The 144179-nt window shown below is 39.0% G+C and overlaps 3 protein-coding genes across 8 annotated transcripts; 2 read left to right on the top strand and 1 right to left on the bottom strand.

The window, feature by feature from the left end:
* The first annotated feature begins 6032 nt into the window (after positions 1–6032).
* On the top strand, positions 6033–35576 carry LOC108706915 (tropomodulin-1). Of its 4 annotated transcripts, none has more exons than XM_041579961.1 (11): positions 6035–6221; positions 20167–20325; positions 22884–23040; positions 25797–25916; positions 27104–27193; positions 28255–28385; positions 28604–28711; positions 29314–29457; positions 32314–32458; positions 32773–32837; positions 34802–35576. In XM_041579961.1, exons 2-10 carry the CDS (start codon positions 20206–20208, stop codon positions 32835–32837), a joined length of 1080 nt encoding a protein of 359 aa, XP_041435895.1. In that variant the 5' UTR covers positions 6035–6221; positions 20167–20205; the 3' UTR covers positions 34802–35576. The 4 variants fall into 4 exon arrangements, with proteins under 4 accessions (XP_018099208.1, XP_041435895.1, XP_041435896.1 ...); XM_041579962.1 differs by having other exon boundaries at positions 32773–32831; XM_018243719.2 differs by lacking the exon at positions 32773–32837 and having other exon boundaries at positions 6033–6221.
* Positions 35577–44980: 9404 nt separating this feature from the next.
* On the bottom strand, positions 44981–60182 carry tstd2.S (thiosulfate sulfurtransferase (rhodanese)-like domain containing 2 S homeolog). The gene is given in 9 exon segments (NM_001114790.1): positions 44981–45305; positions 47230–47368; positions 47631–47789; positions 49127–49245; positions 49633–49738; positions 50668–50793; positions 53635–53743; positions 53848–54170; positions 59700–60182. Coding segments are annotated over 9 exon segments (1449 nt in total). The 5' UTR covers positions 59838–60182; the 3' UTR covers positions 44981–45075.
* A 489-nt stretch (positions 60183–60671) lies between these two features.
* Positions 60672–89039, top strand: ncbp1.S (nuclear cap binding protein subunit 1 S homeolog). 3 transcript variants are annotated; one of them, NM_001092003.1, is given in 23 exon segments: positions 60688–60812; positions 62011–62099; positions 66828–66928; positions 68056–68212; positions 68711–68818; positions 69056–69177; positions 69342–69411; positions 69834–70049; positions 70289–70386; positions 73068–73131; positions 76305–76415; positions 77120–77184; positions 77540–77602; positions 77996–78070; positions 78177–78280; positions 84020–84142; positions 84752–84854; positions 85916–86009; positions 86650–86753; positions 87131–87245; positions 87700–87831; positions 87932–88045; positions 88155–88851. In NM_001092003.1, coding segments are annotated over 23 exon segments (2376 nt in total). In that variant the 5' UTR covers positions 60688–60778; the 3' UTR covers positions 88269–88851.
* Positions 89040–144179: the final 55140 nt, after the last annotated feature.

Here is a 144179-nt window from a genome sequence, read left to right on the forward strand (position 1 = left end):
ATTTGCCCCGGGTACCACCTAGGCTATGAGGGAGGGGGGTCTACAAAGGGTAGGGGGGTAGGGTTTTTTATGTTATGGGTCTGTTTCTCCTTTAATCTCCAATTAAAACAAAAGAAGAAATGAACCCCATGGCTATTATTTTAGATCTCAGCTAAATAAGAAGTTAACTTTGGCCTTTATGAAGGTTCTTATCTTTAAACTAACGAGACCATCTGACAATTATCTTGTCCAGCTAGAGTTTTAAGCAAATACACAAGGGGGGTTGTGGGAGCACCCGCATTGCTAAGTAAAAATATATAGAAGTATAAGGGAAGTGCTACTGGCATATCCAAATGGGTCAGTGCACATTCCTATGGGGTGCCGTTTGTCCCAAATACATTCTGTATACAAAACTATCCCTAATACACAGAATGAATGTCTCTCATGTTATATAAGTATTTGTGACCATACACAGATAAAAAAATATACAAAAGACTTATTTCTATTAAAGAATGAAAACAAAATCTGGTTAGTGCACAAAAGGATGTCATTATATCACAAACTCCATTCTGTACAGTTTAACAAGCAATCTGTCTCACAAATGTATAACCTCCATGTAACAGACGCACTTATGTGCAAAGTTACTTACGGAATAAATTATGTAAAAACAAAGTTGGACATAATATATAATAGTGTAACTAACTAGTGCATGTCAAGCTAGATTTGAATGACAAAATAGATATCTGTGACAGAAAGCAAGATTTTATAGTACAGGATTCATTCTTTCCACAAAATGACAGTTTTGTTTCACAAAACAGATAAAATAACCATTCTGTGAAGCAACACTGTCAGTCACATTCCTGAACCAATAAGAACAAAGCTTATTGCCATATACAAACAAGATGAGAAGTGGCCAGCTCTGCTCCACATGACTAAGGAAAGTATCTGACCTGCTATAGAGGGCGCCCTCTAATGTCTAATAGTAATAAACATGAACAAACCTTTCCTAAAAGAGCTGCTGTTAAACACTACAGGTTCATAAATGGAAGTTTTTACAAATGGCTGAGAAATATAATGCTGCACTTCTAATGATTGTAGAAAAAGAAAAGTATGCAAAACATAAATATGATCATTTTAGGTGATATGGCTAGTCTTATTGTAGTAACCTGCTTGTGTGGCCATTTTGGTTAAGGGCATTCCTGCTGTTTTACCATTATCTTATGACTTACTCCTGTTCCTCTTCCTGTCTAAGCTGAGAGCAATAATGGGACAGGCCACACCCACCTGCCATTAAATGTACCAGAAGTTACTGTGCTTGTCTGGCTGCTTTGCCTGACTCTCAGAGTCAGTTATAAGTTTTGTATATGATAGTTAGACTCCAATGTCTCCTCCTAGCTGTAATCTTGCACCAATTAGCTTGTAGTAGTCTCTTAATAATGTGCTTAGCTGTAGTTCAACTACTACATAATAGATTTAGCCAGAGACTTGGGACTGATCATGTGCACACACATTGTGTATAGTATGATGTGTAGGTTATATGAGCAGCCACTCCTGAGTACTGTGTGTAAACAAAAGGCTTCAGGACTTACTTCACCTCCTTTCGTGAATTCGTGTCTTTTCACCGCTTCAGGACTTCAGCTTCGTCTTTTCGGCACTTCCGCATTCGGTAATATGTGAAATGGCCGCACGGCTCGGGCGCTCGTAAAGGGGACCCGGCTCTTTGAAAAATGCAGCACTTCTGGGCCCCCCTTCAGGCCCTCGAACACTTGTCCCCCCCCGTGCCAGCGGCCCTGGACATGCATGTGACATGGGCGCAGTTGTGCTCTCTGCTCTAGTGTTGTGCCCCCCTCGACCCACTCTGATGTGAAAGGGTTAAGCACTGGGCAGGTAAGGGGACGGCATCATTAGAGTCTTTTGTTATAAATAAATATAAAGCATTGTATAGCTTGTTGCTTCTATATAAATAGATTATGATCCCCTGCCTAAATGACCCCCTTTTGTTTACACACAGTACTCAGGAGTGGCTGCTCATATAACCTACACATCATACTATACAGAATGCGTGACTTTGCACATGATCAGTCCCAAGTCTCTGGCTAAAGCTATTATGTAGTAGTTGAACTATACCTACCATCATTTTGGAAATAAAAAGAGAGACAAAATTTTTTTTGCATGTAGTGCAGCAATTTTTTTTGACCACACCCATTTTGTGGCCGCACCCCCTAATTACCATGTTCATTTTACAAAGTTTGGCAGGTTATAAAAATTTGAAAATATTTCTCCTTATCTAAACTGTTAAAATTACTTATTTTCTTATCTCAAAATTGTTATAAAGCATCTTAGTTGCACCTGTTAGCTGTACTGGCCTCTCTGCCAAAAGCCAATTAAGTTAGAAACTTTGTTTCTTTTTCTGGCTGTTCATTGCAGCGAAAAGAGGGACTTTCCAGTACAAATGAGGGACCTCAAGTTGAGCTGTCAAAAGAGGGACTGTCCCTCTGAAAAAGGGACAGTTGGGAGGTATGTGTGCACATGATCAGTCCCAAGTCTCTGGCTAAAGCTATTATGTAGTAGTTGTACTATAGCTAAGCACATTATTAAGAGACTACTACAAGCTAATTGGTGCAAGATTACAGCTAGGAGGAGACATTGGAGTCTAACTATCATATACAAAACTTATAACTGACTCTGAGAGTCAGGCAAAGCAGCCAGACAAGCACAGTAACTTCTGGTACATTTAATGGCAGGTGGGTGTGGCCTGTCCCATTATTGCTCTCAGCTTAGACAGGAAGAGGAACAGGAGTAAGTCATAAGATAATGGCAAAACAGCAGGAATGACCTTAACCAAAATGGCCACACAAGCAGATTACTATAATAAGAATAGCCATATCACCTAAAATGATCATATTTATGTTTTGCATACTTTTCTTTTTCTACAATCATTAGAAGTGCAGCATTATATTTCTCAGCCATTTGTAAAAACTTCCATTTATGAACCTGTAGTGTTTAACAGCAGCTCTTTTAGGAAAGGTTTGTTCATGTTTATTACTATTAGACATTAGAGGGCGCCCTCTATAGCAGGTCAGATACTTTCCTTAGTCATGTGGAGCAGAGCTGGCCACTTCTCATCTTGTTTGTATATGGCAATAAGCTTTGTTCTTATTGGTTCAGGAATGTGACTGACAGTGTTGCTTCACAGAATGGTTATTTTATCTGTTTTGTGAAACAAAACTGTTTTTTTGTGGAAAGAATGAATCCTATACTATAAAATCTTGCTTTGTGGCACAGATATCTATTTTGTCAGTCAAATCTAGCTTGACAAGCACTAGTTAGTTACACTATTATATATTATGTCCAACTTTGTTTTTACATAATTCATTCTGTAAGTAACTTTGCACATAAGTGCGTCCGTTTCATGGAGGTTATACATTTGTGAGACAGATTGCTTGTTAAACTGTACAGAATGGAGTTTGTGATATAATGACATCCTTTTGTGCACTAACCAGATTTTGTTTTCATTCTTTAATAGAAATAAGTCTTTTGTATATTTTTTATCTGTGTATGGTCACAAATACTTATATAACATGAGAGACATTCATTCTGTGTATTAGGGATTTTTTTGTATACAGAATGTATTTGGGACAAACGGCACCCCATAGAACTGCAGCGAGCCACTAGGATTTCTAAACTGTCTGCAACTGTCTGTAACAATGTTATTCTGTGTAAAGCAGGCTTTAAATAAAGGTTCCCCTTGACCATGAGCATGCTATGTATTGAACTTGATGCATCATCACATACACCAAAGAGCTACTACTTTTTGTAAATAATTGCATGTGGTATTGTAATGGCACCCTCTATTTGTGCAGTATGTGCTCACTTGCAGTTTGTATGTATTTTAAGTTAGTTTTTAATTCAGTAAACCTGGAGAACTACAGGCTGGACACAGCATTCAAAGCTTTCTTATTTTCATGCAGCTAGGCCACTGAATATTTATTTGACTGTTAAGGTATATTTTAGACCTACTTCCACTTTTCTATAAAACAACAAAGAACTTTCAGAAAATATGAAAAGGAAAATGTATGCCTAACGTTCAGAAAATATGAAAAAAGAAAATATAAGCCTAACAAAATATCTCAGTAGACCAGTGAAAATATTGGCCACTAGATGGCCCTGCTTATTTGCTTTTATTCAGTTTTATTCTTACCTATTAAAGGTAGTACCAATAACATATACAACAATGCTTTATAAAGATTGTAGATTTCATAGGATCCTACAAATCCTGTGCTGTTCCGTGGTGTTATGCACAGTTGCATGCCAAGATCAGATAAAATCTGAACCACAAAATCTGATGATCTGTGTAATTTTACCATTACAGGTCAATCACCTGCTGTAAATAATTTGCACTCAAAACCTACTTTACCTGCTCCACTTAAATGTGTAGAATTGTCACCTGAAGTCTTCTGTCTGAAGCAGTGGAGCATTGCAAGGGGGCAGTGCCGGGGCAGGCTTGTACCCGGATCTGGGTTGATATTTCTGCTAGCATGTGTTTTCTGCTGCTGGGTGACTTGCAGAGCTTCCTAATCATGGGCTGAGCATTTTATATTTCTGCCCATCAGCTTTACCCATACATCACCAAAGAAATTTGGTATGTGATTGCACAAGTTATAAAATTGAAGTAGTGTCCACTTATACCTGTCCAGGCCAATATAGTGATAACAGTAGTGTGATCTTCCAGATGATGACATCCTAACAGAAAATATGGCTGTGTTGCAGTGCATGGCCTGTCTTACAAACAGACTTTCATATAAATGATCATATTTTCAAGATGGCAGTCTTTTTGTTAATAGTACATGCAGGGCCGCCATCAGGGGGGCACAGGGGTACATTTGTACCAGGCCTAAAGGGGGCCCAGCTGTGCTGTACTTTTCGAATTAGCCGGGCCCCCCTTGACAGCGCCGAACCACTGGAGTTGCGTCGAGCCGAAGACCTGAAGACCCAAAGCGCAGAAGACCCGATGAACCGAAGACCCGAAGCCGCGAACAGAGCCGAAGCCGAAAAAGAACTGAAGTCGCAAAAACACCCAAAGCCAAGAAAGAAGCCTAAGGTAAGTCCCACCGAACACCTATGTGTTTTTTTTTATTTTATAAAACCCCTGGCCAGGGGCGGTCCACCAATGAGGCGAGTTGAGCTACTCGCCTCAGATGGCAGCGCCCCCCTGGTTGCCAGGGGCGGCAAAAATGCTGCTCCTGGTAACTAAGAGCCGAATTTCCGGTTTTCAACCTAGCAATTGCGCTCTCTGCACTAAGCAACATGGACCGCACCTGCCCTCTCCGGCGCTGTAAAGGTGAGTGGCGGGGGCGGCAAAAGAAGGCATAACGGCTAGAATCGCCCCTGCCACGGCCACCAATTTATTATTTGAATACTATATAGGCCACCAATGTTTTTTTAAAAACTTATATTGGGGGCCCTTGCACCAATGTTTTTTTTTTTTTAATTTATAGGGGGCCCTAGTCACCAATGTTTTTTTTTTTTTAATTTATAGGGGGCCCTAGTCACCAATGATTTTTTAAAAACTTTTATGTGGGACCCTGGCTGCTAATGTTTTTTTTTTTCCTTATAATTGGCTACTGACCACCTATGGCTTTTATATAATGTGTGTGTTTTTAGTGATGTCTGTGGTTCCTTTTTACTGTGGGGGGGGGGCAGTGGCCCAGAAAATCTTGTTGTATGGGCCCCATCATTTCTGATGGCAGCCCTGGGTATATGGTATGGTATGAGATGAGAGGGCTGTGCGCGCCTCACAAACACAGTAGCAGCTGCTTCCAATATCCACTTATTGAAACATAAAACATTGCTTAACATGGTGGAAGCAATGTAAACATGAATATAGTAGGTTTGTATTTTAGACCAGCTGTAACTGTTATTTCTGTGGTGACCAATGAAATAAGTGAGGCCTGGTTGAAGCCTTAGACAAAATATCACGTCTCTATAGACAGATACAGAGCTTTAACTGGAACAATGTGGGAAGTGCAGCTCTATTGTAATTGCAGGAGCCAAGAATGTGACGTCAGCTGAGTGGCAGCATTTGTGTGCCGAGAAGTTCAGGCGATTGTTCCACTGCTGAGAGCTCTCCATTGAACTGCACAGGGAGCCGTCTTTCTGCACAGACAAGTTCATCCTGGCCACACAACTTGCTTAGCTCTCTGCCTATTGTGTACTCTGCAGAGCTGTACTGCATTCAATCCGTAAGTACAAATTCCATTATTTATTATGCCACAGACCTTGCATTGCTAAAACTGCTGCCAGTGCATCCTTGCTGAGCCAGGACCATATCTGGTCAAAATATTCAGTTGTCACCAAGGGGGACTGAGCGCAGCTTCCCCTCTATAAATAGCATAAGATAGATTCAGAGAGGATCAGGAGCCTGAATCAATCTCTGTTGGTTTCAATGAATATGAAGCTTAGGGATTCAGATCCTGGATGCTGCTTTGAATCATTCGTTGTGTCACCAAGTCTTCTTTTAGCCTACTGCCATCAGACTCATTTTAGGAGTCCTAATGGCTGTTCTGTAAAAGTTCAAGATGCATAATGGGCTTTTTTATTCCTGCTGTTCAGCTGTTATTAAATCTCTCCATGACACAAAGTGGATTTGACCTTGGCCCATCCGTTGCTTGCGAGATGCAAACAGCTGCTGCTGGTAATATACAGGGGGGCTAAAATATCAGTGGAAATCTGCACTGCTGTTCACACAAGATCACTCACTAGAGAGAGAGTTCTCATGCTTTTATCTGCAGTCATTTCTAAGGGGCCAACTTAGCAAATTTATGCCACCGTCTTTTGGTTTATTTAACAAATAGGGAAATCTGCACAAAAAAAATGTATTCTATTTTTAAAAATGGTCAAATAAGGTGAGTAAATACATAAGAAGCAGACCCTGTGGGTGCAGGGGGGCCCAGGAGGCACAGCCACCCCCCGGCCCTAATTAATGAGCAATTTTGACATATATTGATATGGTATGGTATACTGGATATGTTGGGGGCCCTAAAATTAATTTTCCATTGGGCACAGTAACATCTTTTTATGCCAGTGGGTTAAATAGTGCATGCTTCACACCAGGATATATAGGTCCCACGTGTTTTATACTGGCATTATGGAAATTACCGCACCTCTCACTTAGATTAAAACAGAATACCATATAGAGATCTAAGAAAGGATGCCACTGCTTCCGTATATATCTGTGACTCTCAAATCAATTTACTGTTTTCCTTCTCCTGCTTTTGCTTTTTTGTCTGTGACGTTATCTTTAAGCAAAAGCTCGAGTATTCAGTGTAGAAGCAGCAGCAACCTTATAGAGAAGTGTTGTCACTTGGATTGACACATTGATGGTGGTTCCCTTTGCTTCTTTTTTTTTGTGACACTGGACAGAGCATGTGCATGTAATCTGCAAGGTAATCAAGTTTGTTAGATGACAAGCAGCTTCATTGGAATGAATTAATAGGGATGTAGCGAACGTCGGAAAAAAAGTTCGCGAACATATTCGCGAACTTGCGCAAAAACGCGAGCGGTTCGCGAACGGTTCGCGAACCCCATAGACTTCAATGGGAAGGCGAACTTTAACATCTAGAAAAGACATTTCTGGCCAGAAAAATGATTTTAAAGTTGTTTAAAGGGTGCAACGACCTGGACAGTGGCATGCCAGAGGGGGATCAAGGGCAAAAATGTATCTGAAAAATCTGCCTGTGTGTGCTTGGAAGAGATAGTGTAGGGGGAGAGCTGTTAGTGATTTCAGGGACAGATGATAGTAAGTTTGCTGGCTAGTAATCTGCTTGATACTGCTCTGTATTGGAGGGACAGAAGTCTGCAGGGATTTGAGGGACATTTTAGCTTAGGTAGCTTTGCTGGCTAGTAATCTACTGTTCTCTTTAAACAACTGCCATACGTTGACCTTGTAGGCATTGTTTGCCCAGTTTTTTTGGACGCAGCCACTGAAGCACAGTTGCCAGAAAAAATATGCCATATAAATGCTGAAAATAGTCATTTTTCGCCATACGTTGACCTTGTAGACATTGTTTGCCCAGTTTTTTTGGACGCAGCCACTGAAGCACAGTTGCCAGAAAAATTATGCCATATAAATGCTGAAAATATAAATTTTTTTGGTTGCAGCCACTGAAGCACAGAGGCCAGAAAAATTACGCCATATAAATGCAGAAAATATGCATTTTTTTGGTCGCAGCCACTGAAGCACAGTTGACAGAAAAATTATGCCATATAAATGCTGAAAATATAAACTTTTTTGGTTGCAGCCACTGAAGCACAGAGGCCAGAAAAATTATGCCATATAAATGCAGAAAACATGCATTTTTTTGGTCGCAGCCACTGAAGCACAGTTGACAGAAAAATTATGCCATATAAATGCTGAAAATATAAATTTTTTTGGTTGCAGCCACTGAAGCACAGAGGCCAGAAAAATTATGCCATATAAATGCAGAAAATATGCATTTTTTTGGTCGCAGCCACTGAAGCACAGTTGCCAGAAAAAATATGCCATATAAATGCTGAAAATAGTCATTTTTTGCCATATACGTTGAGTCAACGTATGGCAAAAAATGACTATTTTCAGCATTTATATGGCATATTTTTTCTGGCCTCTGTGCTTCAGTGGCTGCGGCCAAAAAAACTGGGCAAACAATGCCTACAAGGTCAACGTCGTTGACCTTGTAGGCATTGTTTGCCCAGTTTTTTTGGCCGCAGCCACTGAAGCACAGAGGCCAGAAAAAATATGCCATATAAATGCTGAAAATAGTCATTTTTTTGGTCGCAGCCACTGAAGCACAGTTGCCAGAAAAATTATGCCATATAAATGCTGAAAATATAAATTTTTTTGGTTGCAGCCACTGAAGCACAGAGGCCAGAAAAATTATGCCATATAAATGCAGAAAATATGCATTTTTTTGGTTGCAGCCACTGAAGCACAGAGGCCAGAAAAATTATGCCATATAAATGCAGAAAATATGCATTTTTTTGGATGCAGCCACTGAAGCACAGTTGCCAGAAAAAATATGCCATATAAATGCTGAAAATAGTCATTTTTTGCCATACGTTGACCTTGTAGACATTGTTTGCCCAGTTTTTTTGGTTGCAGCCACTGAAGCACAGAGGCCAGAAAAAATTAAACCAGTAGGGTTTGCACCCTAGTTTGTAACGGTGGCGGAGGGAGGAGGAGGACGCTAAAGGACAGCTGTGTGTGGAGTCATGAGGCTTGAAGAGAAGGACAGCTGCATAGAAGTCAGAACAAGTCTTCCGGCGTGCAGTAACCCTCCGAGATCCACCCCTCATTCATTTTAATAAAGGTCAGGTAATCGACACTTTTGTGACCTAGGCGAGTTCTCTTCTCAGTTACAATCCCTCCTGCTGCACTGAAGGTCCTTTCTGAGAGCACACTTGAGGCTGGGCAAGACAAGAGGTTCATGGCAAATTGTGACAGCTCTGGCCACAGATCAAGCCTGCGCACCCAGTAGTCCAGGGGTTCATCGCTCCTCAGAGTGTCGATATCTGCAGTTAATGCCAGGTAGTCCGCTACCTGCCGGTCGAGGCGTTCTTTGAGGGTGGATCCAGAAGGGTTGTGGCGCTGCCTTGGACAGAAAAACATTTGCATGTCTGACGTTACAGACTGGCCAAAGGGCTTTGTCCTTGCAGGTGTGCTCGTGGCAGGATTACTGGCACCTCTGCCCCTGGAATGTTGATGAGTTCCTGAAGTGACATCACCCTTAAAAGCATTGTACAACATGTTTTGCAGGCTGGTTTGTAAATGCCGCATCTTTTCGGACTTGTGGTATGTTGGTAACATTTCTGACACTTTATGCTTGTACCGAGGGTCTAGTAGCGTTGCGACCCAGTACAGGTCCTTCTCCTTAAGCCTCTTGATACGGGGGTCCTTCAACAGGCATGACAGCATGAAAGACCCCATTCTCACAAGGTTGGATGCAGAGCTATCCATCTCCGCTTCCTCATTATCAAGGACTGCATCATCCACGGTCTCCTCCCCCCAGCCACGTACAAGACCAGGGGTCCCCAAAAGGTCACCACTAGCCCCCTGGGAAGCCTGCTCCTGTTGGTCCTCCTCCTCCTCCTCCACAAAGCCACCTTCCTCCTCTGACTCCACTTCTGGCACCTCTCCCTGCGTTGCAGCAGGTGCCTGGGTTCGTTCTGGTGATTCCGACCAGAAATCGTGCGCTTCCAGCTCCTCGTCACGCTGGTCTACAGCCTCATCTGTCACTCGTCGCACGGCACGCTCCAGGAAGAAAGCGAAGGGTATTAGGTCGCTGATGGTGCCTTCGGTGCGACTGACCATATTTGTCACCTCTTCAAAAGGTCGCATGAGCCTGCAGGCATCGCGCATAAGCACCCAGTAACGGGGGAAAAAAATCCCCAGCTGTGCAGATCCAGTCCTACCACCCAGTTCAAAAAGGTACTCGTTGACGGCCCTTTGTTGTTGCAGCAGACGTTCCAACATAAGGAGCGTTGAATTCCAGCGAGTCTGGCTGTCAGAAATCAAACGCCTGACTGGCATGTTGTAGCGCTGCTGAATGTCAGCAAGGCGTGCCATGGCTGTGTAGGAACGTCTGAAATGGGCCGACACCTTTCTGGACTGGGTGAGAACGTCCTGGAATCCTGGGTACTTGGAGACAAAACGTTGGACTATTAAATTTAACACATGTGCCATGCAGGGCACATGTGTTAAATTGCCTAGTCTCAACGCTGCCAACAGATTGCTTCCATTGTCACACACCACTTTTCCGATCTGCAGTTGGTGTGGGGTCAGCCACCGATCGGCCTGTGACTGCAGAGATGACAGGAGTACAGATCCGGTATGGTTTTTGCTTTCCAGGCACGTCATCCCCAAGACAGCGTGACAACGGCGTACCTGGCACGTCGAATAGCCTAGGGGGAGCTGGGGGTGCACAGGTGTGGAGGAGGAGAAGGAGGACCCAGCAGCAGAGTAAGAAGAAGAAGAAGACGAGGTAGAGAGCGATGGAGGAGTAGAGGTGGTGGCAGAACCGCGTGCAATCCGTGGCGGTGACACCAACTCCACTGTTGTTGTTGAGCTACCCATTCCCTGCTTCCCAGCCATTACCAAGTTCACCCAGTGGGCAGTGTAGGTGACATACCTGCCCTGACCATGCTTGGAGGACCATGCGTCAGTAGTCATATGGACCTTTGGCCCAACACTAAGTGACAGAGATGCGGTAACTTGGCTCTGCACATGTTGGTACAGGTGTGGTATTCCCTTTTTAGAAAAAAAATTGCGGCTGGGTACCTTCCACTGCGGTGTCCCAATTGCTACAAATTTGCGGAAGGCCTCAGAGTCCACCAGCTGGTATGGTAAAAGCTGGCGGGCTAAGAGTGCAGACAAGCCAGCTGTCAGACGCCGGGCAAGGGGGTGACAGTCAGACATTGGCTTCTTACGCTCAAACATGGCCTTCACAGAAACTTGGCTGGTGGCAGATGACTGGGAATGGGAACTGGGAAGGCGGAGTGGAGGGTGGTTCAGACGGGTCAAGGAGAGCAGAGGTAGAGCAGTAAGATGCTGGACCAGAAGGAGTGTGGCTTTTAGTTTGCCTGTTGCCTTTGAGGTGTTGCTCCCAAAGTGCTTTGTGCTTGCCGCTCATGTGCCTTCGCATAGAAGTTGTACCTATGTGGCTGTTGGGCTTACCAAGGCTCAGTTTCTGACTGCACTCATTGCAAATTACAATGCTTTTGTCAGAGGCACACACATTAAAAAAATCCCACACTGCTGACTTTTTGGAAGTGTGCGATCTGGCGGTAACAGTAGAAGTTGGCGGAGTTGGCGGTATTGGCGGCAATGGCGGGTGCGTTGGCCGGCTGAACACAGGTGCCGATACATGTTGTTGCCCTACTGATCCCTGCGGGCTGTCCTCCCTGCTTCTTCTAAGTCTTATTCTCCTACTGCCTCTCTGACTCTCCGTCTCTCCATCTGAACTACCCTCCTCTTGCTCTCTTCTACTAGGCACCCACAAAACATCAATCTCCTCATCATCATTCTCCTCAGATGCATCAATTTCTTCTGACACATCACAGAAGGAAGCAGCAGCGGGGACCTCCTCCTCATCACTCATTATGTCCATCTCTATCGTGTTCTCTGCCAGAATTAAATCTGGTGTAAGGTCCTCATCTCCTTCATCTTCTTCTGGCAATAATGGTTGCGCATTACTCAGTTCAAGAAACTCATGGGAAAATAACTCCTCTGACCCCAGTGAAGAAGGGGCACCGGTGGTGGAGGAAGTGTTACGTGGGGTGGCCATAGCAGTGGAGGATGAGGAGGATGTTGTGGTAAAGTTAGAAACGGTAGAGGATGGGGTGTGCTGTGTAAGCCAGTCAACTACCTCTTCAGCATTTTGGGAGTTCAGGGTCATTGGCTTTTTAAAACTGGGCAATTTGCTAGGGCCACAGGATTGCATAGCAGCACGGCCCCTAGCACGGCCTCTGCGTGGCGGCCTGCCTTTGCCTGGCATTATTTTTAAAAAAACAACAACAACAACAAAAACTCAGTTGGTTTTTCTGGAAACGATAATACACACAGCTAGATGGCGGGTTGAAGAAAACACTGTGCAAATAATGCCTACAAAGTCAACGTATACACTACTACAGCGGTGGATACGGATTACGTAAAATATATGAATGCTGCTTGAAAAAAAGTAACTCAAGTGGTTTTTCTAGAGACGATAATATTATCAATATTTAGACAAAATGTGAACAAGGTCACACAGCTCGATGGCGGGTTGAAGAAAACAGTGTGCAAATAATGCCTACAAGGTCAACGTATACACTACTACAGCGGTGGATACGGATTACGTAAAATATATTATGGCTGCTTGAAAAAAGTGACTCCGGTGTTTTTTCTGGAGACGGTAATATTATGGATATTTAGACAGAATGTGAACAAGGTCACACAGCTCGATGGCGGGTTGAAGAAAACAGTGTGCAAATAATGCCTACAAGGCCAACGTATACACTACTACAGCGGTGGATACGGATTACGTAAAATATATGAATGCTGCTTGAAAAAAGTGACTCCGGTGTTTTTTCTGGAGACGGTAATATTATGGATATTTAGACAGAATGTGAACAAGGTCACACAGCTCGATGGCGGGTTGAAGAAAACAGTGTGCAAATAATGCCTACAAGGCCAACGTATACACTACTACAGCGGTGGATACGGATTACGTAAAATATATGAATGCTGCTTGAAAAAAGTGACTCCGGTGTTTTTTCTGGAGACGGTAATATTATGGATATTTAGACAGAATGTGAACAAGGTCACACAGCTCGATGGCGGGTTGAAGAAAACAGTGTGCAAATAATGCCTACAAGGCCAACGTATACACTACTACAGCGGTGGATACGGATTACGTAAAATATATGAATGCTGCTTGAAAAAAGTGACTCCGGTGTTTTTTCTGGAGACGGTAATATTATGGATATTTAGACAGAATGTGAACAAGGTCACACAGCTCGATGGCGGGTTGAAGAAAACAGTGTGCAAATAATGCCTACAAGGCCAACGTATTCACTACTACAGCGGTGGATACGGATTACGTAAAATATATGAATGCTGCTTGAAAAAAGTGACTCCGGTGTTTTTTCTGGAGACGGTAATATTATGGATATTTAGACAGAATGGGAACAAGGTCACACAGCTCGATGGCGGGTTGAAGAAAACAGTGTGCAAATAATGCCTACAAGGCCAACGTATTCACTACTACAGCGGTGGATACGGATTACGTAAAATATATGAATGCTGCTTGAAAAAAGTGACTCCGGTGTTTTTTCTGGAGACGGTAATATTATGGATATTTAGACAGAATGGGAACAAGGTCACACAGCTCGATGGCGGGTTGAAGAAAACAGTGTGCAAATAATGCCTACAAGGCCAACGTATACACTACTACAGCGGTGGATACTGATTACGTAAAATATATGAATGCTGCTTGAAAAAAGTGACTCCGGTGTTTTTTCTGGAGACGGTAATATTATGGATATTTAGACAGAATGTGAACAAGGTCACACAGCTCGATGGCGGGTTGAAGAAAACAGTGTGCAAATAATGCCTACAAGGCCAACGTATACACTACTACAGCGGTGGATACGGATTACGTAAAATATATGAATGCTGCTTGAAAAAAGTGACTCCGGTGTTTTTTCTGGAGACGGTAATATTATGGATATTTAGACAGAATGGGAACAAGGTCACACAGCTCGATGGCGGGTTGAAGAAAACAGTGTGCAAATAATGCCTACAAGGCCAACGTATTCACTACTACAGCGGTGGATACGGATTACGTAAAATATATGAATGCTGCTTGAAAAAAGTGACTCCGGTGTTTTTTCTGGAGACGGTAATATTATGGATATTTAGACAGAATGGGAACAAGGTCACACAGCTCGATGGCGGGTTGAAGAAAACAGTGTGCAAATAATGCCTACAAGGCCAACGTATACACTACTACAGCGGTGGATACGGATTACGTAAAATATATGAATGCTGCTTGAAAAAAGTGACTCCGGTGTTTTTTCTGGAGACGGTAATATTATGGATATTTAGACAGAATGTGAACAAGGTCACACAGCTCGATGGCGGGTTGAAGAAAACAGTGTGCAAATAATGCCTACAAGGCCAACGTATACACTACTACAGCGGTGGATACGGATTACGTAAAATATATGAATGCTGCTTGAAAAAAGTGACTCCGGTGTTTTTTCTGGAGACGGTAATATTATGGATATTTAGACAGAATGGGAACAAGGTCACACAGCTCGATGGCGGGTTGAAGAAAACAGTGTGCAAATAATGCCTACAAGGCCAACGTATACACTACTACAGCGGTGGATACGGATTACGTAAAATATATTATGGCTGCTTGAAAAAAGTGACTCCGGTGTTTTTTCTGGAGACGGTAATATTATGGATATTTAGACAGAATGTGAACAAGGTCACACAGCTCGATGGCGGGTTGAAGAAAACAGTGTGCAAATAATGCCTACAGGGCAAATAATGCCTAAAAGGTCAACTTATACACTACTACAGCGGTAGTAAAATAAAAAAAAGTAAAATAAAAAAAAAATCAATATTAAAAAAAAAAATTAAAGTTGGTGCTGCTGAACTACTAGGAGCAGCAGATTAGCACACCAGTCCCACTCCCCAACACTGCTAGACTAATAGCACTGGGCTCTTATAGTAGTAGTAGTAGTAGTAGTAGTAGTAGTAGTAGTAAAACAACAAAAAAATAAATAAAAGCAGTCCTTACAAGGACTACTGTTATTGCAGCAGTCAGCAGATGAGATCAGAAGCAGGACAGCTGCCCACTGCAGCTACATACAGAGCACTGCAGTAGAAGGTAGATTACTAGCCAGCAAAGCTACCTAAGCTTAAATGTCCCTCAAACCCCTGCAGACTTCTGTCCCTCCAATAACAGAGCAGTATCAAAACGATTACTAGCCAGCAAACTTTCAACTGTCCCTGAAATCACTAACAGGCAGCAGCTCTCTCCCTACACTATCTCTTCAGCACACACAGGCAGAGTGAAAAAACGCTGCAGGGCTTCGGTTTTTATAGGGAAGGGGAGTGGTCCAGGGGAGAGCTTCCTGATTGGCTGCCATGTACCTGCTGGTCTGGGGTGAGAGGGCAAAAAAAAGCGCCAACAATGGCGAACCCAAAATGGCGAACGTCGCGCGACGTTCGCGAACTTCCGGCGAGCGCGAACACCCGATGTTCGCGCGAACAAGTTCGCCGGCGAACAGTTCGCGACATCTCTATGAATTAACAGGGACATAGTTCAGCTGCTATACTGTGCTAGGTATATGGGAAGGTCATCTCCCATAGACTTAATTGTAATCAAATAATTCAAATTCTTTACTATTTTTATCTATAATGATAAAACAGTACCTTCTACCTAAGATAAAAAGATCTAAATTGCAAAAAGACCTTGTATCCATAAAACCCCAGGTCCCAAGCATTCTGGATAACAGGTCTCATACCTGTAGTCATTTTTACAGCATTTTTCACATGGTGCAGCAGGCTTTTTCAATTTCTTTATAATAATGTACAACCCCCATGAGTGTCTGTAAAATAAAGTGCAGTCCCTGACAACGAAATATTTGTTTGCATATGCATAGTAGGTTTTCTGCACACCAGAATCTATAAATACTGTACATGTTTGTTGGAATACAATCAATTCTTCTTGTTGTATATCAATACCACTAGTAATACTCACCAGAACTACAGAACAAAGTGGGTATGGGTACAGTCTGACATAGCAGCATGGAATTCAGAAATCTGGGACTGGTTATATACTGTAGGACTACTCTTTGCTCTTTTTTGCTATGTTTTGGGCCAGAAAAGGAGCTTATTATTATGAATGTATCTCACAAATCGAGTTGCTGAAGCACATCAGACATGGAGGGTAGATGTTTAAGGTGCACATTTTGGTATAACTTCATATTCCCTTTAGAACATATCTTTTTATGACCCATAATTTCTGTGTTTATGATTCCTACACATTTGCTATAAGCTATAATAGCTGAGCGGCTGCAAACATTCAAACACCATTTACACCATTTACAGACAATATGGATGCTTAAGCGTCATACAGGAATTAACCTTATAATTTATTATTTATGAGAAGAGACAGAGCATGTGACACAGCAGCTTATATGGTATCAGTGATTATTTAATACCCAGTTATTCACTTAACAAGGCTGCCTTTCATATAGGACTAAATATACTGTCTGTATTTAGCCAATTTGTATATACAGTATATGATATTAATGTCACAGTTTTCTACTGTGCTGACAAGCATACAAAATACCAAATAAATTATCTTGCCACTTTCCCGAGGAATTATTACTATAAGTCTGCAAAATGATATATGTTTATGAGGTATTTGCCGTGGCTAGGTAATATCAGCAATCCCACATTAAATGTGCTCATTTTATGAGGGTGACAGGCAGGGGCGATCCTGGCCCCTCTGCCGCCTGAGTTGGTGCTGCCCCCCCTCCCCCAAACATTTGCTCTTAAAGTACCAGGAGCAGCATTTTTGCTGCCCCTGGTACCTAGTGGGGCGCTGCCGCCTGAGGTGACAGCCTCAACTTGCCTCATTGGCGAAGCACCCCTGGTGACAGGTCACATAATTACCATGATATTACTTTAATTTTTATGATGACATGGCTTTCGTGTTTCAGGAAGAGCATCAGATAGTGGGTCAAGTTGGAAGTAATGCAGGTCATGTAGCAGATTTGGACAAGTAAACTTTTTAGGAAATGCTGTACTTAATGAACCCTGTCCATGTTTTTCCTTAATATTTTACCCCTTTATAAAAAGTGATTGAGAGCCATAATTGTTGTAGCAAACTTATCATTATCTTTTATGAGGATATGGAGATGAGAAGATCTGATGACATCTCTGCAAACTGTGTGTGAATATTTTTGGGAAACTTGGATATTGACCAGACCCATATTCTTAATCCTCTACTTGTGATGGAAAGGTTCCTGGAGTTAATATAAGCTTAGTTTACTGCTTGCATTTATAATTTATTAGTAGCCCCATGTACTTTAACTGCAACATAGGTAAACCTAGCAGCATAACTATCAGGGGGTTTACAGTTTGTGCACCCAGGTTAGCACAAAGGTGAAGAGGTCACAAAAATATTTTTATTGCTGAAACACCTAAGGACATTTATTTTTTTCTGCAAACACCACTTTGTTGGATTGGAAAATATAATATATTATTATACTATACTAGCATATTATTATACAATATTTGTGTCAGTTCCCAGGAGAGGTATCACTGAGTGACAGTAAAGCCTCAAAGAGGATTTAGAATTTTGGAGCATGGAAGGTGCTCTATAACTTGTCCAAGAATACTGATGGAGGCATGTGCACAGCCATCAATTACATATCTTTTTAAACTTCATAAATGGGAAATAATAGTATTTCATGGTGAACACATAGCATGCACATAGTTTTACTATAACCTGAGCATTCGCTGATGACAAAGAATAGAATTTGGCTAGAGCTTAACTACAGAAGCAGGGCAGAAATGTTGTACATTATGTTTTGGGCTTCTGTATCAACCCCAGGCAACCACAACCCTTTAGCAGTAAAGATCTGTGTCTCCAAATAAGCCCCTGTAACTCTCCATCTTCTTTTCTTCTGATTCACCGCACTGTGCTGCGGTCAATTACTGAGCTTGTAGGGGTCAATGCACAATAACTGGATGAAAAAAAAAAAAAAAATATATATATATATATATATATATATATTTATATATAAATAAAATGTTACTATATTAGGTTGATTAGTACATAATTCAAATTATTGGTAGATGGTAGCTCAAAATCCAGAAAAATTAGCATTAGAGTTTAATAATTAGACCCATAGCATCATCTTATATGACAGGCAAACCTTATTTTCTACTTGATCATTTGTGACGACCCCAAAGTTTAGCTACTCAACAGCTGCTCAAATTACACTGAGTGTGTGCCTTTCACAGACACTCCTAACAAAATCCAGGTTGTCACTCCTGCAACAACTTTGACAGCCTAGATCAAGGCTGTCCAACTGGCGGCCCGCGGGCCCCTGCATTGTTTAAACCTCAAATTCAGACTAATCCCCTGTATTGTTCACACCTGTGATCCCCCTGCATTGTTCACACTTGTGACACCTCTATTGTTCACACCCCTTAAACTCTGTACTGTTCACACCTGAGACCCAGACTGAAACTGCCCACATTGTTCACCTGCTCATACTTTATACAAAATGCTAATGGGGCACCAGCACTGTCTGTAGTACATCTTAGACTGATTCCTGTCTCCTGCTCTGTTCTGCCTTCCCTATGCTCCCTGTGTGTGTCATACTTTTGTATTTGTTCTGGGGGTTTGTTAGCATTTGAAAATGATTGTTAGTGGCCCCTAAGGTTTTTAATCATATGCTGGGGTACTGTATTAAACACGGGAGGAGGCATATGGATTACCTGTGCCAGCGCCCAGCCCAGCAGCAACAGCAAACATATGGCCTCCAAATCTGTACCTGGCTGTGCCAGCAGGAAGCTTCACACTTTACAGTAATAGAAATAATGTCTTCAATTCAGTGCAACTGTGCAAGGCTGAGAGCAGCGAGAGAGAGCCACACCAAGCAGGCCGCCAGCTCTCTGCCTCTCTCTGTCACCCAACATATCAGTGATGTCATTGACGCGTGTACGCATTTCGCGGTGCACCGCACAGAAGGAGCTATTACCTGCTGGCAAGAGGGGGAAGGAGATTGATTCCACCCAACTGCGTGACCATGATTACTGAAACAAATTATTAAATAAACGCTTGAAAAAAGTGTGCCCTTCAATGTTGACAGCCGTCTACCCCTAGTTCCGGCCCTGATCACTGCAGTGAGCACCAATCATTTGGTTTTTTTGTGTGCTATTAATGTGGACATCGTCTTGCGGTAACATGGGTGTGGTTTAAAGTCGGTGTGGTTTAAAACAGGGAGTGGCTAACACTGGCTTCCGCAACCGGCCCTCCACCATGTAGATTAGAAAAATTCCGGCCCTCTGTACCATAGAAGTTGGACAGCACTGGCCTAGATCATTACTACTGTAGAGATACTGAACCTTTAGGCCATGGGCACAAAGAGCTATAGGCTCTACTGCTCAGCTTTTTGCGGAGAAGCTGATCCTCTTCATGCCCCACCTCAATTGATTTAAATTAGATCCACCTGCACACAATGGAACTCAGACTAAATACACAAAAGGAGGCATCTTTGAGCCGACATCTGTTGTGTATGACTACACACAAGCAGAAGTTGCTCAGCTCTCCACTGCTCTCAGTCTGCAAAAATAGGGATGGGAACAGTGGAGCCTACAGCTCTATGTGCCCATGGGCTTAGGTTGGTTCAATTAGTTCAGTTTGTAAAATATGGCATTTTTAGCCACATTCATTTTTAGGGTTTAGTTCTCCTTTAAATAAGAACTTGTTTTCATTTTCTTCTTCATCCTTCTCATTATACAGTGTATCCATTATTTGCTGCAGTTACTGTATGCTGTATTGTAATGTACATTTGTGGTGGTCTTGCCATCAACTTTTAAATGGCCACTTTTCCATCATTGAACACACTTTTCTGCAGCAGGAATCAATCAAGGTTCAACAACTAAAAGCTTAGAAAATGTCACAAAGAAAAAACTTAGAAAAATACAGAGACTTGGATGAGGATGCAATCTTGAACAAACTTACTGAGGAAGAGCTAACAGCTTTGGAAGGGGAATTGGAAGAACTGGATCCTGATGTAAGTATCATCTTGGTACAATGCAAATATGCTCTATTTAAACTTGCATTTGAATGTAGTTTATTCCTTTTAATTTAGCTTAGGCTATTACACTGCAAATGGCAGATAATAGTTCCAATACCTTATTACATAAGGATGTTTCCTTATGGCATTGAAGCCATTTAAAATATGCTTTTTGTGTTTTGGCTTTTTGTGTTTTGTACTAATCAGTGTAAAGTACTGATACAGGAGTTATTTACTTATTAAGATATATTCATACAAGCTTATTTAAATTTGCTGGTTGAATACATGCTGGTTCAGTTTTCTAAACTTGTTAAATAATAATATATACATGCTTCTTGTGACCCTTAAGTAGGCATTTGTTTGCAGTACTTTTGAATTTTTCCGCATTTTTACCAGGGATAGGCTGAGAATTGCAATTTCCTGGTTATGAATTTTTATACTATACACTGGACTTGTGGATTTCACGTACACCTTGGAATGACACCAGGACACTTTGGATTTGTTTATTTGGACTTTTAGATTCATATTTATTAATATTTATTCAATATTTATTGTTCCAAACTGTGGAGCTTGTTGAATCTTGATTTGGTTGGGGGAGGTTCCTGGAGGGAAGGAGGGTATTTAACCTCATGTTTAATTGCACTTCCTAATACACTTGAAAAAGGGTTTCACCCGAAACATGTAGTGTGTTGCACTGCTAATAAAACACATGCAGTTTGAAAATACTGCTTTGAAGCTGTTTATTCCAATAATTTGACTTTATTTGGTTGTGAATAATACCTTGTAGATTGGCATATCTGAGCTTTTAAAATACATTTTGAATTTCAAATACATGGCATAATTGGTAATTTTGTATACATGTACATTGTTTCAGTGTTGTAAATAAAGAAACCCAGGTTTTTTACTGCTAGCACCCTACACAGCCCCCACTGCTCCCTCCTCCATTACAACAGCCCACTGCTGAAAAGTCAGCTGTATCTGCTACCAAAATGCAGACCTGCATGGGGGTACCTTGGGGATGGGCTGTCATGCACTTATATTCCAACATTTACATTTACATTACATTTGTGAACACCAAACAGGAACATGTGTACTGTGCCAGGAGTGTAAACATAGTCCATGTTTCTAGTTGCTTCTAGAAGGTGAAGCAGCAGGTGTTTAGGAATAATTGACTTTTAGGCAGTGGGGATGATGCAGGTGGGAAAAAGGCAAGACAAGTAGAAACCATGGGAATGTTTCCCTTTATTAACTGGATAGAGTATGGAACCTTTATAATTCTGAAGCAACATTCTACTAAACTAACGATAACAGCAATGAAACCATATTTTGAATGCAATGTGAACAATATATAATAGGATTTAGTTCTTATTCCAAACTTGAACTTGACATAGCCCCATGAGTTCATATTCATACCATATACAAGGTTCTCTGTAGCCTATGTCTTGACATGACTTGTTTATTTCCTTGCATAAGGTTGTATATGTTACTTTACAACTTGTTTCCTGGCAGTTCTTTCTGCCTTCTTTAAATATTGTAAATGTGGTAAAGATGCATCTGCTGGTGTCATATTAAACTGCATAAACCTAGCTGATTTTATATCTGAATAAATCAGTACACATTTCTCTTCTGATATTATACTATCCATATAAATTAGACATTATTTATTTTGTATGACACAGTTTTGGCCCAGACTAAAGCATGCCCTAGGCACTCATGGGTGCCTCTAGGAAGCAGGACTTCAACTTAACATAGAGCATGCCCATTTGATAATACTGCAGGAGAAATTTTCTCCACACTTACCTACACACAACTCAAAGCCCCTTAGTGGGTTTGTGCAGCTATATGACAACTTCATTTATATGCTCAATGGAGTTCAGAACTGTCCAACACAAGCCTGACAATCTGGCATTTACATAGAACTCACTAAAGTCCATACTTCTTCAGTTCCGCAAATTCCCTGCAGCCCCCTGCTGGTGAGAAGGAGAACCTTCCCTGACTTAGTTGAGTGCAAAATGCATAATTTAGCATTTTTGCTCCAATATTGGCTCCTTGAATGCTGTGGAAGGAGTGCATTGACTTCTCTCCTCCTGCCTTTTTCCCAAGGCTCAGTCCAGTGCTCTATTGGTCTCAGAATGGTTTTTATTCTATAGTTTTGTTGAGAGCCATCAGTAACATTTGACCAGCCACAGTCAGACCAGTGAAAGAAGTGCTTAATGAGCTCAAAGAGGTCCTTAGCACTCTGCATTCTTCCCCGATTGTAAACAACCCTTGTGTGCATGCTATGGATGCTTATGGTCTGCTTATCCATTTGTAAATTCATACTCGGCCTGTAAATTAAAATATTCTGCCAATACATGATGCATGATGTAGAAAAAATGAAAAGCAGAGACAACTCTCTGCAAACATCCTTGGAAAATTACTTTGCTGCAGAGGCTTCTGGCCTCAGTGAAAACAGCCATGCACCCAGGTCTGTACAGCCCCCCAATACAAGAAACCTCCCCTCCCAGAATGTACACTAATTAAAGAAATGTGATTATCTTGTTTTTCCTTTTTAGAATCTGCTTTTACCTGCAGGACTACGGCAAAGAGATCAGACCAAAAAAACGGCAACAGGGCCTTTTCAAAGAGATGCCCTCTTGGGTCATTTAGAGAAAGAAGCCAAGGAAATTAAGGACAGAGAAGACTTGGTACCATTCACAGGAGAAAAAAGAGGTGTTTTTTTATCTTTCTTAGAAAGCTGCCATGTAAGCTACTGGCAGTCACTGCAAGTGGTGTTAGTTAAATAGTTATTCATTCTTGTGTTCATGTTTTACTGTGATTTTTTTTCCCCCACAATTGTTTTTTAAAATAAGGATGTCAGCAGCTTTTAGGTGGCATGAGTATTTTAATATTATTGCAGGGGCCTTGTTTTGAAAATGGTACACAGTTGCTGGGGGTGGGGAGGAGTACTTAGGCTCATGGTATTCCCCTTCCCTGTAACATCAGTTTTAATACATTAGGAAGCCCCACTACTATAGAGAGAGCTATTCTATGTTACAGCATAGACAGACTATACCATTGCTGACCATAAGTCAATTAAAAAGCATTGTGCCATTACCCAGGTACAAGCAAGGGCTTGATAAAATTATGCAAGTGATCTGACACTTACTTGCCTGACTACATTATTAAAGGAAAGGCCAATGACAATCATATTTGGAGACTTTCTTAATGTGTTTGTAAACCATGAGTATGTCTTCTGCCTTCCTTATGCAAATTATTTAAGCACTTGTGGAACACTTGACATGATTATGATTTTGCAAATATTTAATTGCCACACGTGGCTTTGGACTCCTGTATATTGTCCTCCTAGCTTTTTTAGTTTTCTTCCATATTTATCACTTTGGCATCAAGCATCATTTCTACAAGCCAAGCCAACACACTACTGGCCTGTTGGCAAACCTATGTATAATTGCACTTAAATTAGAAGGGGGTGAAAATATAAGTATGTCAAAGGTTCCCAAGCATACAAGTTAAAGAGCTAAAAGAAAACTTTTGTAAGTCACGCAAACCAGCTTTTATGGGTATTGGGTGGTGAGCAGTGAAAGGTAAACAGCTGCTTTATTTATGGAAGGCTAATAAATCATATAAGACGGTGGAGGCTGAATTTTGTCTTGCTGAGTGCCTGCTAAATTCATTCTTCATGAGTGTTTGTTATATTTGGTTATTGGCTGCTATTTTAGAAGAACAGGGCTGCTCCTTTGTTCCCTTGTCTGGCTATCACTCAAGCTTTTCTGAATCTTCCTTAGGGACATGCCATAAATAGCTCCTGTGTCACATTCTTGCTTTATCCACTGTGTGTATGGACTGTATTCTATTTTAGTCTGGAAAACCCCACAGTCCTTGAATGATAAATCAGCTCATCTATTATTTAAATGTTGCTTGTAAAACATAGCTTTTACAGTGAGCAGAAACATCTTATCCTTCAGCATCTTGTAAAAACCAGAAATCTTTTTCAAGTGATACAAGGGTAATGTGCTTTCATGTTGTATGTGTTGTAGTGAGAGGGGAAATGAAGCGGCGTATTTGCTCATTACAACCAATGTGACCAATAGCAAAAGCAACTATGATTTGAAAAGGCCAAAAGAATAAGCAGCTATGATCTGAAAAGGCCACAAGAATACAGTTACGTCCATAAATATTTGGATAGAAACAACTTTTTTCTAATTTTGGTTCTGTATATTACCACAAATGAAACAACTCAGATGCTATTGAACTGCAGACTTTCAGATTTAATTCAGTGGATTGCACAAAAAGATTGCATGAGAGAAAATAAGCTGGCCATACATGAAGAGATCCACTCATCTGGCGACATCGGCTTTAGGGCCGAACGATTGGATTACAATGAGGAACAATGGGTTCCGACAGGTTGGTCAGCGGAAAAATTAAACCTTCCCGATCGATATTGTGGCTAGATATCGATTGGGAAGACCCGTCGGAGGCCCCCATACATGGGCAGATAAATTGCCGAATTGGTCTAAAGGGCTGATATCATCAGCTTTATCTGCCGGTGTATGGCCAATTTTCAGTTGGGATCACTGCAAAAGAAGTCTATGGGCAGTTCCTAAAATAATCATATTAGTGCATTACAATAAGGGCCTGATTTACAGTCATATGAAAAAGTTTGGGAACCCATTTTAATTTAGTTCAAGGCTTAACGAGCTAATCCAACCAATTTGGTGTTGCCAGTAATCAGTATTGAGCAGTTACATGCATTCACATTAGCAAAATAAGAGTACCCAAATTTTTGCACAGCCAGTTTTTCACATTTGATTTAATTTCATACAAATGATACAAATGAATACTGCTTCACTATTAGAAAACACCCAGTGCTCAGATGTTCCTGGGAAATGAAAGACATACCACTTATCTTTTTTGTTGTAAGTGGAGTAAATTATTTTGCAGGCTGAGAGGGGTTCCCAAACTTTTTCATATGACTGTATAGATGGTTTCTAAGAACCATTTATGAAATTTTTTTATACTAAAAATGTTTTCCTAATATGTATTAAAGAATATTTTACCATTACTTTTTTTGCCTAAAATGTTTGCCCGCTGACATACCATAAACCTTTCATAATGCATTGCCAAATTGCAACACCCCTTTTTTCCGCTATTCTATCCAAATCACAATTCAAAGAGTTGCTGAATATGTCTCTGAAGGAATTAAATTATAATAGGCATCTATAGAAACTCTTGCTCAAAATACTTCTACTTGTTTTCTAGCTGACAAAGTATTTGTAAATAATAGTAAATTGCACAAAACATTTGTTTTCTCACTTGGAAAATATGGAAAAAATGTCAAGAATGCCTCAAACTATTTATAAACCAGTCCCCTAAATGAAACATTAATTTATTAGACTATTGCAAGTTAGTCTGATAATTTTACCTCTAAAACCTTTTTCTGAATCTAAAAGCATTTATATTCCTAATAGGAAAGCCATGGATTCCCAAGAAGACTGTAGTTGATCCGATATTAGAAAATGTGACTTTGGAACCAGAACTTGAAGAAGCTTTGGCCAATGCCTCAGATGCTGAACTATGTGACATTGCAGGTCAGTGGCAAATTATGTTGAAAACACAAAATATGAGAAAAAGCACAGCAGATTCCAGAGATGTTTAGACATTTGTTTTAAAAGAGGCATATACATTCATCTATTACCCTACTTTTCAAGACCATTCTAAAAAGCTTTTAAGATAATTCACCAAGCTGGGAGGACTCACTTTTATTATAAAAGGTCTTTCGACATTACCAGCATGCAACATTTTAGGGTTGTGCCCCTTTGTCAAGGCCTAAGGAAAGGCCTCCAGAACAATGTATGATTCAATTTATCTAATGAAATATAGGAGTAATCCTTGTGTTTCAAATAGGCTTAGTGTGCCGGTACAGTTGGTTCCAGTGTGAATAATAATAGTCATTTTAGAATCATTTATCCCAGCATGCAATTTAAATCACTGGGTACTGGCAGCCACTGAAAATGAATGAGGACAATTGGTCAGAGCACTTGCAAACACATTCTGACACATCGACTCGGGTATCTGCATTGATAAATATAATTGGAGCCAAAATGCAATGTGAAAATACATATGTGTTCTTTGCTTTGCATGTTCATTGCCCTACCTTGTTAGAGAAGCCCCTTCCACTATGTTTCAAAATAAAGCTCCTATGTTGCCAGTGTCCTCCATATATGCCATTAGAATGGATCCTTAGATAGCTAGAGGGGTCAGACTTCTATTTGGTTTCCAGTGAAAAAAACTACATGGCAAAATTCTAGCAAGGATTCATGAAAAATGTAGCCACTGGCAATACCTTCTCCACAAAACTGTACTGGGCAAAAACTCTGCTCTTCTCTACTGATAAATAAAGATATTGTTAAACAGTAATATAGATCAAGCTATGGCCCGTTTTTATGCAATCCAACTTTTTAATAAACTTTTTAATAATTTTTAATAAATCTTCCATCAAGATTTTTTGCCTGATACAGTGACTAGAAGAAAAACCAGTCTACTGGCCTTAAGCAGGTAGGTCAAAATGAAAGAAAGCCTTTAACTGCTTGCCATGAGTTACTGTGGTGGGGCCAATTAGCCCAGTGCTAGTAAACGAGCCACATTTATTAGAACATAACTAAAAGTTTAGACTGGGAAATTCTGAACTACATAATTATTCAAATAATATCTGGAAATCAATGGTGGCGAAAACTATGTTTGTAATTATAATGATATCAAAATTCTGTTTTATCAGCTATTCTTGGAATGCACACACTCATGAGTAACCAGCAGTACTATGAAGCTCTTGCAAGCAGCAATATTGTCAATAAAGAAGGTTTAAACAGTAAGTCTAGTTTACTTATCTCAAAAAGTGCTTAAACTCAAATATATGTGCGTATATGGCCAGTTAATATGCCTCAGAGGGGCAAAAATTCCTTCAAGAGTCCTAAATATTCTTGAGCTTTTTATTTTTCAGATTAAACCACGGAAGCCAATGTTAAAAAATAAAAAGTTCACAATTTATTAAATATTCATTAAAATTCAAAGCTTCTGATGAAGTGGCAGAGAGTCACGAAATGCTCAGGCGGGCAGCCCATATGGGAGACATGCTGCTGTGAATTTTAATTAATATTTAATAAATTGTGAAGTTTTTATTGTGCTCCGTTTTTGCACAATGTTGGACATGGAATTGCTGCGTGGGATAACGGTGGACATTTAGCACGCTGAAGCCAGGTTGCAGACCGCTAAGTGCTCCTACAGTCCCTTATTTGTTGCATATATAGGTTCTTGAAATTAAGTAGAGGCACGGTTATGCCATATAATCCATATAAATCAGCAACTAGTGATAGGCGAATTTGCGCCGTTTCGCTTCGCTGAAAAATTTGTGAATTTCGCGCGAAATTCGCGAAACGGCGAAAAATTTGCGAAACGGAATTCCGTTTCGCGAATTTTCGCGGGCGTTTTGTGAATTTATTCGCTGGCGGCGAATCGCGCAAATTCGCCACGAATTCGCGCCTGGCGAATAAATTCGCCCATCACTATCAGCAACAAATGTCACTCTGTAGAACATAGTAAATTATCCAGTCATCCATTTATTGTGTAATGCACAACATGTTTCAGATCCACATCCCTTCATCAGATGATTATTAAATCTTAAACTCATCTGTTTATTGTGTAATGTACAACATGTTTCGGATCCACCAATCCCTCATCAGGTGATTATTTGACCTTGCACCTGATGAAGGATTGGTGGATCCGAATTATATTGTACATTACACAATAAACGGATGACTGGATATTTTACTTGGTTCTAGAAATGTATCGCTGTTTTGTAGCTTAATAACATTTGGGGACCTAAGGTTAAGTAACAATGCTTTTAACCCTTCTTTTTCCCCATTTTTATAGGTGTGATCAAACCAACACAGTACAAACCAGTTCCAGATGAAGAGCCTAATTCAACAGATGTGGACGATACCTTGGAACAAATAAAGAACAATGACCCAGATCTTGTAGATGTCAATCTCAACAATATCAGGGTACGACTCTGATAGATAGAATTTGATATATTGTGCTAGAAGTGTTGTTTTTAGTGACAATACGTTTGTAAGAAATAACGACACTGATATTTTAACATTAATAATACATTTACAATTTACCCAAGAAAACACAAATGTGTTTCAGCCTTGTCAAAGTTGATACAAGAAGTCTCTGTTCTTTGTTACTTATACCCTCTGTTTCTGTATTACATTCTCAGAATATCCCAATACTTACATTAAAGGATTACGCTGAAGCCATGAAAACCAACACCCATGTACAGAAAATGAGTATAGTTGGGACTAGAAGCAATGACCCAGTTGCTTATGTAAGTATCACAGTATAGCAAACATGTTGACTTAAAATATTGATGTACTTTATGCACACCTTGCTGAGCAGGTGATTAAATCACCTTGAGCCCTAGGGATACACATATATAAGGTGTAAATTGACAGTGTGCACCATGTGTAGCTCTCTCTCCTTCAAAACACACACTACATACCTGATGTATTGGAAGTGGTATATTATAGTGCATCATGCATGTAGCAGGTGCATCCAGTCCAGGGGTATATAGCCTTAAACATTATTTAAAAATGTGCATGAATATCAAACTGCAGTTAGTAGTCCATTGGATGGAGCAGGATAAACTGAAAAAATGGCATCATCCTCTATGTCATAGAAAAGTGGCCTCAACATAGGGAACATTTGGAAACACTGAAGTTATTGCCATACTTATCTATGAAAGGTAATTTTTTACAACATACTGAACTTTTGTCTCAGGGTATCTCTGAAGGTGATTAGTATTCTTGTTAATTTGCAAGAAATACCCTTAAATTGGTCTTTAATGAATTCTTTGTGGTGTGCTGTAGTAGTGTGCAGTAATTTAAGCTGGGAAATGCATTCTGATTCAAGGCATATACTTTGTTCCAGGCTTTGGCAGACATGCTGAAGGTCAACAGTACTCTGAAGAGCTTAAATGTGGAGTCCAATTTCATCAGTGGAACAGGAATATTGTCTATTATTGAATCGCTCCAGTACAATACATCACTGGTAGAGCTAAAAATAGACAATCAGGTACAGCAAGTTCACACATTAATGTGTCTGACTTTCTTTATATAGATATATATCCATAAAATGTATATTATAGTCATATGTCTAGATAGATAGATAAACCCATTGATAATGTTTTATAACATTGATACAGTATACATGTATGGGAATTCTTACCAGAATGCTTGGGACCTGGGGTTTTCCAGATAAGGGATCTTGATCTACAAGAAAATCATGTGAATATTAAATAAACCCAATAAGCCCGTTTAGTTTCCAATAAGGATTAATTATATCTTAGTTTGGATCAAGTACAAAGGTACTGTTTTTATTATTACAGATTATTATTAGATCTAATTATTATTATTAGATTGATTATAATGGATTCTATGGGAGATGTCCTTTCCATAGGTTGGAGCTTTCTGGATAATGGGTTTCCAGGTAATGGATCCCATACCTGTATACTAATAAAGAGTTCTTAAATGTCATTAGTGCTTAGTGTTTTTATTATAATGATAACAAAGTCATCTCATGCCTTTGCTACCTGTGTAAAACTCCCTTAAAGGAAAAGTAGAGCTTAACTAAAGAAGTAGGCTAGAAATGTTTTGGTCTTCCAAAGGCAACCACAGTCCTTTAGCAGGGAAGAAATGTGTATCTGAAGATGCCCCTCTAGCACCCCGTCTTCTTTTCTGCTGTTTCACTGCACATGCTCTGTACTGCTGTCACTTACTGAGCTTAAGGACCCACTCACAATATACAGTACACATAGAATAGAAATGTCACAATATAAGGCTGATTAGTAATTCATACAGATAATTACTACATGGCAGCACAGAAACCAGTGCAACTAGCATCAATCAGTCCTGTAACATCAGATTATATTACAGACCAACCTCATTTTCTGCTTGATAATTTTAAGACGACCCCTAAACTTAGCTTCTCAACAGCTGCTCAGAGCCCACTGAGCATGTGCCGCAAACACTTTCCAAGATGGTGACCGCCTGTTAAAAGTTTGAAATTATGAATCATTGCTTCTATTGAGAAGCTGAAACTTTAGGCTGGTGCAATAAGTTCAGTATAGAAAATATGGTATTTTAGCCATATTCGTTTTTTAGGGTTTAGTTCTCCTTTAAACGGAAACTTTGTTTTTCTATTTGGCCATGGGAACCCCTTGTAACTTAAAATATTGATTTCTTTTAAAGTCCAATGTATTTTATTTTCCTGAATACTACACCGTAGAGCAATATCCCTTTTTTATTCACTTATGAGAGAATGTTAAACTGATTATACGTAATACAATAAGAAGTTAGAATAATGATTGTGGTTGATTCGATTTACAGGTATGCTTAGTGGGCTCTAAATGATTTATAACCTTCTTAAATTTTGCACATTATAAAGGTACTATCTGCAGACACAAAAGCAGGTGCTGCACCCTGGGCCATTGCCCTATTTTAAATAATTAGCCACATCCTCATATTTTGCTCTCTCTCTGAGTACTTAAAGGCACAGTAGCACCAACAAATCATAGTGATTTATACTAATTATATCATTATGTACTGTTACCGTGCACCGGTAAAATTGATGTGTTTGCTATAGAAACTATATATAGTTTATATAAACAAGCTGCCATTTAGCCATGGGGGCAGCCATTCAAGGATCAGGTTACATAGCAGATAACACATGCATTCTGCAGAATCCCACTGTATTCTATTACAGAGCGTATCTGTTATCTGCTAAGTAACTTGTGCCTTTTCTCCTTTTTCATCTTAAATGGCTGCCCCATGGCTACACAGCAGCCTATTTATATAAAATATAGTTATCTTTCTAAATCAAACACATAACTTTAACCAATGTGGGGCAACAATATATTATATTTGAATTACTTTAAAAAGTTTCTGCTTTTTTGGTGTTACTCTATCTTTAAAATAAGGTATGTACAGTGAAATGAGATTTTAATTACCCTGATTTTAGGTTTCCCCGCATTTTACACTTTTTATTTGTGGTCCCACCAATTTATAATGCATTTCAATGGGTGTATTTCCCTGATTTTAAGTAACGTTTTTCTGGATTTTACATCTTCTGTGAATGCTATTATTTGTGAAAGAAAGAGGCTTATAATACAAATCAGATGTATATTTAGCCATGGTTCTGCCTGTAAATGGTTAATTCCAATTAGTCTGCCCCTCATACAGTTCTGCACCAATCACTTATTGCTTTAGGTTGTGCATGTGACTGACAGAGACAGGGCCGGATTTACATAGTGGCCGCCCCTAGGCCCACGTCTGTTCGTCGCCCTTGTCCCCTTCCCTTTTTTTGTGCAAATTTTCATCATGTGGACTGGAGCTATGGGGATTGGTACATGGGAAATTTAAAAAATGATTGTATCTCCAGCAGATCCCCAGTGTTGAACCAATGTGGGTGTGGTTGGGCAACATGCCGCCCCCCTAAAATCCTGTAGTCCTAGGCCCGGGCCTAGGTGGTCTTTCCACAAATCCGGGCCTGGACAGAGAGGCCTTGCACATTCCCCCATAGTGTAACATTAATGCTGCAATGCTTAACCCTTGTTATTAACACAGTAAATATTGTATCTCAAAGTAAAACGGACTCCTATGCTTATATCCTTTCTGTACTTGAAGAAAAAGTTACTTTAACACATTTCCCTGATTTTATGTAATTTTTTCATAGTGCCCTGAAAAATGTAAAATGGGGGTTCGTCTGTATCTTAAAACACAGTTTTACATTCCTAGCACTTGCACCTAGTTTACATGTGTACATGTCACCGTTTGTTGAATACCAGTTGCAATATTTATAGATTTTGTTCTCAGTCATTTTAAAAGTATGTAAAACTTAATTTAACTACATTTTGTTTCAATTTTTAAACAGAGCCAGCCTCTCGGCAACAAAGTAGAAATGGAAATAGCAAGCATGTTGGAAAAAAACTCGACCCTTTTGAAATTCGGCTATCATTTTACTCAGCAAGGACCCAGACTTCGAGCATCGAATGCCATGATGAACAATAATGACCTTGGTATGTAGCAGTAACACATGGTGCTGAAGATCTGTGCTACTGGAGTGCAGAGGTGTCCATACAGGTGTAGAGTCTAGTTGAGCTTATTACAGCAGCTGTCTAGCACTGCCCAAGAGTTATAAAAACGCAAGAATGGAGGTTGTGGATTACATTACAGAGATATTTTTTATTTTTTTAACATTTATTAAAAAATAACTAGCTTCCCTGTCCAACTAAAGGGTGGACACTCATTTGTTTGCAAATATAAAATATATAGGTATAGCTTGCTTTGACAAGACAACTTATATACTTTCTGACCCCCCTCTTGTTTACAGCTCGTATGCATAGAACTGATGGGCCGTGGCACAACTTTTCTGCTCTGGATCTGGAGGATGTATAAGTATAGATAAAATCTCTATACATTTCTATTGGCTTCACCTCACCTCTATGCCACTGGCAGTGCTCCAGACTGCTGCCCTCTGGCTCTTTACAAACCTTTGCTGTAATTCTTGCTTTCACCTTCAGTATATTTTCCCTTATTTATTATGTGTACATCTCTGCAGCTTTTAAATCACATTTTGACATAAGTAGTTGTAAAAGCTTTTCTCCATCAAGCAATTAAAGCTGAAGGAGGCTTTTACCTTTAAAGCTAATGTGGAAGCACAGTACTAATGGTCTGTCCAATCAATTGTGAGTACAATTTTCCCCACTACTCTTGATTCCCAGCAGTCAGATTTTGAAATATATACAGTTAGGCCCATAAATCGTTGGACAGAGACAACTTTTTTCTAATTTTGGTTCTGTACATTACCACAATGAATTTTAAATGAAATAACTCAGATGCAGTTGAACTGCAGACTTTCAGCTTTAATTCAGTGGGTGGAACAAAAAGATTGCATAAAAATTTGACTAAAGCCCCTTTTTAACACAATCCCTTCATTTCAGGGCCTCAAAAGTAATTGGACCATTGATTCAAATGCTATTTCATGGGCAGGTGTGGGCAATTCCTTCGTTATGTCATTATCAATTAACATTCTCCACCAAATATATATATATTACTCCATGTAGACTGGAAATAAAATGGGATATAACCCAGGTAGACTGTGTATTAAATGTGTGGGTGGAGGTGCTGCATTCTACTACATGATTTGAAACTGTCCCCAATTGGTTGTCTTTTGGATTAGTGGTAGTTTTCATGACTAATGAAATTACCTTCCAAGACCCCTGCTTCCCAGACTAATGGATGATATACTACCCCTAGTCATGACTAGATCACTAGTATAGGCCCTGCTGATCTACTCCAAAAACCTATGCCTGCTTGGAAATCACTAGTCCACCAATGTCACCAAGTTCTTCCCTTAGAACTTATAAAGCTCAAAGATGCCCATGGAAATATGACAAAATGTGGGCCCCTTGGCTAGATGCCAATCTGGAGGACATTGTTGATCAATATCTATGAATAATGTAAACGTGCTGTACTACCCTTTTCTGCAGAGCTATACACGATATAACTTCATTTACGACTTTTATATGTGTATGTTTGTCATTTTCTATGAATAGACATAATCTGTACATACCGTAATGCCCTAGTACTCTGCAACTGTTATCATGACTTCTCTGCTTTCCTGTCTTCCCTTTCCTACTTTGTATTGTGTTATAATTAAAATTCATAAATAAAATCTATTAAAAAAAAAACAGAACCTATAGAGGAGTTTAGAGTAGGAGTTTGCATGTGGCTCTCCATGTATGTTATGAACCCAAAAGCTTCACAGACCCTTGAAGAATTCACTCCTGTACATACTCCTATATATTTATTTATTTAATACTACTTATTTGGTCAGTCAGATGAAAGAGGTTGGTTAACTGTAAGTCAATGCCAAGCATATACAAAAGTGCATAATGACCTATTTGTTTGTCTGGAAATGCTCTTGGCGTCCCAGGTAGCCATGGTTCTGGGTTCCTAAGACATTCACCCTTGATGTTATTTGCATCCATCTTAATTTAGGAGCCTCCGGGCACCTTTCTCTGTTGGAAACATCAGGGGAATTCTAGGGCCAAGCTTAGGGGTTACTGCCCTTTTCTGACGAAACTGAAACACCTATCCATAAAAGGAAAACCAAACTACTCTTCTTACAAGGACATCCAAAGGGACCTTGCTTAGGTCTAATAAGCAGTTAGCTACAGAAGTGGCAGCATTTAGTGTTTGGAGTGGGCAAGGGGATAGGCCCCCACAATAAGACTGTTGACTTCACTGAAAGGCTGCTAGGCCATGTATCATGTTTTTCATTGTTGTTACAATATTTATAGACTCTGTTTTAGTCTCACGACCTAAACTTCTCTTATTATATTTCCTTTTTTTGCCAGTGAGGAAGAGGAGGCTGGCTGACTTGGATGGACCAATCTATCCCAAATGCCGAACTGCGGTGTAGAGTCAAGGAGGCGTCTGCACCATATCGCAGGGCCACTTCCAATGATTCTTTGTGCCAGAGTGGAATTTGTTGAGAAAAGTTAGAGCACAAACAATGAGTTGTACCTACTGTTACACTCAAGATGTTACATATGCATAAATGGATCACCGCAGTGCCAACTAACATTTACAACTCAAGCAACCAGATTTAAAATGCCAGTGTTGTGAAATTCAGTGATTTTTGTTTGTGACCTACACATTTTTTGCAGGCTGAGACATCTTGCAGAGGATCAATCCAAAGGTTCTTCATTTGATCACAAGTATTAAGTACATAAGCCATTATGTTTCAATATTTTTTTCCCAAGAACTTTAATCATATATGTTTGCTTCTCAGTGGCATAACTTGTTCTTAAAGGTCTGCTGCAAGCTACTAATGAAACATTTTCTTGAAAACATAGTAGACACCAATAGGAATCTGGCCAGAGACAAAATACATTCTCACTGGTCCTTGATTCTGCTTAAATATGTATATCTAATATGCAATGGGCAGTGTGATACATGACAAGGGCTAGCAAGAAGGGAAAATTGTTTATGCACTTAAAAAGAGCCCTTTATGTTGGTCCTTGGCTTAAACCTCATGCCATTATTACTAATAACATACTGTATGAAAGTCACATTCTACAAGGTTATGACTTATGAGGATAAACAAAATATAGTTTTTTGATAAATGCAGCCCTTTGTTCTGGTCTTTGGTTGTCAACTTGTCCCTTTAACACTGGTCGCATGTAAAATACACATAAATAGACTTATCAGACTGCCGATTCTATAAACAGAATATTTAAATATTACCCTAATGATGTCAGGCCATACTTGTACCTGGTAACACAGTTAGTTAGCTTGGAAAGAGACACACGTCCATTAAGTTTAACCTTTTAACTATATTTTAAGCTGCCTAACTGCTAGTTGATCCAGAGGAAGGCAAAAAACTCTATTTGAAGCCTCTCCAATTTGCCAAAAGTTCCTTCCTGACTCCAAGATGGCAATCGGACCAGTCCCTGATCAACTTGTACTATGAGCTATTTCCCATAACCCTGTATTCCCTCACTTGCTAAAAAGCCATCCAACCCCTTCTTAAAGCTATCTAATGTATCAGCCTGTACCATTGATTCAGGGAGAGAATTCCACATCTTCACAGCTCTAACTGTAAAAATCCCCTTCCAAATATTTAGGCGGAATCTCTTTTCTTCTAATCTGAATGGGTGACCTTGTGTCAGCTGGAAAGACCTACTGGTAAATTATTATATGATTCCCTTATATATTTATACATAGTTATATCATCCTTAAAGTGCCTCTTCTCAAGTGTGAGCAACCATTACTTGGCCAGCCTGTCCTCATCGCTGAGATTTTCCACCTGTTTAAGATCACCAGGTGAGGCCTATAGGAGGTTGTAAGAAGCCTGGTTGCTATGTACTGTTACACAGAAGAATATTTCGCCTACATAGAAAATATGACCAAGGTGAAGTTATCACTTTCCTCCTTAGGATGTTGGAAGATACATTAAACTGCTTAAAAGTAACTTGAAATAAGGATGATACTCAGAGAATTGACCAGATACAATGTTTTACATGGCCTGAGAGATACCTGACCGAATTTATGACCTTTTTGATATATGTGTACCCCCTACATAGCTCATCATACAAGCATGCTAAGATCGTCAGCCATAAAAAAGGAAATATGTTAAAGGAACAGTTCAGTGTAATAATAAAAACTAAGTGAATAGGCTGTACAAAAATAAAACATGTTTCTAATATAGTTAGTTCGCCAAAAATTTTTCTACAAAGGCTGGAGTAAGCAGAAACTGTGTAACAATTTCTTCCCCCAAGCCATAAGGCTCCTGAATACTCAGGGACTGGACAGATCTCTCACACACACTCCTTCTGACCTTACTATATACCACAACATTACACAGCCACTGTACGCCATTGTACAATTGTTCTCTATGAGCACATCTGCACTTTATCATGTTCTTACTACTATCATATCACAATGATAGACCCATCATGTCTGATGTTTAGCATTATTTACTTAACATATTACCTCTGCTGAGTGTGCACGGTCTTGTCCTGTCCCTGCACTATGCTGTCCTGTCTTGAAGGAGTTGCATATTTTTGCACTTTTTGTATGTTGTGTGTAGCACTATGGTCCTAGAGGAACATTGTTTTGTTTCACTGTGTACTGTACAAACGTATATGGATGAAATGACAATAAACTCACTCTTGACTCTTGAGATGTCTAGCAAGAATAGAACACAACTTCCTGATTTTCAGCACTTTAATTCTGAGTTAGTGGAGAGCTGCAAAGCAGGAAGTTGTGTTCTGGCTGTTATGTTAGACATCCACTCACTTCAGCCTTTATACATTCAATTTTTTTGGCTAACTAACTATACTGAAATTTTTTTTATTTTGTACAGCCTATCTATCTTTTAATACTGAACAATTCATTTAAAGGAAAACTATACCCCCAGAACAATGTAGGTCTCTATAAAAAGATATTGCATAAAACAGCTCATATGTAAAACTGCTTCATGTAAACAAACCATTTCCATAATAATATATTTTTTGTAGTAAGTGCCATAGGGTAATCCTAAATAGAAAATTGCCATTTTAAAATCCTAGGATTTACGGTGCACACAAACAAACCAAATAAACCATACATGTAAGGTCACATGAGCCAATTACAAGACAGAGTTCTGTCGTTTGCTTCCACACTTCTTCCTGTTACAGTTAGAGTTGTAGTATTTCTGGTCAGGTGATCTCTGAGGCAGCACAAAATGGTGGTTCAAGGCAAGAGATGTAAAAGGGCAATATTTACTTAAATATATATTCCTATATATTCCAGTTTGGTAAGATTCTTTAATATGCCACTTAATGGAAAGATTCTTTAATATGCCACTTAATTTGATATAAACTGTTATTTAAGTATTCATTTTGGGGGTATAGTTTTCCTTTAAGTTAGAGGCAGATGTATGATTTTGCTTTGCTGCCAAACAATTGCACAAAGTGCAAACAAGTTCCTTATTCACATTTTCTGCAGTTTATTGCTTTGGCTTGATCTTGAATAGGTTTTTGAGCTGAATGTGGCAAAAATAAAATAAGCATCACTTAGAACCTGGTGAGTTTCTTATTTTTGGCAAAAACATGCTCATGAAAAAGGACACTCAGACTCGATGGTTCGTAAATCTACCCCCAATTCTGTGTATAAGGTCAACATCTTGTAAGAATATGTAGGCTTGGCCAAACTGAACTCCAGTGATCTAACCAGTAATTAGAGCAATTTGGCCATCTATGTGCACAACCAACTGTTACTATTATATTTGGCCAATTGTCCTATAGGACATTCAGGTAGATAACATTCCACCTGATTGTGGCAAAATGAATCCTCGCCTCCTAATAACATATTTACTATTTAAATGCCTGTGTGCATGATACCAATACACTTTACAAAGGGTGCTACATTTATGTGTGCAGCCCACTTGTTATGTACAATCAGTTGAGGCATATACTGTCCTTTGTACTTTAGCTACTAGCATCTATTTCTACCTGATGTGTTTGACTGATGAGATCCATTATTACTGCGTTTACATGAAATACTAAATTGAGAAAAATATCTAATAAAATGTCATTTTCAAATCTACTAGTAAGATTACTTTGTTGATTTCTCAGTAGAGTCCTACCAATTTAATAAAATAGAATGAATATATATACATATTGGGGACATGAGATGCAAACGTATCAAAGAGATATATTTGGCTATGTACATATAAATGCACCCAACTATCCATCCCCTTTATCCAACCAGTGAAAAATGTACCAAATGTCTAGATACATTTTTATGCATTGTTTGTCCTTAATCACTGTGTTATTGACACAAGGGGATGCATTTTTAATTAGCCTGTGATGTACAAGCTGAAAACATTAGTGGGTGTCATGGAACAGGGGAGCCAGCTGCCTGAAAAGTATATTTACGGGGATAGTGTGGCAGAACATAATGCCCAATTAACCCCCCCCCCCATAAGTTTTCAAAAATATTTGGAACAGTACCACCAAAAAATGAAAGTGTTTTAATGGAATGACAAAAGAATGTACTGTTGCCCTGCACTTGTGAAACTAGTGAGTTTGCTTCAGAAACACTACTATAGTTTATATAAACAAGCTGCTTTGTAGCCGTGGAGAGCAGCCATTCAAGCACAGGATTGATAGATAAGTTCTAAAGAATCCCATTGTATACTACAGAGTTTATCTGTTACCTGCTGTGTATCCTGTGCCTTATCTCTTTTTTCATCTTCAAATGGCTGCCCCTATGGCTACACAGCAGCTTGTTTATATAAACTATAGTAGGGTTTCTGAAGCAAACACACAATTTTTACTAGTGCAGAGCAACAGTAAATGATACTGTATTTGTAAATGATTCAGCTTTTGGGTGGAGGACCCTTTAATACGGCCTTTACATGACAATTAAAAGTAAATCAGGGAAAAAACTGCTGGGGGATTACTTCTCATTATGGTTTTATTTCATTCAAAATAAACAAACATTAATAACCACTTTCCGCATTGCAGTAATGCCCAATTGGGGCCTCTATGCTCTGCTGCAGGCCTTGGTGACAAATGATTTTTATGTTTATGCATGCACAGAATAAAAAAGTATTCACATTGCCATCTTAAAACTCATTACAATGAAACTGTCACGGCCGGCACCCAATACCAGAACAGGTGCCAAGTACCCTGGTCTCGGCTTCACCAGTAGTGTGACCACCGTTGGGCTTTGGGAGGAGCCCTCAGCTTACTTGGGTGCCACCTGGACTTAACGAGGGGTACAAGGCGAGATGTTCTGGCTAGCAGAGGGGCACGGCAGGTAGAAAGTCTTTTGGGCCGAAGGTCACAGTACAAATGGAGCAGGCAAGAGAATCGTCAGACAGGCAGGGTCGAGGCAGGCAGATATCAAGAATCGTCAGGCAGGCAAGGGTCAAACCGGGTAATCAAACAGATGGGGTCAGGCAGAAAAGTAGTCGAGATGCAGGCAAAGGTCAGGATTCGGATATCAGAATAGTCAGGAACAGGCAGGGATCAAAACCGGAATAACAGATACAAGTTTTACAGGAACAGACAGCACAAGGCTTCAGGAACCACCAGAATCAAGATTCTATCACGGGCACTGGCTGGGAGTAAGAATGGGCCTTAAATACCTCCAAATTTCGCGCCAAAACGTGCGCCAATGCGCGCTGGTGTAATCGCGCCAGCGCACCTGTACCTTTAAGAGGCGCGCAGGCGCGCCCTAGAGAACCAAGATGGCGCCGGCGCTGGAGGCCGGAACAGGAGCGCGGCGGCATGGCGGCCGTCCACGCCGCCGCACCACTAGACCATCAGGTAATTTTATTACAGAAACACCAGTCAATGGCTAGATAATCCTTACATCCATTGCGCATTTTTTCAAAAAAGTTGCATAAAAGATAAAACCTGTACCTTTATTAACACCACCATGTTGCGCAGATTTGATTCTGTGTAAAATATAGGACCATAGAGAAATATCAAGACATTATTGCCCCTTTACAGGGGATGCAGAATGCATCAGTACTCTGCATCATGAACCCATATTATAATTAAAATGTAATATTCTTCATAGGGATGCACCAAAACCACTATCTTGGATTCGGCTGAACCCCCAAATCCTTCGCAAAAGATTCGGCCGAATACCGAACCGAATAGTAAGGGGTGGGAAGGGAAAAACATTTTTACTTCCTTTTGTGACAAAAAGTCACGCAATCTCCCTGCCACTAGGTCAGGCAGAGGGAATCGTTCGAATCCTGAATCGAATGTAAATTATATATATATATATATATATATATATATATATATATATATATATATATATATATAATAGCCCTTGGAGGCATGATGTTGATTTTTTTTATTCTTTATGTATGTGAAGAGGGGAAGGGATCCAGTATTTTAAAGACACAGCAAAAGGCAGAGACGTTTATTTTTTTAGAAATATCTACACACAAGACCTTTATCCTTGATAAAGGTCTTAGTAACAAATTGAAACGTTGACCTCCTTTTAACATGTATTTAATAAAATTTACTTTTTAAAAGCTACAAAGGATCCCAGTGTGCACCTTAACTTTTTGGATTTTATATGCAGCCGTAATTGGTAGCACCTGGGTCAATTGCTCCAGTGGTGTGTGGAACTGTTTGGAGAGAGAGAGAGTGTGAGTGTGAGTGTATGTATGTATGTATGTATGTATGTATGTATGTATGTATGTATGTATGTATGTATGTATGTATGTATGTATGTATGTATGTATGTATGTATGTGTATATATATATATATATATATATATATATATATATATATATATATATATATATATATATATATATATATATATATATAAAAAAAAAGCTGCATACAGTTACATTCTTTCTTTATTGTCAGCTAGGAATTTTATATGGGATGTAAGCCCTAATGATAAATAGGTAACCCTTAGATACCCTAGAAATGTCAGTTAAGATAATTAACAGATAACGTGGGGAAACGGCAAAGCCTAAAATCCAAAGGCCATTAGCAGAGAAATATCAAGAGAATATGGTATATTATATCCCACCCAGCACTGCAATCTGTTAGAGGTTTAATTAAGAGGTTTTCAGCTTTTCTGATGATACTGGATCAGGTATTATTAGCAATGCTACAGTACAAACAGCGGATAATAAAGAGGCACTTTAATAAGGATGGGAACAAGGACAGCCAGTGACAGGCTGATTTGCCCACACAGTTTCGACATTTCTGTGCATAGCTGTGCTAGTTCCAAAGTACTTTTACAGCTTACATATGGCTCAGTTACAAACCTTCATTGCACATAGCAGCAATCAAAATACCCTAAAGTAACAAAGCAGGCACATACATAGGACGAATATTACATTTCAGCTAGTCCATAGTCTGAAAATCTAAACAAGCAGGATAAGCGATACACTGTTGTTCATGGCTCTCCCACTGCCATAATTTTTCCATGAAATTCTACAAAATATTGTCAGTGGTGACATTCCTCTCAGTCGAGCACAACTTGCATTATCCATCAGATTATTCTGAGGTGCAGGGCTTGCGTTAGAGAAGGCAAAAGAGGTACATGCTTAGAATCGTAGAGCCCCTCACCATTGCGCTCTAAGAATGTGCCATTTCTGCCTACCCCTAGTTCTGGCCCTGGTCCTCAGTTTTGTTGTCCAATATTCTCATTTTTGAAAAGTAGACTGGGCTAGAAGGTAACTCCCTAGCTCATTCCTAATTGCACATTGTAATTACATCTGTGTTCAGAATAAGAGCAGTTCAACGTCACTAACCTGATCACTCACTGTTTTTGGTAGAAATTATATTTCTACATGGCAAATAATTTACTAGTAGATATAGCAGAGTAATAGAAAACCAACACACATGACATGCATGCTGCTGATTCTGTGTAATTGAATCATTAATTGAGGTTGGTTCCAAATAATAATAGCTTGTCCAAAATAACAGCAGTTTAGAGTTAAATTAGTGAGGTGATTCATCCTGTGAAAAAACAGGTGTCAATTTAAAGAAAGAAGGCAGCAAATGTTGTGCATGTTGGTTATAGTGCATTTCTCTCTAAAAAGAGTCAAATGGGTCATTCCAGACATTGTTCCGAAGAACAGTGTACTTTGATTGAATTGTTGATTGGAGAGGGGAAAACATATAAAGAGGTGCAGAAAATGATAGGCTGCTCAGCTAAAATGATCTCAATTGCTTTAAAATAGCAACCAAAACCTGAAAGACATGGAAGAAAACAGAAAACAACCATTGGAATGGGTAGAATAGCCAAAATGGCAAAAGCCAATGATCAGCTCGGGGAAGATCTAGTTACCTGTGAGTAATGTTACAATTAGAAGACGGCTATGTGAAGCCAAGCTAGCAAGAAGCTCCAGCAAAATACCATTTTTTAAAAAAGACGTGCTGAAGAGGTTACAATTTCCCAAAAACATTGACTGGCCTAAAGAGAAATGGCACAACATTTTGTGGACTGATAAAAGCAAGATTGTTCGCCACAGACAGTTTGTCAGATGACACCCAAACACTGAATTTAAGCCACAGTACAGTGTGAAGACAATGAAACATGGTGGCACAAGCATGATGATATGGGGATGTTTCTCATACTATGGTATTGGACCTATTTATCATATAGCATCGTCATGGATCAGTTTCAATACATCAAAATACTTGAAGAGGTCATGTTGCCTTATGCTGAAGAGGAAATGCCCTTGAAACGACCCCAAACACACATGTAAACGAGCAACATCTTGGTTCCAGACCAACAAAATTGACATTATGGAGTGGCTAGCCAAATCCCTGGACCTTTATTCAATAGTAAACGTGTGGGATTGACATCAAAAATGCAGTTTATACGACTAAATATTGTTTCAGTGATTCAAAGGAAAGCAACATTTTGAAACATTTTTCAGTTTATACAGTGAATGTTTGAATGAATACAGACATTTTTTGGAACTGCCTAATATTCCCTTTTCTTCACTTTCTGTAAAGGAATAACACAAATTTGATGAATATGTCTTCATGTTTTGATTTGGAATAGAATATGCAGTGTTCCCAATGCATTTGTGTGTATGGAAATAAAAGCTATAATAAAGATTTTGAGCTTTATTCACTTTTTTTAAACACACTGCTATTATTCTGAACACAACTGTATGTATTGTTAAGGGAGAATTCAACCCTAACATTAAAAAAACCCTACCCCCCCCCCCACCCTACATAGATTCAGGCATCAGAGTTCACAGGCGCCATCTTCTTCTCTTTGGAATGAGACCGGTGTGGTGGTGCATGCGCAGTTGGAGCAATTTTCTGTATCGTGACAACTGTGCATTTGCCGAAACTCACGAAAATTACCGAATCGTCTGTCTCATTCTGAAGGTTACCCAAGCGGCTGAAAATGGCGCAGGCGAACTCCTATGCCTGAATCTGCACCGAGGGGTAAGTAAAATGTTAGGGGCAATTGCCTGGGGTAACACTTAAGGTGGCCATAGACACACAGATCCTATCGTACGAATCAAGGATTTGTACGATTTTCGGATCGTGTGTCGCGTGTGCCGACATCTTTCGTCCGGCGGAGATCGGTCATTTGGTCAATCTATCAGGTTTCGTTTTGACCCGACCGATCCCGTCGGAGCCCATAGCACATCGTAGTCTAATCGTTCGGCCGTACGGCTGAACAATCAGATTACCCCCGATATAGCCATGCCTGTTAATGGCATATTGGGGAAAGATCCGCTCGTTTGGCGATGTTGCCAAACCAGCGGATCTTTGCGTCTATGGCCACCTTTAGGCTGGGGGAGGAGGGAGGTCTATGTAGAGTAGGGGAGTCAGGGTTTTTTTTTAACGTTAGGGTTGAATTCTCCTTTGAGCTAGCCAAACTGATGGCCTGCCAGACAATCAAAAATCCCATTGGGTGAGGACTACAAAGCTCACTGGTGCAGTCCTCTCCCACTGCATAAGAACTTATTATGATCTGATAATTTGCCAATTTAGGGCCAAATCAGTCTGATAAGACACAACTCAAGGGAGGCCGAATCAAGCAAAGATCTGCTCTTTCTGGACCTTACCAAGCAAATTGATCTTGCAGGGTATGGCTAGCTTAATGCACCAGAAGTATTTAAACTGCAGCTTTGAAAAGCACCCGTAGTTACCTGCAGCTATTTCCTACTCATCCGAAGGAAATGCTTACGAAAGTAAGCACTGCTACATATTTTTTACAAAAATAGTATCCAGCAAATTGTTAATGGAAAGTGGCTGCAGGAGGACAAAGGGATTCTTCATGAGAGGTTCTTAGTGGTTAAACCACAGTGTGTGTAGCATGAACCTAAGGAAGCACAAGATGACAGCCTTTTCATATATATATATATATATATATATATATATATATATATATATATATATATATATATATATATATATATATATATATATATATATATATATATATATATATATATATATATATATATATATATATATATATTTTTTTTTTTTTTTTTTTTTTTTTTTCCTGAATATAAAATGCCTGAGTTTAAAATTAGTAAAAAAAAACCCCCACATATCTTAAGCATTAAAAAACATTTTATGTTTGGCTTAAACCTATTTTTAGAAGTTGGAAGATTTAGTTGTCTTCAGTTGGTATCTTCGGTCTCTTGTCTGTGCATTCACATTCTTCTTTGAAATGTTGCTGACTTGATTCATGACACATGTTAACCCCTTTCTGCTGACATGTGGGGCAACAAGCTGTGAGGCCTTTACCCTGACATTCGGGGCATGTCAGTACAAGCTGGCAGCAGCGTGGAGTGGAGCAGAGCATATATTCATCCCAGGCTGTACCACAGTAACTGCAACCTGGACATAGAAATTACAGCAGAAATACCACATTAGCTGACAACAAGTTACAAAATTGTCAGTATATGAATTAATGCAACACATGCTTAAATATGCTCACACAATTCACCTTTACAGGGAAACAACTCCTCAGTGCTAAATGCATGGGTTCGCTATTAAACCCAGTATTCAGGAAAGCACCAGAAATACAATATCAACTTACATACAGTATTGTTAGCTGGCAGCTTAGAATACACAGAAAGTAATCCCTACATTTAAAGTGCATTTCAGGTCTTTAAAAACCACAGGTAAAAAAAAAATGATACTCAAGGCCCCATTGGATTCCTGTTGTGCATGCATGATACTACATCACACGCATGCATGTAATGAGCAAGATTGGGCACTCGCTCATTATGGGCATGCCTTGATCTGCTGTCTGGAGCTCCCTACCAGTGCAGGAGAATAGTGTTCCTTAAGGGGGTTTTGTTAAAAAAACAATAAACACTACTGTTTCTCCTCTGAGGAAACAATTTTGATGAGATAAGCACCCTTTGGTGTGTGAAAAAAAGTTTTTAGACTGAGCTGCGAATTTGTGATATTTTGTTTCTGAAGCATGTGTACTGGATATTTTCACCTCACCAAACAAGTGGATCTGCCACCGATATGAGGGCAATATTGAGCTGATCAGATTGTTTGGTCAGGGGAAAACAATTACCGCTATGCTTGCAGTAAGATCACACATGTGAACTTCAGTCTGCCCGATTGTCATCTGGCAAATTTTTGGCCAGATATTGTTTGGGTAGACCCATCAGTGGACCCCATACATGGACAGATAAGCTGCCAAATTGGCATCTGTAAATCTGTCCATGTATAGCCAACTGTAAGAAAGCACTGTTCTGTTAGTCATAGAAGCTATATATGCTTTGCATAATTGAAAAGTACATGGAGTCCTCGAATTACATATACCCGACTTACATACAACTCATACTTACATATAGAGGCTAACACATTAACACACTATGACAATTGCTTGACTTTTATTAGCATTTAGCTTTAATAAACCACCAGCCCCAATCCCCTCTGGCATGTGTTTACTGCAGAGCACAGAACGGTAAAAATAATATGCTACTAAGAAAACCATTCAACTTACACAAATTTCACAGTCAGCACCCTCACCTCCAAATTGCTTTAATCCGATGCACGTCCAACGGTTTCCAACTTCAATCCGTTCAATCAAATCACATATAGTAATTGACGGCACCAGTCAGTGATTTATTATCTTAAAATGCCCTTATTGGGACATAGGCTCTGACCCCAAACACCCGGCAATGTTTCAGACCACTCTCGGCTTGAGAAAAGACCGAGAGTGGTCTGAAACGTTGCTGGGTGTTTGGGGTCAGAGCCTATGTCCCAATAAAGGCATTTTAAGATAATAAATCGCTGACTGATGCCGTCAATTACTAAACATTCAACTTACATACAAGTTCAACTTAAGAACAAACCTACAGACCCTATCTCGTACATAAATCGGGGACGGTCTGTACAATGATTTTTATTGCCAATAGAACACAGTCGCTTAGAGTAGGGGGTATGTAATAAAAAGCAGAAGTTAGTATTTATTGGTCACCTGATTAAAAGCAAAGATTCTATTGGTTGATATGGGTTACTGCTCCTGGGCAAACTTAGTGGGGATCATTTATAAACACTGGGCAAATCTGCACCTGGGCAGGATGATTGCATTCAGTGTTCAATCTGCAGCTGGCTGATAAAAGCTAAACACTGTTTGGTTGCCATGGGTTACTGCCCAAGTGCAAATTTGCCCAGTGTTTATAAATGACCCCAGTGCCTTTTATTACATATGGGGGTAAGGGTCTTAACAGACAATTGCTGGCCCTCTCTGATCAAAGCATTAATTGCCTTCATATCACTAGAGCACTCTACTTACTAGATATGATGTCACTGTTAGAAGAAATTGTATAACGTCCATCAAATACAAAGAGCTTCCCTCGGAAATATCCATCTGGAAACTGCTCGAGGTATTTATGTATGCCACCCTTAAGCTGGTAAACTTCTTTGCAGACAGACTGACAACAGAAGAAAATGCCTTCATCAGAAAAATAGACATACAAAAATAGTGCTGCCATCAGGGGAGTACTGCAGGTACTGCACGTAATTGCCCAAAAACTAGAAGCCATTTTTGAGCAATTACCCAGATTTACCACATGTAATGTGTTTTATGTGCAATGATTCCAACAATGTGAAGAGGCAGGATTTGTTGTCAGGGCCTTTAAGCACTGTATAAATGTGTAGGTGCTATATAAATAACAGATAATAAAAAATACTCACCTTTGACCTGAGATAAGCAGAGCCCCTTTCACAACGTATTCCTCCAGTGCAATACATTAACACTGTCTTATCCTTAAAGAGCTCGAGGTTTTGATCAACGTAGCTTGGGAAGTAGCTAAATTTCCTGATATCTGGAGCCAAACAATTTTGGAATTTCCCCTTGAAAATAAATGAAAAGCAGAACACATTGTAGATGCAGCAGAAGCAGAAGTTACACTGGTTTTGTAAGCAATTTTAGCCACAAATAAGACAAGTAGCGGTTACAAAACATTTATCATTTTCTTCAATCAGTCCAGATAAACAGAGCCACAATTTTTTCAGGCAACAATGGTGCAGGAGTGCCAAACTTGGGACAATCAAAACTGGTCTAAAGCTGGCCATAGATGCAAAGATTTGATCGTTCGAATCCTCGAGCGATCGGACTTCCCCATCTCCCAACCTGCCACTAACCATTCAGATCAAATAAAGTAGTAAAAGAACAGATCAGACTATGTTCTGCCCCTGACAGCAATCGTACGAAAGTTATGTCCGACAAAGCTGGTGACAGTCTCCCTCTGAAAATCGTACGATCGGCAATACATGTAGAGATATTACCCGCAGCCGACAGAAATCTTTTAACCTGGCTGATCGATGATCGGAACTCTCCACACACGGTCCAAAAATTGTACAAATCAAGGATTCGTATGATTGGATCTTTGCGTCTAAGGCCAGCTTAAAGCTGGTCTAAAGCTGGCCATAGATTTAAAGATACAGGTGTACTAAACAAACATTTTGGATCGTGTGTGGAGTGTCCCGGCATTTTTGGTGCCATGGTGTTGGTCGTTTAGTTGATCAAACAGGTTAAAAGATTTATCCATCAGCTACAGATAAGATTTCTGCATGTATCTGACAACATCAGTGGGTGACTGGTACTTGTCAGATATAACTTTTTTTATGGTGGCTGTGTCAAAACATTGTCTGAATTATTTTTAAAACGTATTTAATCTGAGTGGTTAGTTGTAGATCGGTAGACTTAAACGAACATAAAGTATAAAATCTGCACGTGTATTACCAGCTTAATGGGACGTAACTGAAAACCATGCTGGCTGTTTTCTCGGCATTATAGTTGCATAAGGAAGCTATGGCTAAAAAAAATGTGACAAAGCCTTTGGCATGAATTTATTCTTGTATAGGTGTTGAAACCCTTTATCAACAATAAAGAAGTATATTTTGGGTGATTCAACATTGCTTGCTGACTTTTTAAAAGCTACCATTGTACCTTATGGGAATCAAAGAATTTAGAATGCATCTCTTAACAAAATGTTAACCTGTAATCAAAAATTACAATTCCAATGAATCAATAGGCAGCAGAATGCGCAAAATCTGCAGTAAGGCTTATAGTAAATAGCAGCTGTGCCAACTTTCATGGTGCAGTCAATTGCTTTTTTATAGACTAACTAAGGACACCAAGGTTCCTACCTGGAGCCTTTACACAGCAAATGCAATAGCAGACTTACTATTTTGCTTTCATAAAAATTGCGACAGTCCAGTAAAATTGTATCCAGGTCTGGTTTACTAACTTCAGATAAATATTTTGTAACTTTTTCATGAAATTCCACTGGGGATAGATGAATAGCTGTAAAGAAAATATAAAGATTACAACCCAATTTACAATTATATTAATTTAAAATTTTGTGATTCTCCATTTGTGCAGATACCCATAAATGTGTACATTTTCTGCTCAACCTATTTATTACTAAAGGAAAGCAGAAATAACAGTTGTGTTTTTGAAACCTATAGGAAAACTTTTTGAACGTGCCACCATTAGATGCCCTACTGATTTGCAAAGAATAAAATAAGAATCATGGCCAAACCACTTTTAAGACTGCCAGCTGCAAAATGTAAATCAGCCAGTACATAAGACTATTCTTTCCAAAAGCTAGAAACGTGAACATTTATTATTAGACTGTAATGCACTCTTATATATTTTCGTTTTACATGTTTGCTTGAAACATTCACATACCAGTTACTTTGTACGAGACTTCATGTGGCTCAATTCCCATTGGCACAATTTCTTGGAAGACACCAACTCGAAGGTCTGGAAAGCAATGCGCTCCACCATCACTTTTCTGTTAGCAGGACAAAAAATGTAATTCAGAAATACAAATAAAGATGCACATATGTTTAGAATAGTTATCTGAAAGCCAGTGGCTTAACTAGATGTTACTGGGCCCCACAGCAAATTAATTTTAGGGCCCCAAGCATATCCACAGGTTGTGCTGTTCTACCAATAGATAATGAAATTACTCATTATTTGGGCCTTGTGGGGCCCCCTATACCCCTGGGCCCCCTGCAGTTGCAGGGTCTGCTTCCTCTGTAGTTACGCCCCTGCTGAAAGCCTATTTGTGATAATGTTTTTTTATGTTTGAACAATGACACTGTATAAGAGTACTGTGGCATAAAATAAATTTCATGGAATGAAATAATCATGGTAGGAAATTGTTGGAAAGATATTTACAGGACTTTCAGACAATGATCTATTTTAGACTATTAAAAGAACAATTAGACTAAAAAATACACTAATGTAGAGAAAATCTAAACTGACTTTAATAAAGTTCATACTTTTACATAATCATAAGACAACTTATGGAATAAAGAACATTTCTCAGAGATATATGTTTAGTGCTTTAGAGCAACTTCATTAGCCATTATGATCACCAAATATAAAAGGGTAGGGGATCTATTATCTGCAAAACTTTGGACCTGAATTTTCTTGATAATGGATGTTTGTAACGTGACGCAGCATGCCTTAAGGTTAGTAAAAATGTTAAAAAAAAGGCAGTGCTCTCACATTATTACTGAAAATGAATTAAGAGGGAAACAAACTGTTCAGTGTTGATTGTCTGGGACTTTTAAGCTACTCAAATAATGATGTGCATGTTGATGTTGAAGATGTTGTTATGCTCTACTTTGGTACATTTGTAAATTTGGCAATGCCCCACCATACGATTGGTGTTTAGTAATTGAGAGGCTATATTTTACATATGCTACAGCTTACCTTAAAATCTTCTGAACACATAATACCCCTGAAAAGTGGATGTGATAGCATGGCACGAATATACAGCTTAGTAGATACTTTGCTTCCGCCAACTGTTCCATTGATTCCTTCTGTAGCAATTCGGATCTAATAAGCAGAAAGTAAGCATTTTCATTACTGAAGACTTCAGACTCTGGGACTGGTGCCCCAGGGGACTTAAAATGGAGGATACAGGCAGTCTGGCACTTTCCAAATTTCCAAACTTTGTAAATCTTGTAAATTTGGCACAAAAACAAAGAATTTCAAAAGTCATACAACTGGAGAACAATTTGAGATTCAGGACCTTATTAGATGCGACACTACAAATGTCATCTACTTTCTGGCGTGCCCATGTGGCCTTCAATATGTGGGCAAACAAATAGAAAACTAAAGGAAAGGATAGGGGAACATGTAAATAATATATGCAAAGGTTTTATGAAGCACACAGTATCGAAACATTTCTTAGAGCAACATAATAAAAGCCCAATGGGTCTAAAATGGTTAGGGATTGAAAGGGTTAAAAATGACTGGAGGGGGGGGGGTGATATGGTGAACAACACACTACGCAAAGAAAGTTGGTGGATCCATAAACTTAAAACATTATCCCCCCATGGCCTGAATATTGACTTTATCCTTAGGGCTTTTTTAACAGGATGATTTTTTTGTTATGAAATAACCGAAATAGGATGTAATTTGTGCCACAATGTTTATGGAATGTATCTGTTTATGGGGATCTTTGCAAAGGATAGCTGCTTTTCTGTGGACAATAATGTTTTTTGGACTTTGAATATGGTGGGTAAAAGAAGCGATTGTTTAGAAGTGAGACTATCGCTCATTTGTATGAAGCCATTCGGAGGAACGCGTCAGCGATAGGACGAGAGTGTGGAAGCGGCAGCCGGTGACCCGAGGAAACTACACTGGACGGTTCAGTTATGCAAAGGACTCGGAACAATAGACCGGAATGCCACATTGGTTTTAAAGCGATTTTATTGGAGGAATGCTTGTGAGTGCAATTTTGAATTATTTATTAAAATTTTTATAACGCTTCCACACGTTACTTCCTTTTTACCTAAGTTTTAAGAAGGGTGAAAGTGGACTGAGACGCTCAAATTACATATGCCTGTATCCACTTACTTCTTGTAAGTATAAACACCTGCCAGACACACTAGGATCGGAGTGTGGGCTTCTGTGCATCTATAACTCTAAACATCACGGGTGTCAAAACTTGGATCTATGAATAAGGACTATAGCCCAAACACCTCTAGCACCACTTAAGTTACGGACTTTTACACTGGTTAAATATTAACTCCTGATGGTGGTGCATGATTTTTAAGTATAAATTATTCACATGCGGGTATATTTGAACACAGCAAGTTTCCTAAAAATATCAATTCATTTTGAAAAACTGCACTGCATATATTTTATCTGTTTTATTCCCCCTCAAAACCTAGTGGTTTGCCAAATCCCAGAATCCTTTGAGAAAAATTCTGCTGAATTCTGAATCAAAACTGATTTGCATATGCAAATTAGGGGCAGGAAGGGGAAAAAGTGGAAAAAAATTGACTGCCTTATGACGAAAAATCACGTGATTTTCCTTCCTGCCCTAATTTGCATATGCAAATCAGATTTTGTTATTCAAGACACAAGGATTTGGCTGAATCCGAATCCTGCTGAAAAAGGCAGAATCCCGAACCTAATCCTGGATTTGGTGCATCCCCATCGCAAAGTGATGAATTCTGAGACATGAAGCCTCTCTGCATCGGGCCTACCTCTAGTCCTAGGGGTATATTTATCAAAGTGTGAAGTTAGAGATTGCCACAGTCCACTAGTGTAAAATTCTGCCACTCTCCATTCATTTCTATGGGATTTTGAAAAGCGTATTTATCAAAGGATGAAGTTTCACTTTCACCTATTGATAAATACGCCTTTAAAAATCCCATAGAAATGAACGGAGAATGGCAGAATTTCACACTAGTGGACTGTGGTGATCTCTAACTTCTCTCTTTGATAAATATACTCCCTAGGCCTGCTATCTGCTTACCATAGTGGGAGGTTCTCAGATTCTCTGAAAAGAAGAGGGACTTTTAAGTCACAGAATTCATCACTTTACAATTAAAGACATTGAGGGAGGGGCTGCATTACAGTGATTTCAATAAAATATTAAAATCAAAACTTCTTAAACTGAAAATATATTGCCATTAGTTAACTCGAGTGTTCAACTGACACAACATTAAACCTCTCAAATGCATTGATACAAATTGACTCCTGTTGCTTCTCTGAGCACTTTTGCAATTTACATGATTTTTCCATTTTTAGCAGTTCTGAGCTATTTGTAGTTTTGGATTTCTAATGCTTTTGGATCAACAGCTCAGTGACTCTACAAGTGTTAGTGACTCTACTGACAATACAGAAAGTCAATAAACAGCTAGGGTTCAGTTACAAAGTGCACAACATGCAGTTTTCAGATGCAGTTCTCCGTATTTTTTCCCCACAATGCAGTGCGATACTAGAATTCTTGCCACTGCAGTTGCACATAGAATTGTATCTACCAGAGTATGCTGTAGGGTGTAACATATTTGCACTTATATGTTCAGTAATATAGCCAGCTTTTATAATGTATACAAAATGACCCCTAAAAATACAAATGTCTAATTCTCAAGATGAGTGAATACAAAGGCAAAATCTGTAGTTAAAGGAACAGTTCAGTGTCAAAATAAAAACTGGGTAAATAAATGTGCAAAATAAAAAATGTTTATAATATAATTGGTTAGCCAAAAATGTAATCTATAAAGGCTGGAGTGACTGGATGTCTAACATAATATCCAAAACACTAACTTCCTGATTTTTACCCAGAAAAAAAAAAAGTAATTTTACAGATATACATTACACAGATTTGTCTCACAGCACTCTACAGAATGCAAAATGTGCAAAGAACTAATTGGCACTTACTTTTCCTGTTAGATGAAGCAGCTGACACATAGCCCTTTGCCAGTTACAGATCAAATGTGGATCCTTAACATCACAGTAGCAGTAGTATAAAAGTACTTCCCCAGGCTCACTGGTAAAGCAAAACAATATGTGAGGTTAATATTTCTATGATCTAAAAGAATTTTAAAAAACAATTACATTGATGGAAATTAATTTGATGGAAAACCAGTCTACCTTTTTAGATCATCATGGGCAACATTGCTTGTGTCTGGTAACCAATCAAAAACAGGACATCTGTTCCAAGATGAGTCCATTAAAGCACCAGAGTTTTCTGAGAGTTCAGTAAATGGCACAGTGGTTGCAGCGGCTAAAGCCAATTCTTCTAAAATGCTTCTGGTTAGTTGCAAAACGTCATTTGAATGGTGTGCAGCAACGTGCTTGTGAATAGTTGCCAGGTTTATGAATTCCAGCCCACAACATTTCCATTGAACATCAGAATGCATAGTTTGAGTCAAATGACCAGTCGTCTGAAGTTCTTTCACAAAAAGAGCAAAGGCCTGTAGATCAAAAGCATTGCAGAGTTAAATTCAGACTGTTCTGATTTCAACCGTTTGACTATATTTTAAAGGACAAGGAAAGCTATTTCCCCAATACTCCACCATGTTATGCAGCTCCCATAGCTGTACTTGGACGCTAAAGTTTTTTTCCAAAATTCTTCTGCTTTTTTCCCACTATGACCTTTGCTATGACATTCTGCTGACATTGCGGCCAACATTTCTGATGCAGATCAATGCTTGGCAGTGCCAATTCATTCACAGTACAAGGCAAGCTGACAAATCTTATTTATGTGCATACAATGGTAGCTAATTCTATATTATGTGCTTGCTCAAATGGTCTTGGAAAGGTGAATGATGCACTCACATCTACTAACTTGAAATTGTGCTGTATTCTTACACTAATATCACACATGCTGTCTTCTACACCGGAGTAAAAACTCTGGCAGAGAAAGAGAGATTTTTGTACTCACCGTTAAATCTTTTTCTCTTGTCCTATATTGGGGGACACAGGCACCGTGGGATGAAGATCCTGCAGCTGGAGAATGGACACTAACTTGTTAACTTTGACTCCTCCTCCTGCTCTGGGCTTCATCCCCTGCCTCCTCCTACAATCTCCAGTTTCAACAAAGTAGGAGCATAATGACCCAAAACAGAAGAGGAGTCTCAACCCCCTCCCAACTCCCAACATGGAGTAGGCTAAGAACAACATAGTTGTAAATCAGTGTCGATATAGGGAGGGAAGGCCTGTGTCCCCCAATATAGGACAAGAGTAAAAGATTTAACGGCGAGTACAAAAATCTCTCTCTCTTGCCTAATTGGGGGACACAGGCAGGGGATGTCCCAAAGCAACCCATGAGGGTGGGACACTGATCCCCCAGTAGGTGTTTAACTAATTACAGCCCGTAACACCTTCCTCCCAAAGCTGGCTGAGGCCTGTGTGTGTAGCATGTAGAAGTGTGTGAAAGTATGAAGGGACACCAAGGTGGCCGCTCTGCAAACACGTTCTGCCAATGCTTGATGCCGAACTGCCCATGATGTGCTAAGTGAGCGAGTAGAGTGAGCTCTCACTTTAAGCGGTGGCTGTTTTCCTTTAACTGCATAGGCTCTATTGATGGTAGCACGAATCCACTTGGCTAACGCAGTCTTGGCTGCTTTGGTGCCGCATTTAGGTCCATTAGGAATGATGAATAGAGCACCTGTTTTCTGGACATCCTTGGTAGCTTGTAAATAGGACTCGAATGCTCTAACTACATCCAAGTTGTTTAGTTTACACTCGCCAGGATTCTTGGGTTCCGGACATAATGAAGGCACGACTATAGCCTGGTTAAGGTGAAATTCCGAAACTACTTTAGATAAAAAGTCCGGAGTAGGACTGAGGACTACCTTGTACTTGTGGATGATGGTGAAAGGCGATTTGCATGAGAGTGCAGCCAATTCTGAGACTCTGCGAGCCGATGTGATGGCCAGAAGAAACACCACCTTTTTTTTTAGCGTGCGCTAGTCGGTCTAGGCTTCTTGCCATGAACCGTGGGACCTTGCGGTTGCTTCGGGATGCCATTAAGTCGATTTCTGGTAGTCCCCATCTTTCCACTAAGAGTTGGAAGACTTCTTGATGTAGACTCCACTCTCCCTGATCTAGTGTTTCCCTGCTTAGATAGTCTGCTATCCAGTTGTCTACACCTGGTATGTGCACCGCAGATATCGCTGGAACATTGTTCTCCGCCCATTGTAGAATGTCTTGTGCTTCCTTTAGGACTGTAGGGCTTCTGGTGCCGCCTTGGTGGTTTATGTACGCTACTGCTGTTACATTGTCGGACTGTATCCGTACTGCTTTTCCCTGGAGTAGGTGCGTCAAGCTTTCCAGGGAGTAACAAATCGCCCTCAGCTCCAGAAGATTGATGGGAAGTGGAGCTCTCCTCCTGATCCCAGAGGCCTTGGACTGTTTGGTTCAGTACACCTCCCCATCCCTGTAAGCTGGCATCCGTTGTGAGAACTGTCCAGTGGTGGGGTGGGAAGGGTCTGGTATGGAATTGTGCATAGGGAATTGCTGGAAAGGATACTGCCATCATACCCAGGGTTTGCATGGCCATTCAGAGAGACACCCTGAAGGTACTCTTGAACGTCCGGATCCTGCCCTATAGGGTACTGGTCTTGTCTCGAGGGAGAAATGCTCTGCCTTTCCTGGAGTCCAATATCAGACCTAAGTATTCTATTGTCTGAGTCAGGATGAGGTTGGATTTGTTGAAGTTGATCATCCACCCTAAGTCTGTCAAGGTTTGCAGGACCACGGATGTATGGTGAAGAGCTGTCGTTGCGGACTGGCCTGTTACGAGCAGATAGACTGGTATTCCCCGGAGCCTTAGTTCCTCTAATGCTGACGCCATCACCTTGGTGAACGTGTGGGGGGCTGATGACAGTCTGAATGGTATTCCTACAAACTGCCAGTGTTGACCGTTCACAAAGAATCTGAGAAACCGGTGGTGGGCTGGGTGAATGGGTATATGGAGGTAGGCGTCTTTGATATCGATGACGTCATAAACTCACCGTCTGGATTGATTCCATCTTGAAGTGACACCTTCTGACGAAAGGATTGAGATCCTTCAGGTCTAAAACAGGTCCCGCTGTGACAAGGTCTTGGATGACCATGAGGAATTTGTTTCTGTTGTGTGGTTGTCTGGGCAACCTGGATATGAAGAATCTGTGGGTTGGTGGTTGGGTAAAGTCTATCAGTAGTCCTTGAGAAACTACCCAAAGGACCCACTGGTCCCGTATTTTTCGCTCCCACACCTCCCGAAAGGATTTGAGGCGGAATCCTAGGGGGATCCCTTTGGGGGTGGGCACCCTTTCATGCTGTATTGGACTTGTCCTGAGAGGGCTTAGCTGGTGCCTTGGTGGACGACCAACTGGACCTCTGTTTTGCCTTGGTAGCGTGAGCGTAAATTGGTGTTGGATTTGTCGGTCTGTGTCTTTGTCCTTGCCGCAAGGGGCGAAAAAAGGGCAGTCTTTTGAAGGGTGGTCTCTTGGTTCTGGCCTGTGTGAGTAGGGTGCTTTTGCCTCCTATTGCCTGGGATATTATCTTGTCTAGTTCGGACCCAAAGAGGAGCTTCCCTTGGAATGGAAGGCTGACCAGGGAACGTTTGGATGTTAGATCGGCTGACCAAGTCTTTAGCCACAGGAAACGACGAGCCGCCACAGACTGCGCTGAGGCCTGTGCCACCATGTTTGCTGCGTCGATTGCAGCATCCCCAATGTAGTTGGTAGCGTCTGCTATTTGAGAAAGAAGATTGTCGGTAGTTGGGTCCTCGGACCCAATAAGTTGTGCTGCTTGTTCCACCCAGACCTCCATAAAAGCGGAACCGGACGCTGTGAAGGATGACTAGCAGAACCCCTCTAGACACTAACCCCTCTAGTCAATAAGGTCCTTGAATGCTACCGCATCTGCCACTGGGATAGTGGTATTCCTGGAAACTGGAGGGTCAACAGCTGGGGGTGACGCCCAGAGATCAGTGCACTCTTGAGGGAAGGAATATGTCTGTGAGAAGCGCCTGGAAATCTGTACCCTGTGATCCGGGTGTTTCCATTGGGCTTTGATTATGTTGTCGAGCTGTTCATATGCTGGGAATACGCGTGAGCTTTTCTTTTGTCTCTTGAAGATATTCTTTGCTGGCTCAACCGTGGAGACTGATTCTTCGATGTTGAGAGTACTGAGCACCGCTAATATCAGGCCTTCCACCTCCTTTTGGGTTCTAGGGGTGTTTAGGTCTGGATCCAGGTGTTCATGATCAAAGACTTCCTCTGATAGGACTTGGCCTTCCTCGTCGGAGGGAGTGAATAGTTCCCTTGGAAAATCAGGAGGCGAAGGTGCTAGGCGTTTGGAGCCTGTGGGGGGGTCGGCTTACCTAGTGGGTTGAGATAGGCGCTCCAGGACCTTGTCTAAGGTCTCAGAGATGCGAGCCATGTTTTGGATGCCTGCAAGTGAGAGAGATAGGGCCCTAATCAACTCAGATTCAGAAGTACTAGCCAGGGGTGGTGGCGAGGGATCTTATGGTCTGCAGGCCATACACACGGAGTCAGCTGATGCCAGAAATGTAATCTGTGCAGTTTGGCGCATGTGAGCTAAGGACTTAGAGGTCCTGGGCTCCTCTGATTTTTCTGCCATCATGCTCTTTCTCCCCTTGAGTGGAAGAACAAGGGTAATGATGTGAGAAAATTTTTGTTTTTGAATTTTTTATATTTTATTTTGTTAAAATTTTTATTATTTTGAGGCAGGGGAACCCGGCTGAGTATGCAGGGTAGGAGCCAAAGTTAATCTTGTAGGCAGAAGATGGGCCTGTCGAGACAGAGAATCGTAGATGGGGGGTTAAGTGGCCCAGGAGAACCCACTATCTACGTGGTAGTAAGCAGAGGAAAGGTACTTGCCTTTCCTGCGGATGAGGTAGGGGCCTCTCGCTGATCAGTTTCTGGTAGATGTATGTGGATCTAGGCCCAGGGAGGAGGTACCCGTAATGTGCCGCCAGGAGCTGTGAGAGAAGGGCAGGCAGCTGCGGTGTGCCGAGGAGTCGGGTTGCCAGAGTGGTCCTGGAGTGGAGCTGCCGGAGAGGAGATTAAGAATGGGGGCGGTTGAAGCCGTGGAGGGAGGGCGGGAAGGCACTCCCCAGTGTCGCGTCGGAGGTAACAGAGAAAGCGGAAGTGCGTTCCAGGGTGAGACGCAAGGGAAGGCGCCAGAGGGTTTGAGTCTGGAAAAAGTGCGGGAGAGCAGCAACGTGCCATGGGGGGGGGGAAAGGGATGGGGCCCTATGGGGAGCCAGGGGGTAGCGGAGACCCAGTGTAAGATAGGAGAGGAAGATAAGGGGGTAGAATGGTTATTCCTAATCACCGAAGTTGCCAGCTGTTCTGTGCCCTTTGATGAATTTTCCCTGTCACATACACAAACAAAGATATATGTGAAGAGTCCCACATATATAGATGTCTGTGTAGTGGGTATACACATGTTGTGTGTATGGCGCTGCTGCAGAACTCCAGGGAGCGGAAAGACAGTGCAGGGAAACAGGAGCGAGCCTGCAGACCTCCGTAGAGCAGGAAGGCTATAGGGTACAGTAGGTATCAACTGGAGAGGCTCTTGAATGAAGTCAGTGGCCCCTTAGTGTGGCGTGATCCTAACACTGAGTCCTGATCATAAGCTCCAGCCACTAAAGATGTGTCTTCTCCTTCTGAGGACACTAAACGAAACTGGAGATTGTAGGAGGCAGGGGATGAAGCCCAGAGCAGGAGGAGGAGTAAAAGTTAACAAGTTAGTGTCCATTCTCCAGCTACAGGATCTTCATCCCACGGTGCCTGTGTCCCCCAATTAGGCAAGAGAAAATTCAAACGTGCTTCACTTACTTCCCATGGTGGAACTAACTTCCAACAAGAATGCTCCGCTCCCTTGCAAGCTCTCACATATGATCTTATAGTGTAAATGAACAGTCACAAAGCTGCTACTGTAAGTAAACACAGGTATACACAGGGAACTACAATACAGACACATACCTTCTTTTTTGCAAATGCAAACTTCTTTCTTGTGTTGGCATCCAGTTCAGCTTTCAAGTTTCTCACTGGGGTAGTGGATTCAGAGCAATATATGTCTGCCTCTGGGAATTTCAGGTCAAGTTCAAAGTATGGCAGCATTTTTGTTTCATTGCAGCAGGAAGACACAGACATTTTACAAAGAATACAATCTTGAATCAATCAGAATAATAATTGATGGTAAAAGCTATTTCAGCATTTAATATAAGGCACATCTGGCATGAGCCAAATTAATATATATAAAAAAATATGCAGCAGATAAAAAATATATTTTAAAATCTCTGCTAGCTAATTTCAATGACAACAAGCATCCACTACTTTTCATAAATCATGCAGCAATTTAATTAGCCCCCCCTTAGCTGCAATTATTTAATTAAGAACTACTTATGAAAGAGTAACTTTGAAAGACAGAACATAAATAATCAAATGCTGTTTATCACTACAGTCTGAATAAAGTAGCTGTTTGCAGAGCATGTTTGAGCCCTCCTCCCCCTAGGAAGTCCAATAAGGGATCAGCTACAATTTACAGCTTAGTCTACAGCAGAAGAGCACAGTGGCAGCGTGATTATCACTACCAAACATGGGTAAGATGACCAGCTTCATGAAGCAAGCAATTCAGAGTTTTATACACATTCCCTTGACTGAAAGTTCTTTCCGGAAGTTAACGCCCACGGCATCCATAGACGCCAAGGGAAAAATCTGTCAAAAGCGTCCAAAAAAACAAAGTTTAGATCGTGTGGACACACGTTTAGTTCGTAAAGCGGAAGATAGTTTCATAGTCCCTCCCCTCAGCTTTACTCATTTTCCACGCCAGGTTTGATTGGAGTTCTGAAGACAGCCGGCAGTAGGAAGCGCGTAAACAACTCATCGACCAATTAGAGAGTGGCAAGAAGACACCGCGCTTTTCCCCGAGTTATCGCGAGAGCTTTGTGGAATCCTCTATCAATTTGGTTCACGCGACTATCTCACGCTTGGCTTTGTGAGTAGCTGCCGGTCCCTGCCGGTGACACTGTGTTGTTTGAGGCAAAGTATTGCTCAGCGCCATGTCCAGGAGGAGGCACAGTGACGAGAATGATGGTAAGTTCTTTTGTCCCGCTTGAAAGTAGAGTTACATTTTGTATGGTCCTTCACTTGTATTTTTACAAGTAGTTTGGTCCCTTTGTGTTCCTGTGCTTCACGTTATATTCAGAGGTTTGTTTGGGTAAAATACCTCAGCCTGGCAAGTTCTGCTTTTAGTGGTGCCCAAACTAGATCCAGCGCTTGCACTGTTGCTGTACATGCTGCAGGTTCATTTAGGGTCAACAGCAGAATGATGTGCGGGAGATTTGCCTATCCTAATGTGTTCTAGAAATCTGGACAATTAACAGGGCCCTCATCAGTAATCATGGGCCCCATACTGCTAATGCAGTACAGTCTCAATGCAAAACAAAAGGCCCTTGCATGAATGGTCACACCCATGTTGGTTGGTTTAATGTTTACTAGTCTAATGAAATGATATGGTTCAATTTACTTTTAACAAAGTTGTATCTGCCCACCATTCAATTAAGGCCATGGTTTGCAGGGGTCTAACTACAGACGAAGCAGACCCTGCGACTGCAGGGGGGCCCCAGAGGTATAGGGGGCCCCAGGAGGCCCTAAATAATAAGCAATTTCAACATATATTGGTAAAAAAGGACAACCTTTAGTTACGTTCGGGGGCCCTAAAATGAATTTGCTGTGGGGCCAAGTAACATCTAGTTACTGGTGATGGTATGCTCTAGTTTGTCTCAAGAGCTTACACAGTTCCAGTGCATGATCATTCATGCTGCTGTTTTTACAGCAATAGGACAGCACTATAATACTGGTTTCATTGCCACTATGCACAGATTAGAGGGGGAAGAAATTCTGATTAAAGACAGAGCTTGGTTTTCTAGTTCATACATTTTCAGAAAAATGTTTTGTTTTTTTTGATGAAATTTGCTGTCTTCTGCTAACTCATAAAAAAATGCCCCCCCAATGGGAAATTCAAAAGGGGTCATTGAATGGTTGCTTGGAATAATGGAGTGACTAACCATAAAGAGGACAAATATGTACAAATTTTCTTTTAGGTTTAGAAACACTTTTATTCAACAAGAAAAATCATACATTACTAGCGATATTTGCTCAGTGTAATGTTTACACTTTTAAAGTAAACTTTAAATGCCTAGTTATGTACAAAATATTTATTCAGGAATACTTTATTCTCTCATGTAGTACATTTCTGAAAGAACAATGATTTTTCTTTTTTCCTCATAAGGAGGACAACCTCACAAAAGGCGAAGAACCTCTGAACCCCTTGAGATCGAAGACCGATTGGAATCTTTGATATGCAGAGTTGGTGAAAAGGTAAATGTTTTGAGGAAATTATAGGAGACTAACGGCCGGTTATACTGTTTTGTTATTTGTGTTACAATGTTTTTTTCAAGAATCCAGGGGAAAAAACAAACAAACCTTTCTAATGCTAATAACAGTTTTGTTTTTTTAATTGTATTATAGCCATTCAGTTTTATGTGTTTTGCAACATGGCAATATTTGGTATTCTCCGGTTCTTTGCTTATTTTGTTCTAAGCCCTTTGTAATGATATCCGTGAATTCTGGAGTGCAGATAGCTTCATTCCTACTCATCATCATCATCATTTATTTATATAGCGCTGTCAAGATACGCAGTGCTTTACTGCAGTTATAGCAAACAGGGAATAAATGGTGGATACAGACAAGGATTACAGAGTACAATAGGGGTTACAAACTAAAAGGTTAGGGTACAATTGAGACATTAGGATTGTATAAACACTTTGTCATTTTTGATACAGCAATGATTAATTAAGGTACATCGAATAGGCCTCTTTAAACAGATGGGTCTTTAAGGAGCGCTTGAAAATTGGGAAGGAAGGAGAAAGTCTGACAGCTTGTGGCAGAGAGTTCCAGAGAAAAGCAGAAGCCCGAGAGAAGTCTTGTAGACGAGAATGGGCAAAAGTGACCAGAGGAGAAGTGAGGCGAAGATCAGAAGCAGAGCATAGGTTTCGTGAAGGAGTGTATTTGGAGATTAGAGATGAAATATAGGGAGGGGTTTCATTATTAAGGGCTTTGAATGTGAGTGTAAGTAATTTGAATTTGATTCTAGAAGAGATTGGGAGCCAGTGAAGGGACATACATATGGGAGCAGCTGATGTTGAGCAGCGAGCTAGATGAATGAGTCTAGCGGCCGCGTTTAGAACAGATTGGAGTTGTGAAAGGTGACTTGTTGGAATACCTGTGAGGAGTAAGTTGCAGTAATCAAGGCGGGAGATGATGAGAGACTGAATCAGTGTTTTAGTTGATTCTGAACTGAGATAGGGTCGTATTCGAGCAATGTTGCGCAGTTGAATACTGCAAGATTTTGCAAGTGTTTGACTGTGTGGTTAAAAATACAGATGAGAGTCTAAGATGACTCCTAGGCAGCGTGCCTTTGTGGTGGAATGAAAGGTGGTGTTGTTTACGGTGAGTGATATCTGAGGGCAGGGGAAGATCTAGGAGGAAATATAATGAGTTCTGTTTTAGAAAGGTTCAGTTTCAGGTGGCGCTGTGACATCCAGGAGGAGACAGCAGAGAGACAGTCTGTGATTTGGGAAAGGACAGAATTAGAAAGATCAGGAGTAGACAAGTAGAGTTGGGTGTCATCAGCATAAAGGTGATACTGAAGTCCAAATGACTGAATGAGTTTTCCTAGTGAAGTTGTGTAGAGCGAGAACAGCAGGGGGCCAAGAACAGAGCCTTGAGGAACTCCAACAGAGAGTGGGAAAGTAGTAGAAGTAGAGTTAGAGAAGGAAACTTTAAAGGAACGGTCAGACAGATAAGATGTAAACCATGAAAGAGCACTGTCCCCAATGCCAGATGAGTGTAGAATGTCAAGGAGGAGTGTGTGGTCAACTGTGTCAAAGGCTGCAGAGAGATCTAGAAGGATTAGAATGGAATAAGGACCTTTAGACTTTGCCAATAGAAGATCATTGGTTACTTTGGTGAGTGCAGTTTCAGTCGAGTGTGATGGGCGGAAGCCAGATTGCAAGGGGTCGAGGAGGGAGTTGTGAGTGAGATGCTGGATCAGGCGTTTGTAAACAAGCCTTTCTAGTAATTTGGATGCGAATGGAAGAAGGGAGACCGGTCGATAGTTAGTGGGAGAGCTGGGATCAAGGGAAGGTTTTTTGAGGATAGGAGTGATTAGTGCTTGTTTGTATAATGATGGAAAGGTACCAGTAGAGAGTGAAAGATTGAATAGGTGGGTAAGTGCAGGAGAGTGTATCAGAGATTGGGTGGAGAAGGCGAGAGGGTATGGGGTCAAGGGAGCAGGTGGTGGGTTTTGAGCTGGCTAGAAGTTTGCTAACTTCATCTAGAGTTGCAGGGGTGAAGGAGTGCAAAGTACATGTGAGTGGACTGCACCTTGGTCCGAGATTGTTGTCGGACGGTATGCTCAGCCTAATGAGATCGATTTTTTTCATTAAAGAAATGAGCAAGGTCTTGGGCGGTAACATTAATAGGTGGAGGGGGGCATAGGAGTGAGTTAAATGTGGCAAACAGCTGTTGTGGTTTGGAGGACATAGTAGATATTAGATAAGAGAAGTATTTTTCTTTGGCTAATGATAGAGCTCGGTTATAGCAGGAGAGCATGAATTTGAAGTGGATGAAGTCAGGATCAGTTCGTGACTTTCTCCACCGTCGCTCAGCTGATCTACTACATCTTCTGAGGTACCGATTTACACTAGTGTGCCAGGGTTGGGGTTTAGCTGGCCGGCTGTGACGGGTGGTAGAAGGTGCAAGGGAGTCAAGTGCTGTTGAAAGGGCATCGTTGTAGAGAGAAGCTGCCATATTGGGACAGGAGAGAGTATTTATATGAGATATGGATTGTGCTGATAATGTTGATAATTGTTGTGGTTTAAAGGCATTACGGTTTCTGTACGTGTGGGTAGAGAGAGATGGTTGTGAAGGTGCAGGTGAAAGCAGTATCTGAAAGGAGAGTAGATGATGGTCAGACAGAGGGTAGGGAGAGTTAATTAAGTTGGATGGCAGCATGAGTGGCAGAATATAAGGTCAAGAGCATGACCCTCGATGTGGGTAGGCGAGTCGGTCCACTGAGAGAGACCAAATGAAGCTGTTAGAGAGAGAAGTTTAGAGGTGGCAGCAGAAGCAGAGTTGTCAATGGGGATGTTGAAGTCCCCTAAAATGAGAGCTGGTGTCTCACTGGAGAGAAAGTATGGAAGCCAGGCAGCAAAGTGATCCAAGAAGGTGGAGTAGGGACCTGGGGGGCGATATATGACAGCAACACGCAGAGAGATTGGAGAAAACAAACGTATGCTGTGGACTTCAAAAGAAGTGAAGGAGAGAGAAGTCGGTGTAGTTAGATTTTGAAACTTACATTTGGGGGAGAGAAGAAATCCCACCCCACCGCCATGACGGCCATCCGGTCTAGGAGTGTGAGTAAGTGAGAAGCCTCCATAGCAGAGGGCAGCAGGTGAAGCAGTGTCTGAGGGGGAGAGCCATGTTTCAGTGATTGCAAGAAGGTGAAGGGACTTAGATATAAAGAGGTCATGGACTGCTGTTAGTTTATTGCAGATTGACCGTGCATTCCAGAGGGCACATGAGAAAGGCAGGGAGGGTGCTGGTTTTATGTGAATTAGGTTTGCAAGATTAGAAGTGCGTAAAGTCTGAGAGACTGGAAAAGACCTTGTTGAATGCCTGAGAGTAGGAATAAGTGAGGGTACAAATGAGTGAGTTGGACCAGGGTTTGGGGAGATATCCCCAGCTGAAAGTAACAGTAATAATGAGAGTGAGACTAGGTGTGACCTAGATTTGACAGTGCGAGCAGTGTATTGTTTGATGGGATGAGAGGGGATAATAGATTTAACAATACAAGATAGTGTGCTTAGATGGAGAGAGGGTGATGGGAGCAGTGAAGAGGAGATTTCATTTTCAGGATAGTTTGATGGATGTTGGAGTGCAGAGGATATATGCAGAAGTATAGAGGAGAGAGAGAAAAAGAAGGCAATCAGATTAAACATAGTTGGACAGTATAATCCGTCTTATCTTGTTGATAGATGAATTGTTGAGCAGTGATGTCCAGTGTTTGCTTGGAGATTCCAGTCCAACTCTGATCCAACTGCTGTCCAACTCTGTCTAACTCTATATGTTGTACTTAAACTTTCTGTACTTTAACTTGATGGACTTAAGTTGTTAAATCTGCCATGGCTCTCCTGCCATGCTTCCCCTAGAATGAATGTCCTGATATACAGCAAGAGGGTCACATGGGTGAGGGCCAGCAATTGATTAATTAAGACAAGTTAAAGACAGAAGAATCTCTGAGTCTGGTCTTCTAACAGACATCAATAGCAATAAAATGGACATACCAAACTATTCACTAAAGCAAGCAACAAATTGCTAGATAAATGTAAACTGATGCATTTTAACACCTACCCCACAATTGAATAATTGGCAATGGTAATACAAAGATTTGCAGCAGAGTTGGATGGTGAGATGCAGAAAGCTAGGAGCAGTAAGTTCAATTAGCAGGAATTAGTCCTACTGACTCACAGCACATACTCTGGGCTGCTGTCGGTTGTATACAATATAAAATCCACAGTACAAGATAACTATTCAATTCTGATCCACATTACACATCCACTTAAAAACCACTGCATTTAGCATCAGCAATGGACATTTTCTGAAGTGTTTTGACAGTGTAGCCTAAGCTTAGTTTCTAAACTAACTATTGGGTATGTACATTGTCACTGACGTTTCAAAGATGGCCTAATGGGATTCGAAGATGTAGAGCTGCTTTGAACAGCTATGACGAAGGAGCATTGCTGTTATAAGGCTGCTGAACTTTTTGACAAATAAAGTAAATTTAGTATGTAAAAACATTTCTAGCTATCTTTAAGCTTTGGCTCACCTTGGATGGAATATGTTAACTGCATTTGTAATGCAGACTTTGAAGCCATTAACTTAAAGTACACATATGTAAGAATGAGCACTTTGGTTTGTTTTATTGATACTTGGCTTTTCAGTGCATTTTAGTTATTTGAAATTTAATTCAATTGTCTTTTTCAGAGTACATCCTCACTAGAGAGCAACCTAGAAGGTCTGGCTGGAGTTTTAGAAGCTGATCTGCCTAACTATAAAAACAAGATCTTAAGAATCCTTTGTTTTGTGTAAGTATGACATATCTTAACATAATGCTATGTGTGTCTTTGGCTGCTAGAGTAATGTGTTTTAGTTTACTTATATTGGAAGGATGTAAAATACTAATTAAAGGAACAGTAATCAAAAATGAAAGTGTTTTTTAAAGTAATAAAAATATAATGCAGTCTTGCCATGCACTGGTGAAACTGCTGTTTGCTTCAGAAACACTACTATTTTATATAAATATACTGCATGTAACAATGGGGGCAGCCATTCATAGGAGAAAAGGCTCAGGCTACACAGCAGATAGCAGGTAAGCTCTGTAGAACATAATGGTATGTTATCCACTATTTAACCTGTGCAGTATAGCCTTTTTTCAATTTCCACCATTGCTACACAGCAGTTTGTTTATATGAACTATAGAAGTGTTTCTGAAGCAAACACATCAGTTTTACCAGTGCAGGGCTACACTACATGATATTTTCATTACTTTAAAACGCTTTCCGTTTTTGATGTTACTGTTCCTTTAAGATTATTTCACTGATTGGAAGTGAGTAATCCCTTTGTTTTTTGAGTTGTGAGCATTTCTAAAAATCATCTTGGCTATGAATTTACTGACCGTTCTATAGCTTCTACCTAATGCAAAGCATGAGGAAGAAAAAAAAAAGTATCCCTGTGCACAATGGAATTTAAATTAGCAAGATTTAAGGGGGATGTAAACAAAATAAAATATAAATGTTGTTTAAAGAAAATCTAACTTTAAATTGAAAGTAGTATTTGCTTGCCCTTTTATCTGCTGTTTGTCTTGAAACAATGTAGCAAAAGTCAGTTCTCTTCCACCCAAGACTCAAATTCCACAATCTCTCTATTAATGAACTTGCTTTTTTTATGATGCTTATAATAGTCATAGTCAACCTACACAGCAGTGAATAGCAATAAATAAAAAAAATCTCACGTCTCACCTAGAAATGCCCAGGCAAAAACTCAGTTGCTGGGCATTTTTACCTTGATCTGCATAGGCTGCAGTGAAATGGAATGAAAGGGCATTTTTGGGGGGAGGTTTTACTCTTATGTGCTTAGCGTGACCAAAATGCAGTGTGCTGTAGAACTAACATTTGCAAAACTGTTGTATTCATAATACTGCATTTTATTTTAGCGCTCGGTTGCTGCCTGAAAAAATGACTGTATACACTACATTAGTTGGGTTACTTAATGCCAGAAACTACAATTTTGGTGGTGAGTTTGTGGAAGCCATGATACGCCATCTCAAGGAGACCATTAAACTGAATGCTTACAATGAGGCAATATATTTAGTAAGTGTCTTTTTTTTTTTTCGAAATATGTCTAGTGTGTACCAAATTGTTCTATGTATCAGTAGTGTGCTAAACACTGTCTATGATGATGCTATATTTTGTTTGAAACTTAAGTGCATTTTGCCTTAAGTATTGTTAATTGTGTTTGTGTATACACCGATAAATGGTGTTGCAGTTGGTAAAACTACTTTGGTATTCATCTTCAATTATTTCAGGTTGTGGCACTTTTCTTAAGCGTAAGGAAGAACAAAAAAAATGTCCTTGTTTGTGTGATGAAAAGTGACCTGATTATTATAAGGATTCCGTTTTAGCCAATCCCAAATCTTGGATTCGATGCATCTGTAGTTTATCGACACAGTAGATCTCTGTCCAAAACAGACACTAGTTCAAGTTATTGAGCCTGTGTAAAAAAAAAAAAAAAATGTTTTGCGTAGAAATAGCTCAAAAAACATTTTTTTTTTGTCTTGTTTTCAATTACTCTGTTGTGATCTGTTTTAGGTTCGTTTTCTTTGTGATCTTGTAAATTGCCATGTAATCGCAGCCCCATCGATGGTTGCCATGTTTGAAAGCTTTGTTGGGGTCACTCAGGAAGAAGATATTCCCCAGGTAAGTGTGATATGCTAGAAGCCAGTATACATATGAATTCAAAAATGCTGCCTGCATAATAAGTTTATTTGAAGGAAATTATTTGCACTATGCTCAAATCATGAAAACTGCTAACCCCTTCTTTTAGAAGTTGTCAGCAAAGTGAAATATAAGAATGATTTGCTTATACGTGCAATGTGAATCTCAATCCTGTGCAGTCAGAGCCATTTTGTAGTGTAAATACTTTAATTATTGCAGGTGCGAAGTGACTGGTATGTGTATGCAGTTCTTTCTTCACTGCCATGGGTTGGAAAAGAATTGTATGAGAAGAAAGATGTTGAGATGGATCAAATTTTATCCCAAATTGAGGCTTACTTGAAGTAAGAATTGTTTATTTTCCAGTTCTTGTAGTGTCTTTGCAGATTCTAAACTGAGTCAATAAATTTACCCTTGTGCTAATTATAACCTATAAGGTTTTCTGAATTTACAGTTTTTTGTTACTCTTTTTTTTTTAACAAATTGAGAATTTATTTTCTCCCCTAAGGCAACGGCAAAAGCTCCATCTGTCTATTCTGCAAGTATGGTCAGCAGAAAAACCACACCCACAGGAAGAGGTAAATTCCTTTTTGCTAAGGTGCACTTTTATTATAATAATTACTGATGTTTTACGTTGTTCTCCCAATGCTCAGTAACTTTCCATTGACAGTTGTCTGTCATGATGCTGTTTAGCTTTGAAAAATATATAGGAAAAAGGGAGCACTCTAATGAGAGTGCTGTTGAAGTGCTTACCATGTCCTTTTCTGCAGTCAAATCCATCATCCACTGCTATTGCCTGGCAGATTGTATTTACATAAATTACAGATTTAACATCCACATTTTTAAGTGCCTTGTAATTACTTGTACCAGGAAATAGATGCCTGGAAAATCATACAGTTGCTAAATATAGATATATAAATACATTGATCTGAAAGCCTTCAGTTGTTTTTATGGTTTTATCTGCTTTAATTTGGTTAACAAGCTTTTTCATTCTCTCCAGTATTTAGACTGCCTGTGGGCCCAAGTACAGAAGCTAAAAAAGGACCGCTGGCAGGAAAGACACATCCAACGTCCATACCTTGCCTTTGACAGTGTTCTGTGTGAAGCTTTGCAGCACAATCTTCCACCATTCACACCACCACCTCATACTGAAGATTCTGTGTACCCAGTGCCAAGAGTAATTTTCAGGATGTTTGATTACACAGATGCACCTGAGGTACACCGTTACTAGCAAACTCTTCTTAAACTTTAAGCATATTGGATATTTGAAGTCCTGTGTCTAACAAGGCATCAGCTAGATTTAAAGGGGTGGTTCACATTTAAGTTAACTTTTATTGTGTTATAGAACTTTTTAGTATGTTATAGAACTTTCCAATTGCTCTTCATTATTAATTTTTTATAGTTTTTGAATTATTTGCCGCCTTCTTATGCCTCTTTTTGTTTGTATTCTTACAGGGTCCAGTCATGCCTGGAAGTCATTCTGTAGAGCGCTTTGTTATAGAAGAAAATCTGCACTGTATACTTAAATCACATTGGCGTGAAAGGAAAACATGGTATGACAAACCTTTTTTCAGTCTGAAGTTGCCCACCTAGTGCTCTGTATTTTATATGCCAGACTTCTCATTTCAAGAATACTTTTTTGTCCACCTCAGGCTTAGTACTTCTAGAATAACTATACCTTTTAGGAATGTAACTGTTTAATACATTAGGGGAAACCTAAGGGATACCTTTACTAAATTTACTGGAATGAGGCGGTACAATAATGTTTTTTTTGTGCTTAATAAGGGAACCAGTACTGTTTGTTTTATTGGTTAAAGGGGTGGTTCACCTTCAAATAATTAGTTGTTTTCAGATAGATCACCAGAAATAACGACTTTTTTCAATGACTTTCTATTTTCTATGTGTGACGGTTTTTCTAATATTGAAGTGTAAAGTGTCATTTCTCTCCTTCTGAAACAGCTCTGGGAGGGGGGTTGCAGATCCTGTAAACTGTTCTAAATGGATACATTTAGTTGATACATCTCTTATCTTTGTCTCTGCTGAGCAGAATCCCTGAATTTCATTACAGGCAGCTGTTACAATTGATACAATAGTTGCTAATACCCCAGAGATGCTGCTGAGAAATGCATCAACTCAATGTTGCAAAATTTTAGAGTCTGCACCTGAATTACTGAGCTGCCAGACTGAAACATCAGAGACACGAACATTCACCTTTAAACTTAGATTTTGGAAAAAAACGTAAAAAATAAATAATGTAAAGTAATTGAAAAAAGTCTCCTCCCTTCCCCAGCTGCCTATTAGCAGAACAATGGGAAGGTAACCAGATACCAGCTCCCTGATGTGCAACACTCCATAGTAAAAATTCATGTCCCACTGCGTCTCCTTCAGTTACATTGAGTAGGAGAAACAATAGCCTGTCAGAAAGCCGTTCCATTGTGCAGCACTGGTTCTTTCGGTTCTTTCTGAAAGCACACAATCAAGCAACATGACTTGAAATGGCTGCCTACACCAATATTACTAAACTAAAAAAATACACGTGTTTGGTTAGGAATGAAATTTTACATGGTAGAGTGAATTATTTGTAGTGTGAACAGTGTAACTTAAAAATAAAAACTACACCATAATAAGAATCCCTTTAAATTACATGACTTTAAGGCACCTGCCTGTAAATACAACACAGGCACATTACTTTTATGTTTGACTGACTTAGATACATAAGTTCATGGGCTATACTCTTTTTCCGTCCGTATTTTTGAGACCATATATTTGCTATGTCACAATTAATATTTAAAGGGCATTCCAACCCCAAAATAAAAATTTGTCTAATTTAACAAAAATATTTTAAGCAACTTTCCATTAAAAATGTATTAATGTCCACTGCTTTTAAAGTTAGTTGTACAATCAATTGCTTCTTTTTAAAGCAGTGTTTGCTTAACTCCTGGTTGTTACTTTGAAAATGTTGTTTCCCGCAAAGACTGGTTTATTAATCAGCTGCCTTGTCTTACATTGTTACATTTATCAGGGCAGAGAATCGAAAGGCAGCAAACAAGTAGTCAGCACAACAATCACCTTCTTTCTTGTTGTTGGTGCATGTTTCCAATGGCCACTTTCCACTGGCAATGTTTGTAGAAGAGTTAGAACAGCACCAAACATTGTTCTGAATAAAAAAAGCCTTTATTGGTGCATGGGCTTTACAGCAACGTCTCGGGTTTGATAAAAGGCCGCACAGCCTGAAATGTTGCTGTAACGTCCATTCCCCTTAATAAAGGCTTTTTTATTCAGAACAAAGTTTGGTGCTGTTCTAACCCTTCTACAGAGAATCAAAGGGACAGACAAACACTGCTTTCGATAGAGATACAAATAACTTGGGAAATATAGAAAATTTGTAATGAATGTATACTGCAAAGTTGCTTACAATTATATGGTGGTGTTATTGTTGTGTTAAGCAAAAAATATTTTTTCGGGTTGATTTTCCCTTTAAAGGGGTTGTTCACCTTCCAAACACAAGTGGTTTTCATATTGTTCACCATAAACAAAAAGTTTTTTTTTTTTTCAATTTCTTTACATTTTACATTTTTTTTTATTTTTTATTTTTTTACCATTTTCCCAAAATGTATGTTGAAAGTTGAATGTTGGTGTCTGTCTGGTAGCTCCATGATCCAGGAGCAATCCGAACTGTTACAATTTGCTACATTTAGTTGAAATATTTTTCAGCTTTGGAATATTAGCAACTATTGTATCAATTCTACTGCTCAGCAGGGACAAAGAATGTATCCACTAAATGTATCGATTTAGATCAGTTAAAGAGCAGGTGACCCCCCCCTCCCGAGTTGCTTTAGAACGTGAAAATGAAGCTTTACTAATATTAGAAAATAGAAAGTCTTTGGAAAAAGTCTTTATTTCTTGTGAACAATCTGAAACCAACTGATTTAAAAATAAAAAAAAAAAAAGTTTGAAGGTAAACAACCTCTTTTACAAATAGTGATGTTTTGATACATAGGGTCCCGTTCATGATAAACCTTGCAACGCAATATGTTGGCGCTATATAAATACATGTTAATAATTTATGTAAAATGGAGATGTAGTTTTCATTAAAGATGCTCTGAGACTCTGCATATTTGAATATAGCTTGTGATGTGTTCTTGATATTGTTTGTTAATATTAACTTTCCAGATCATACAGTGACAGTTGTCCTAAAAGTTAAACTATCTCATTAATGTTTTTACTTTTATAGTGCTGCTCAGCTGTTAAGCTACCCAGAGAAGAACAAAATTCCCTTGAACTATCACATAGTTGAGGTATGTAGTTTCCTTTTAAAGGAACAGTAACATCAAAAAAATTTAAAAAAAATTCGTTGCTATACAACGAAAAAATAAACACCAAGACAAATTAAACTTTAAAATCACAAATCCTTTATTAAGAAATAACTTACAGAAACTCCACTTCCTGTCTTGTACAAAAAAATTCGTTGGTATACAACGAAAAAATAAACACCAAGACAAATTAAACTTTAAAATCACAAAGCCTTTATTAAGAAATAACTTACAGAAACTCCACTTCCTGTCTTGTACAGAAAAGGCGACCATCCATTCTGCTGCACTCGATTTCTCCTCCCTGGCTATTCTAGTGACCGCGTGTGAAGGAGCAACATGGATGCGATGCAGTGACTGCCTGGGCCTCCTCCTCCTATACTCATCCTGCACTATAGATGATGTCGCTGATGATGAGAAGTAGCCGCTGTTGCTGCAGCCAACATTGATCCGCTACTCCCTCCACCGCCTCCACTAGCACCGCTTCTTCCGGGGTCAAGGCTGCCGCTTTCAGTAGTGGAGGCAGTTTGGGTGTAGAGAAGGGAGTGTACGTGCTGCTCGCCCCCCCCCCCCAGCCAGATCCCCTGACAGGAATGATGGCTTCTCATTTCCCAGCCCCACAGCCCCTCTCCCCCGGCTCACTGGGGGCTGCAGCTTCAGAGGAAGACTTACAAAATAAACAAAACTTCCTCCGGTCTCTGTCTTCAGCCCCCGCTCCCCAAATGTGCAAGGGGGGGGGGAATGTCTCCTGCTACTGGGAACCTGGGGGAGTTACAAAAGCACATTGCAGCCTGTAGTTGATATATAAATATATAAATAGTGAGAGAGAATAGTTCTGCCATCCCTTAACTTCCATTCCGATCAGTGTTTCTTTTTGCAGAGCCAGATACAATATGTCGCCCCCACATCCTCACCACAGACACCCCTGTGATGCACTCGGTCCAGACTGTAACCTAAGCCAGTGGCCCCTGAGTCAGTCTCCAGCCGGTTCGGATTCTGAGTGCAGGAGACATAGCCTGGGGGGGAGAAGAGGTGCTGAATCCGAACCAGGTGGAGACTGACTCGGGGGCCACTCCCTTCTCCACTACACCCAAACTACCTCCACTACTGAAAGTCCTGCTGCACTATAGATGGAAGCGGTGGTAGTGGAGGTGGTGGAGGGAGCAGCAGATCAATGTCGGCTGCAGCAACAGCTTCTCATCATCAGCGACATCATCTGTAGTGCAGGAGGAGGAGGGGGCCCGGGCAGTCTCTGCATCGCATCCATGAGGCATTCATGTTGCTCCTTCACACGCTGTCACTAGAATAGCCAGGGAGGAGAAATCGAGCGCAGCAGGATGGATGGTCGCCCTGTCGCCTTTTCTGTACAGGACAGGAAGTGGAGTTTCTGTAAGTTATTTCTTAATAAAGGCTTTGTGATTTTAAAGTTTAATTTGTCTTGGTGTTTATTTTTCGTTGTATACGAACGATTTTGTTAAAAAAAAATTTTTTATTTGTTAAAATCCTTCTTAATACGTTTTATTCTAGATGTTTATAATTGTACATTGATGCTATTATCAAAGTAAACCCATTGAATGGTTTGTTGAATCAAATTCAACAAAAAGAATGATCTATACTCTGCTTTGTTTAAGCTTCATACCCTATGGCTGTATAGCCAAGCAGCTATTATTAAAAGCCTCTTTAATATGTTTAAAAAGAACCATGTAAAAAACCTTAAGCATGAACTTTTTAGTCAGATTAACCATCTGGGCATGCATATCACCTTATACGGTCAGTCTGTTGTAGCTACAATCTTCATTCAAAGATACCATATCTAATAAATGTGAGAATTTTTTAAAGGAGAAGGAAAGGTTAAAACTAAGTAAGCCTTATCAGAAAGGTCCATCTAAATATACCAGTAAACCCCCAACGTTATGTTGCTCTGAGTCCCCTGTCAAAAGAAACACTGCATTTCTCCTTCTATTGTGTACACATGGGCTTCTGTATCAGACTTCCTGCCTTCAGCTTAAACCTCATTGCCCTGGGCAAGAGCATGCTCAGTTTGCTCCTCTTCCCCCCCTCCCTTCTCTGCTGTAATCTGAGCACAGAGCAGGGAGTGACTCAGGCAGGAAGTGATGTCACACCATGTTAATACTGCAGCTCCTATTTTAAACAAACAGAGAGTTTCTAGAGCTTTTTACTCAGGTATGGTAAAACATTCTACAGAATAAATATATCATTCTAGCTTGCACTATTGCAGCTAATGTATTGGCAATAAAATGACTCTGTAGCTTTCCTTCTCCTTTAAAGCCATTCTAACTTGGCCAGGGTCTGTTGTGTGTCCAAAATTAGGTTTTACCTGGGTATTTAGGGTGATCAAGTCCAGGTCAGATTCTTGCCTTCACTGTCTTCAGGAATGCTGTTGTAAAGAATAACTACTTAATTTGTCTTCCTTCATTAATGAACCCAGTTACTTTTTCATTGACCCCTCTGTGGTTGAGTCTGCATATGAGTTTGTCATCAAATTTGAAATACTATCTAACTAGCCTTTATGTGGTTACTGCATAAAGCTTGTACCATACAGGGTTAAACCAGCCAATCCACTGGCCTCTCATTACTCTCTGTACTCACAGGCACTGCATAAGTCTGGAATCAAATCCATAGAGTGGATTTTGGAGCAAAAACAGGAGTATATATTTCCACTGTGCTTGTGTCTGGAAATTTCTTTTTAGAGACATGGGATTGTGGACTGAACTGTATAAATTAAGCTTGATTTTCAAAAAATTTCTTAGACCATAGCATATTGGATGTGTTTGAAAATATGAAATGAACTTTCATTGTGGTTTAATATAAAGATTTGGAACCATTTCAATGGCTGTTCTAAATTTATATTGTGTCAGTTGGTTTGACATTTATATTACTTACCATGGCTCTTGTACAAGTGGCTGGGCAGAGTTGGCCTAGTGAAGAAAAACTTAGCAGCCAATCAACAATTATATTTTAAAAGTAAATCTCTGATTGGATGCCATGAGTCATTGTGCTGCTGCAAATGTTTCCAGTGAACTGAACATCTCCCACTGAGTCTAGTCCGAAAACTAAAGTTGCAATAAATTACAATTGCCTGAAGGTTAGTGTGTGTGTGGCCACATCATACTTACATACATGTTTTTTTTGTTTTATAGGTGATCTTTGGAGAGCTGTTTCAGTTACCTTCTCCACCACAGATTGACGTCATGTATACTACACTTCTAATCGAACTTTGCAAACTGCAACCTGGATCTTTGCCACAAGTGGTATCCTTTTTTTTTTTTTTTTTTTTAATGGTTTGAAAACTGAATTGGACCAGCTTTAGTTGGTTCAGGCACTCTGGCATCTAGGTTCCAGTGTTTATATGAGGAGGTACTAACTTGAGAACAACAGTCACAGTCCAAAACTGGGTTTTTAGTAGCAAAACCGTTTTTCCTCTGTTACTTTAATTCATTCAGACCTTTCCCCTAGGGGACCCAGCCAAAATTCTCAGTTTGGACCAGACTTGGGTGTAACATATATTTGACTGTCTTGGATGTTATAAAATCTATGGCATGAAGACTTCAACAACTATTTTATACATTTTAAATATCTTTTATGCAATGTAAAATATAAAAATAAAATTTAAAAGCCTCCTTTTTGCGACAAAGAAAGCAGTTCTCAAAAGTCTTAAATCCTAAATTTTGTAATTGTTTTCCAGATAGTCGTCAGTACAAAGGTTAATGGCACTCTGGGAGGTTTGTTGTCCTGCTTGTTTGGGGTAGACGGATGCCTTTAATAATTTAGAATTTGAGAAAATGTGTGCTGCCCATAATTGTATGGTCTGGAATTACATGTAAGTCAGTGTTTTGCCCCTTTAATCAATATGCCTAATAGTGTTTTTCTAGTTTGCTGTAATATGTGTAAAAATACAGCTGCTTGTCTCTTACTCGTGCAAATGTATCTTCTTTAATGCTTAACCAATCAATAGCTTGCACAAGCCTCTGAAATGTTGTATACACGCTTGGATACGATGAACACAACTTGTATTGACAGGTAAGAATCTGCAGAAGCATTTGAACTACTGCCCACTGTACTATTTATATAATTTATGTATTAAATATGGACATCTTTTTACTTAAGAACTGTGAAAAGTTTTATTTGCATATTGCAATGATAATCTGGGATTCATTTTTACTTTTTCTGTATTCACAAGTTATTCTGAAAAGAACTGTCTGTATTCTTTTAGTAGTCTTGGTGAACTGGAAGAATGGTCTCTAATGACCAATTGCCAGTGACTTATCCTAGATATATTTTACTTTTGATTTCTTTCAAAGACTGATTAATTTTATTTATATGTTTAGAAGTTAAGGCTTTTTGCATTGAGTATTTTCTCTTATTTTCACTACAGGTTTATAAACTGGTTTTCACACCATCTAAGCAACTTTCAATTCAGGTGGAACTGGGAGGACTGGTAAGCGATTTGCTTCCTTCTATACAAACTAATCTATACAAACTACACCTTTAGGGTATCGGCACTTTGGGCATTTTACCCACCTTAACCGGCACTGCCATGCAGGAGAGAGAAGAGTGGCTGTTGGTTCTGTTTCTTTAATACTTGAGGTTCTCACACACAATCAATGCATTTTCCTGTGGCGGAACACATAAAAGATCCACATAAAAGAGTCTCTCTATTAAACCTATCCCTTTCTGCCTTTGTGGTAATGCAAAGATTACAAGGTTTCTTGTTGCTTTAATATTGTGGATTCTATATGAAGGCAGCATAAATTAGAATCTAGTAAAATAAATATCTATTTGATATAGTGTTTCGTTTTAAGTTACATTTAAGTATTCACTTTTCTTACAGGGCAGACTGTCTTTCTCAAGACTTAGATAAACCAAAACCACAATTTGTTCGTGAAGTACTCGAGAAATGCATGAGGTATGTGCTTATGGGGCTGGATGCTTTTTGTAACCACAAATCTGAACGGCAGCCTCAGCAATGTATTATCTTTCTTGTGCAATTTCTCATACCTTTCTCTTTTCAGGCTTTCATACCACCAGAGAATATTGGACATTGTACCTGCAACATTTTCTGCATTATATCCAGCTAATCCCTCCAATGTGATCAAATATGGTGATGAGAGCAACAGTAAGTAATGACTGCAATCCTTTTGAGTGTAAGCTGTAGTATTGTAGGCCAGGGGTTGATAAAAGTTTCAATCTTAAAACAAAATCAATTTTACTTTGTGTTTAGTGGCTAAAGTTTTATATGAAACTTATGTTTCTGTGTCTAAGGGGGACACAGGGAACGATGGGTTAAGCTCCACCCCTCGCATAATAATCAAGGGGCGTGCTATACTTGTCTTAACACCCCCACACACACTGTGCTTAACCTTCAGTTTTTCAAGTGTCCTGCTACCAGGAGGATGGACTCCCCCAGTGGTGAAGTAATTCTTCGGTCAGCGTAAGCCGATACCCGGGGTGACACCAGGAGCAGGATTGCCTGCATCCAAACGGTTAGCCCCCACCATGGAACAGTTCACCGGGGTACTCTTTCTAGCCAGGTGGCTATAACAACCACCCAGACAATACCTGCACCTGACTATGGTTACAGAAGGTCTGGCCAGTGTTAACTCCTACTACTGAGGTAGGTAATTCGGTTTCCCCCAGTCCATTCTCTTCCCATTACTGCCGTCTGCTCGTTACCTCCCTTGGTTCTCCGGTTAAATTGGAAGGGAACCAGGGAGAAGGCTGCCGCAATATCTAAATTATTATCTGCGTCTAACCATTCCCTCTCCTGCTGAATAAAGACTTACACAGTGGCGTACATAAATGGAATGCAGCAAAGCAGGATGCTGGGAGTCTGGTGACGGCAATGTCGTAACTGGCGGTGCATCTGGATAATTATGAGAGGGGAGAAATTGGCGGCAGTCTGAATGAGCGGCGCCATTTTAGCTGATGCCCGCGGTGGAACGCAATGTGTTCCAGCGGACATCTTGAATAAACGGGCAGACGCGTTACAGACACAGGAACTGCAGAGGGACACAGTGCTGCTTTACATAAAGCCTCAGGGGACCTTAACCTAAACGGCTAGCAGCAGGAGAGAGTGCGAGAAAGAGGAAACACCAGTAGCTGTGTAGCCAGTACTGTTTAACCCTCACACACTTACTTGCCACTCAGATGACTCCCAATGGCAGAAGGTAGGCCAGTGGGTTTATTCACGAGGGCGGGGGGGGGGGAGAGCACCCACCTCGGCACAGGTGACTTATTTTGCCTATAGTAAATGCCAAACTAAAATTTCAGCGGGCCAGGCGAGCCACTATGCAGATCCTGTTCTGCTGGGCAGGGGGCACCTGCCGCCTCAGGGGCCGACCCCGTTCCAACAATGGCGCAAAATGATGATACAGGTGCACAAGATACCTTCCAAGAGCCGGGCCCCAGCCGGGCACATGACCAGTCGGCCCTTCTATGGGCAATTTAGCTGTCGCAGTCCTTAGCCTCTCCGCAAGGGCTTCCTACTATTGCTGACAATTTAGGAAAGGCATTGGCAAAGCTTAGCCAGAAACTGAGTGGCAAGCGTAAACGATCAGACGACTCCAAAGGGGAATCTCTAGCACTGGCATCTCCCGACGAGTCATCGGTAGAACGGGTCTCCTCGCAGTCAGAGGACGAGATACCACCTTCAGATGAGTCCTCAGGGGATGAAGAGAAAAATCCGGACAATGAGAGAGATCGTGATTCCCAGCATGATGTGGATAAAATCATTAAAGGGGTTCTCAAAGTACTTAATATTTCACAAAGCACCAAAGCAAAGTGAAACAAGGCTATTCAAGAGACAACACAAATCCACAACATCTTTTCCATCGCACAAGCAGCTGATGGATATGATACAAGACGAATGGAACAATCCAGAACGAAAATTCCAAGCTACAAGAAAATTTTCAAAGTCCTACCCTTTTCCTAAAGAACTAGTGGATAAGTGGACCAATCCACCAGTGGTGGATGCCCCAGTGTCCAGATTGTCAAAATCTACCACACAGTAAATGATGCAGCGGCCTTTAAAGATCCATCAGATAGGCGGCTGGAAGTGTTTCTGAGAGCAATATACTCGTCTTCTGGTTCGACTCTTGAGACCCAGCCTGGCGTCATCATGGGTATCCTGAGTTATACAAGCATGGTCAGAGTCGCTAGTCAGGGACATCCAGGATGGAGTACCCAGAACCGACCTATTATGTCCTGCGCAAACAATTGCAAAGGCATCAGCCTATCTGTGTGACACTACCCTTGATACTACTTAGATTACAGCCCGAACCTCAGCACTGTCCATAGCGGCATGCAGAAAATTGTGGCTTAAAAACTGGTCAGCCGACCTGAGTTCCAAGAAATCGCTAACTTCACTGCCCTTCAAGGGTCAACGGTTGTTTGGAGAGGACTTGAGAAAATAATTTCACAAACAGGAGGGAAAAGTACTTTTCTTCCTCAGGTGAAGAACAAGTCTACAGGGGTCAGCCAGGCGCGGAATTTTTTTCCGTGGCCAAGGCAGACGTTATACACGCAAAAAACAGTCCACCACAACGTTCACACTTTTTTAGCAAAACCAATGATAAGGGTACCCCATGGAAGATCAACAAGACCATCAACAAGCCCACATGAGATAAGTCTACCTCAGCCTGACTGGACATTCCTTCCTGAATCGCTAGAGCAAATAGGGGACAAGTTACTGCGATTCCGGGAGGTGTGGACCCATCATTCCTCAGATATGAGATAGTCACAGAAGGCTGACTATCACCTCGACTTCACGAAATCACCCCCCCCTGAAAATGTCCAGAGTGCCACAATACCCCGTAAAGGCACAAGCCTTTCTGCATTGCATTTCCAAGTTGGAACATATCGGAGTAATTGTGCCAGTGCCACAGCCGCAGAGAATCTCGGGATTCTACTCCAATCTGTTCATAGTGCCAAAGAAGGACGGGTCCTTCAGACCAGTGTTGGAAATCAAACTGCTAAACAAGTTTATCCGATCCACTCGTTTCAAAATGGAAACACTACGTTCAATAATACGAGGAATGGAACAAGGGCAGTTCATGATGTCGTTGGACATCAAGGACGCATACCTCCATGTACCAATCTGGATCCAACATCACAAGTACCTCCGATTCGCGAACCAACACTTCCAATTTGTGGCACTCCCATTCGGACTTTCAGCGGCACCTCTGGTGTTCACCAAGCTTATGGCGTTAACGGCGGCAACATTACGTCTACAAGGAGTGTCGGTGACACCATATATGGACGATCTTCTCCTGAAGGCCAGATCAGAAGAGAAGGCCAAGGAGAATCTAAACAAGACAATTCAGCTAATTGCAGAGTTTTGGCTGGACCATCAATTGGGCAAAGTCCAACCTACAGCCCAGCTACCAGATGGTATTTCTCGGCCTGGAATTCAACACGATTATGCAGCTGGTTCGCCTTCCACAAGAAAAACGCAAGATCAAGGAGCAAGTGCAATCGCTGCTCGCTCACTAGAGACCAACTGTTCACTTGGCAATGAAGGTACTGGGTCTTATGGTATCAGGCATCGAGGCGGTTACCTTTCACAGATTCACCTATGAGCATTGCAAGCAAACATACTCTCATCTTGGAAAGGAGGGCCCTTGTCTCAGGTGCTCAGGCAACAAGGGAGAATCTTCAGTGGTGGTTGAGGACGGACAATCCTGGGCAACTCCTGATTGGAATGTCATTTCCACGGACGCCAGCCTAAAAGGTTGGGGGCAACGTAGAACAATTTATCTGCACAAGGGCAATGGTCTCCAGAGGAGTCCAAACTACCCATCAACATTCTAGAATTACGGGCCGTAAAGCTAGCACTACTCCATTGGACGCATCGCCTAAACCAAAGACCAGTTTGCATCCAGAGCGACAACGTCACCACTGTGGAGTACATAAATCGTTGGAGGAACACGCAGCAAAGCAGCACTAAAGGAAGCACAAGTCATATTGAGTTGGGCAGAAGCCAATCAAGTAAGACTGTCAGGCATTCACATTCCGAGAGTGTCCAACATAGAGGCAGATTTCCTAAACCGAAACCAAGTACACCCAGGCGAATGGGAACTTCATCCAGAGGCATTCGCGGAACTAGTGAGTCTCTGGGGTCAGCCACAAATAGATCTGATAAAGAGAAATTCCAGTGGCACACTGAATGCTGAAAAAGTGTAAAATGTATTCACCCCCAAACACATACAGAAAAAAGCCTTGATAAAGGGCCCGAGTGGTCCAAAACATCGACTTTTTTTCTCTATGTTTTTGGGGTGAATTGTTCGATCCACCTTTCAAACCAATGAGTGCAATTTCCAATACGTGGCTCACTCACAAGACTCTGTTTTTAGTGGCAATTTCATCAACCAGAATGTGTCCGAACTGAGTGCTTTATCCTGTGAACCATCCTTTCTGGTGTTCCACAAAGACAAGGCAGTATTACGAACAGTTCCTTTGTTTTTACCCAAAGTTGTGTCTTCTTTCCACATAAATCAGGAAATTATATCACTATGCCCAGATCCTAGTAATGACAAAGAACGACGTCTCCACAATCTAGACGTAGTCAGGGCTCTTCGGTGCTACCTTGACCGGTCTAAGTCCTTTAGAAAATCTGACTTTTCATACTTCCGACCGGACCTCATAGGGGGCTGCCAGCATCAAAGACTACCATTGCCAAATGGATCAAACAAACCATCAGACAAGCTTACCTGTCAAAAGGAAGAACACCACCAGAGGGTGTCAGGGCTCACTCCACAAGAGCAATGGGAGCTTCATCTGCATGGCGCAACTCTGCCTCAATGGATCAGATCTACAGAGCAGCTACCTGGTCCTCTATTCATACATTTACCAAATTGTACAGACTCGACACAACTTTTTTGGCTGAGGCTTCCCTCGGCCGCAAGGTGTTGCAGTCCGTTCTACATTAATTATTTTCAATCAGACTCGTCCCACCCTGCTGTTCTGGGACTGCTTTAAGTCCCCATCGTTCCCTGTTTCCCTCTTAGACGACAGAGAAAACAAAAAGGGGGACACAGGGCTTTCTGCCCTAGGCCGAGCAGTTGACCAGATGGTCGTGTCCAGGATAATCCCTGGCGTTCATTCTGTCATAGTTGTATTCAGTGTTATTCCTGTTAATATATTTTTGGGACAAACTGAAGGTTAAGCACAGTGTGCAGGGGTTAAGCCAAGTATGGCATGCCCCTTAATTGATTATTATGCAAGTGTCCTGCCTCCTGGAGGATGGAGCTTAACCCATCGTTCCCTGTGTCCCGTTATTACAGAGAAGTCTGTGGTGCTCTTGGGCACTCTTAGGACTATTAAAATCACATGTAGGACTGCATGTGGCCAACAGGTCTCCAGTTGCCCAGTCCTGATTTCGGGAGACAGTTTTTTTTAACTTGTTTATGAAAAGTGTGCTATTCTAAGTCCATTTTAGGCAGTTCTTATTTTGAGAGTATATTCAAATATTTTTATCATAGCTATGAATTTGCAAACAGGCAGCAGTTTTGTCACAATGGAACATGCATGGTAGTCGGCCTAAGAAAATGTGTGCAATTTAAAAAAAAAAAAAAAATGTTTTTGTTTTACAAAACGTTCCTTGCACACACCGCAATTTGTAGTGTGTGCACAGGGCTTTGAGGTAACATTGCTTACAGTGCATTTGCTTTTGGTTGCCAGGATCTATGACTTGACAAAATACATTATTTGTTGCATGCTAGACATGGGCAGAAAAAGAAGTCTAATAATGGCTATTAAAATAAGGAAATATATAATTGGATTTTATATTAATGTTTTCAGCATTGTTTTCATTCTCTTCCTGCCAACCATCTTATTTATTTTCTTTGTAACCTTTTAGGTGCTTTGCCTGGATACTCTGTTGCTGTTATTTTGACAAATGCAATTAAAAATAAAGCAAGCGATAAAGAGATTTTTAACATTTTAAAAGATATCCCTAATCCTAATCAAGATGACGATGATGGTAAGGGTTTTTGAACTGTAATTTTTTTTTTTTTTTTTTTTTTTTAAACAAACAGGAATATCCTTGTGCGCAGATCTAGGTGTCACATTCAACTCTCTCACATGAATCATTCATTCCTTAACCGTGAATAAAAAGACCACTTGATTAAACAATTGGCAATAGTTACTACTTTCTTGTGGGTATCTAGTGGCCTGTTTGAGTTTTAAATGTGGCGGCTTGTAGTTCTCATTACCTGGAAGTGTCTGGGAATCTAGTCAAATGTTGGCTCTGCTAAAAAATAATGTTTTAATTGATGTATGTATTAAACTACTTCATGACAAGACCATTTAATTTCAAGGCACAATTTAGTTCCATGAGCATATAAAGCCACAAATCATAGGTACATTTATTTTATCCAAGCAATGGAATGTGACTTATTTTTTATGGGTCATAGTAGGTCAGATGTCTTGACACTAGTTGAATGCCGTCAGTAGTAGTGACATTACCAAGCACCTTTTATAAGAATGTTTTCAGGACTGTGCATGGTTTTTATGCATTCTAGCTTTTACAGGTTGTTAGTGTTTTAGTATTTAGTTTGTCATTTAAAGCTTTTATGCATTTTTCCCCCAGATGAAGGAATCGGTTTTAATCCACTTAAGATTGAGGTTTTTGTACAGACCCTGCTTAATCTAGCATCAAAGTCCTTTAGTCACTCGTTTAGTGCTCTTGCAAAGTAAGTTTACTGTTCTTGCATTTCACTTTTTGACTTGACTTTGACTTCTGTCTAGGGATGACCCGAATCGACTGTTTTAGTATTCAGCCTTTATTCAAATTCCTTTATTTGAATCGTTTGTGAAACATTCAGCCAAAAACTGAATCTGAATCCTAACCCTAATTTGCATAAGATAATTAGGAAATCAAGAGGATAGAGCGCCGAGCGTGTTTTGACTTTGTTTGTGTGATGAAAAGCTGTGATTAAGATTTGTTTCGGCCAGGCACTTGGATTCAGCCGATTCAGGCAGAATCCCAAACCAAATCCTGGATTTGTTGCATCCCTACTTGTGACAATATACAGCTACATACACCTCTGCTCAATATGAGTACAGTGAATAGAAAACGGTATTGAAAATGTGTTCTGTCCTTTTATTTAAAACATTATATATTCCTAAATTATTGCTATTTTAAAAGGGACATTGAAAATTGCTTTATTATACTTTTCTACTAAAATTGGTTATATGACCAATGCACAAACAACTCGATGCAGCCTTTGCAATAAGCTGTTCCTTATCTGAAAGCCTGATGAGGGGTTATCTATTAATTTATTTTACTGCCATCTCTTCCTTAAACAATGGCTTGGTGGGACCACAAAGAAGGTACTGTCCCTTTATATAGCTGCCATTACTGATATTTAGGAAAACAAATGCTGTAGGAATCTCCCAGCTAATTTAAAATGAGGGTTATGCCATTTGAAGTGTTTTGCTTGAAATATAATTCATTTTAAAAAATCTGTGCCTATTTCTAGCACAAATCAATTGGTTTAAACTGCTGTGCATGTGTATATAATGAGATAGAGAGTACCACACACACTGGGACTTAATATAAAGAAAATAAGTTTTATTACAAAAAATGCAATATTTCAAGCACTGTTTGGGAAAATAGTTTTCTTTATATTAGGTTTCAGCGTGTGTGCTACTCTCTCTATTTATTTTATTTGACCAGCACCCATATATATTTATGTATGTGTGTGTGTGTGTATATTTTATGATAACACATTTATGGGTTTCTTCTGTAAAGGTTTCATGACATCTTTAAAGCATTATCTGAGAGTGATGAAGGGAAGCTTCATATTCTAAGAGTCGTTTATGACGTTTGGAAAAATCACCCGCAGGTAAGATGATGTTAACTCAAGTGTGGCAGTGACAAAAAGATGTTTATGTTCTAATGTCATTGAATGGATGATGGGATAATAGAAGTGTAACAGTTGTGTTTCGATCAACTGATTGGTAACTGGATAAGTATTTAGAGGAATCAAAAATAATTTGGAGTAATCAAAAATATCCATATGCATTACAAGCTCAAATTCCTCTAAAAGTGAGCTGTGAAAGTGCAGAGTTAGCAGGAGTTCAGGATTAACTTTCCATAGCAAATGAATATGCAGCAGGATGGCTTTTAACCTGTGCTTTTCTAGACCAAAATGCCATCATTCAGTCATCCGTGGTCAACTGCACAATCACATAATTAAAAGCCAGGCCACTCCAAAAATATCCATATTATAATTACTTGCCCTCTTTTGGTCTTTTTTTTTTTGCTGTGTCCAGGGTAGGGTTAACATAATACTGAGACCTGCCTGTTCTTTAATTAGACCTTTCCTTTCTACTAAAGCCATAATTGTCAATTGTACTATGCAATTATTTGCACTTTGGTTTTATTAGAATTTGTGCAACATGTTGTTTTGAGTTGAAATAAAAATCTACTATTTGTAAAACTGTGCAAAATATTCTAGCATCTTGTCTTTATTCTGTCTCTAGATGATTGCTGTGTTACTGGATAAGATGATACGAACACAAATTGTTGACTGTGCAGCAGTGGCAAACTGGATCTTCTCCCCAGAGTTATCACCTGACTTCACCAGGTGATCTATTTATTTGTGAAATTCTGTGGTGGAAATAGTGCATCATCAAAACCAGTGACCAACACATCTAATGCTGCTGCAAAATCTTCTGTTTATTGTACTTGGGGCTTTCCACCCTCCCCTCCGCCATGGGTACTACATCTTTGTGACTTTTGTTGTAATATACTAACCTGGCTATTTTTTTCTATGGTGTCCTTGCTTACCCTTGCTATGATACTCATTTATGTGTATTCTTTGGTGGCAGTTCATTGTGCATGTGTTCTGTTTGCAGACGTTTTCCAAAGTATGATTATTATTTTGTTTTTTAATTTAGCTGCTGGCTTTAACATGTGTTTGGCCCTGTTCTGCTTCCTTCAGATTTTTAACTTTCTTTACAGGTTTTATATTTGGGAAATATTGCACTCTACAATTCGGAAAATGAATAAACATGTTCAGAAAATCCAAAAAGAGCTGGAAGACACTAAGCAAAGGCTAGCTAAACAGCATAAACATGTATGTAATATAAAATATGGCAGAGAGTTAGACAATGATGTTTGTGACATTTGATTCATATTTGCATCATACCTCTATCAAAATGCTAGAATAGTTGATTTTTTGAAGCTCCCTTTCCTTATGCATTCTCATATTGGGGTTCTTAGCAACATGAGCTTATCAATTTCTGTACCTTTTGTATTTTTAAAATGTTTTATTTTAAGGAAATGCTAGCTTTCACTGCATTTTTTTTTAAGAATTAACTTGGTGACATTCTATATTTTCATGTTTTCTATGAAGCCTTTATGGGGTTTTGTTCTAAGATTAATAAGACCCAGTTTTTAATGCTTTGAATATAGTGTGTTTTAATTCCCTCCTCTCCAAATCTGAACGGATTTCCTAGTTAGAAAAGTATTCTTGAAGCCAGATAGTTCAGCCTTAAAATGACCTGCCTTGTGATTGTTTTGTATTTCAGAGAGACAGTGATGACAATGATGAAGACAGTGGAAGAAAAGATGGTCCTTTAGAAGAACAAATTGAGCGATTGCAAGAGAAAGTAGAGTCTGCTCAGAGTGAGCAAAAGAATTTGTTCCTTGTAATTTTCCAGGTAAACTCATTTTACCCCCCAATATTTTTAATGAAACCTAAAGGCAATACAGTGTGCAGTGTTATTTGTGCATTTAATGATACTTTTTTCCCCCCCTCAGAGGTTTATCATGATACTTACAGAACACTTAGTACGATGTGAAACCGGAGGTATTGATGTGAATACTGCTTGGTATAAGAACTGCAGAGAGAGACTTCAGCAGATATTTCTACAGGTAGAGCACATGGAGAAATTTTTAAGCTTGATCTCATACAATAATTTTTTGCTTAATAATTCTAGACTGAAAGATATCAAACAAAGTGTTCTCTCTTGAAATTTTACAGCATCATCAGACAATCCAGCAGTATATGGTGACCCTGGAAAACCTCTTGTTCACAGCAGAACTGGACCATCACATTCTGACTGTCTTCCAGCAGTTTTGTGCATTACAGTCTTAATGAACCCTGCTCTGGAGTTTGTTTTTACACCCACAGCTGCCTTCTAGGGCTGGAATGTTATTAGGAAAAGACATTTTTGGTCAGTAACACTGAGAATGTGATTGCTAGTAGAGGAAAAGCCATCATTTGCAGTGTTACGCATATTGGTTAAACAATTTGCTTCTTTTTGGACATTATAGCTATTTTATGAGAGAATATTTGTTTGGGTTTGTCCTGTATTGCTTATTGTATTACCCCTCCTATAATTGTATTGCTACTCTTGGTAGACCTACTTTGCATTGTTTGGTTTTTTCTTTTTTTCTTTTTTTTATATTTTCTTTGGAAGTTTCCTTCACTTCAATGTGAGTGAAACATCTTTTTTTTTTTTTTTTGTCAGTATAGCAATGACCGCATGGTTTATTTTATTATTGTCCTGCTACATCGAACTTGATGTCTGAGATTTTCATTCTTTTTTTGGTTTTTTTTTTCCCCCCCTCACTCTGCTCCATCCCAAACAGAGTTTTTAATGTCACTCTGCTCCATCCCAAACAGAGTTTTTAATGTAACAGCATGATTTAAATACAAATGAAATACTTCTTTTTTTTAAGGTCTTGCTCTTGGTGTCTTTATTTTTATAAATATATTTAAACACTGTATGTGACACACAAGTAGCTACCCCACAGACATGCACAGTTTATGGTTTGTGTTTAAATATGGCTTTATAAAATCATTCATCATAGACCTGTTTTTGAAGATGTGAACATGGACAAATATTACAACATTTTATGTTTATTTGAAGTAGTTTTCATTTTGTGAAACCTTGAAGTTATGTGGAGTTTTCAGTAATGTAACCGGAACACTTTGAGTGGATAATTAACGAATATTGAGACAGACAAACCGATAAATCAGAAATATATGAAGAACTTGATAGGGCCAGTAACCATTCTTTAACTACTCCCTATCTAGAAGTCCCCATACCCCTTTACCAGGGTTAAATCCTGTTGCACACTATATGTCAGAGACTTTTTTTTTTTCTTGGGTGTTTATGTTTCTCCTCCGCCATGTTTAACCTACGCAGGTATTATCCAAGGCAGTGTAAGGACTCCTAACAGTCAGCTGAACCAAAATTGACATAACCACAAGGAACAAGTGCAAGTGTGCTTTGCTCTTGGTTGTGCATGCTCCTTGATCTTAGTATGCTCTGTAGAGCTGTCACATTTATTTTTTTTATCTCAAATCAGTTAAAAAGGGGAAGTGGCAGTGTTACCGATGTGATAAAAAGGGGTTTAGATGAGAAGCCTATGCTAAATATTTCTGGTGTTGGTGTGCAATTAATCCGTAATAGAGCTGACTTCTGTTCAGTGGGTAGGAATCCGTCTAGCATACCTAAATACAGTTGTGTTCAGAATAATAGCAGTGTGTATAAAAGATCAAGTGAATAAAGATCAAAATCCTTATTTCCAAACACGCAAATGCATTGGGAACACTGCACATTCTATTCCAAATCAGAAGGAAGAAAAAAAAAAAATTTATCAAATTTGTGTTATTCACTCTAAAAACTGAAAAATGTTTAAAAAAATTTTGCTTTCCATTGATTCACTGAACTAATATATAGTTGTATAAGCAATGTTTCTGAGAACTGCTGCACATCTGTTTGCATGGAGTCCACCAACCTCTTCCACAATTCTTTTGCGTTTCTTGGTTTTGCCTCAGAAACACCATTTTTATGTCACCCCACAAGTTTTCTATTGCATTAATAAACTTAATGTCAATCTTGTTGGTCTGGAACCAAGATCATTTATTGGTGTGTTTGGGGTTATTGTCTGAAACACCCATTTTAGGGCATTTTCTCTTGGGCATAAGACAACATGACCTCCAAGAATTTTGATGTATTGAAACTGATCCATGATCCCTGGTATGTGACAAATAGGCCCAACACCATAGTATGAGAAACATTTTTCAGTTTATACAGTGAATTTTTGAGTTTCTATAGAATGCAGACTCTGATCAATGTTTCCAATGCATTTGTGTGTATGGAAATTATAGCAATTCTAAGGATTTTGAGCTTTATTCACTTTTTTTAAACACACTGCTATTATTCTGAACACGACTGTATTGGACTTTAAATTTGAAGCTTTCAGGATATTGAGATTCAGAATAATGAATAGGTTGATTTCAGAGCTACAAGTGTTAAAGGCAGCGATGCAGAATGTAGCTGGGTAGTGACGCACAAGGCCGTGGTCGCCCCTCTCACTTTTTTTTTATTATTGCACACAGCGCTTACCTTTTCAGAAAAAAAAGATGGATTTGGTGCTTGACAGTAGTGATGGGCGAATTTATTCGCCAGGCGCGAATTTGCGGCGAATTTGCGCGATTCGCGGCAGGCGAATAAATTCGCGCAACGCCCGCGAAAATTCGCTAATCGCCCACCGTCCACCTATGCCACAAGCCCGACGCGTTTCGCCGTTTGCGCGGCTTCCTCAGGGGCATAAGTGACTTATGCCCCTGAGGAAGCCGCGCAAACGGCGAAACGCGTCGGGCTTGTGGCATAGGTGGACGGTGGGCGATTAGCTCCCACTTGCTCCCCACGTAGCTAGGTAGGAAAAATTGGCCTGGGGAACTTTTGGGAGGGAGGGTTCTGGGATTGCGACTGGCATCCATTACTTTAACTGCTTGCAAGTAGCACGCTGTCAATTAAGACAGTTGCAATTGTGCTATACACCGTTCTACCTATAGCCTGGTTTTTAATATGGTTTTAGGGACACTTTTCCCGGACTTCCTCACTGTTACAAGGAAGTCTTGTTGTTTTGACTTAGTTTTTTGGTGGTGTGTATTATGGTTTTAATATATTTATTAAAAGCTATGTTTTAGCCGGTGACTATCGTTAACATTATCTGAACTGGTTAGCTTTTAGTCGACAGGGCTTTTAAGGCTTTGTGTCTGGCCCAGCTGACTATACCTTAATTGGGATAGATGGGGGATCTACCAGTAGATGTTTAGCTGATGATCAGTAGATCTCAAGACACTGTCAACAAACAGCTTTACTAAATCATCCTCCTGTTTCATGCTTTTCATTCAGATAGTTATTCTGTTATGGTTACATAAGAAAAAGTTGTTTCTGAAATATAGCAATATACATAATAAATTCTCTCAGAAATCAATATAATATTTTATTCCATGGAACAGAATGCTAACAATACTATTATGGATGTAGATCACAATGGGACAACATCACTAAAAGTAGACCTTTCATTAGTAAAGTATGAGCACTCCTGGCTTAACACGTAAGTGTAGCTAGATTGCAATTCTGGATTTCCTGGGGAAAAGCTGGGTCAGAAGGGGGCAATCCCAAAATATGTGTTTAAGATTGTTCTCAAACAGTTCCAACATAAATCAGACATATGTAGAAAGAAAGACATAGGTTTAGTTGGGCTATGGCACCTCCTTGATAAGATTTTATTATTCAAATATTGGATACAGCTGCACATAGGCCTGGAGAATAGTTTCTGTGTAAGGGAACTTTACTCCCCTAATGAAATTTGTAAGTCCCTGCTCCAGAGGTTAATATTATATAATCAGAGACAGGGACAGGGTCCTTGTTTTCTCAAACCCGTAGTGTGCAATTTGTGTGAATCTAAAGCTGGCCATAGACGCAAAGATCTGATCGTACGAATCAAGGATTCGTACGATTTTCGAACCGTGTGTGAAGAGTCCCAACATTTTTCGTCCGGCGGCGATCGGTCGTTTGGTCGATCGGACAGGTTAGAAAATTTCTGTCGGCTGCCGATAATATCTCTGCGTGTATTGCCGATCGTACGATTTTCACTGGGAGACTGTCACTAGCTTTGTCCGACATAACTATCGTACGATTGCTGTCAGGGGCAGAACATTGCTGATCTGTTCTTTTACTAATCTGACTGGTAAGACTTTGATCTGAATGGTTAGTGGCGGGTCGGGAGATGGGAAAGTCCGATCGTACAATGATTCGTACGATGATTTGTACGATCGGATCTTTGCATCTATGGCCATCTTAAGTTAGCATTAGAGGGGAGGGGTGATTTGACAAGGAGTATGCTGCCTTGTTTGTCCCAGATTAAAGTGTGCGACAATAGGTGGTCAGTGTGCAGGGTACATCTGAGGATTTTGTCTGTTCAGGGTAGATGTAAAGTATTGAGTAATGGTTAACCCACACCTCCACTGTCTGGTGATCTATATAAAATGTTCTTATTGCTCCATGTTTTTTCCCTAGCAAGTAAAATCTAGTGAATTCTGAATGTATTGTTTTGCAATAGAGAGAGGCATGGCAAGGGCTGCATGACATAAAGTATCTGTGGGTGGATGTTCATTTTAAGAACATTAATTAGTCCAAACCAGGAACCTGTGTTTGAAATTATGGTAGAAGGAGAGATATTGAGACCAAAACATTATCTGACCGTGTGTTGGTGTAGATTTATAAAGCAACTATGTTTTGTGAGCCATTGTTTGAAATAAAAAGTAATAAATTCAAGTACAAATGTGTCTAAGAAAAAAGCTGTGGGGTACTATATGCACCAGGCATCCACATTAAAGCTTATACATTTCAGTTGTTTTATTTTTGTGAGGGATGCTATACTACTGTTTTAAAGATCTACAGTCTAGACCCAGGTCAATATTGCAGTTAAATTACATTTGTTCTCTGCAATTTTTGATCAATTTTATTCTTTCATCTATGTCCAGGGAATTTTGTTTAAAGGGGCATTGTACACCTATAAACACCTTTGCTAACAGCGGGGGCAATAAATAGAACTTTTTTTGAATTTGCTTATTGCTGCTTATTGTATTCATTAAAAAAAAATCAATATTCTGCTATTTTTTGACATTCTAAAGCACAAACTTGGAAGTCAGCCTATTTTCATTGACCTTACCATCCCTGTCCTTTATAAACAGGGCAGTTTGTTCAGCACTGCCTATCTACCTTTGAACAAACAAACCCCTCCCTTCTCTAAACAGCATTCTTTTAGCATCCATTTAGTCGCCCGACGATAAATCGCCTCTTCTTCGGGTCGACTAATGTCCCTGAACTGCCCCCTGCTGGCTAGAATCTAAATCGCAGGCGGGATGGCACTCTGAGCGTTTAGTTTTCCGAAGTTGCCTGAAGTTTCCTCGTGAGGCGACTTCGGAAAACGAATTGCTCCGATTGCCATCATGCCAGCGATTTACATTCTAGCCCGCAGGAGGCAGTTCTGGGAGATTATTTGCTCCGAAGAAAAGGAGATTTGTCACTGATTTGTGTGTGAGTGTCTGTCTTGAGTGTCTGTCTTGAGTGTCTGTCTTGAGTGTCTGTCTTGAGTGTCTGTCTTGAGTGTCTGTCTTGAGTGTCTGTCTTGAGTGTCTGTCTTGAGTGGAGGATTTGATACCCTAATTGGTTTACTTTATTTTATTAAGATTTTTCCATTTACGAATTTGGCTAGTTTTGGGCAACTTTTAAAATGGCTTTTGGCTAGTTTTTTTGATAATCTTTGGCTGGTTTTGAAATGAAAACCTGGCAACCCTGAGAGAGCTGAAGAGGAGGGGGAAGCAGAATGTAGGGTGGACAATATAAGTGTAAATACATTGTACATAAGATTCCTTATAATACATGAGTGATACTCTGCGTTTCCTGTGTAACTCAGCCTGCAGCCTTGTGTCTTTATATGGTCACAGAACAACCCCTCAGTGACGTCTAATATCCTTATCATTTACAGTAGGGGGTACATTATCCCTTATAATACATGAGTGATACTCAGAGTTCCCTGTTTAACTCAGCCTTATGCCTTTATATGGTCACAGAACAACCCCTCAGTGACTTCTAATATCCTTATCATTTACAGTAGGGGGTACATTATGCCTTATATCATTATAATACAGAGAAACCTCCATTTTACATTTCCTTTTTACATGTAATGTTTGGATTAACGTTTAGTATGTTATATAATGGCTAATTCTAAGCAACTTTTCAATTGGTCTTCATTATTTATTTTTTATTGTTTTTGAATGATTTTCCTTCCTCTTCTACATCTTTTCAGCTTTTAAATGGGGGTTATTGACTGCATCTAAAAACAAATGCTTTGTAAAGCTACACATTTAATGTTGCTACTTTTTAATGACTAATTTGTGTATATAGACCCTCTTCTATTCATATTTCAGTCTCTTATTCAAATCATTGCATGGTTGCTAGGGAAATTTAGACACTAGCAACCAGACTGCTGAAACTGCAACTGGAGAGCTGCTGAATAAAAAGCTAAATAAGTCAAAAACCACAAATAATAAAAAATTAAAACCAATTGCAAATTGTCATCATACTAAAAGTTAACTGATAGGTGAACAACACCTTTAGGGGGGCCCAGTTGTAAATTTCTGTACTGGGGCCCTTAGGGGTCTATTTACGCCACTGGAGACACCCAGTATTTTTTCTGGACTGAATAGTAATATAAGCAATAACAAGTACTAATAATGATGACCACAGATTGTTTTTGGGCTGCTGCAGTTAGTGACCCCAGGCAATCAGGTAGTATTTTGGTTGCAGGCTTGAAAGAAGCAGAATAAGATGGTTAATAATTCAAAAACCAGTGAAAATTTAAGACCAATTGAAAAGATGCTTACAATAGATCATTATAGGGGTTGTTCACCTCAAAAGTAAGTTTTAGTGATGTAGAGGGTGATATTCTGAAATAATTTGTAATTGGTTTTAATTTGTTATGGGTTTTTGTTATTTGGCAGCTTTCCAGTCTGCAAATTCAGCAATCTGGTTGCTAGGGTCCAAATTACCCTAGCAACCATGCATTATGGATGAGACTGGAATATGAATAGGAGAGGCCTGAATAGAAATGATGAGTAATAAAAAGTAGCAATAACAATGCCATTGTAACCTTAAAGAGCATTTGTTTTTAGATGGGATCAGTTAGTTGTTATTAGGTGTCTGTGCTGCCTTGTTAAAGCACACACTTACACATCTTCACCTGGTTCCTGTTTTACTCTGTAACATCTGTATGAAAGGACTTCACAGGAAGGGATTGTGTGGCATTTTCACAGATTTAGAATGATAGAAAATTACAGGCCATGCCCGGTGGGGATTTAGCTTTCAGGTTTCCAGCTTGCAGGGTTTTACCTAAAACACATATATCCTTGCTGGGTGTTGTGCTGCAACCTAAGGGTACGGGCAGGGGAGTATCTATCAGCTAAGAGAGTTGGATGTGGTACAGCAAATAAGAATACAGGTATAGGATCCGTTGTCTGGAAACCCATTATCCAGAAAGCTCCGAAATTACAGGATATACATAGACTACCATTTTAATCAAATAATTCTAATTTTTAAAAACAATTTTCTTTTTCTCTGTAATAATAAAACAGTACCTTATACTTGATCCAAACTAAGATATAATTAATCCTTAATGGAAGCAAAACCAGCCTATTGGGTTTATTAACTGTTTACATGATTTTCTAGTAGACTTATTATGGAAAGATCTCTAACAGGTCCCATTTCTGTACAGGTTTTCAAGCAATAGACTGCTGATCAGCAGCATGTTATTGTGCGGTGCAATAAATGCAATAAAATGGTGGCCCTCGTTTCCTTGAGTTCCTTTGTTTGGGACCTCTGAGCAACTGCCTGTCCTGACCTTTTTATTTTCTTTTATTAATTAAGCACAGCAGGATATAAGCACCAGTCACAGCTCTGTCTTAACACAGGGAAAAAGCTTTATCCAATAGTACCCAATCCTTAAATAAAGACACAGACAACTGTTCTGAGGTGAATCTGTGATGGTCACAGCTTTATTGTATTTCAGTAATAAGTGTCCCAACAGAACCCACAAAGGGCTGTTTGATCCAAAGGAAGGCAAAAACCTCACTAGAGGAAAAAATTCCTTCCTGACTCCTTAACGGCAATCGGAATTACTTCCAGGATCAAAATGCCCTATTCAGCTTTACCAAAATACATGTATGACTGTATGTCAGTAAGGGGATGTGTGTCTATGTGGGGAATGTATGGCTACCTGTTTGCATATGTAGGAATGTATGGGTGCTGTAAGGGTGGTTGTATGGATATGTAGGAATGTATGGGTGCCTGTAAGGGTGGTTGTATGGATATGTAGGAATGTATAGGTGCCTGTAAGGGTGGTTGTATGGATATGTAGGAATGTATAGGTGCCTGTAAGGGTGGTTGTATGGATATGTAGGAATGTGGGTGCCTGTAAGGGTGGTTGTATGGATATGTAGGAATGTATGGGTGCCTGTATGGGTGGTTGTATGGATATGTTGGAATGTATGGGTGCCTGTAAGGGTGGTTGCATGGATATGTAGGAATGTATGGGTGCATGTGAGGGTGGTAGTATGGATATGTGGGAATGTATGGGTGCCTGTAAGGGTGGTTGTATGGATATGTAGGAATGTATGGGTGCATGTGAGGGTGGTAGTATGGATATGTGGGAATGTATGGGTGCATGTATTGCAAACCTACCCCTTGATGATAGATGGAAAGGCCAGATCCCTGGGCCATTTCCAAGGGGTCAGAACCCTGTTCCTGCCTGGATGTTTCTGCCGCACCTTCGGGTTCTTTCTGGGAGGTGCTTGTTTCTGTCTCCTCTGCTGTTCTTCTTGGAAACACTGCTGGAAGCAGCATGTGTAAAAAGCTCTGCCTGGATGATACCAGAGCGATGATCTTCCCGACACACTCTTCCATTACGTGGTCTGGGTATTCAGCAGGATCCACGTTGATGGGTTTGCCTGAAGGGTAGAATTTTGTGGCTACTTTCAGGCAGCACAGTGCCATCATGGAGGGTGCATAAGTATAAAACTCATGATGGTGGGTCAGGCTCAGTGCGGCGATGCCTCTAGCAGCCGTCAGGACAATGGCTTCTTTTGTCTGCTGGACAGCTACAGGCTTCTTCTGGCTGGCTACTCTCCTGAGGGTGAAATACTCCAAGAAGTCATCGATGGTCGGTGCCGACAGTTCAAATAACAATCTGCAAATGATGACTCGCTCCAGTTGGGTCATTTCCTTCTTTGTAAAGGTGTTATCAAAGAGTTTTAGGCAATTCCATAGGCTGAATTGCCGTTTGTCCACTAACTTGTAGGCTATATTGAAGCAAGTGGCTCCTACTCTGTTCAGGTCGGTGGTCTTGATGGGAGCAGTGCGGGCAAGAAACCGCTCCAGAAGGTTGACAGTCAAGCACAGAGACCTAAAGTCCAACTTCAGACGTCTGTGTATGAAGACAAGCAGGCTGGTGAACTCATACCATGACGCCAATGTGATTTCTGGCTGACTTTGTAGAAAGTTCAAAGCCATAAATCTCTCTTCAAGGCTCTTGTTGTACATGTAGGCGTCTTCCCCATACTCCTTGAAGGTCTCTAGGCCAATGCCTATGTGAGCTAAGGTGTTCCATGGCTCATTTTGAAGTGCTGGGTCCCCAGCTGAAGGGTGGCATGTCCCACTTTGATCACCCTGGTGCCTCACCCTTTTGGGATCATGGCAGCACCCAGGGGAAACAAGTTGTTCTTCTTCGTCGATCTGTTGTCTTCGCTTCCTCGCTTTTGTAATCTCCATGCTCACAATCTCTCTCTTTTTCGCTCTCTCTCTCTCTCTCTCTCTCTCTCTCTCTCTCTCTCTCTCTCTCACTCTGTCTCTCTCCTCTCCAACTGTCTCATAAGACTGTTGGTACTAAGCATCTGTTACTCCTAAGTCACCTCTGCTGCGCTCTGATTGGCTGGGCCAGCACACACTCTGATTGGTTGGGCCGGCGAAAACCGTTAGGTGCCTATGTCCAGTGCAAACCCATAGCTTGTGTTTGTCAGTATCCACTATTTCTTTTATTAAAGTGTTTTGTGAGATACAGAAAATGGTACGACTAACTAACTGCCTAAAGTTCCCCTAACTTGACATGATAGCTCTCATTACGTAGGTATTTGCCATGTAGCTGAGTGCAAACTATTGGTTTTAAAGGGGACCTGTAGTGTCAAGTACACCAACATGCCATTACATATACACCTCTAAAGGAATGTGCTTTAAAAATGTGCATTTCTTACTGCTTTCATAAATAATTCCCCCAAATCTAACTTGAGCCAGCCAACCAACATCTGTACCTTCTGCTGGCTGATTTCCATGGCTGAATAGGGGAATCCAAGGCTGCCAGCACTTTGCACAGCAAACAGCAGTTAGGTTGACCTGTCAGTTGACTGCAGCATATCTTTCCCTGTGTGAAGGCAGGGGAGCTGTGATTGGCTACCCACACACAACAGAAGCTTTGGTTGGCTACCCCTGATTCCTACTGTGTTTCTGGGATGAGACTGGTACGAGGTGCCCGTCACTATTGGGAGCTCCAGTATAAGTGTCATGTAAGAGATGGAGTGGCTTCTCTTGTACTTGTCATTTTACACAGGAAGACCTCTGTGCATAGAACATGATTGCCTTCTCCAAAAGCAAAGCCCAGAACTCCCAGACTTATAGTATCTTTATCATTTGCAGTACAGGGGATTTCTTTAATATTATAAAACATTTGAGTTGCTCATTGTTCCCTGACCTGTATGAGTCGGCCTGCAGCCTTTTGCCTTTACATGGTCACAGAACATGTCAGTGAGGCTCATTTATTAACAGTGGGCAAAATCGCAATAACAATTCAACTTTGTAGGGTGCATTTTATTGATTCCTGAATGTGCCTTTTTGGAAGCTGCCACATTGGCTGCTGTGATATCTATAATGTTTTCCGCAGACTAGAGGGAACTGGCATCTAGTGGGCAGTTGAAAACAGTGCCATCTTGGCTAGTGACTCGGATATATATGATCAAGGAATCTCTGAAACATGGGGATACAAGAGTTTTTTTCTAAACAAGGAGAGCATGCTTTAAAGGGGTGGGAGTTCACCTTTTAGTTAACTTTTAGTATGTTATATAATGGCCAATGCTAAGCAATGTGTCAATTGATCTTTATTATTTATAGCATTTTTGTTATTTGCCTTTTTCTTCTGACTTTTTCCAGCATTCAAATAGAGGTCACAGATGTATTGGATTGGGCCCATCATGCCACAAAGAAACCACAGCCCAAGGGCCATAACCTAATGTACTTTCTCCTTTTTCTTTCATATTCTTTCCTAACGTGTTCTCATTTCATTGCATCTTTTTCTCCCCTTTAATTCTCCCTTTATCTGCCCCGTTTTTTTTCTTTTCTAATCCCTTGTGCCCTTTACTCACTGCAATACCTTTCTTTTCTCTTCTGCTTTCCTTCAATTCCTCTCCTATTTTACCCCAGGCTCAACCCCTGTGCCTTTCACTCCATCTTCTTTTTCTCATTACCCCAAGTATCCCCTAGTTTGCAAGGCTGTTTGTGCAGGAATTAGTGGAGAACTAAAGTCTAACTAAAGAAGTAGCTAGGAATGTTGTACATTATGTACATTAGCTTCGGTACCAGCCCAAGTCAACCACAGCCCTTTAGCAGTAAAGATCTGTGTCTCCAAAGATGCCCCAGTAGCTCCCCATCTACTTTTCTGCTGATTCACTGCACATGCTCTGTGCTGCTGTCACTTACTGAGCTTAGGGACCCACTCACAATATACAGTACACATAGAATAGAAATGTCACAATATAAGGCTGATTAGTAATTAATACAGATAATTACTACATGGCAGCACAGAAACCAGTGCAATTAGCATCAGAATATAATAATTAGCCCTTTAGCATCATCTTATATTACAGGCCAACCAAATTTTCTACTTGAAAGTTTGCGACGACCCCTAAGCTTAGCTTCTCAACAGCTGCTCAGAGCCCACTGAGCATGTGAGTGTCACTGACACTTTCCAAGATGGTGACCCCCTGTGACAAGTTCTGGATCATTGGTGCTATTGAGAAGCTGAAACTTTAGGATAGTCCAATATTTAAAACATGGCATTTTTGGCCACATTCATTTTTAGGGTTTAGTTCTCTTTTAATAAAAGGCACTGTACACTTGAGACATCATCCAAAAGGTGAGAGGAAGGTTTGGGGCTGATATATTCTACTCCTATAAAGCTGATGTACATGGGAGCTTGTACAACACACAACTAGTAACATGCTTCTCAGGCTTCAGTTTAAGCCTTTCCTTGCCTTAGATTCTAAATCACTGGTAAGGAAGTTACAGAATGCCAGAGACAGAATCTACATTTCTAGACTCTTAAGACTCTCTTTTTAGAAATAATACTTTATGTTTGCTGTTGCAACGTCCTTATTTACTAATGCTGGTGCAGGCTTACATCTCACCCTTTCCTACATTTAGATGCATACTGCATGGCTACACAGAAATCAGTGCAGTCTGCAGTGTTTATATAAATTAATATATGTTCAGAAAAGGGGTGAGGTGATAACCCTTTGATGGGCAGTGCTTCGGGCTAGAACTAGACGCCAATATCGGTTTGGGGAAGATAACATGTTCCACCTGTTGTCTGCTGGATTTTTTACTGCTTTCCCAATCATTTCCCCCAACACCTCTCTAGAGCCTGCTAACAATCATCTCCTTCTCCTGGCTGCTTTCCTTGGCTGCATAGGTGAGACCGAGACTGCACAGCAATCAACAGTTATGTGGACCTGACAGGGGACTGAAGTATATCTTTCTCTTTGTAAAGACAGCAGAGCTGTGATTGGCTACCCCTAGATCCTACTGTTTCTCTGGGCTTGGACCGTTAGGAGGTGCCCATTAGTCAAATGTAAGAGACACGAAGCAGAGAGTTTCTATGAGGACCTCTAATAAAATATACAAATAGCAATGTTATTTTAAATGTTTGGGGCAGCAGTGCATATCTCCCAACTAGTGTACTGGTTTTACGCCTTGAGAAAGCAAACAATTATAGGTAGAAGCTATTGGAACAACTCAACCTCTCCCTATTTCACCTTTATACTATCTGGGACCCTTTTATTTCTTTATCTGCTCCCCCATTTTATTGTTTGTACTTCCTGCCCCTAATAGTTCTCTTTTCATTGCCTACATTCTCTGTTAACTGTAAGAGACACAAAGCAGATATTTTCTATTGGGACCTCTAGTAAAATGTCATTTTTTAAGTGTACAGTCCTTCATAGTTCACATTGAAAATAGACACCATATCTTATTACACGGTGAGGTTGACAAAGGGCAACACGTGAGAGTTCTGCCATGGGTTTGAGTGTCTCCTCATGTACTTGCTTTCATATTACACAGGAAGTCCCCTGTGCACAGAGAATGATTGCCTCCCCAAAATCAAAGCCAGAACACCTTTGTAACTTTTTTTTATATTTTGCTGTACGGGGGGTTACCTTTATCATTATTATTATATCCGAACCACCCAGTGACATATGTAGATTAATTATGTCTTGTGTCTGTGCACAGCCTTGTTAACAGTCAATTGTGAGTTAATATCTGTAGCTGGGTATGTTTCCCCAAAAAGCAGTGTATTTGAATGGTAACACTTCTGTGATATCAATCAAGTGTCCAAGTGGAACCAATATGATTTTCACAATAGGGATCACTCAAGCACTGCCTAGAACAGGCGCATCACAAAGCTGCTGTTAAATATGAAAATCAATTGGTGTCCCAAAATCAAAGCAAGACCAGCCAACCCAATATTTCAACAGGATACTTATCATAGCTGTTGGCATCAAGACCGAATCTCCAGTATTGTAAAAGACTTGCATTTGGCCAGTCCTTTTTGGGATTATTAAAACATAGGCATCTGGGTGGTATTGGAGCCCCCCTAGCCAACAGCTTAACTCTCCACTTCGACGATTGTGTCACCAAAAACTTCTCAAGAGGTAGGGTTCCTGGAATCTTAAAGGGACTCTCCACCTATATCACACTTGTTCCCATGTTAACACATGTATATATCAATTATAAAAGATATCCCGCTATGGGCACTATTCTTAATACCAAAAAGGTGGGGACCTTTGCCACCTTCACAACCTTAGTAATAAAATGGTATAAATAAATTAAAATCATTTTATTGGTACTAAAACACAGTGTAAGAGAACAATCTATGCACTTGACAGGCCTATTTTATTTACTTTACCAGTTTAGATTTATTAATAGAAAATCAATTGTTTAACTGACTGCAGTTCATATATCCTTAAAAAGCTTAACAAGACTTTAAACCCCAATCACTGAAGAATTCATATGCCTTTAAACACAGTTCATAGTGTTCTATATTTCATGAACGGTGTGCTTAATTGACTTATACTTTCCACAGGGCAATTTTCTCCCAACTTGTTAATAACTTAAGCCGTAAGCCAAAAAAATGCCTCTAGTATTTTTCTATAGCGCCAGCGACTACTGTGGGGCGTCCCTCAAGACTTGATCCAGACCGTCTCTTAGCTTCAGTCGTATGAGGTACAAATCTTAAAATATCATTGGCTGGCATATTTATTGAAATTATTAATCCAAAAAAACCTGGTCATCATTAGCAAATTAAACTATAGATACCAAAATCAAAAAAGTTCAAAATCATAACAAGACAGAGCAAAAACAAAAAATAAGAGAAAAATAACGAAAATCAATAACAAAATGAATAAAACCAAAACAAAAGGACCTATAGATATTGTTTATAAAAAAAGGTTGAACATGTAATTGTCCATTAAGCCCAAATTCAGGTTTGTATGTATTTAACTTAAATATCCAGGAGGTCTCTAGCTGTAACAATTCCTTATCCAAATCGCCTCCTCTTATATTGCGATAACTCCGTCATGTTGGAGAAAAATGTGTCTATCAATAGATAAATAATTTACACAAGAGGTATTGCAATCAGTATAATGGAGGAGATCAAAATTAACTATCCCATTAAAAAAAACTTTAATGACGGATCCATCTACATTGCTTGCATCTGCCACATTTGAAGGTACCAGGGTTTTTACAACAGACTCCATTATTTTTTCTTTTAAAATGACTCATTAGATTCTTAATACTCTTATTCCTCCTATAGCTAAATGAGGGGTAAGGTTTTACCAGTTGTCCCACCATTGGATCCTGTGATAAAATAGCCCATTGTTTTCTCATAATGGATCGAACCCTTTTATCATTTGAACTGAATGTCCGCACAAATCTGCTATTATCACGTGTGTCCCTATTTCCTTCAACAATATCCATATATAATATTATCCCTTTTGTGAGTATATAAAAGAGAGTCTTGAGTCCGGGAGCATGCCAACTGGAAAGCTCTATGGAGATTTCTTGATTTATAACTCATAACTTTAAATATTTTATACAAATCATATGCCTGTATCTCAAATTCAGCTTTAGCTGAACAAACATGCCTTAACCTAAGATACTGGCTCTTAAGAAGCAACTCCATTGGTGCATGGAAGAGGCATGTCATAAGCTATTGCTGGCCGTAGGTTTGCGATATAATTTGGCACCCAGTACCCATCTAATGTTGCTCCCAGTGGCCTCATTGTAAGTGCCCATTTTGAAATTCCTGGCTTAAATTGAAATTTTGAAGGCATGAAGACACATGCTTACTCCAACAGAGCATCTGCAGGCTAGCAGTCCACATGGGGCCACTAATAAGCTTATCACAGCCTTTATTTGGCATTTCCAAGGAATTTTTTCTTGCTTTTGTGGCTCTGCAATAGTTCTGAGTGAGGCTCACCAGTAAAATAATTGGGGGATCTCTGCAATTCTTTCTCAGTCTGAATAGTCCTGCAAAAGGCTCAAGAGTAATGTAGACAATGGTATTTAGATAAGATCTTGGACCACAGTAGTTCAATTGCTATATAAAGCAAACTTATGTCTTTGGTGAAGTCAGCAATTGACTGTTACTTTGCGTAAATGCTGGACAAAATCGGGTTGATCTCATCATTTGACCCCCATCACGCCAAAAGTCAGATCATAATAGGGAATTCTGCAGAATTCATCATAAGCAGTGGGGAGCAGGGGGTGCAATTGGGCCAGGGCCCGCACCCCCTCAAGGCCCCCGGCAGCTCGCGTGCCACTGACTCCGGCCGGCGGCTCCAGGGGCCGTCCCCCTCTAGTTACGTTACTGCACACGGTTGATTGATCGGGTTAATTTTGTTGCGTTTTGGTTATTATTTGCAGTTTTTGAGTTTTTTAACTTGTCTTCTATATGTAATGGAATTTCAATTGAACAATCCCTGTTACTAGTGGAGGTTCTTTGAAACAGAATGAGAAAATGTGATTCCTGCAATTTGTCACCATGACCTAACGTGATTGTGATTTATTTTTTTAAATACACCCTGCATGTTGCAAGCTATGTAGTACAGATAAGAAAGCTGCCATTAGCAGAAGTATACAGCTGGTGTCAGTATAACTGAGAGAATGTGACACAGACATAGTAGTTACACTTGAGAACCAGCATTTGCATAACATTAATCAATGTGTCATTTGTTCATTTATCCCTGTCAGTGACATATACCATAATGAATGTCTTGCAACAGCCTCTATTTACACTGGAGCCACATGACTGACAGACCTACATACCAATCACCCAGAAGTTGAAATGTATGTTGCAACATAACCTCATTTCCTACTTTTATCCAGTGCTTGTTGCAAAGTTTCAAGAACTGAAGGTTTGCAAGAATTCCGGTTTAGAGTGAAACTAATCATTAGTTTATTTTGTTATACTGAAAAACACATCTAAGCATTGTATTCAAACTTACATGAGGTTACAGTGGTGCTTGAAAGTTTTTGAACGTCCAATACTACTTTCTAAATATGACCTATAATGTGATCTGTTTTCCATGCAAGTCCTAAAAATAGAAAATAAAAATAGCCCAGTTAAATAAACAGGTAAAAACATAATGCTCCTTCATTTATTTATTGAGGAAAATGATCCAAAGTTACTTATGTATAATTACATGGGACACCATGTACCTTGAGCTGATAGAACATGCCTACTTCGGATTACTTGTTATGCAATAATGACACAATAGGAGAATTGTGGGACATAATATGTAATGTTATTGTCTACGTAAAAGGCAAGGTAAGCCTAATTAACACAAGATAAGCCAATTACACATAAGTAGAAGCTATAGTGAATTAACAAAACTAGAGTAATTATACATGGATTGAAAATATAACACTTATTTCATCATCCCGATGGCAAATATTGAAACAGTGTCTCCAATAATTTTTTCTTTTTCCTTATTATATTTTGTGATGTTAACTATTGTCATTTCTATGGCAGCTATCTACTCTTTGACTTAAGCAGCCAGCCCTCTGCTTAGTTGCAGTGGCATGGAGCTTTCTGTAGTAGTTACTCCTCTGTTTAGTTGGTAAAGCCCAGTAACGTGTAATTTGGTGCATTGGGTTCAATTTCTGCATGGGTTTGTTAGGGCAAACCTGTGCCTGACCTGGACCTTCTAACCTGCAATCTGCACCCACCACCCAAAATATCCCCACTACCCAAACCCCCTACACGACCCAAAATGCAACTAGGTAGCTTAGCTTCTGAACCCGGACCCGCAAAACCAAAAGTGACATCACTGTGGAACAGTGGTGCAACTACTCACCTGAGGGCCCTGGTACAAGATGGGCACCAGGGCCCCCCTGTCAAGTCCTCCCCTCATGAATTGTGCACCAGAGTGTTGCTGGCATGCGCACTATAAAATCTCCCCCCTGCCCAGCAGCCAGTGATAATCAGTGCTGATTCTGGGCTGCTGCTGCCTGTTGCAGATGCCGCCCCCTCCGCTCTGCGCTTAATAATCAGCAACGGAGCGGGTCAAAGGGGGACAGAATTGCTAGTGCATTGAGCACAATAGCGCTCTCTGCACTAGCGGAGCCAAATTTCCGGGTTAAAACCCCGAGGTTTGGGTCTTAAAGTTACAAGAGGCGGCTTTTTGCCACCCTTGTAACTGGCCCTTGCTCTCACCTTGCCTCATAGCAGGAGCGGACCTAGTGATAACCATTATTGCGGCTCCTGTGGGCCCCAACTGGGTGCGGGCCTGGGTACGATCACCCCTGGTAGTTACACCACTGCTGTGGAGTCAGATTAATATCAGTATCTTGTACTTCATCCCAGCTAAGATACAAATAATGCCTATTGAAAGCAAAACCAGGCTTCTGGGTTTATTAATGTTTAACTGGTTTTCTAGTAGACTTAAGGTATGAAGATCCAAAATTACGGAAAGTTATCTGGAAAACCCAAGGTCCCCGAGCATTCTGGATAACAGGTCCTATACCTGTAATATTTTTTTAGGGAGCTTCATCATTTTTTTCTTTTGATATTGCGAATAGGGCCACAAAAAAAGTATGTTGGTAACTTAACAGTTTTGTTTACACATTGTAACAAGGTCCATTCTTATAAGTCATTATATTTTATTTTTTAAAGTGACAAATCACTACATCACCTTTTTGTTTGAAGAAAAGCATTTTCAATTACTTGTCGAACACGTTTTCATTTATTGGTCCCAAAAAACAAGATGACTGACCTGAGCCTAAAACTCTGCTTATAGCAAACACATAATTTATGAATCTGAATTGACGTCTACCTAATTTTGTATTTTAATCAAAAGATCATTTGCCAGCAGAATACCTGGTGCATCTCACAAATGTTTTTGAAAGAAATGTATAACTATTTTTTTTTCTACATGATGAAGCAATAATTTAAATCAAATAGAAAACAATATATCACAAATCTCCAGTCATGGATCTATGCTTTTTTTGTCATTACATGTTTATACTATGGCTCCTGCATACCATCTTCTATTCAGTTTCAAGGCATGGCTTTCAGCGCCCCAGAGATCTTCCTAATTGCTTAGCTTTCATTCTTTATCGCATGATATCATTCCAGTATGATAAATGAAGCAGAAAGACAGGTTCGACTACTAAGTATGTGCAAATCCCATAGAAATAAGTCATTTTCACATACAGGTGCACAGAGCATTCAAATAACCGCATTACTAGACAACAGAGGCATAGACCGAAAGATTCTAGAAAAGTCAGAACTTATGGGGATTCTTAGAAAGTTTTTAATGATTCTGTAAACAGTTGCACATCATTTAGTAAATAGCTACCTTGGTGTTGGGCTAGGGCTGCAAAGATAATGAATTTTAAATCATAAAGAGCCTGATGTTTCTTCTTTGTTAAACACTATACACCTAAAAGACCTAAAAATTAACTCAATAAATAACAGTTGTGTTTCAATTACATTCTGACTGTTGTTTTAATTTAAATAGATCCATAGTTCCTTTTATAAATGACAAAAATGAATTAATTTAAAAATTAGGATATTTTCACTGATCTTATGCCCATAGCGTATTTGTTCAGAGCTCCATATTTACTTTTGAACAAATAAACCCCTCCCTCATCTGAACAGTAGCTTTTGAGCAGCTTACTATCAGAGACTTCTCAGTTGACTGGTAATTAACTCCTTTTAAGTTCTTTGGGATGAGGAATTGACAGGAAATGGTAAAGGGAAACATGCTTCATATTCTTTTTCACTGCTATAAATAACAGTAACCATTAATATTTCCGTAATTAATAAATTAAGCAAAAAGTATGTTCAGCACATGCCCTATTTATTGAGGTTATTTTGAAAAGGGTTGTGCACTGTCCCTTTAAATTACCTGATTACATTCCAATACATGATAGTAATGTTTACTTTAACCCAATGTTGTTGTCACATTATTTGCCAGAAAAATGTGAAAACAGACCAACAGGTCCATCAGGTTCCGACATATGAAAAAGGATATGATAATAGTAAAAAGCATACCATATATATATATATACAGTGGCATAGCTACACATTGCTGGGCCACCCTACAAGTTGGGTATAAAACATTTTTTAATGAGCCTTGGCCCAACAACCGCACCCCGCCAGCATTTCAGGGTTTGCTTCCCACTTTGTTATGCCTCTGAGTCTGTATTTAATGATTTCTTTGATGATGACTGTTTTATAGTCGATTTAATAAAGAATCAAATTCTTTATCTTTTCTTACATATTTCTGATTCAGAAATCTGAGAAATTCAGACATGGATACATGGGCCCAAGTTGAGATCTCCAGGGATTCCTTTCTATGACAGCAAGAGTTTTGTGCTGTGTTAGCTGTAAATCAAAGCAAGAAAATATAAAGTAAAGGTGGCCATAGACGCACTGATAGTATCGTACGAAACAAAATTTCATACCATATTCCGTAAGTGTATGGTGGGAGACAAGCTGACCAATATCAGCATAAGATTTGGATATTGGTCGACTCGTCAAACGGCTGGCCGGAATATTTTGATTGGGTGCTTTTGAAGGCCTCCGAACATCGGCCATTATTGGTGCTGAATCGTCAGATACAGGTAGAATGCTATTGTTTCTACCTGTATATCTGACGCCTCAGCTCTACATGTATGTATTGAAACAAACAATCTTTCCTTGAAAGATCTTTTCCAGGAAAGATTGTAATTGTAAACATGTATGGCCACCTTTAGTGACACCTTATTGCCTAACTTAGTATATCATAAAATACAAGCTTTTAGGACTACTTAGGTCCCTGCTTCAACAGTGACCAAAGTCATACTAGAAACTCACCTTCTATAATCAACAAAGTTAGCTAATAAAAGGTATCACTCTGTTTTCCTTTTCTTTTAACCCTTCCCTTATAAATCCATTGCTCTTTACTATCTCAAAAATAAAAGCCAAACAGATCATATGGTGTTCACATATCTAACTATTGGCTATCAGCCACATGCATAATCCTTTGAGGACTTTTCTGTTAAGGAGCATCAATATCACAGGGAGGTAGGCTTCCAAAAGACTGAATTGGCAGCCAATATGTACATACATCAGCTATGCTTGAAATCTTTTTTACTAACAAAATCTTTTTAAAGCTAGTGGTAGTGGCTCTCAAAAAAATGTGTTAATAAAGAAGACGTCCATCAAGTGTAAACTTTCCAATACACTCTACAAATTTATCCAAACACAAAAAGGCTCTAGCACCCTAGCTAATTCATTCTCAAAATGAAAAGAAAAGCAACCCTTGATTTCTCCCTGGATCAAATACAAGGTACTACTACTTGTTTAGTAAAAGAAATAATGTACTCCTATGGTAAAAAAATAAAGATAGTAGTATTTACCACTGGTTACATAACTAAGCACCATTTATAAAGATAGAACTCCCATTAGACTGAAGGCTCACTTATTATAAACCATTATTGTACTGTCCCTTTTTCTGATGGAAATGCCTGATTTTGTATCCCAACAAAGATCCATTAGCTACTTTGTCTCTCTGGGTAGAATTTTTTTTGCCAAGCCAATATCTTATTGTCACCTACAAGTAGCAGCATGAGTCCTGCTGCATAGACACAGATTAAAAGTCATGCCCCACCTAGACCAGGACCAAGCACTGTTTTATCCTTATTTTGTAATTTATTGTAGGCCTTCTGTTATTATTCTAAGGTTCTATCTTACTGTTGTATAAATAAGCCATCATAATCACTGTTATCTTACAGTTAGGAAAGGGGAGGAAAACAACATAGAAAGGCAGGTAGAGTCAGACACCACCAATAATTTCCTTTATATGAACACTGGTGTGTTAAGAGGGACTGGAATATGGGTGCTTATGTTTAGTTAATGTTATAGCGCATGTCATTGCCATATATTATTGCATCAATAATATATATTATGCATACAGGCTGATGTCATGCCTGTTAATGCACTTGCACCACTGAGCTGGATTTTCTCTGCCTGTTATATTATGCAAGTGAATAAAGAGCCTGGTGTGGCATTAGCCTTCTACCAAATAGGACTATTGCAGCTTGGAAATGTGTTATTTACATGCGCTGGACAAACAGAAACCACATGTAAATGTATTTTAAAAATCTTCAATTGCCACAATAAAAAAATAATTTGTGTGTTAAAAATGCATTCTTACTATTTGCCCTCATTCCGGAAAAAGGATTGTCATCAATAGTTTATGTCTTACCTTGCTTGTGCTGAACAGTTCAGTGTAAAAATAAAAACGGTGTAAATAGATAGGCTGTGCAAAATAAATAATGTTTCTAATATAGTTAGTTAGCCAAAAATGTAATGTATAAAGGCTGGAGTGAGCGGATGTCTAATATAATCGCCAGAACACTACTTCCTGCTTTTCAGCTCTCTAACTTTAAGTTAGTTAGCAACTGTAAAGGAATAGTTCAGTGTGAAAATAAAAACTGGGTAAATAGATAGGCTGTGCAAAATAAAAAATGTTTCTAATATAGTTAGTTAGCCAAAAATATAATCTATAAAGGCTGGAGTGAACAGATGTCTAATAAAACAGCCAGAATCCAACTTCCTGCTTTTCAGCTCTATAACTCTGAGTTAGTCAGCGACTTGAAGGGGGGTCACATGGTACATTTCTGTTCAGTGAGTTTGTAATTGATCCTCAGCATTCAGCTCAGATTCAAAAGCAACAGATTTGACCCATGTGGCCCCCCCTCAAGTCTCTGATTGGTTACTGCCTGGTAACCAGTGCAACCAGTCAGTGTAAACTAAGAGAGCTGAAAAGTAGTGTTCTGACTGACATGTCATACATCAAATCACTCCAGCCTTTATACATTACATTTTTGGCTAACTAACTATATTAGAAACATTTTTTATTTTGCACAGCCTATTTACCCAGTTTTTATTTTTACACTGAACAATTCCTTTAAGGGGCCACATGGTACATAACTGTTCAGTGAGTTTGCAATTGATCCTCAGCATTCAGCTCAGATTCAAACAGAATTGGTATGACCCATATGACCCTCCCACAAGTCCCTGATTTGTTACTGCCTGGTAACCAATCAGTGGAAACCAGGAGAGCTGCAAAGCAGGAAGTAGTGTTCTGGCTATTATGTTAGACTTCCAGTCACTCCAGCCTTTATACATTACATTTTTGGCTAACTAACTATATTAGAAACATTTTTTATTTATTCTATCTATTTACCCAGTTTTTATTTTTATACGGAACAATTCCTTTAAGCCTGGAGTCGGAACTTGAGTTCCTGTGCTAGTCATGTTTTGTGGTTGTCACATTCCTTTTCATCTAATGTTGCAAAGTTTATACTCTGATTACACAATTCTGTTAAGGTCCTGGCAAAGAATGAAGAGAAGAGCACTTGTAATTTTACACTTGTGTTTTGTTGGCCTCAAGACTAAGGGGAATGTTTATAAAGGTGTGTAAAATGTTTTATGCCAAAAAAGGTGTAAAAGTTGTTGTAAAACATGGCTTATATATAAACTTCCATGGTTGTCCTTAAATGTGAACTGAAGGCATGGATTGTGATTGTGCAGAAAATTCGCAGAGCTAATGAGTATTAATAAAGGTAAATATATTTTACATCATTGGCATACATTTTAATGAATAAAAAATGGCTTCTTGCAGCGGTGTTACTAGTGGCAGCTGGTCATCCTGGCCCCTCCTTTACTCTTAACCCCTCCCCCCCACACACATACTCATGCAAAGACTCCCCTGCTGTACCACCCATCTGCTGTATCTGCTTTCAAAGTTAACAAGGATGACTATTTGCCACCCCTAGTAAAGTACCATATGAGGCCTCATAGCAGGATCACCCCTAAAAAAAGCCCTGCAAACTTTTTTTTCTTAATTAAACCTATAACTAATCAATATAATTTACCTTTCCAATTGCAATGCCACCTGCATGTCGCAAACTGTAAAACTGCCACCTGGTAGCAGTTAAAAAACAATTCTTATGTATCACATGATACTTTGAATTTTGGGAATATTTTGACTCACAAAGGACAGTCTATTTTTGAGATATACTGTATATGCACATGAGTGCAATGCTTTCCAAACAATTTTCTAAAAGGTGTACGTTATGTCACAACAGATGCACCAAAACAATAAGGCATAATAGAAAGTCACCAGGTAAATCTGAAAATTGTTTGTGCTACACTTTTTCACAAGACTTAGCCATACAAAAGCCAATTGTATTTGTTTGATACTCCCTTTGTAAGTAGCTTGTCTGTTTCAAGGAAAATCTTTTTTTTTTTTTCTAAACAGCACTTGCAGAGCTCTTATTGGAAACACCGGGCATTTTTGTACACTTGCCCAGTGACCCTGACAATGAGAAAGCAGGTGCAAGTCAGGAGCAACAAAGCAGGCCATGTTGTCTGACACAAACAAGTCACTTTTAGCATGACGAGAATTAAATGAGACAAAGAAAGGGTCATATGAACTCTGTGACAGACAATACTGTATATCCAATGTATCATATCTTTAGCATTACTCTTTATTAGCAAATTGCTCTTGCTAAAAATGCATTTTGTAGCACAGGAATGGGATCCACTATCTAGAAACCTATTATCCAGAAAATTTCGAATCACGGGAAGGCCATCTCCTATAGACTCCATTTTAATCACCTGATTAAAATTTTAAAAAATGATTTCCGTTTTTTCTGTATTAATAAAACACTACCTTGTACTTGATCCTCACTAAGGGGCAGATTTACTGTGGTTCAAATGGTAAATTCAAATTTTTTTCAGTTAAAACTCATAATTTCGAGTTTAAAACTAACAACTGGAATTCTAATTTGAACTCGACCCTGAAAACAGCTCTAATTCGATACTTCGCCACCTAAAACCTGCTGAGGTCATGTAGAAGTCAATGGCAGAGGTCAGTTGAACCATTTAAAGATGTTAATAGCCTTCCTGACATTCAAATTTTTTTTTTGGAGGAAAACGCTATTCAAATTCGAAGATGGCGAGCATTGCTCCCCTATGCTCCGCTGTGCTGTTCTGCATATACAGGTCAGTGTTGCTAGACGGGAGACCCATTCCAGTGCAACACCATGCGGGGAGCAAATAGGGAAGGGGCTAAAGGGGACCCCAGCTGCAAGGGGGTTTAGTTCTCCTTTAATCCTTATTTGATTTTTGAGTTTCAATTCGAATCATACGACCAGGGGCGCGCCGCCAATGAGGCGAGCTGAGACGCTCGCCTCAGGCGGCAACGCCGAAGCGGTTTCCAGGGGCGGCAAAAAGCCGCTCCTGCACCTTTAAGAGCCGAATTTCCGGTTTTTAAACCGGAAATTCGGCTTTACTAATGCGAGAGAGCGCAATTGCGCTCTCCGCATTAGTGTTCCTGCCTCCCCTCCCGACAAGTAAGTCGGCGAGAGGGGGCGGCATTGCAGGAGCCGCCTCAGGCGGCGCTTAGGTCTGAATCGGCGCTGCATACGACTTTATCAAACACACCAAAACTCCCAAAATTTGTGAAGGTTAAAAACATCTTCAAATGGTTTAAAGGGACAGCTGCCATTGACTACCACATGAATTCGACAGGTTTTAGATGGAATATTTTCAGATTCAGACTTTTAGCAGCTTTTTTCTAAAAATTCTAGTTTTCTTACTAAAAAAACTTGATTATACAGAAAAATCGAGTTTTAATAAATTACCCTTTAAATGTATGGAGATCCAAATATCCAGAAAAAAAAACCTTATCCAAAAAAGACCAGGTCCCATACCTGTAAAAATATTTTTTGTTCACAATTCAAATCTCTCTATATAGCTTGTACTTTTTAACATTATATACAGATGCTTACCAATTATGTAAATCGAAATGGAAAACAGGAGAACACAGAATGCTCCAAAAAATTTCTCTGGCATGTTTCACCCTCCATGCTCAGATCCAGCTTTCTTCTGCACCAAATACAACTCATATAGGTTGGCAATCCTGAAACATGAACATGAAGCATTGTTTATTTACAGGAGGAAGTTGTGGCAAATGGCTTTTCTGGTTTACTTATTATTGAATAAATGAGTTTGGCTATGAAGAACCCTACCTGTGTATAACCAGGTTCATATACAGTAAATACTGGTCAGTTGCTGGCAAAATATATACTACATAAACATTCTTCTGTTAGCCAGTATTGGCACTGCTATCAGTTTTGACCAACGTTCACACATGTGGATGTACAAATAATATATTCTGGCTGACAGACCACCCACACAGTGGGGAAGAAATACATTTACACAGTTGGCAACCTCCAGGTAATTTTTTTTTCATGTTTCCATTAAATCTGCCTTTTTGATAAACAATAGTTATTAGCAATGGTGTGCTTTCCTCTCTCTGTGAGCATGCTGCTGGCATAAAAAAAGGCTTTTCTGTAGATGAGAACGGATTTGGCTGGGAGATGCTTATTGCTCCCACAATCACACTTTCACACTACTGTGGTAAAGGCGCTGTCCAATGGAGATTTGATTTATGTGAAGACACATTACTTATTTCAGTCTATCCACACTCATTGTTACTTCCTGTAAAAAAATGTGTCTTGGTTATATTTAGGTTCATTACTGTGTCTCTGCAATGCAAAGCCGTCAACACATCATAATTTCTGCTAACAGAGATTTTAACAGATATATATCATGTGAATACACAATCTGTTTTCCTTTTGCTGTTAAAAAAAAACAAAAACTTTTTAATGTAGAGAACTCTTTTGAATGTGTCGGAAAAATATTTACATAGCACAATGTCCACCATCAGACATATATCCACCCAAACAGTTTCTTGCTCTTCTAAGCACTGGTGTTCTTCTGAGTACTTATTCAATTTCATTAGGTTTTTTTCTTTTAGTTTTCACGATAGTATCTGTTTTTCAGAACTATATTTTGATTCATTTTCAAACATGAATAAAGACACAACAAAATGAATGTAAAGGTACACATCTTTAAAGTGACAGAAGCGTTAAAAATTCAGATGTTACAAACATTTTGTTTGAAGAGTAGAAAGAAGCCGTGTCAATATATATTTTTCTACTACAGGTATGGGATCCATTTTCCGGAAACCCATTATCCAGAAAGCTCTGAATTACGAAAAAAGCTGTCTCACATAAACTCCATTTTATCTTAATAATTCACAGTATCTTGTAATTGATCCGAACTAAAATATAATCAATCCTTAATGGAAGCAAAATCAGCTTATTGCATCTGTTTACATGATTTTCTAGTAGTTTTAAAGGATGAAGTTCCAAATTAAGGAAAGATCTGTTATCCAGAAAACCCCAGGTCCCGTGCATTCTGGATAAGAGGTACCATACCTGTATAAGCAATAGACAGCCACAGTGGTTTTCGGCAATTTCTAAGGGTATATTCTTTGTATCTAAGTTGGTACCGATGATATAGTTGCTTATGGATCCTGCACCCAGTGTGTCAGTCCAAGTTGTGTTAGTAGTAGCAGTCTTACACTGTTAATCATGAATTAGTAATGGCAGCACCCCTTGATGCTCTGTGTAGTTTGCTAGCAGTACAGATTGCCTGCAGTTTAATTTACTGAGAAGACTCATATGCCGGTCTTGAGAAGACTCATTTTGTAGGCCAACTGCTAAAATCATTTTTGTGCTTGTTATGTTTTGGGTAGCCTGAGGATGAGTAGAGTATAACAGTGCTTTATTAGCAGGCTCTCATGCAGCCATTACATAACAGTCACTTTCACTTTTAAGCTGTATGAAGTGTGCACAGTATAAGTCTGGGCACAGTGACATCTATAGGCCATTTGTATAGACACCACAGTGCTCCTGGCTCTCACTATGCCTTTTATTTTGCTTTTCTTTAAAAGTAGTGAGGCATGTATTTAAATCAAATTCTTTTTAGCCCAGTTTTATAGTAACCAATGAATGTACAAGGGTAGTTTGGATCACATAATTCCTAGCCATTTAGGGTTGATTTATGAACATAGATGCTAAATGGCACAAGTTAATTTGCCATTAGCAACCACTTGAATACCTGATTGAAAAAAATGCTGGTCCCCTGTAATAGTAGTAATTTAGCATCTATGCAAGTTGATGTATTTAATTACAAAGTTATGATCATAAGATGGATAAGCCACCATAGCACATCAAGGTAAACCCCATATGGTGGTCCTAACTATTTTTCATAGGTGTGCACCTCGCTGAGTAGCAACATGTGTTGGGGTAAGTGTCTCCTCACCAAGGTACTAGTCTTGCTGGGCTTGAGCCTCTCCCATGCCATTAGTATTTATAATAAGGTGATACAGGTTGACAAGACCAAACTATTGGATTTTTACAGGCTTAGTCCTTCCTCCCCCCCCCCCCGCTTACGGCTTTTAAAAAAGAGTGATTGCCCAGGCCAAAAACCAAAGTACTGGACTAAATGTGTTTGATCCTCCCAATGCTACAGCATTTGTAGGGGAGAAGTTCAAAGCATTGGTTTCATAGGCTTACCCCTTCCTTCCTCTCTTAAGGATTTTAAAAATAGATTGATTAGCCTAGATTCACACCTATTTTAAAGGCATAAGACTGTCTGTCCATTTTTCTTTATTTCTCTATTTTCTCTAAAATAGAGAAATAAACAAAAAGGAGGCTATGGGAGCAATCCAAGGCTAAGCAAAATATACAAATCCAAAGGTGCAACTGATCTGGCCAAGTTTGAGAGAAAAAAAATCATCATTGCATATTCCTTGGTTCCCTGTTTAACTTGTAATTTAGTGTCTATTCAAGTGCATGTATATTAAAAAACATGGGATCTTAGTTACAATAATATAATCATTAAATCAATAAGCCACCATACCTTGTCAATTATTTGCTATCGGCAGCTATACCTGTGCAATTTAGCACCTATGCTTCCAGTTAGCTCCCTTGTTACATTAAACAGCACTGTATGACTGATCAATTTTCATTGCATTCTTGCCAACAATTGAGCCTTTGCTTGGCATAAGAAGTATGTACTATGAGTACTGTTATAATGAATTTAGTCAGACAATGATTTGTGAATTTTAATATGGGTTAATCTCCTTCTATCATTTATATGAGATTCAGTACTCAAATAAAAAATAATTCAGCATTATAAAAGTGTAATATTTACATGTCCTGCAATCCTGGTTAGCTAGTCTGTAAAGTTATAGGAACATTAGACTAGTGTGGCAACTATGACCCTGGAAGAAATACGGCTCTACATTCAATGTTTCTAGGTCTAGAATTGCAAAGAATATATTGATAGTTTCTGTTGCTACTCAGTACCTAACTTCTACAAATACTGTATTGCAACAAAGAAATGGCTTTTAGACTTATGAATATGATGGACTAGTAATAATTCATTCAGAAAAGACCAAATACAATTGACTACCAACACACAAACATTCGCATGATTGCAAGCAGCGTTGCTATAGCAAGGTGTTGATGGAAACAGAAAGCTAGTTCCACTCGCTAATACTATTTGTTGAAGCAGATTAGATCCTTTAGGTACACAAAATGAGGGTTGTCATGCTAGCTTAAGTACAATGCATACTTTGAAACGTTGGTCAGAAAAGTATTTGCCGAATCAAGATCTGCAAAAATGTAGAGAAGCTGAAGTGCTAATCTTCCATGACTTGTATTCACCACCATTCGATTTTTTTAATACTGTGTTCAGCTCGAGTTGCTATGAGAAATTCTAAAGGTGGAGCTAAGTTCATAAACACACATAACAAATGTTTACGGTTATACAGGTATGGAATCCAGAATGCTCGGGACCAGGGGATTGATGGATAATGGATCTTTCTGTAATTTGGATACTTTAAGCCTACTAGAAAATCATCTAAACATTAAGGGGCAGATTTATGAAAGGTCGAATTTGAAAAAATTCTAATTTGAAGCTATTTTTTGTGTACTTCAACTAGGGAATAGTCCAAATTCCATTCGAATTTGAAAACAATTACAAAATTAGAATATCGAAATTTATCATGTACTGTCTCTTTAAAAATTCAACTTTGACCATTCACCATCTAAAACCTGCTGAATTGATGTTAAAGCCTATGGGGGACCTCCTAGAACCTATTTGGAGTCAATTGGTGTACTTTGAAAAATCAAAGTTTCTATTGGGAAAAACTTTGAATCGAATTCAATCGAATGCGCTATTCCTTCAATTCGTACGATCCGAATTTGGCCGAAAACAAAACTTCTAACAAAAATTTACCAAAACAAAACTTTGGCTTAATTTCGGTGGGTCTTTTTGAATTTGAATTTCGAAGTTTTTTCAATTAGAAATTCGACCCTTGATAAATATGCCCCTAAATAAATCAAATAGGCTGCTTTTGCTTCCAATAAGGATTAATAATATCTTAGTTAGGATCAAGTACAAGGCACTGTTTTATTATTACAGAGAAAAGGGAAATTATTTTTTAAAATTTGGATTACTTGGATGAAGTCTATGGGAGACAACCTTTCAGTAATTCAGAGCTTTCTGGATAATGAGTTTCTTTATAATGGGTTCCATACCTGTACCACTCTGCATTTAGTTTTACAGCTTCAATTTTCTTAGTAGATAAGTTCAAATTTATGTTATATTATTATGCTGTCCATCATATTTTCATAATGTAATAAATGTTAAGGAATATTTTTACATCAGCAGTCTATCTTTCTTCATATTTCAAATGTATTTATTGTTTCTATGTGCTATCCTGAGGAATTGTGAACAAGCTTACAACAGCTTCAAAAAGACAACATGTTGTTTAAGAACTAAACTAATAAAAAAGATTTAAGCAGATAAAGGGGCAAAAAATCTTGAATTTGAGATGTGTTAAGCACAAAAACTTGAAAAAATGCAAATTAAAAAATTCAGCCTCTAAAAGCTGGAGGGTTTACTTAGAATTCAAAGGGTGTTTGTATTAACAACATTTACAAAAAATGTTATCAAGTTTTGGAATTTTTAAGAGTTCAAAAAACTGAAAAAATTTAAAATTCATTGTAAAATGTAGAGTTACTTTTGCCACTCTTCAGAGATAATAATGCTAAGTGAAAAGACTGACATGAAAGGTTTAGAATTTGGGAAACAAAAAAGAAAAGAGAGAGAACTTAGTCTAGGACATACAAATACTTAAATCTAACGGGGTAATTTACTAAATTCCAAACATTTCTCACTATTTACTTAAAACCACTTTGACCAAACTCCCATGCACATTTTGACCATATTTATCAATAAATTTTCATGAAAAAATCTGGTGCAGGAAAAGCTGGCAAATTTTTCAGATTTGCCACCCAAAAATTCAGACTTTTTCAGATTATCATGAAAAAAAAAAAAAAATCATGAAATCTTCAGATTATTGTATGATCCATCACAGATCAGGATATCTTCCAATTGTATATAGGACATCTGCCATTGACTTCTTCCTGATCTTGGCAGGTTTGAAAAGGAGTACTTTTTTATTCTGACTTTTAACAGTAAAGGGCAGATTTATCAGGTCAAAGTGAATTTTCGAATTAAAAAACATTTTGAAGTAATTTTTGGGTATTTCGACCATCGTATACGCCAAATTCGATGGTCGAATTTCAAATGTTTTTTTACTTCGAGATTCGATCCTTGATAAATTTGCCCATAAGTGTTTAATAAATCACACGGGTCTAATAGTATTTTTCTCTGAAAAATTGGTGTTTTCCCTTTTAAAAATTTGACCACATAAAATCAGACTAGTAAATAACCCCCTAAAATGTTTTAGTCTTATGTCTACTACATGATCAGTAACACCAAAAAGTAAAGATAGTTGTATGCTTTTATATACTAAATATTGTTACCCAGCACTGGTTAAAAAACCTGTGTATTTCCATCAGGAACATTACTACATTGTATTAAAATAAGTTGATGTGCAGCCATAGGGGCAGTCATTCAGTTTGAAATTGGGCTCTAGGGCACACAAATAAATATAGCAGATAACAGATCATGTGTGTACAGTATAGTGAGTATAGCCCTTATATAGCAAATGTTTTCAAGACTCTCTGTAGAGCTATAGAATAGAAATTTCACATAAAAACAAAACATTTGTCACTAAGAAATGGTTTATTTGTAGGTGCAGGCTGAACAAGACTGAGGCTCAAAACTCACTGATCTCATTCAAGGGTATTCAATCTGTCAACCTGAAAAGACATAAAAACGTGCATAGCTGTGGCGTTTTGGGTTGGAGCATATAACAACACACAAAATGGGGGTTATTTATCAAAATCCTAATTTTTCTGATTTTTAAAATAAAAAAGTCCGACCAAACTAGAATCCATGATTTTAAATTATTTATTATTAAAAAAGCACAATTTAATTGAGGGAAAACTCGATAAAATCAAACGAAACCCCAAATTGCTAAAAAATTTCGTGCATTTTCCAGAAAAGTTCGGATTTTTCGAGTTTTTGCCCAAAAAACCCTAAAATAGTTGGATTTTCGAGCTAATTCCAGTGCAGACCACAGAAACATCCAAATAGGATAGGAACCTCTCCCACTGACATATTTAACCTTGGCAGGTCTGAGATGGCAGATTTTTGGATTCTGACTTTTTGCATCCTCGGGGTGTAATACATTTTGAAAAGTTTTATTTTTTTTTCCACTAAAAATTCAGATTTTCTAGTAAAAAATGTTTTTGAGTTTTTTGCATTTGGAAAAGGGAATGAACTTGATAGACTTTGGTCTTTTTTCAATCCCAGGATAGAGATATTTCAGAGGATATAAAATCATAGTTTGCAAAAGGTCTAGTAACTCACAGCAAAATCATCGTGATAAGTTAACGTTTAATTCCCCTCTTTAAAGTGACACTGATACTAACCTTTTAAAATATGAATGTACATTAAAAGTTACCTATAGGTCATGCTGTTTTTTGCTGAGAGGTTTGTGTATGTAAGTAATTGTTAGTTGAAGTTTCTAAACCTGATTGTTTTGCCAACCTGACTGTCCCATCTCAGCCTGTCAGTTAAAGTTTCTAATGCTAACGAACTCCTGCTGCACAAACAGTGGCGTAACTAGTTGTTACTGGGCCCCATAGCAAATTCAATTTAGGACCCCAAAATATTTATAAGTTGGCCTATTTTACCAAGATATATTAAAATTGCTAATTAATTAGGATCTCACTGGGCCCCCTACACTCCTGGGCCCCCCTGCAACCGCAGGGTCTGCTTCCTCTATAGTTACGCCCCTGTGCACAAATATGGCAGCCCCCTCATACAGGAACATGGGGCATCAGACAGGTAATGTAAAAGCATTGTGCAAATACTTTATGGCAAAGGTATAAGAAGCATGCATAGTCAAATTTTATGGTAGATGTAAAAAGGTTTAATTTCTGGTGTAACTATCTCTTTAAAAGGAAGCTGATTGGTGGCTATGAATTGTTGCTATGTAGTTCTAGACCATGTGAAAACAGTGCTATTTTAATTATATCACCCATTATACATTTTGTTAGAAAAGTATATATCAGACAGGTAATGTAAAAGCATTGTGCAAATACTTTATGGCAAAGGTATAAGAAGCATGCATAGTCAAATTTTATGGTAGATGTAAAAAGGTTTAATTTCTGGTGTAACTATCTCTTTAAAAGGAAGCTGATTGGTGGCTATGAATTGTTGCTATGTAGTTCTAGACCATGTGAAAACAGTGCTATTTTAATTATATCACCCATTATACATTTTGTTAGAAAAGTATATATATATATATATATATATATATATATATATGTACACACACACACACACACACACACACACACAGGTATAGGATCCCTTATCCGGAAACCCGACATCCAGAAAGCTCCGAATTACGGAATGGCTGTCTCCCATAGACTCCATTTTATCCAAATAATTCAAATTTTTAAAAATGATTTCCTTTTTCTCTGTAATAATAAAACAGTAGTTTGTACTTGATCCCAACTAAGATATAATTAATCCTTATTGGAAACAAAACCAGCCTATTGGGTTTATTTAATGTTTAAATGAATTTCTAGTAGACTTAAGGCATGAAGACCCAAATTACGGAAAGATCCATTATCTGGAAAACCCCAGGTCCCGAGCATTCTGGATAACAGGTTCCATACCTGTATATATATATTGCAACACCTGCACTATTTTCACAACAGGAAATAAAAAAAAACACAAATGAGTATAATGCTTCCATGCATTCCTAGCATTCTGCATATTTTTACAGTACAGTGAAGTACAGTTTTTTGCGTCTTTCATGAATTATGGTGTAGCTCCTCAACCTAACATTTTTGTTTTCTATAGCACTCAACCATACTGTGTGTCAGTGGTGCATTGCATATCACTTACTCATGCTGAAATCAGCCAGTTAGGCCAGGTGGAATCTGTCAGTATCTATGTGTTGGTTTCAGTTCAAAAACTTGGTTGAGGAACATATAAATTATTAAATACAAGTACAGTATGTGACCAATTATCCAGAATGCTTGGGACTTGTATTTTCCCGGACAAGGGTCTTTCCATAAGTCTACTAAAGAATGATTTAATTTAAACATTAAAGAAACCCAGTAGAATTGATTTGCCTCCAATAAGGATTAAGTATATCTTAGTTTGGATCAAGTACAATATACTCTTTTATTATTACAGAGCAGTGGCGGAACTACTGGGGGGGGGGCAGGAGGTGCAATTGGGCCAGGGGCCACACCCCCTCAGGACCCCCCCAGCAGCTCGTGCACTGCTGGTACTGCTGTATGTTTCAATGATGTTCCTGTCATCCTTTTTGGTATCTGCCTCGCAGGGCATTACTATTTGATTCCGATAGTCGGAAGATACCATTCTGCAAGTGCAGGGGGGAGTGGGGATTACCCCAGTTGATGAGGAAGAAGCAGTGGGTTAGATAATGTGAGAGGTGAAAGCTTGTGCATATTGTTGATACATGGTGCTAGTTGGGGTGTAGTTTATTTGTGGCTAATGGCTTTGTTTGTGCAGGCGCTTTCTCTCATTGGCTTAAAACTACCAGCCTTTTGTTTGTTTCAATGTTCTGTTTCTAGCAGGAGCCTTCTGAAAAACTTGCCCCACTTATAAGTTGTTTTTTTTTTGCACCTAACTACTCCAAAGGTGCGACTGTGACCAGAGCAGGTTAGAGTGCCACTGTGGTGCGCATTTTCTTCCCGTGAGGGAAACTCCAGTTGGGGTTCCCCTGTCAGTGGAGTGTGCTGTTAAATTCTTTATCATGTTGCCTTTGGTGACAGCAGTAGATTTTCTATTGCGGGGAAAGGGGCAAAGCTATCAAGAAAAAGTTTAGGGTGTTAAGGTGCTGAGAGATTAAATGAAAATTGAATGAATGTAGTAGAATACTCAAACTTGAACTGCTCACAACATTCTGTAACCAGAGCATATAAGAACCTTACCTCAGAGGGCAGCACCCCACTTGTTACAGGGGCTTGTTACCCCAGCAGCTAGCACACAACCATTTCCAGGCGATTCCGGGCGTATGGAGGGGCTGCGCATCCCGCCCCCCTCTAGTTACGCTACTACTGGGGCATTTATACACGGAATTGCACTGTGCTATCCTACTGTGACTTCTGGGGGCATTTATACATGGAATTGCCATCATACTGTGAATTCTGGGGTATTATACATGGAATTGCACTGTGCCATTCTACTGTGAATTCTGGGGGCTTGAGTTTTTTTTAGGTCAGCAATGCTGTGTTCCAGCCCAATGCGTGGAGGGTAGGGGGTGGCAGGGGTAAATTTCTGTACCAGGGCCCTCAGGGGTCTAGCTACGTCACTAAAATAATTTAAAAACAATTTTTAACTATTTGATTGAAATGGAGCCTACGGGAGATGATAATTTGTAGCTTTCTGGATAATGGCTTCCCAGATAACGGATCCCATATCTGTGTATAAACAAATGTTAACAAAATGATTAAAAATGATTTGTGAAACAGATTCATTAAACAGCTACTATAGTTTACTGGATTTCTATTACATACAAATTGAAACTCTTAAATGTCTTAGAAGAACAGCGAGCGATTTGTTGTATAGCTTCAGAATCATTGGGGCTCATTTAACAACACTGGGCAAATTTGCTCATGGGCAGTTACCTATAGCAACCAATAGGTGATTAGCTTTTTAAAGCCAGCTGCAAGTAGAATAATGAATGCAGCAATCTGATTGACTTTCATCTGGTTGGCATCAAAATGCAGTTACATTTATTTTGATACATAATGTCAATGGAAAACAGCTGCAGCAGTGCTGGCATCATTGGAAAAATGGAGCATTGTAGGTAAAAAACATGGAAATTTGTACTGGAAATTGCACTTTTCACGTTGCACTTGCATTCATAAATGAAACCTATTAAATGCCGATTACTTGTTATGTCTCTTATTTCTTCGTTATCTTTCCTCTTCTAGGCTTTTTGCCGCATGAGGCTGCACTAGTGCACTCTGACAGGGCAGAGATAGGAATTGCATTGCTAGTTCAGAGAACATACTTTTCTCTTTGCAATAGAAGATCTGAATTTCCTTTTTAACATATAGTTTACCTGGGGGCACCTTTTGCTTCCCTGAGCAACCTGCCATACACTTCCCCCTGAGGCAAAGTTCTCAACTTTGGGCACATTTACTTAAGGGTGAAAGTGAAAATTTGGTGTAGTTCCACCAAAAATTAAGGTTTCCCTCAACACCGCCAATTTACTAAAAGGAGAATACACCAAGAGGATTATTTATTAAAACATTAATTTTTTTTCAGAGGAAACCCCCCCCCCGGATTTTTCAAAATGTATTACACCCCAAAGTCAGAATCAGAAAATACTGTAGAATTCATGTTAAAGTCAAGGTGGAGTTCCATTTAATCATTGGAAGATGTTTTTTGTCTTCACGATTTTCGGGTGTTTTGCGTTTTTTGTTCAAAAACTTTTTTTTAAGCCTACAAAGTTTTAGCCAATAAACTCAAAAAATTGAGATGTTCGTAAAAAACTCAAATTTTTCAAGTTTAATTATTAGTATATTAGCCAAATTCATGGATGGGAGTTAGGTTGAGTCTGTTTTGTTTCAGGTAAACTATGAGAATAAAATAAGTTTTAGCAAACAATGCCTCAAGTTAACTTGTGGTGAAAATTATTTTTGCATTGGCTTAAATTCACCTCTCTTCTCCAGGGAAGAGAAGAGAGGTGAAGAGCATAAGAGCATTTTTTCGCCAATTTCAGGTGAACTTCCATTATCAAGATAGAGCAGCCACTTTTAAATCTCCATCAAAATTGCCGTTTCCATGCTAATTTTCTCCAAGGCAAAAGTTCTCTAGAGAATTTTCATTACTAATACTGTATTATATGGGGAAAACATACCGGCAAAGTTTAACAGAGAATTTATGCCAGGAGAAAATTCTTTACATTTTTCCTAAGTAAATGTGCCCCATGTCTCATGGCATGACTAGTCTTGCCTGATCCTTCCTTTCCTGGTAGTACAGAAGACAACTGCACACCTCACCTTGGTTCATGGCAAAACCACCCCTGTTCCAGTAATTTCTCCATTACTGACCTTGAGCTGTATTTTCATACCTGAAATACTGCAAGAAAATATTACTGGTGCAAAGATAATTCTTCCTAAGCCCCACCCATCTTTTTTTCCCCCCTGGTGTGCTGCATGCCCTACCCCAAATCAACCATGTGCCTCATCCCTTGTGACTCCATCTAGTTTGCTGCCTCATTGTCCAGGCTACATTTCCCTTCATGGGAAACAGGCAGCAGAGCCAGGTGCAGAAAAGACAGACAATAGGGAGCTATACATTTTTTATATTTCTAATATGAGAGTGTAAAGTTTGTTCCAGTCCTGGTAACCCTTAGAAACTAGTTGTCTGGTTTCAAACAGCATACTAGTAAATATTACCTGCTGGTAGGTTGCTATGGGTTACTAGAGCAGGAGTAAAACTAGTTATGCCCAAAGTATCCTTGTGTCTGCTGACACTTATAGCACACTGATTGGTTAAAGTTGTAATTCATCTTTTAGTATGATGTAGAGAGTGATATTCTGAGACAATTTACAATTAGTTTTAATTTTCATTTAAGGTTTTTGAGTTATTTAGCTTTTTATTCAGCAGCTCTTCAATTTGCATTTAAAGCAAATTCCCCTAGCAACCATGCATTGATTTGAATAAGAGACATGAATATGAATAGGAGAAGGCCGGAATAGAAAGACGAGTAGCTAATTTTCAAATTGATAGTTGGATGAAAGTCTTAAAACTGTTTGTGAAACTGAATAAGTTCTTGTTCAGTATCTGTCCAGATTGGGAATATGTCATCTATATAGTAGAGGTATGTCAAAGGCTTGCTGTTGCATGTGGAAAGGAAGTCCTCTTCTAGTTTTGCCATGAAGAGGTTGGCATACTCGGGTGGGGTGCAAAGCGTGTACCCATACTGGTTCCCATCCTTTGCAGAAATACTTCCTGGCAAAAATAGAAGCAGTTGTCTGTTAATGTAAACTCAATCAGTTGTACAACAGCTTGGGATGGTAGATCATGCTTTCCAGAAATGTTTTGCAGGCATCTATACCATCCTTGTGTGGAATGTTTGTATATAATGATTCCACATCCATTGTTGCCAAAATGGTACCCTCTGTAAGTGGTCCTATGCCTGAAAGTTTGTTTAGAGGAGAACTGCTGTGATGGACTGGACACCTGTCATGAGAGCAATTTCCTTGGTAATTATACAACAGGGAAAGGCAATGTGCAATGCACATATTTTTTTTCACTTTGCACCTCCTAATAAGTCATAAATGACCCCTTATATTTCAGAGCCCTGTATTTCATAAACTAGGGTTAGCCTCTAATGCTGAGCCTCTGGCATTGTCTCCTGAGCACTTCTTATCCCATAAGGAAAGATACCTGTGTCAAAAAGCACTCCCGGCAATTGTACACCTAGTGACACCTAGTACTGTACATGGAGCGCTTGAACTTATGAATGCAGGGCGAGATTTCCTTGTCAGCCGCCCCTAGGCCCCCTCCTTCACTGATGCCAGAAAACAATACAAAGTTTCTGAAACTTTTGTAATATTTTAAGATAAGCAAAGATATAATTGTTTAAGATAAGCAGGTCTCTTGGGAGAACTGAGGCTTACAGCTTAAAGGAGAACTAAATCCCCCCAAAAGTAAAAGCCAGTATCTTCTACCCTAGGTAGTCCCCCCTTCCTGCTTCCCCTGTGTAGTTCGTCAACCCTTGATATTGCCCCTAAGAGTTTGCTCACGTAGAGTAAGAGTGGTGGAGCTCATGGGTGCCACATTCCTGATCTCTAGTCTTCTTCTGTAAGTGAGTGCGTATTGGTGCATGTGCAGTTTGAGCAGTCTTCTGGTTCATAGCAACTGTGCATGCATCAAAAGTGCCAGAAATTGCCCAAGGGAAGTAAGAAGACTCGAAGAAGACTGGAGATCCGGAAGATGGCGCCCATGAGTACTTACTCTGCACCGATACTTGAGCAAACGCTTAGGAGAAATTTCAGGGGTAAGGAACTATGTGGGGGAAGCAGGGAAGGGGGACTACCTAGGGTAGTAGGTAGGGCTTTTCTTATTGGGGGTTTAAAGGGCAATTAAACCTTCATTAGCAAAACTGTTATAAGACATAAAACATTGCCTTAAACTCCAAGAAATGTGCCGAAGTTTGTAAAATGGACACAGTAATAAAGGTGTGGCCATAAATTGGAGTGGTAAAAAAATTTGGTGCGCTACGTGCGTGATGTTTTTGTCCCTCATTACAATTTTCAAATCATTGGGAAGTATGTAGTTATACTGATTTTTATATATGAAGTGGCATTGATAACTATGGGCCATATTCAAGTCAATAATGAACTTTATTTTATAGTTTATCAAGTTAAAACATATGGACAAGATTCAATTTAAGGAGAAAAGCTTACCTGTTAATTCAGTTCCAATTTTTCCCATAAACTTCAATAGAGTTTCATGTGATCAATAAATGAGAATCTTTTCTCATCGAAATAAATCTGGCCAAAAATGTGATTTATATATAAAAGCCTAATGTAAGCAATTATTATTATGTAAAAAAAAAGATGGAAAATCATTTGTTGCAGAGAGAAAACTCTTGATTAACCAACATACATTTAACTGTAGATTTCAATGAATAATGTAATATATTTATTACATATACATTTAATATATTTATATTATATAATTTATAAAGATATTAAAAGTCACCCTGCAGTTACACAGCCTGTATAAAAGAACTCTGCTTGTATAGTTACTTAACTCATTGGTGACAGAATGAAGTATCCAATGAGGACCAAAACTTTAGACACAAATGATGAATTAATAAAAAATATTTTGCTTATCTAGAGTGCACTGGTCCTACCTGCAAAACTGTAAATATTTTTGACTGTGCACCTTGAACAAAAAGCAGCAATAAAGTGCAGACATTCTTTTCACATATATACTGTATATATCAATGAATGCAGTGGAACGAAATGTCACGCAAGTTCAAGCTTACCAAATTCTAGATCTATATTTAAAATTCTTAAAACATGCTCTTTATATTTTGGCAATACAGCCGCGGGCTCCTGCTGTCCAAAAAATGTGGAAAATCTTGTATATTAAAGAATGACAATGACATCCTGTATGCCTGTGCTTCTTTCACATGCTTCACTTAATGAAGTCAGGCTCCCATGTAGAAGAGGACTAAGAGATTGCTGACAGCACTAAGGACTGTCATGAAAAAGTCATCTCTGGTATCTGCTGTACCTCACAAATGTAAGCCCTGGTTAAGAAGGGGTGGAAAAGCAAACATTCCCCCCCAAACTAGTTTGGAGTTTGCACTGGTTTATTTAAATCATAGCTTGAAAAAAGACCTATGCAGGTCTGAAACGTTGTGTTTTATCTGGGTCAAGAGCCTATGGGGCAAATTCACTAAAGTGCGAATCGCCTAACGCTAGCGCAAATTCGCCAGCGTGACGTCATTTCGTTACTTTGCCGATTTACTAATGGGTGCTGGCGTAAATTCGCTAGCGAAGTGGACCTACTCTAGCGCTACTTCGCACCCTTACGCCAGGCAAAGTTGCGCTATGGCGATGGGACGTAACTACGCTAATTCACTAACTTACGCATTTTACTGAACGTTACCTCTTGCGCCAGACTTGCCATCGGCACCTCAGACCAGGCGAAGTGCAATAGAGTAGATAGGGATTGCTTCAAAAAAAGTCCCAAAAAACGCTGGCGTCTTTTCCTTTTTTAAGGGTGATAGGCTGATAAAGATCGGAATTTTTTTTGGGGGTACCCTCCTTCCCCCCTACACTTCCTAACATATGGCACCTAAACTATACACTGGGCACATGTATAGGGCAAAATAACAACTCTATTTTATTTTATGAAGCTTTCCCAGGCTTGTGTAGTGTAATGTATTTTCTGCTACATATACGTCCATTGTACTTTAACTTGGCGCCTTATGCAAATTAGGCATCGCTAGCGCAACTTCGCTTTCCTTGACGAATTAACGCTAGCACAACTTTGCTACCATTCCCCTTCCTGAGCGCAACTTCGGATTTTTGTGAATTAGCGTGCCCTGGCGAAGTGCGCCGAAGTGTGGCAAAGCCTACGCTAGTGAATTTGCCCCCAAGTCTCAATAAAGGCATTTTAAGAAAATACATTCATGGATGGTGCTGTCTATGAAACAAAGGTTATTTAAATCATAACCATTTTAAACACCTTACTTATACATTGTAGTTTAGATACTACTGGAACCCTAATTTTGTATCCCTAGTATAGTATGCCATAGCAGCCAGTGCTTGTGCTACTGTTTAACAAACTTGCACTCATTTCAAATGCCTGTCCATATGTTCTTAAATAACAGCTTCATATCAGGGTTCTGGATAAATCAGTAGCTATGAGGAATACCTCCTTGTTTATGCAGTTACAGTTGTGTTCAGATTAACAGCAGTGTGTTTAAAAAAAAGTGACTAAAGTTCACAATCCATATAATAGATTTTATTTCCATACACACAAATGCATTGGGAACATTGCACATTCTTTTTGTAACTTAGATTTTTATTGCACTTTTTTCACAGTTACATTAATTGCATATTGACACAGCATTTAGGAAGACAGTCAGAAAGTGACCTTTTTACAACAAAAAGGAAGTATTGGTATACATGCCATAGTTAAGATACGATTGACCAATTTCTGTGAGGAGCTAGAAATCTCTTCTACAGGTTTTCCCAATAAAAAAGTTATTGGGTCTTTAATTATATCCTTACAGGTGACTTTTGTTATTATTCTGTGGACTTCATCCCAGTAGGGAGTAATAGCTGGACATGTCCACAGTAGATGGTATAGTGATCCTGGGTAGGGTTACTCTCTCCAACATAGATTAAAAGCCGTTGGATATATTTTATTTAATGTAATGGGGGTCATATACCATTGCATCATACACATTTTCTTTCTGTTTTACACATGTAACCCTTGGCATTCTTGGCATTGAGCCATATGAATTCCCAATCATCCAGTTCCAGGGTTAACTCTAGCCACTGTTCCCAAAGTAACATATATTTGTGTTTTTGGAGATCTATGGATAATCTATGGATGATCTATGGATGATAATGATATTAAAATCTTATAAATATTCAATAGTAGTGCTTTTTGGGGCCAGCCACTTTTTATTGTATTCTCAAAAGTGAGAAGGATGTTCTGCCTTAAGAGGCAAGGAATTGGTGTATAAAATGTTTCACTTGGAAATACTCATAAAATGTTATTGGGATCTCGGAAACTTTGGCTTGAAGGTCCCCGAATTGATGTATCTTAGGTGTATAATGAGTAATCACATCGTTACGGGGAGCATTAAGCGTATACCAGGGTTCCAAAGCAGAGCACCCATAGTTATAAAAGAACTCTCTATTTTCGCCCATAGTGGAGAGGTATCAAACTGAGACCAAATTGAAATCCATTTTAGATTGGCTGCATCATGGTATTTATGTAAAGATGAAGCTCCAAGACCCCCTTGTAGTTTGTCAGCCAATAGTTCCGATTTTGCATTCTATGCCTTTTATTGTCCCATATAAGCTAATGAAAAGTCTGCTGATTTTGGGATAGTGTTTTGGGAGGAACCAATATGGGGGGGTTCAAAAAGATATAAGATTTAGGTAGAATTCTCATTTTAAGCGCTGCTATATATCCAAATCAGGAAAGGGGCGGTTTGACCATTTGTGTAGCATTAATTTGGTTTGCTGAATGAGCGGGAGGAAATTTAGTTTAAACAAATTTCTATAAAAAGGGGCAATCCGTATTCCCAAGTATGTGAGGAAGTCAGCCATTTTTAGCGAAAATTTGATTGTAGGGTGTACATTAGCAAATATAGAGAGAAAGCCTCCGATTTGTCCCAATTAATTTATAACCAGATAAGTTGCTATAGATGTCAAGCCTGCCTCCCTGTGATAAAGCCCACATGATCAGCATGGATTAAAGCAGGGGTCAGGGTGGCCAGCCTATTCTCCAAGATTTTAGTAAACAATTTTAAATCAGAATTAAGTCATGCTATTGGTTTATAGCTGCTGCACAAAGATGGGTCTTTACCTTCTTTGGGTAACAGGGTCAAATATGAAGCTAACATGGAGGATAGAATAGGGGTTCCTGCCAAAAATTGATTATAGAAGGTTGTGAGGTGGGGTAGAAGGATATCCTGGAAAGTTTCATAAATATATGGATAGGAATCCATCTGGGCCATTAGAGAGGGATTTAAAAGTGGATAAGACTTCTGCTGCTGAAATTTCGGCATTAAGGTATTCTAGATCTTCTGAGCTTAGGCATGTTAGCCGTATTTAAAAAGTCTTGAAGTGACATTGTTGGTGTAGGGAGTGGGTTAGGTTGACCCTCTTTGAAATTATAGAGAGTGCTATAATATTGGCAAAAATGTTCTGCTGTCTCATCTGGGTTGCAGGTATAAAGGCCTTCAGGGGATCTAATTTTAATTATAGTTGATTGAGCTTTTCGATTTCTCATTTATTCGCCAGGAGGGTCAGAGGCTTATCTCCTTGATCATAGTATGTTTGTCGAGACCACTTAATGGTCTTGTCTATTTCCCGAAGTCTATAATTATGTAATTCTTGCCTTTTGAGGTGTTTGTTTTTTTTCGAAACGGTCAGCACTTTTTTTCATTCGCGCTTTTTACATTCAGATCTTGTAATAAATTCAATGACATGCATGCCTTTAGAGTTTGTGTGTTCAGTCATGGTTTCCATAACCTCTAAAACCACCAAAATCGGACCTTTCATAAATAAGCCTCCAAGCATGAGCAAGCAATTACTCAGAAATATAAATATACATTTCCATTTTGCTAAATGGTCTCAAATTTAAAAAGATATTTTCATCATCTCTGGAAATTCTATTGATTAAGATGAAACTGGCAGAGTAATATTAACATCAAATGCAACGAACCTGTAATATGAAATAGAGTAAACTGGCACAACCATCTAAACTAAGTCAAAGATCTCCATTTCCCCTATGAGGTGTCTTTGTGCATGTCTATAGCAATTTAAGGCAACTAAAGTCTGTTTTTACAGATATTCTATTTAGTTGAAATGTTTCGTTTTGTTTGGACCTTTTTTGGTGAGGTCCCCTAACAATCAAATGCTGGTTATTAGGGGGGTAACTATAGAGGAAACAGACCAGGTGGCTGCAGGGGGGCCAGGAAGTATAGGGGCCCCATGAGGCCCTAATTCATACACAGTTTCAATAAATATTGGTAAAACAGGTCAATTGCTAAACATTTTGGTGGCCTGAAAAATAATTTGCTGTTGGGCCCAGTGATATCTGGTTATAACACTGCTGGTTATGCGTTGTACTGAAGTTCCTTCACACATGGCCCAAACTAGGGCGCAGATTTATCAAGGGTCAAATTTTGAATCTGAAAAAAAAGACCAACCGTAATTAAATCGAAGTTTTTTTTGCCTGAATAGGTCCATTTTCAATTGTACGAATCAAAGTAAAAGCGCATTTGATCGAATTCGATTAGAAGTTTATCAAAGTCCACCAATTGACTCCAAATGGGTTCTAGGAGGTCCCTCATAGGCTAAAACAGCAATTCGGCAGGTTTAAGATGGAGAATGGTTGAAGTCGAATTTTTAAAGAGACAGTACATGATAAACTTTCAAAAAACATTTTCAATTTCAATTTCGAATGGAATTTGGACTATTCCCTAGCCTAGACGAAGCACACAAAAATTAGCTCTAAATTCGAATTTTTTAAATTAAAACCTTTGATAAATCTGACCCTAGGTGTTACAATGTCTTATTAGAGCAATAACATATGCCACAAATATAAAAATATTTATATTATTTATACATTTCTGTAACATGCTGGTAATAGTGATGTCATTGCAAGTTACACTCCATTTATATGATAATGCACATCATTTCATCTGGCAGTGAACTGAGGCCACCAAGTGACTTTAGGTTTTTGTATTAGGAGACAAGTCAGCACCTGATCCTCCTGGATTTAAAATTGCTAGGTGGCCCAATGCTAAGCCCTACTATGATCAAATTTGAATCTAATGTGTTTCAATTATCACCTTATTATCACTGTGTAAGGGCTGACAAAATGACAGATATGTTGGTAGCCTTGCTGCTCTACATTTTAAAAAAAGTATCTTCAGAATAATGTTAATTTGAGATAAAAATGCTTATATTAAATCACACTCCCTCTATCATGCATCTTTATGTTTTTTTTTCATGCATGTTCTGTCGTTTACAGTGGAATGGCTGTTTAAAGGATGTGTACTTATTATTGTTATGCGATATAACATCTGGGTGTAAGAGGCAACTAAAACAGAAACACAGTATATATATATATATATATATATATATATATATATATATATATATATATATATATATATATATATATATATATATATATATATATATATATATATATATATATATATATATATATATATAGTGAAAAAGGATTGCGGCACTCACAGGGTTTTAGTGAAAAAACAAAAAATGTTTTATTATTAAGCCTCAACGTTTCGATCCCCCCCTGTGGGGGATCGAAACGTTGAGGCTTCATAATAAAACATTTTTTGTTTTTTCACTAAAACCCTGTGAGTGCCGCAATTCTTTTTCACTGCTTATTTACCATGCTGGCACCTAGGTATTAATTTTGTCTACGGAGTGCACTATTCTTTTGGTTATATATATATATATATATATATATATATATATATATATATATATATACTGTATATATATATATATACGTATATATATATATATATATATATATATATATATATATATATATATATATATATATATATATATATATATATATATATATTATAGTTTTATCTTAGCCTTACCTCAGTACTTACTTCTGACCTAATAAGAAAAAAGTGGTTTGGCTAAATGCAAATAACTGAACCAGTTCCCCTTGTTTTTCACACAGTGCTGAGTTTTCCTCCTAAATTCCAGCACATTACACCCTCTGAATGTAATTGCAGTTGCATCCCCTGTAATAGCTACAATGAAGCACTGGTGTTCATCACTCCCAAGAGCAACATATTCTACAAGGTAAAATCCATTACAAAACCAAAATATATAAGTTGCACCCAAGGCATCACGTTGACTTACAGTACATGCCATTCAGTTGTGTGTCATTTTGCATGTACTGTGTTCAAAGGGAATGGTCCATCTACAATTTGGGGTGCAGCAAATATAGGCAGAATCATTTAATGTGTGGCCTCCCAATAGGTGAAAGTCTTGGCGACAATCACTTAGGTGTAGCTTTTCACCATGACACACGTCAGCCAGCTAAAAAGCACCAAACTTCTGCGGCTGAGAAAATGAGAATAAAAAAGTGTTTTTCATCTATAAATGCTCTTTTGGCATGTATGCAATCAGTTTAATAGTAAGTGGGGCCCTCTCATGTAAACAGGCAGCATTATTTTTGTGAACACAACATTGTTGCAGAAACATGTTTGCAAAGAATAATGCATATAGACGTCTTATTTATTATCTGTCATTTATGTGACTCCTCTAAGGTATAGTGTGATGATGATGACAATACCTGGTCAACTTATAGCAAGTAGCCCAAGTACTAATATTTTACTGTGTATGCACAGGGAAAAAATAACATTAAACTTTTAGGACCAATGTCCACATGAAGAGATTGTGTGTAATACAGACTTTTTTTAACTGGCCCTTGTGCCAGTTAAAAAGATAACTACAGCTCCATAGAATCTCCCTTCTCCATCAATCAGTGTGTGGCCTACTTAATACCCTATAATATCTTAAAGGGATACTGTCATGGGAAAAAATTATTTTTTCAAGTAATTGACAAAATGTCTAGCCCCATGTCAGATTTCAAAATTGAATATAAAAAATCTGTTTGCTCTTTTGAGAAATGGATTTCAGTGCAGAATTCTGCTGGAGCAGCACTATTAACTGATTCTTTTTGAAAAAAAAATGTTTTCCCATGACAGTATCCCTTTAATATCTTACACTCCTCAGATTTACTATGAACGATGAGCGACTCCCTAATGTTTCATTTGCCTTCCTAGATGAGTCAAATGACCCTCCTAAATGTTCGAGAGTGACTGCGATTAATATACAGTATATTATTGGATAGAGGAGAGCAGGTCAATGATTATGTCAGTTATAGTTCTGTATATAATTGAGTCGATCAATAATAGCATACATAGTAGAACTATAACAAACCAATGTAGGCTACTGGTTGTGAATGAATGTAATATATGTACAAACAGTGTAGGTACAGCTAAGGAGGACAGTGATAGAAAACATTATAAAAATGCTTAAATAATATACTATAATTATGTGTTTTCAGGTTTAGTAATTTACCAGCCTACCTACTTTGTACAGTACCCTGTGGTTCCAGGGTGGTCTAATTGAGACGTCAAAGATTAATGATAAAGCAGGGCTGATAGATGAGGGAAAAGAATGAGGGAACGTTAACCGCACCCACATTTTTGCACTGCCCACTGACTTCATCTGCTGAAATGTGTATGCATTTTCTTGTGTGTTTAGTAAAGTCTGACTGACTCTATAGAGATTCAATGATATGGAACACTTCATGTGACTTCATGCATTGTATCTACCTGAGCCCAGGCATTAAAGAGAAAATCTTTCCTTAATAGTCTGTAGAGTACATACCAGACAATCATAAAACAGTGAAAAAAGAGATTACAGCCACATATTTATTGCATAGTTTTACTTTACCTCTTCTGAAACAGGAGGGAAAGAAGTACAAATGGTACAAATGTATCTGATGATGGATGACAGTTTGAAAGACGAGGAGAATAATGGTAATATAAATGTTACTGTTCTCTTTAAGGAAGGGGCAGGGAGCATTTGACAACTCAAGCTGTTGCAGAAGTGGTGTCAGGGGGTTTCTATGAGTTTTAGTTTTCCAATAACTAAACTGCTAATGGTAGTCTATCCCTCTTCTAAAGAAATAAATGAGTTATTTAAAAAAAAGTTTAGAAATAAAACTGGGTAAAAAGATAGGCTGGGCAAAATAAAAATACGTTTTTAATATAGCTGGCTTTGCTTCCAATAAAGATTAATTATATATTAGTTTGGATCAAGTACAAGGTACTGTTTTGTTATTACAGAGAAAATGAAATCATTTTTAAAAACTTGATGATTATTTGGATAAAATGGAGTGTATGGGAGACAGCCTTTCCGTAATTTGAAGCTTTCTCGATACAGGTTTCTGGATAACGAATCCCATAACTTGATGATTATTTGGATAAAATGGAGTGTATGGGAGACAGCCTTTCCGTAATTTGAAGCTTTCTCGATACAGGTTTCTGGATAACGAATCCCATACCTGTATATGTATGTGTTTTTTGTTGGTCAAAAAAGTAATTAAGAAATGGTCCACTTTTCGAAATCTCCTGGTTTGGCCGCATAGCAGCACTTAAAATTAGCATTTTGCTGAAATGTCTTTATTTTTTCAAGACTTTACCAATTCCTGTACCATTAAAAGTATTGAAAGACATACAAGCACTCTTCCATAACTTTATATGGGGACAGAGAAGCCTTTGCATAGCTAAATCAATTATGACCACCTCACTTAAATCCAGGAGCCTTGGAGCTCCACAACTTCAAAAAAGCACAGCTAATACAGCTTCAAATTGGTCTACTTTCTCTCCAGCTACAAATTGGAGTTGAATCGAAAATGCGATGTCTGGGGACTAAGGAACAAACCTTTATATTAGATGTGCCAATCTAAAGACCAGCGACTCTGCAGATGTGGAATAAATTGAAATATAAACACAACTAAACACAACTTGCTGTCTCAATGGCCAAATACTAGTTATCTTAAATCCCATTTCCCTCTAGCCATGTCTCTATCTTTTCAAATAAGATGGATGACCTCAATATAGTGAGAGACTTTTTGCAGACTAAAACTCACTTGCCACTACTTTTTCTGGCAATAAAAGAAAAGGCCCCCCAAACTAATATTCACCTTTTTGAATATTTACAGCTCCGAGACTTTCTAAAACCCTATGCTGCTGCTGCTAAACTGGGCTCAGCCACAGCCTTTAAATATTTGCCTAAATGAGGCCTTCTACAAAATATATATATATGACCAAATGGGATAGACTTCTACTGCACTTCTACTGCACCCTATGATTGGAACCATCTCTGGCAAAATGCCAGAAAAATGGTAACCTTTGTCATACAAAAACAAAGTATTTATAAGATTCTTTAGATTCTGTTAGCCCCAGAGAGGTCATATAAGCTCTTCCCAGATCACTCCCCTTTATTTTGGTGAAACTGTGGAATGACTGGGTTGCTACTGCATATCTTTGGGATTGTCCAGCATTGCAGCCACTATAGACTGAAGTGAAAGGGATTCTGTCAAGATTTTTATGGTAGTTTTCATTTTTAAATTACACTGTTTATACTGCAAATAATTCACTCGAACATGTAAAATTGAATTCCTAACCCAACAAGGGTATTTTATTGCTGTTGCAATATTGGTGTGTAGGTAGCCATCTCATTTTGCCTGGTCATATGCCTTCAGAAAGAGCCAGCACTTCAGTATGGAACTGAACTGCAGCAGTAAAAAGTGATTGAAGCTTAGCAGACCACAAGTCACATGACTGGGGCACCTTGGAAACTGACTGTAAAAAAGTCGGTTTGCTCATTTTAAAAATGGATTTCAGTGCTGTCTGCTGGAGAAGCACTATTAACTGATGCATTTTGAAAATAAAAACATGTTTCCCCTGACAGTATCCCTTTAACGCTCTTATTGATCAAATACTAGCACACCATGTCTACAGAAATATACCTATTGTTTTACTGGGTAAACCTATTCAAGCTGTACTCAAACCGAGCCAGGCACTGGATAATCAGATCCTAACAGCAACACGTACGGCAATAGCAACCAACTGGAAGACCCCAAACATTCCTACTATACAAGAGATAATTAAAAGAGTCAATGCCAAAAGAGCACTTGAAGCAAATATAGCTTTTTTAGAGAACAAGGTATGACACCATTTAGATATATGGGGAATTTGGGAACTCAGGGGTTATGCTTCCTGATGTATCCCTTCCTACCTGTACCTAGACCTCAACCTACACAGACCTATCCATATTGATAACAGAAATATCGCTCCTTACAGACCAAAATTAGCTTTTTCTTTTGTTTATATGTTTATTTCTCTTTTTCTTTATTACTACTGAGAACCATACAGAAATGCAGCCCATTAGATATTTCAAGTAAAGCCTTATCTAAAATCTGATCAATGTGCAGGTTACAATGATTTTAACCAATCACAAATGTCTTTAAACTTCTTTAAAATATATTTATATTATTTTTTTTAGTTTTTCTTTACATCCTGCTTTATATTGCAATTCCAAAATCTAGCCAAACTATAAACTAAATTATTATTGCTGTTGTTATTATTATTATATTAATCTGTAAAACCTTAGCAAAGCAGTAGGCAATGAGAAAAGGCTTAACATCACTGCAGAGAGGCTTTTACTCATATCCTGATTGAAAATGTATTTAGCTTCTTAAAACATAAAGTTTTTTATTTTATTTTTTTCTACTATAAGTTTTTATTAGTTTTTCCTAGACAAAATAATTTCCTTAGGTTATATTACCCAAATGACATTTCAATAAAAACTTAACAAATTACCGGTAAAATTGTTCTGGTAAAAAACAAGAAATACCATTTCATTCAAATAACAAAAGAAGTTATCAACAACTTTGTATATGAACCATAAATACCAAGAGACATTATTGGGAAAAGTCACATTCAAAAAGCTTATCATCTTTGGAAAGAATACATGAACATATAAGAAAAAGCAAAGGAAAGAAAAAGGAGCTACCTTAAGAAGATTGTTCTATTTTTTATTTTAATAAATCATGTAGACATGTAACACTAGTGTAAGAAATTGTAGAAGAAGCTGAAAAAGTATTGCCCTGAAGGCAAGAGACATAAGAGAGGAATTTAGTTTGGACAATAAATGCTAAGAGAAGTCATTCATTTGCCAACTAGAGGGCTCATTTACCAGCACAAGTGCAGTGTGCAAAGCGCAATATAAGGAGCAAGCTGCCATGTTGTCTACATACAATGCAGATGTAATTGTGAATGATGCGGTTTTACAAGCGATTTTAAGAGCATAGTTTTCTTTTACTTGCTAATGCCTCTGTTTTGGTTACTGAAAATAATAAACTTAAACAGTATGTATAGAAGCAATCCTTGACTTAAAATGAAATATATGCTCTTCATTTATAAACTGTTGATGAAAAAATGCATGTAAACCTACATCTTGTTTAAATATATACTTAAGTGGGCTATCTTGATTATTATTATGGTAACATCAGATTTGTTAGAACCAGCAAGGAAAGAGCTCAGTGACGTATAGACACAGACCGAAACGTTAACCTGTTTTTTAAAATGCATTAAATAAAATTTAACTTTTTTTTATCAATTCTTTATTTTTTCAATTTTTGAACAAACAAAAAAACAAAAAAAAGGAAATTGGGGGAAATAGGGTACAGAAAGGAAAACAGGGGAGGAGAGGAGATGTGTGGTTCTATTCCATATTGTATACAATTATCCCAAATTTCTTCACGAAAAAACATCTACTAAGAATTCAAATATTTTATCCATTATGTAATCACCTCTAATATTACAAGTAGAAATCCACATATGTATTAGTTTATTTTCTTCATAAATTCTAAAGGATGCCAAATTGTCCAGTATTTCTGATTTCTGGTTATGAATTAGACAAGTAATTTCTTCCATTTGTCTAACTTCTTCTATTTTAGATAACCACTCTTTACACCCTGGGGGTTCTGTTGATTTCCACCTTATTGGAATTATAGCTTTTGCCGCCTGTAATAAATGAAGGGTGAGTGGGTCTTTTAAAGTTGTGCTCCTATCATAATTCATATTCAACAAGATTGTCTGGGGCATATCAGTTTGAATCTCTTGATGTGTAACTTCATTTATAATCTGAAGAACATCTTTCCAAAATGCCTGAATAACAGGACAAGTTATCCATTTATGGGTATGGTTCCCCTCCGATATGTTACATCTCCAGCATTTCTCATTATTGTTAGGATAGCATTTTTTCAACTTCATCGGTGTATAATGCCAACGTGTAAGCAGTTTATATACTGCTTCTCTAGTTCTAGCGGGTTTCGATTTCTGAAATGTGGATTTAAGAATATCTTTCCACATATTGCCATTTATATTTATATTTAATTCTTCTGCCCATTCCTGACGTTGAGTATCTGGGCCAACCGCCAAAGTTTCTACTAGAAGTTTATATAATTTAGAGAGGGGTTTAGCCAAGACTTTTGAAGAGGAGAGTAAGGTTTCCCATTGTGTTTCAGGTCTTTGCCAGTCCATGGATACTTTTGATTGGAAATTTGTTTGCAATTGGTTATATCCCCATACATCTCTAGGGTGCTGGTTCCATCTTTTTTGTATCTCAGCTAAAGGGATTAACTTTCCATTTTTAATAAGATCTTTTAAGGTAGTCTCCCTAATACCCATTTTCCCCCATCTATTAAATTACCCTTTTTCCAAGATTGGCGGGAATTCAGGATTAAACATTAAAGATTGTAGTATACAGGGACTATATGTTAGTCCTAGTCTAATTTTATTTTTATGCCATACTCCTAACGTGGCCCCCACTAAAGGGTGTTGCCATGCAGCTTTAGGTGTACATTCCTTTTCAACCCATAAATTATTAATTAACGGAAATCCTGTCGTTAGATGTTCCAACTTAATCCAATCTTTTTGTGGGTTAACTACAGACCAGTCTAATATCCTTACAAGATGTGTTGCTACATAATACAGATAACAATCAGGTAATCCTAGGCCCCCTTTTTCTTTTGATGCTATCAATATGGTATGTTTTAACCTTGATTTCTTATTGCCCCATATAAATTTGGAAATCATGGACTTAATCGATTTAAAAAAGAAGATTGGGATCATTATTGGTAATGCCTGGATAAAATACAAAAGTTTAGGCATAAAAACGATCTTGATAGCCTGAATTTTGCCTAACCATGATAATCTAAGTTTATCCCAAAGATCTATCATTTATAATTGAAGGTACTTTGTTCCCTTGAGCATATTTCATCAATGATATAATTTTAAATATATTATCTTTTCCTTCCCGTTTAGGTGTAAAACCCGCCTGATCAGTATGAATAAGGTCCGGTAAGTATCTCTTTATCCTATTACAAAGTATTTTGGCATATATTTTTAGATCTATATTAATCAAGGAAATCGGTCTATAACTTTGGCATAATTGTGGGTCCTTATCCGGTTTAGGAAGTATGGTAATGTGTGCCTCCTTTGCTTGGGAGTAAAAAGTATTATTCTCACTAATACTATTATAATAGCTAAGAAGTTGTGGAATCAATATTTTTTTGAAAGTTTTATAAAAAGAAGCAATATAACCATCTGGTCCTGGGCTTTTCCCCGATGGTAAAGCATCTATACACTCTTCAATTTCCTTCTCTTCAAACGGGGAGTCTAACTCTTTACCATAGTCACCAGTTGATTTATGTATACCTGCATTCTCAATAAAATCCTTCAATATGTTTGAAGTCTGTTTCTGTGGCGATGGAACTTTTAAACAGTATAATGTTTGATAATATTCACAAAAGGCATCCACTATACCTTTAGTATCATGGTGAATTTTGTTTCCCTTATCTTTTATTGATATGATATGTGTTTGTGGTTGGATTTTTTTAATTTTCCTAGAAAAATATTTATTACATTTATCTCCTAACTCATAGTATTTCTGCTTGGTCCTTATATAACTTTTCTGAACCTTTTGGTTTAATAATGCCTTGAGTTGTAAACTTTTACATTCTAAAGTAATCAATGTTTTTTGGGAAATATTTTCTTTGTGAGATTGTTCCAATATTGAAATTTCTTTTAATAATGCAACTAATTCTTTTTCTTTTTCCTTCTTAAGGTGACTACCCATGGCAATTAAATTACCGCGAAGGACGCACTTAATAGTTTCCCACAATGTTTTTGGAGATACTTCTGATGTAGCATTATTGTGTATTATTGTTTCTATCCACATTTGTATTTGTTTAATCCCACCTTTTGTATGTAAAAAAAACTCATTAAAGATTTTAGTGTTTTTGGTATGGCAAATTTTACTATGATTGGGGAATGATCTGATAATAAAATATTACCTATATCTGCTTTTATAAATAATTTTAGCCAATAATGAGACACAAATATGTAGTCAATACGAGAATAAACAGAATGAATTTTCGAAAAGTGTGTGTAGTCTTTCTTCATCGGGTTCAGTACCTTCCAAATGTCTATTAACTGCATCTCTGATAAACTTTTTTTAATTTCTCTAAGGCCCTTATATGAAATACTTGTTTTTTTAGATGATGAGTCTACTAAGGGATTTAAGGTAACATTAAAATCTCCCCATAAAATAATAAGACCTTCCCTAAAATTATCTAAGGCATTAAAAAAATGTTTTAAGTAATTCACTTGGCCCATATTAGGAACATATACGTTTGCAATGGTACAGATTTGATCGGCCAGTTTCCCTTTCACCATAACATATCGGCCCTCCTTATCGGTAACTGTCTCTAAATGCTTGAAGGGGAGATCTTTATGAATTAAGGTCATTACTCCAAGGGATTTCCTAACTGGGTTGTTACCCATATATATTTGGGGATAATTATATAACTGAAGCGCTGGCATATGGTTAATTTTAAAGTGAGATTCCTGAATCATTACAATTAGTGCCTTTTGTTTTTTACAGTGATGTAGTATCTGCGCCCTTTTAACCGGTTCATTCAGACCGTTAACATTAAATGACAGTATGTTGCCTTCCATATTAATTGTGTTAGCCATAGGCATCTACATATGAATTCTGCCAAAAATCATATGTTTCCTTAAATTTATCCTTTATTTGCAAAATGAGTATAGACAACCACAGGGGGGTATAGGGATTGAAAAAGCGGAAAAGGGGGGAAAAATTTTGCCACGGTACGCTGGTCAGGGTACAGTCCCTGATTTGTGGTGACTTAACAGCGGCACGGGTGCAACGCACCATATAATTGGGGGTATGTGGTTGAATGATGCACCTTAGGATCATAACCAGTGCAGTCAATCCCCTGATCTCAATCCGCCTGCTATTTAAATGTATATTAAAATTATAGTGATGGGGGGACAAATATCATATAATAACATTTTCCGGTAAGTAAGTGGATCTGAAACTTGTTACAAAAAATAACCATATATACTTTCAATCCTATATTCAAGGTCTTACCACCCTAGAAGAAGTCAATGTAGTGAACGACTTTTCCTAGATTGTAATCCATAACTAAAAAAGAAAAAGATTCATTATAATTTCCTAGTACACCAACATAATTCTTAAGAAACCAAAATATATTAGTTTTCTAAGGTCTCTTACTCTCTCTCCTTTCTATGTTGTCATAATTAACCTAAATATGAAACCCAAAGAAAGGCATGCATCACTGGTTTGTAAAAAAAAATTAACAGTTAATGTTTTTTTAGTTGGGGACTGTCTTTGTAAGTGTCTCTTAGAGGTGTTTACTGATGACCATTCACCTTCCACTTCAACTGGAAGTAAAGGTACTTCAGCTGGATCTGGGAACCATCCTGGCAAATCTATTGCTGAAAGTTAAAGCTTATTAAAAAAGTGTACTGTGTCGGCAGGAAGACGAATAACTGCTGTTATATCATCCTTAATTGCGGTAAGGGAAAATGGAAACCCCCATCTGTAAAATATATTTTTCTCTCTTAACACAGCCATTAGTGGTTTTAAAAATTTTCTTTTAGAGAGAGTTATTTGTGAGAGGTCTTGGA

The sequence above is a fragment of the Xenopus laevis genome, chromosome 1S (assembly GCF_017654675.1).
Source record: "Xenopus laevis strain J_2021 chromosome 1S, Xenopus_laevis_v10.1, whole genome shotgun sequence".
NCBI classification, from domain to species: domain Eukaryota; kingdom Metazoa; phylum Chordata; class Amphibia; order Anura; family Pipidae; genus Xenopus; species Xenopus laevis.

Excerpts from the sequence above, each read along its gene's own strand:
- LOC108706915 (XM_018243719.2), top strand. The coding sequence starts at position 20,206 with ATGTCACAAAGAAAAAACTTAGAAAAATACAGAGACTTGGATGAGGAT. Across the intron at positions 29,458-32,313 it reads AGCTAAAAATAGACAATCAG|AGCCAGCCTCTCGGCAACAA; the intron begins GTACAGCAAGTT and ends ATTTTTAAACAG. Across the intron at positions 32,459-34,801 it reads GATGAACAATAATGACCTTG|TGAGGAAGAGGAGGCTGGCT; the intron begins GTATGTAGCAGT and ends TTTTTTTGCCAG.
- ncbp1.S (XM_041575208.1), top strand. The coding sequence starts at position 74,485 with ATGGTCGCCCTGTCGCCTTTTCTGTACAGGACAGGAAGTGGAGTTTCT. Across the intron at positions 78,071-78,176 it reads GTACTCGAGAAATGCATGAG|GCTTTCATACCACCAGAGAA; the intron begins GTATGTGCTTAT and ends TTCTCTTTTCAG. Across the intron at positions 87,246-87,699 it reads TAGCTAAACAGCATAAACAT|AGAGACAGTGATGACAATGA; the intron begins GTATGTAATATA and ends TTTGTATTTCAG.